Below are 121,896 nucleotides of genomic sequence, written 5' to 3' on the forward strand. Positions count from 1 at the left end.
CATCCACGTCATTAAGGTTGACTCTACTTTGAGGAGGCAGCTCTTCCCCAGTCGTCTTTTGAGTGTCTTCCAACCTGGGGGGGCTCATCTTCCGGCACTATATCGGATAATGTTGCACTGCTATTCATAAGGCTTTCACTGTCTAATTCTTTTCAGAAGTAGACTGCTGGGTCCTTCTTCCTGGTCTGTCTTAGTCCGGAAGCTCAGCTGAAACCTATTTGCCATGGGTGGCCCTGTCGGTACCTGAATATCGGTGGCATAGCTTCCAGCATCACAGCAATACGAAAACCTCCACAGTAGGACAAACCGACAGACACGTGGTATATATATATATATATACATAAAATGGATTTAAATAACTCAAGAGCAGAGATAATAGTAAAATAATTAAGAAGTTATGAGCTTTATTTTCAATATAATTTACATAATTGTAAGTTTATATAATTTAATTTTTTACTGTGGTTGTGTTTAACAACTGACTCTGAAAATTTGATCATCAGCTCTTGTGGGCTGTTACAAGCCTGCTCCAGCATACCACTGCACAGGAGACCAAGTGGGTCTTATAAGTGAGAGAAGTGAGCTGGGTGTGGCTGAGGGAAATTGGGCAGCACACACCTCTTCTAAATGGGAAGCCACAAGCCAAGCCCAGACAGCAAGTGCCCATGATATGCAGTGTTGCCAGATCATTCAACTTTTTGAGAGTAACCAGAAATCTAGATTTTTATATGACTAATTTTAAAAAATTGATAATATACCAAGAAAAGCTTAAAAATTTTGCAAGCCTGTGGTGAAATTAGCTCCTTTAAATGTGGACTTTTGACTTGGTTCTTGGGAAAAACATCTTGAGAACTTCTTCCCCTAAACCTTGAGGAATTACCTTCGCCCTAGTTTTCTACCCCAAAGAGTTTTGTTACTTTTGTCTAGGTTGATTGACATCTCCTGGGTAAGCTGTAAACAACTTGTGGTTTGATAATTTTTGACTGGCCCTGGGCTGCAGCCTGTTCTGTGATTGATCTATTTTATGCACCTTGCAAGGATTAGTCAATATAGTTACGCAAATGAAGTTAGTATAGGTTATTATGCAAATGAAGTTTCTGTGGCCTCCTGAGAGGGAACTGGTCAGTTCATGGCCCTGGTGAGAGGGCTATGTCTTGAAACTGACCAGGAGTTTGCTTGTATATCCAGCCAACCCTACAGAGGTTGGCAGACAGAAAAAGAAAGGGGCAAGCAAACAGAAAGGAAAACAAAGAAGGAAGGAAAAAAGGCAATAAAGGCAAGAAGAGAGAAGAAGCAAAGAGAGAGGAGGGGAGGAACCTCCTAAAAGAGCTGTAGGGTCAAGGGCTGTAACAATGAAGGCAGCAAGAGGCTCGGAAGGGGCCCTGCGGCAGAGTGAATGGTGGCAGCGGAAACCTGCTGCTAGGAATGCAACTAAGACAGCTGAACAAAGCTGCTACACTGGCTACGAATTGGGTCAGTTAGCAGTGGAGAGGCCAGAGGCATAGAGGCCAAAGGCAGAGAGGCCTGTCCTGAGGGGGCTGAGGGGAAGCCTGTCCCGAGAGGGCTGACAGGAGGCCTGTCCTCAGAGGGCTGAGAGGAAGCCTGTCTCAGAGTGCTGAAAGGAAGCCTGTCCTCAAGGGACTGAGAGGCAAGCCTGACCTCAGGGGGCTGACAGGAGGCCTGCATGGCTGAGAAGCATCATGCACAGCAGAGCGAAGGGCCTGTTTGTTTGCATGGCCAAGAGGAGCTGAGACAGCTCTCTTGCATTGAAAAAGAGAGGGATGTGTTCTCCAACTCAGATGAGCCTTCCAAACTTTGCCTACATGCTTCCTTATCCTGATCCTGATCCTGTAGCCTGTTGATCCTGATCCCAAGTCATACCCTATTACTTCCTTAATAAACTGCTTAACTGTAAATATGGTCTGTGAGTTCTGTGTGGCCATTACGATGAATTATTGAACCCAGCAGAGAATTAGAGAGTGCTTTTTTTTTTTTTTTTGTGGGGAGGATAGTGGTATCAGAGTTGGTAAAAAGGTTGGAGAGTGGAGATATGTCTGACCTCCACCTCATGGCAGTCAGCTTTGGGCTGACCCTGGCCATTATCCCCCCGAAGTCAGACAGGTTCTAGCTATATACTACCATTTTACAGAGCCAAACAAAACAGCTTTGTGAATTCAGCCTGTGGGCCCCCATTTGTGGTCTCTGCTTTCACACAAGCTTCATGGGCTCTCCTGTTGGGAACCTGGTATTGGGGCCAGGACTGGGGTGAGATGAGTGAAGCACTCACGAGGAACAAAGTTTAAGCTGACTCCAAAAAACTCAGCAATCAAGATAGAGTATTTTTATGCAATATTAAAAAAAAAATCAAAAGTAATGCAAAAAAATCTGTGTTAAACAAAATAACATTTTAAATAAAGACAGGATCAGTAACAGTGTTGTGTTGGGCTACCACGGAACAAAAGGAAAAATCCTTAATATTGATCCAGTCTATATTTAAATTTTTGATATCTTGTTCTTTGTGAATTTTTCTTTTTCTTTTTTTTTTTGCATCAGTTTTTTAAAAATATTCTTTATCTTGATTACTGAGTTTTGGGTGCCTACCCTTAAATTGGACCCTTAAATTTTGTGCCTGACGGGAGTGCCTCAATCTCCTCACCCAATCCTAGCTGTCTGTGAGGCAGACTTTGGGAGTCAAGGGCAGTTTCAGGGAGTCAGGGGCAGTTTCAGCTCCTTTGCTCATGAGCTGTTTGGCTTTAGGCAAGCCTCTTTTGCTCTCTGGGCCTCAGTTTCCTCATCTTTCAAACGGGGAGCTCCACCAGTGCTCTGGTGCTATGGTTCTAGGGCATTAGGGATGGCAGGCGATACTCAAAGATTTGGGGCTGGTAATCTCCTTTCCAGGCCCTGTATCTGCTTGCAGGCTTCTACTGTCTGTGTGGCCCCAAGGCTGGCAGGCAGCCTCTCCCAGGCCCAGAAGATCTGAGTTCAGAGGAGCAGATTAACTGGAGGTGGAAGTGATTTACATGATAGGGATCTTAGCTGCTGAAAACCTGGGATTCACCACTCTTGACTCTGTGAGGTCCTATCTGTGTGACCTTGGCTGGGTGGCTGAAGCAACAGTTTCCCTTGACATGGGCTAATGTTCTTCTCCCTGACCCTCAACCAGTCACATCATCTTATTTTCTCTTTATGGGTTTTAAATCTAAAAGTCAATTCTTTTATCCCCTGCCTCCAAGCAGAAATACACTTTGCTTAGCTTAGCTTAAACTTGTGGTTCTCAACCAGGGTACTTTTTTTTTTATTATTGTTGTTGAAAATATACGTAGTAAAACATACACCAATTCAACAATTTCTACATGTACAATTCAGCGACACTGATTACATTCAAGTTGTGCAAGTATTCTCGCCTTCTATTTCCAAATTGTTCCTCCCCCACTGTCATAAACTCATGGTCCTCAAGCTTAGTATCAAAACTTTCAAGTTACTGTTGTCAGTTTGATCCCATACAGATAGCTCTTTAAAAGAGCAAGATGCTCAAGGCAGACATTTGTTACTAATTAAGCTAAACTACTGTTTGGTTTAAAGAAGTCTTCAGGAAGCATTTTTTGTTTAAGGTTTAAAAACAATCTCCGGGCAATGGTTTTGGGGTTTATCTAGTCTCAGTGGCTCCAGAAACTCTGGATTCCATGAGAATTTGAAATTCTGTTCTGCATTTTACCCCCTTCTATCAGGATTCTTCTATAGAATCTTGGATCAAAATGTTCAGTAATGGTAGCTGGGCACCATCCAGTTCTTCTGGTCTCATGGCAAAGTAGGCAGTTGTTCATGGAGGCAATAGCAAAGAAAAACATTTTTTTAAATCCCCAGATAAATTGTCTTTTGAGCATCTTCCTTATTCTTTTAACTTGGCTTTGAAAATACAAGTAACCAAATGTATAATTTTTTTTTATTGTGATACACATATATGTCACAAATCATTTGCCCTTCAACATTATTTACATGTACAATTCAGTGGCTTTAGTTATGTTTATCATGTTGTTCAATCATTATCATTATTCATTCCCAAATTTTCCATCACCCTTAACAGAAGCTCAGTGGCCCCTAAGCTGTGATTTCCCCTTTTCTCCTCCCTCCCATCCACTCCTGGTAACCACTGATAAACTTTGATCACTGTACACTTGAATAAAGGCTTTTTTTGTTGTTATAATTTGAGGACAGGGGTACTACTAGCATCCAGTAGGTAAAGACCAGAGATGTTGCTAAACAGCCTACAATGCACAGGACAGTCCTCTTCAGCAAAGAATTATCTGGTCCAAAATGTCAGCAGTGGCGAGGTTGAAACTGAGGTTGAGAAGCCCTGACCTACACAGATAGACCTCTGCCCCACTTTCAAAGTTCTCCTGGGGAACTATGTTCTATTTCATTGCCTTAAAGCCCTGGTGCCCAGAAACATCTAACCTTACTCATATTGTTATTTTCGAACTTTTTTTCCCTTCTATCCTCAGAGGAGATAGAAAATGACTTTCTCAAGCCCCTTTTTCTTCTCCAGCTAACTGGCATTGTCCCCTCACTATTTCTATGCCTTGTTGATTTCTTTCTCTTCCACCCTTTTCCTAGATCAAGAGGAAGAGAGTATCAGTTCTGGTTTCTTGGATTGGAGAAGGAGACTGAGCCTTTTCTCTAAGGAAAGGTAGGCTAGAGGAGCTAAGAGATGAGTTTTGGAGTCTGTTGGGGGACAAGGACTGACAAGAATGAGGGAGGAGCCCACTTGATGGCTAAATATTTGAACAATGGGGAATAGGTAGTTTCCTCTTGCCACTGACTCCTGGCTATCTTTCCTTGTCAAGAGGAAAGAAAGTTCCCAGAGACCTCCATCTCTCAGGCAACTGCTCTTTGACTGAGGACACAAGCATAGAATGTCGGCCCTATGGTGACTCCTACTTACTGGTGGAAGTTTCCAGCATGTTCTTCATGAAGAGTGAAGAGAAGGCAGCTGGGGTGGGGTTGAGGTGGGAGAGGAGCTGCCAATTGCAATAATAATAGCTTTTATTTATTGTTGAACACCTACTAGATGCCAGCTATGGGGCAAAGTGTTTTCTGCAATTCCATATTAAAATCTCTATGGATGAGAAAACAGTCCAAGAGAAGCGAAGTAATTGGTCCTACAGTCACACAGCTAACAAGTGGCAGAGCCAGGATTTGAACCCAAGTTGGCTCCAAAGAACAAAGAAAGAAAAGGCAAAGAGGGACAATAAAAGAGTTGTTTGAAGAAAGATACGGGTGAGGAGTGGAGAGAGCTTGGGTTTTCCTCCTTCCTTCCTTCCTTCATTCTTCTCTCTCTCCCTCCCTCTCTCTCTCTGTCCCTTCCTTGCTTTCTCTCCAACTGATAGTATATTCCGGAACTGCCAGCTGGACAAGACTTTCTCTATGGCATCTGTCATGGATTGAATTGTGTACCCCAAAAGATATGTCAACTTGGTTAGGCCATGATTCCCAGTATTGTGTGGTTGTCCTCCATTTTGTGATTTTAATTTTATGTTGAGAGGGTTAGGGTGGGATTGTAACACCACCCTTACTCAGGTCACCTCCCTGACCCAAGGTAAAGGGAGTTCCCCTGGGGTGTGGCCTGCACCACCTTTTATCTCTCATGAGATAAAAAGGAAAGGAAAGCAAGCAGAGAGTTGGGGACCTCATACCACCAAGAAAGCAGCACGTGGAACAGAGCGTGTCCTTTGGACATGGGGTCTGTGTGCCTGAGAAGCTCCTCTACCATGGAAAAAATTGAGGACAAGGACCTTCTTCCAGAGCCAACAGAGAGAGAAAGCCTTCCCCTGGAGCTGACGCTCTGAATTTAGACTTGTAACCTACTCGACTGTGAGAAAATAAGCCTCTCTTTATTAAAGCTACCCACTTGTGGTATTTCTGTTATGGCAGCACTAGATGACTAAGACAGCCTCCTTAACCCAGGCCTGGAGTTTTGAATAAGAACAGGCAGGTTTTTTTGTTTTTCCTGTCTAATGCCTCTGTTTCCCTAGACTCATTTGACACTCTTCCCAGCTTTCAGTAAGGAGGTGCCAGCAGTGGTGGGAATTGCAACTCTGGGGTCTAAGTGAAATCTAGCAGAGCTTCCTTCTGAACCTCCCTCTTCTCAGGTCCCTCTGTCCATGGGCCTGTGGATGAGTATATCTGAGCAGCTCACTCCGGTTCTGCCTGGTGCTGGCTGCATAGTAGGACACAACAGCATTATAAGGTCTGACAACAAGGAATTATGCCAGTCGGAACATACCCAGCAATGTGATTCACACTATCAGTAGGATAAGGAACTCAGGGATAGAGGCATTTGGGGTTGGTTGGAATATTCAGGGAGGACTTCCTATAGAAAGTGGCCTCAAAGAACTGGTAGGATAGGGATGAGAGAGAGTGGAGAGAGGGCTCTTGGAAGGGGGAATGATCTAGAAGTCTTAGGGAGGACTCCTTCCTCTGAAGCTCTGGTAACCGCAAGGATTGAGGGGATGATTTTACATCTATGGGCACTCTCATCCCTCCATTCATTCATACATCCAATAAACATACATCTAACACCTACTTCATGTTAAGCATAGGAGTAGTGACAAATAAGATACGGTCCCGGCCATCGGCCATCGGCCATCGGCCATCAAATGATTCACAATCTTCTGATTGTGAATGATAATGCTATGGAGATAAATGTTTACATATATAAATGTAATAAGGTATTGGAAATGACAGACGTAATGTTCAGCAGACAATATACTAAGTAGGAGACCAGCAAAGATTGGTCAGTCCTTTCTGATGTGGGGCTAGAAAATTTTCTTAGAGAAAGTGCTGCTTAAAATGAATGTTGGGAGGTAAGTAGGATGAGAATTAGCTGGAAGGAAAGTGGAACTGGGCATGATAGGCAGAGGGAGCAGTGTGATTAACAGCTCAGAAGCCTAGCACTGCCTGGATGTGAGTTAGGCTCCCAGGAATTCTGAGGGCTGGTGGGTAAGAAGGGCACAGATGGCGCTGGAGGTGTGGGCAGAGATCAGATCTGGGAGGGTCTTAGATGCCATCTTGGGCAATTGGGCTTTATCCTGAGGGCAATGGGAAGCTATTGGAGGGTTTTAAGCAGGGAAATGAAATGATCAGATATACATTTTAGGAATTCAGTCATTGAAGGGGGTAGACCAGAGGGACAAAACTAGAGGCAGAACAACTTACTAGGAGACCAGTGTAATAATCCTGGTGAGAAAAATAAAGGTCTGAACTAAGTCTGTGCTGTGGGCTGAGGAAAAGGCAACAGATCTGAAAGATATGAGGAAGGTAGCCTTGAGGGAAATTGGTCACCAATTAGATGTGTGGGAGGAACCAAAAGGGAGGACTTATGGGTAATGATCAAGATTTTAGCTCAGATGGTAGCACCATTCACCAAGACAGGAAGAAGAGTAGGTTTGGGGGAAAGATAAACAATACCTAATATTTATTAGGAGCCCTGGTGGTGTAGTGGTTAAGAGCTTGGCTGTTAATCAAAAGGTCGATTAAGCGCTTACTATGTGCTAAGCACAAGTCTAAGTCCTTTACATATATTAACTCTGATAACTTGTACAACTCTGTGGGATAAATGCCATTATTATCTCCATTACACCAATGAGGAAACGGAAGTTTAAAGATGTTAAACAGCTTGCTCAACATCACACAGTTCTGGTTACCCAAGTCCAAGCCCGAGCTCATAGCCACTGCACTACTCCTTCCCAAGGAAATAAGTTTAGCCTGGGCATGCTCAGTTTGAGATGCTTGTGGCATCCTAACAGACTGTGTCCTCCAGGACCAGCAAGAGGTTGGAGGTATCTTGAGGAACACTGACATTTACAGTGTGGGGAGGAGAAGCAGAGAGAATGTGGCTTCCTGAAATTTAAGGGAAAGGGGTAAAGGGCCTCAGTGGCAGCTCCAAGATTTCTGTTTAGGAGGTGTTTAGGGAAGGCAATCAAGTTGGCAGTAAAGGCTGGGGTCTTATCTTGACCCAGAGTTTGCACACAATTATGCTGCTGCTGCTATATTTAGGGAGCCCTGGTGGTGCAGTGGTTAAGAGCTCAGCTGCTAACCAAAAGGTCTGCAGTTCAAATCCACCAGCCACTCCTTGGAAACCCTATGGGGCAGCTCTGCTCTGTCCTATAGGATCACTATGAGTTGGAATCGACTCGACGGCAATGAGTGTGTGTGTGTGTGCTATATTTAGATGGTGTGTTTATTGGGGAAGCTGAAAGAAGGGTGCTGATGGAGATGATGGGTGTAAATGCCCCCAAATGATGCCTTGGGAATGTTTTCAGTAATTCCTAGAGAGAGAAGTTCCAAAAATATAAAGATGAGATTTTTGCAATGTGAATTCTTAAAGAGCATCCATTGGGCAAGAACAGGGCATTGTGAGATCCTGGAATGGTGACCAAAAGTCATATGCTACCTGGAACCTTGTAGAAAAACAATCTAAGTGATGAATTTCTGCTCCAGCATCTTGGGGAAAATATACCTGGTACTTAAATAGGTCTGAAGAAAATGCCCAGGATGGTTGGATAGCCCAAAAACCTATGTTGTTAGGAACATTTTGGCGGAGGCTTAATTGCAACCTAAGTACGCAGGCTATCTTGGTTCATTTTGGGTTGTATTAGGGCTCCTTCCGAGAGTTGCTGTTTCTACCCTTTCTTCCTCAGTGTCTTTTTCTCTGCCAGCTTGTTTTTCCCATCCTTGTCAGGCAGCTAGTGGCATGCCTTGGCATTAGGCACAGATGGAACTGGAGCTCTTGCTCTGGGCCAGAAATAGCTTTGCAAGTATCTGGCTGCTGGAGCTTTATGTTTTTGTCATTTCTGCCCCATCCCATGCCTCAATTCCTTTCTCAAGTCTTGTGATTTTTGTGCCTATGGATGAGCGACTGGTCATTTGTGGGCCAGCTCCTGACCCAAATGAGAACCATCCCACCATGGTCAGCAAGGTGTGGCTCACCGTCCTCCTGATCTTCCACATCCTGCTGGTCACTCTGGTGAGAGACACTGTCCATAGGGACGAGCAGTCTAACTTCACCTGCAACACCCTGCAGCCTGGCTGCACCAACATCTGCTGTGACCGCTTCTCGCCCGTCTCCCACTTCTGCTTCTGGGTCTTTCAGATCCCTGCTGTTGGCCATGCCCTCCATCTTCTCTGTCATCTGTGTCCTGCACCAGATCACAAGGGAGGAGAGAGTCAATGTGGAGAAAGGGTACCTGCTGGAGACCTTGCAGAAGCTGGTGGCAGGGGAGCCCTGCAGGGACGAGGCCAGTGTTCCCTGGGTCCTCTCATTTCCTAGAGGGACAGCTCCTAGTGGGAGAGGGAGATTCTCCCCAAATGCCTTGGGGCTGCACCTCAGGACCCCAGCCTTTGGTCTTGCAGGGTCTTGGTCATCTACATTGCCCATGTGGTGCGGCAGGCCTCTATGGAGCTAGCCTCCCTGTTGGGGCAATACTATCTGTTTGGGTTTGATGTCCCATAGTTATTTCACTGTCGCTCCTACCCCTGGCCTACCAGTATTGACTGCTTTTTGTCCAGGGCCACAGAGATGACCTTCCTGAACTTCACATTTGGGGTGAGGTAGGCTGATTCCTCCTGAACCTGGTAAAGCTGCGCTACCTGGGCCGAGCCTTCACCTGCCAGGCCCTCTTTGCAGCCTGTACCAGCTGCTGCCACTTTTGGGGGCAGTCTGCCCGTCCTCCCCTGCTCCACTGTGATGAGGAAAGGACTGGACACCAGATGTCCTTCTGTTAAGTGCCTGGCTGATGCAGGCTTCAGCACGGCACACCCAGGCCGCCTGCCCAGAGGTGAGAGGCAGCTGGCTCAGGGTAGCAGTAGAAACCTGAGCTCTGACTGGGCAGTGCCACCCAGCAGAGAACCTTGCCATTATCATCACTCTTATGACTGATCCTTGAGGGTGAGCCATGTGGAGTGGGAGTGGGGAATTCTGCTTCCTCCTGCATTATCTCCATCAGACACGGTATGGTGAAGTGATTGAGAGTGAAGACTCTGAAACTAGACTGCCTGGGTTCAAATCCCAGCTTTGCTACTTACCAGCTGTGTGATCTTAGGCAGGTTTAAACTTCTCTGCACCTCAGTGCCTTTACCTGAAAATGTGGATAATAATATATCTTACCTCACAGGAATTCTGTGAGGATTAAATGAGTTAATACATGTGAAGTGCTTACGTATTTACCAATAGTTTGTGTTAACAATAAACATTAGCACGGTGTTAACCTTAGTTTTTTTTGACCTTAGGTGCCTAGAGTGTTACTTTTGCCTTGCAGTCTGGTCCACTCAGATTCATGGAATCACTTGTCAGCTCCTCCCTCACCTGCTCCTATGGTGGTTAGTAATATGGTACCACCACATGAATCTTCCTTCCTAGTCTCTCTTATACCTGCCCCTTCCTTCCAGGCCCCATGTCATCTTCCTGGTTCAGGCTCCCCTGGACAGCTGTTGCTGAACCTGCCAAACATGGTTCCCTTCCTCCACCAACCAGAAACTGCCTCCCAATTAATTCTCCTTAAACATAGCTTCGCTTGAAGCTCCTTAGCCTGGCATCTGGCGTCTTCCATGAGCCACCCTGGACCTCCCTTTTCAGCCTGATCACTCACTCTTTCCCATAGAAACCCTCCATTGCAGCCACACCGGGAGCTGTGCACCAGATCTCCCTGGGGTTCCTCATCCCCTCTTATGAGGAGCTCTGACCTGGTAGGCTTTGGGGTTGAACTGTTGTCGGCTGCCATGAAGTTGGTGACCCCATGCACAACAGAAAGGACCACTGTGATCCACAGAGTTTTATAGGCTGATTTTTGGAAGTAGATCAACAGGCCTTTCTTCCTGGTCTGTCTTAGTCTAGATGCTCTGCTGAAATCTGTTCAGCATCAGAGCAACATGCAAGTCTCCACTGGCAGATGGGTGGTGGCTGCTCATGAGGTGCACTGGGTGAGAACTGAGCCCGGGTCTCACACACGGAAGGCAGAATTCTACCATTGACTCTGGCCTCCCACATGGCAGGTGAGCATTCTACCACTGAACCACCAATGGCCCCTTGGTGCTGAACTAACTGGGTTCAGATCCTGCTCTGCCACTAACTGGCTGTGTGACCTTGGGCAAGTTGCTTGGTGCCTTGAAGTTCGGTTTCCTTATCTGTAAAAACGGACTAATAATACTACACAGGATTGTGGTGGAGCCCTGGAGGTGCAGTGGTTAAGAGCTACAGCTGCTAACCAAAAGCTCAGCAGTTCGAATCCACCAGCTGCTCCTTGGAAACCTTATGGGGCAATTCTCCTCTGCATGAGTTGGAACCAATGAAGGCATCTAACAACTACACAGGATTGTGAGGATTAAACAAGAAAATGTAAGTAAAGTGCCAGGCACACACAATGTTCCTCAACAAGTAGCAGATGGTATTATTGTCATCTAAAGTATACTGTTAGCTGTTGAAATCCTACCCTCTTTCAGTGAAGTCTTCACTGACAGTCCCTCTGGTCTTTCTCTCCTTTGACCCTCCATGGCAAGTTCACTTACTAATTAGTCACGCACTGCCTTGTTACTTCCTCTTTCCCACCAAATTTTACTATGGTCTAAATGGTAATTTACATCCCATCCTTGCTGCATAGCTTTGCATGTGACTGGTCTTTTGACTTCAGCCACAAGGAAGGGGTGAGGGTGGTGAACTTTGCAGAAAGATGACACACACTCTGGTGGGACACACACTCCTGCCCCTAACTTAATGCTTTGTATGTAATAGAGACTCAGCTCATATATGCTGATTTAATTTTGTTTTGATACCTTTAGGCTGGAATTTGGAGTCATTGCAGACAGGGCTACACCTGAAGTATGTCAGAAAACCAGAAGAGGTGGACATTCCTCCACCTCTTTCTACAACTTGGGCCAATTTCTGACAATCCTTTAACAACTAAGAAGGTTCTTTCCAAGGTCTAATTTGAATCCTACTTGGTGCAATTGAAGCTGTTCTCCTTGGTCCTCAGGCTGTTAATGTCTAGGTCCTAAAAAAGCAATGGGGTAATATCAAGTAGGGTAATGTACGCAGCTGCTAGTTGAAAGGTTGGAGCTTCGAGTCCACTCAGAGGTGGCTTGGAAGAAATGTCACGTGATCTACTTCTGAAAAATGAGCCTTTTGACTGGCCCTAGCTGCCTCTACAGGCCTGCCTGTAGAATTAATCAAGACTGATGGCCTGCTAGTAGTCTGGGTTGCTAGGCTCATGGCTGCTCTGTGGATCCCCTGCTCATTGTAGAGTCATGAAAAGGTCACAAAATTCTTGGACGCACAGAAGAAGCCCCACAGCTATGTTTAGATCACTGCAAGAGTAAGGCTGCAGGTATGGAAAAAGCCCCCACATAAACTGAGGCCACCAAGGGTTTGCTAGGGCGTTATATTCTATGCAATAGCTGGGCTCTTTTTATATCCTTATAATTCTATTGTGTTAGTTCCAAGGGCTGCCATAACAGAACAACTCACAAGGTGCCTTATAAGAACAGAAGGTTGTTGTCTCACAGTTTTGGAGGCTAGAAGTCTGAAATCAGGGTGTTAGCCATGTTGATTCCTTCTGAGGGCTCTGAGAGAAGAGCTACTCCATGGCTCTCTCTCAGCTTCTGGTGCCTCCAGGTGATCCTTGGCTTGCAGCTACAGTGTCACATGGCCATCCTTCCTATCTCTGTGTATCTTCTCCTCTTTCATAATGACACCATTCACATAGGATGAGGAACCACCCTACTTCAATATAATCTTAATATCATGTTATCCTAACTGATAACATTTTCAAAGATCCTATTTCCAAAAGGGGCACATTCACAGGTACAGGGGTTAGGACTTCAACATGACTTTTGGGGGGAACACAATCCATAAAAAATAAAGGCAATCATATATTCCTGATGTCTTGAAGCATCATTTCAGAGACAACCCGACACTAGGTACCTCCTGATGTATCCATGAAGTACTTCTTTTCTTTTTATATTTTTATTGTGCTTTAAGTGAAAGTTTACAAATCAAGTCAGTGTCTCATACAAAACCTTATATACACCCTGCTGTATACTCCTAGTTGCTCTCCCCCTAGTGAAACAGCATGTTCCTTCTCTCCACCCGGTGTTTCCATGTCCATTCAGCCAGCTTCTGTCCCCCTCTGCCTTCACATCTCCCCTCCAGACAGGAGCTGCACACATAGTCTCACGTGTCTACTTGATCCAAGAAGCCCACTCCTTACCAGTATCATTTTCTATCTTATAGTCCAGTCCAATCCCCGTCTGAAGATCTGGCTTCGGGAATGGTTCCTGTCTTGGGCTAACAGAAAGTCTGGGAACCATGACCTCTGGGCTCCCCCTAGTCTCAGTCAGACCATTAAGTCTAGTCTTTTTATGAGAATTTGGGGTCTGCATCCCACTGCTCTCCTGCTCCTTCAGGGATTCTCTGTTGTGCTCCCTGTCATGGGAGTCATCAGTTGTAGCTATGCACCATCTAGTTCTTCCATGAAGTATTTTGGCCAAAAAAATCAAACGCGAATCTGATCAAACCTCTAGATCTGTCTACCAATGTATAGGAAATACAGAGGCCAAAGGATCATGTTAAACTATACCATGCAGATGCAATCAGCAAAATTCAGACTGTGGAAAAACTACGAATTAAAAGACCTAGTTTTTTAAATAAATAAGTTGCAGGAGGAAAAAAGAAAAAGATAGAAGAAAAACTTGTAAATAAAAAGAGACTTAAAAGTTATGTCAACTAATGGTAATGTGTGGACTGAAGCAAACAAGTAGTTTTTAAAAAAAATGCATTTATGGAGAGAATTGGAAATCTAAACACTCTTTGGTAAGATTAAGGAATAATTATTTAAAAATTGTAGGTATGAAAATGGTATCATGGTTTCATTTAAAAAAATATTCTTTATCTTTTGGAAATACATCCTGAAATATTATCAGATGAAATGATAGCTGGGATTTGCTTCAAAATTATACCGGTGAGGGGAAAAGGTGGGTTATATTTGAAATGAGATTTCCGTGAACTGATAGGCATCAGAGTTGTGTGATGGACACTTGGGGATTTATTTTATTATTTTTTCTACTTTTGTATACGTTTGAACTTTGCCAAATTAAAAACTTTTCTATGTCACTTCTGGGATGTGCTCCCTCATTATGAATGGATCTTCAGCAGATACTGTTTGAGAGTTTAACTTAGCTTTAAGTTTCCTAGAGAACATTCTCCCACCACACCTAGCTTCTACACAAAGGAGTAAAAGATCTTAAGCTAATAAGTACATTTTTTAATTGTGGTAAGTATACAGATGACAAAGCATTTGTCATTTCAACATTCTTCATATGCATGATTCAGTGACATCATGTTGTACGACCATCGCCACTATCCCTTTCCAAACCATTTCCAAATTTTTCTCTCACCCTTGCAAATGCTTTTTATAGGACTAATATTCAAAGGTGTGTTTTTTTCTTTTTTTCTAAATTTATTAATTTTCTTCTTGTTGAAACTATCCGCAGCAAAACAATTTCCGCGTGTACAACTTAGCGACATTGATTTACATTCTTCGAGTTGTGCAACCATTCTCATCCTCCTTTTTTGAGTTGTTCCTCCCTCATTAACATTAACTCACTGTCAAAGGTGTGTTTTTGTCATATGAACAACATCTGCTATCAGGCAGATTTGCAATTCCCGGGGCTTTTAAGAAAGCAGACTTGTTTATTTGCAGTCCCTTTCAGAGGGTCATATGGTACCTTACTGTGTGCCAAGTACATCTTACGTGCTTTCCATTTGCCATTTCTTCTAAACCTCACAGTAACTCTATAATGTATATATTATTATAAGTCCCCATTTTGCAGAAGAGGAAGTGGAGGTTCAGGGAGTTAATAAGGGTTAGCATCTAATAACCACTTATTACATTTTAAGCACTGGGCTAATTGCTTTAAATGAATTTGCTTATTTTATCTTCTCACACCCTTATGAGGTAGGCACTATTATTATCCCCACTTTATAGGGGAGGAAATTGAGGCCTTACAGAGCCTAAGGAACTTCCTAGCATCTGTTGCAGAAAGTGTCTTCAGGTTGTGTGTCTCCAAAGCCCATGCACTCCACCAAGGACACAGCACAACAGAATGATTCAGAGCAAGTGCTACAGGTTCTGCTCTTTTATTAGCCATGTGACCTTGGCCAAATTATCTCACCTTCCCAAACCTGGTTTCTAACCTGTAAAATGGGGATAATAACAGTACCGCCCTCACAGGATGACTGTGGGGATTAAATGAGACAATGCATGTCAGGGGTTAGCTCAGAGCCTGACCTATAGTAAGGGCTCAAGTGATGTGAGTGGATTTTTATTATTACCATGCTGCCTTATGAGGAGGCTTCTCTATTAAAGTCAGATTGCCTTAGGAAATTAGTAATCTTCAGGAAAAACTGGCTTTCCACGGTCATGTGGACACTACTCTGACATTTTTCTGTGTAATAGGGAAAAGAGATTTTTTTTTTTTTCTGAGGGACAGGGCAGGAATTATTCTGCCTTTGGGAAATAAATCAGTCCCTGGGTGGTGCAAATAGTTAACGCGCTCAGCTGCTAACTAAAAGGTTGGAGGTTCAAGTCCACCCAGAAGCCTCTCCCAGAGGAAGAAAAGCCTGGCGATCTACTTCCGACAAATCAGCCACTGAAAACCCTATGGAGCACAGTTCTACTCTGATACACTTGGGGTCGCCATGGGTTGGAATCAATTCAGGGGCAGCTGAGCTTTTTTTTTAATGGTTTTGGAAAATAAAAAACTAAAACCAAGTGATCATGAACCACAACCATTGAGGCTGTTGTCCTCGTGCTTCAATCTTGCCTGGTCTCTGAAAACGGCTCCTGGTTCAGGCACGTAAATAGTACAGTGGTCAGTATATATATTCATTTCACTGCTATCATATAGGGAAAAGAACACGGGCTCTGGGGCCTTTGGGACCTCCCTTTTAATGCTTACTCTGCCACTTGCAAGCTGTGTGCAAGTCATAAAACTGCCCGTGCTTCCGTTTCCACAGCTGTGAAGTGGGGAAGATAATAAAGCTAACAGCTACTATGTGCTGGGCACTGTTCCTTTTATACATTAACTCATCTGATTTTCAAAACATCTGTAGTGGAAGGCACTGTTATTCTCTTCATTTTTTAGGTAAAGAAACTGAGGCATGAAGAGGTTTTGTGAATCACCCAAGGGTAACAGCTAGTACTTGACATTGTCTTATTGTCAGCCGCTGTTGAGTCAGCCCTCACTCATGGCAACCCACACACAACAGGATCATATCGTTGTGATCCATAGGGTTTTCACTCGCAGATTTTTGGAAGGAGATCACCCAGTCCATCTTAGTCTGGAAGTTCCACTGAAATCTGTTCAGCATCATAGCAACACGCCAGTCTCCACTGACAGATGGGCACTCGAGGGGCATTGGCCAGGAATCGAACCAGGGTCTCCTGCATGAAAGATGAGAATTTAACCACTGAACCACAACTGTTCCCTAAACCAGTTGCCATGGAGTCCAGGCAACCTGGCTCCAGGGTTCATGCACTAAACCCCTCTCTACAATAATATCTCCCTCATAGGTTTGTTGTGAGAACTAGAGATAGTATCTAGCACACAGCAGGAGCTCAGGAAGTAATAGTGATGGTCATTGTCCTACCTAGCCTTCCAGGTTCTGCTGAAATGTCAGAACAGCTTTCCTTCACTCTTCTAGCCAAATAAGTCATCCATCATAGCCCTGCCTCATCATCCAAGGGATGAGAGAGGTGGGATCCCTGCTGTAGTCACAGCTCAAGCCCCCTCCCTCCCAGTGTGAGGTCCCTGGATAGCTCCACATCTAATTATTCTGTGTCCCGCACCAGGTACTTATCAGGCTCTCAGGAAAATTCTCTTGAATTGGGTTGTGTGTTATTTCTTTATCCAAAAATGCATATCACAGATGTGCTCTATTTCTCAGGCTCTCCTAGCCCTTACTCACTCAGCTCTTTGCTCCAGAGCCTCCTCACTCCAGCCTTCCCTGGTCTGTCAGGCTGGGCCACGCTCACCTGGAGAAGTTCCTGGTTCTCTCTACAGAGGCAGCTGTCCTTGTTTGCTACACACTTTCACCACCCGACTCAGTTCTGGGGTACCCTGAACCAGCAAGGACACTGCTGGAGAACAAGTGCCGCCCTCTCTTCGAACTCAGGACACAGCACCTATCTTAGAGGTCTGTTTCCCAAATACCCCCTGGTCCCCCCCTAAAAAAAACCCATTGTGGATGAGTCGATTTCAACTCCTAGCAACCCTGTAGGACAGAGTAGAACTGCCCCATAGAGCTTCCAAGGAGCGCCTGGTAGATTCAAACTGCCAACCCTTTGGTTAGCAGCCCCTAGCACTTAACCACTAAGCCACCAGGGTTTCCTTCATCTCCCAGGGATTCTAAAATTCCCTCTCTGTGTGTAGAGCAGCTCACTTGATATATACAGAGCGCGACAGACCCAGGGACAGACCTCATTAATCTTGGCATTGTGAGGTTCCTTCAGGCATGGGTACTACTTATGGCTGTGATCCCTGGGCCCTCGTCTACCCCTTAGACAGCTCCACCTGAGGCAGGGCTTTCTCAGATCAAGCCATTTGGAGCCTGTGTCCACCTTGGGGAGTGCATTCTGGCAGTGCCACCTTGGACATGTCAGGCAGTGCCTGCTCTGCACGGAGTCATCTGGCATCATTCAGCAGACTCCTGTGTCTGCCTCTGCAGAGCCACCCTGAGAAGACAAGGCCAGCGAGGCACAACTGCTTTCTCTAGACAGTATTACCCTGGGAAACACCGTTTTGAACATTTAGCAGAGTACCGTGTATGCCTTGCACAGAAAACCTGTTCTATACATTCAGCCTGACCCTGGTGTCCGCCCAGGACAGTGCCACTCAGCACCTTTCAGACATGTCCAGCAGCCTCCAATGCCCAGGCAGGGCCTCTAGAACACGGCCAGAGGGACCTCGGTGTCCCCTGTGGACAGAGGTCCCCCAGGCAGCAGCCGGTGCCCGCATGGCCGGCGTTGCCAGGAAGGCCGGGCGTTATCCCCGAAGCCGCCAGCAGGGAGCTCCCTTTCGGCTGGACTCGCGCGGCCGCGGGGGGCGGCGCTGCGCTGCGCGGCGCTGCGCTCCTGCCCGGACCGGGCCGGGGCCGCTGGATGTCGCGTCTCAGCTTCTGCTGCCTGCCGGGCGGGCTCCGGCGGCCGGTGAGTGCGCGGTGGCGGGGGCGGCCGTCCGGTGGCGGGCCGCGCCGGGCGGGACGGCGGGGCGGGCTTGGGCCGGGCGGGCGGCGCGCGGACGGCGGGGCCCGGCCGGCTCCTCCTCCTTCCCTCTCCCCTGAAAGCAGCGGCCCGGACTCCCGGCTCCTGTCCCTGGCGGCGCCGCGGAGCTCGGCCCCCGGGGGGTGGGGGCCGGGCGGGAGAGGCGGGGAGCGGGAGCACCGGCCCCTTTTGCCAGCTCGGAGAGCTCGGGGGACGCGAGGAGGCAGGACAGAGTGGCCTTCAGTTTGGGGGGATTTGGGACTTGGAGGAGGAGCCCAGGTGCCCAGAGCTGCGGGGCCCCGGGGGACTGCAGCCTTGGAGTAAGAGGCTGTTCGGGGCCAGGCCCGGCCCCCCCGACAGACCGACTGACCGACCAAGGCGCTGAGGAAGGCAGCGGGAAAGGCGAGCACCTCCGCCGAGCCCTTTATCCTTCCCAGCGGCCTTCACCCTTTCCCTGCCAGGCCGACAGCGGGCTCTTCTCAAAGGAGCAGCTGCTAGACAGCTGGTAAAACAATGGAGACCCGCTTCCCGGGGCCTCTCCCCTTGGTGCAGTAGATGGGGGGCGGGGGGGGGGGCGGTGTGAATGGCAGACTTCAGGGGATTAGAAGTGCAGGCTGTCCCCTATGACTGGCTGCTCAGCTCACCTTTCCTTGCAAAGGGGTGGGGTGTGTGTGGGAAGGTCGGACTGCCTCCCCAGGCCTCTGGAGAGACCGCCCTGTCGCCCCGCCCTGCTAACCTGTCATGCCAGTTGTTGTGCCAATGGGAAGGGGGAGTTGATAGGTTGGCCTCCCCCACGACACCCCGCCGGGGCGCTGCTTGGTACCAAGACTGATGAGGAGTGGGTCATGTTCCGGGCCGAGATAAGGCCTGTAGGGACACACCACACATTGGGGCTTGTTGTGGGGGTTGGGGGTGTTGCCCTGTTGCAAGGCACATGTGCCCTGCTGATTAGTTGGAAGGCTGTCGCCAGAATGAGCAGGAGGACCGGGGAGAAGGCAAACAGTTTGTTTTTTTTAAGCTGGTGCTCATTTTGCATGGTCACTTGGCCAACAGGGCATGTGTCTGCGGTGGCCTCCTAGTATGTGTTTGTGTGGGGAGAGCTGAAGGATGCTTTCTGGGAGGGGCTCTCCTGGTTAGGGCCTTCCTGCCCTCAGATGGTCTTGGAAAATTATGGAATCGATCCCCCTTCAGCTTGCCAGTGACTCGGGCCGGTTTGCTTGAGTTGGTTCTGCCTCTTGGAGTCCATTAGACTTCTGGCTGAGCAGACCTTGTAAATACCCCTATGGAGAGTGAACTGTGGGAAGAGTGTGTGCATTGGAGCCCTGCTGGGAGAGAGGGAAGGTCACCCAAGGTGATTAAGAGCAAGGTCATTGAATCTAGAGGTTAACTGCCTTTCCATGTGCTTACCAGGCCTGGAACCCCTTTCTTGGACAGTTTGATGTCCTACTGTCATGGCAATGCGCTCAGCCTTACCTAATGTTCCCCACCCTTCTTGGTTCAGGGGTTACATTCTATTTGGAAATACTGAAAGTTGGTCTCTGAGGTCTCTGGCTTCCCGACAGACCTCACTGGCTCCTTGTCAATGGCTTGCCACCTCCTGAGCTTCCCCTCTGTCCTTTTGTGATGAGGGTTTTCCAGGAAATACCCTCCTGGTTGCTGGACATGACTGGCTATATATAGCCTCTGGTGGAGGTGTGCTTGACCTTTTTGGAGAATTGGGGTTGGGGCCACAATTCCAGGAAGACAGTGGCTTGGAGGGAGCTGTTGTGTTGGGGGTTAGGGGAACGAGAAGGGTCATAGGGTCAAGGGGGTGGAATGGGAGTGGCAGAGGCCACATCCTGGTGGTCATTTCCCTTGGGAGCTTTGAACTTTGAACAGTTGACCTGGCGCCTGGCAGCTCTGAACGTCTGGTTTGTTTACTCTCTCACAGCCTGGCTCAGGTGCCCAGGCATGTGCCCGAGGGCTTCCTCCCAGTCCCCAGGCTCTCCTCACAAGCCCTCACATGGATTGTGCCCTCACTCTTGGACAGTATGGGCAGCCAGCCTGTTTCCTGGAGCCCCCTTCACCGCCCCTTCTCGAGGCTGCTCATTGAGGGACACATGTGTCTTCAGAAGTTGGGCCTGAAAATTCCAGGGCCCCCAGAGGCAGGTACCTAAAAAGTGGACTGGGTGGGGCAGAACTGGGGTTTGTGTGAAAGGGTGAATCCACCCTGCTGGGGGTGGAGCAGGGAGTTGTTGGAACTCAGGAAGCCTTGATCCCGGACTTAGTGTGTCACAGATCTCCAGGGCAGCAGGGCTGTTCTTTCTCCTTCAAATCTGAGGTCTATCAGCAGCCAAACCCCCCTTACTTGAAGTGGACACCACAGATGGGAACTGGAGCATCAGTGTGAGCTGGGTCCTGTGAGCGGCCCTAGGCCCCAGGCCTTGTCCCAGGTGGAGAGGATTTCTACTGCGTGTTTTGGGTAAAGCAGAGGGGCTCTGGCCTGATGCAGTTTAAAAGTTTAAGGGGATGGGTGGGCATAGCTCACTGTGTGCTGTGATTGACAGGTTCTCCCAGGGCTTGGGCTGGGGGCTTGATGGAGCTTTTAAGTTCTGTTTTGGGCCAGGCTGATGGTGCTGTCAGATCGCCACATGACCCTTGGCCCCTATCATATTCTCTGAGGTAGCCTGAACTGGAGGGTAGGGTGGTGTGCTGGATTGGGAAAGGTGGGGAGCAGGTCTGGAAAACCTCCACTCCTTCTCCCCACTTCACTCCTCTGCCTTTTGCCTTGAGGTAGGAATCATGTGGCTTGTAAATTACCCACATTCCCTTGATATTTCAAACAGCTTTGAGTCCAGCGGTGGTTTAAATTATTGGGTCCTTTCTCTCTGCCAGGTACTTGGTTGTCTCTTAAAAAGGATTATTTTTTATTATTCTCTGATATTCAGAGATGTTGGATGATGGGCTCAAGGTCACACAGCAGTTGGGAGGCAGAGTGGGATTAGAGCCTGCAGTGTGTGGTTGAGTGGAATACCTCTCCAGCAAAGTCAAGGGCGTGGGGCCAAGTCTGAGCTCCCAGGCCCTTGGAGATTTTATAGTTGAAATAGCTGAGGCCCAGAGCGGGGACGGGGCTTGCTCAAGGTCACACAGAAGGTGGTGGTGGGGGGGTAGTATTAGCTGAGCATAGCGCCGGGTCGCTGTGTCAGGAGCCGCTTGGGCCCGCATGGGCCGAGGCAGCGCACCTGGAAGAGCAGCAAGGGGCCTGGCCGGCGGCTGGCACCACTCCCACTCTCGTTTCTTCCGGGGCCCACGGGATTGCTGCGTTCCAGGGGAGACGGCATCGCAGCGGAAGGCCCCGCGAGGCTGCGCGCGGCCGGGCTGCCTGGAAATGCCGAGAGCGGCCAGGTCCCGGCGCTGCGGCGGGCAAGGAAAGAAGCCGGGAGCCAGCAAGCTCCCGGGCCAGCCAGCTGATGTCGTGTGAGAAGCGAGGTGACGGAGCGAGCACACCTGGAGCCAGATAAGCTCCGTGTGACCTGGTAGTGAGTCACTGGGCGCTGCGGAGCTCAGCAGAACCGACCGGGAAGAGGCTTGACGGCCGGGACAGGCCCTGTACCCTGAACCTCTTCCCCTGGGGCCGCCTGGCCGGGCCAGGTGACGTTGGAGCCCCACCGGGCCGCTGGTGTTGTCTGCTCTGTGCTACCCTTTGCCGAGATAAAGGCCTCAGGGCTGGAGAAAACGGCACTCTGGGCGGTCAGAGGCCAAGGGAGGGAGGCCAGCTCTCTTGGGAAAGTATTTCCTTTGTATTTATTTATGAGAGTGGTCTGGGGGAGCTGACTTAAGTATCCATCGCCAGCAACCAAGTCTGGGTGCTCTTGGGATTCTAACGTTATAGTTTCCATTTCCTGGGGTTTCTACTATGCCAGGTGCAGGGTGACCCATTTAAATCCGTCCCCACTTAAAGCCACACAACACCAGTGAAATGTGTTTTAACCAAGTCTCCGAAGTCACAGAAACTTTTTCAAAGCATGAGATGGCAAGCCTTGAACTTACTACTGCAAACCCCATTTACAGCATTAATGCTAGACGGATTGCATACTCCTTTGTCAAGCCTTTCTTTCTAATCTTTAAAATCTCAAAAGTAACATGTACTGGAAATAAGTTTAACCAGTAGGAAGCATACCAAGTAGAAAGTTAAACTCTTCTCCCTCCTTTCCTCCACTCCCCAGAGATAACCACTGATAAATTTTTGTAATCTATCTTTCCAGATTAATTTTTTTAGTTTGTTATATAGCGATATATATATTTATATTACATTTCTATATTTTAAATATTTATATTTAATAGATAAATATAAAAGATTTTTCTGTAGGAAATGAAGTACATGCAGAAAAGCAGAAGAAAGTTACACATAATCTCGCTATCCAAAGCCCCTAGGCTTAAACACACACATACACACACGTGTGCATCTAAAACCAAGCCAAACCAAACCAAACCCAGTGCCGTCGAGTCGATTCCGACTGATAGCGACCCTATAGGACAGAGTAGGACTGCCCGATAGTTTCCAAGGAGCGCCTGGCAGATTCAAACTGCCCACCTCTTGGTAGTACTTAACCATAGTACTTAACCACTAGCCACCAGGGTTTCCTGTGTGCATCTACCAGATGAATATTCTCATTGTAAAAAATTAAGATAATGCAGACTAAAACATGAGTCTGCTTTGAGTCCTCTAAAATCTCAGTCCCTTCCCCAAAGCAGACATTCTTCTATGCATATGCAAATATTATACAGAATGTGCGTACACACGCGTGTGTATATACCCTGGAGCCCTGGTGGCATAGTGGTTAAGAGCTCAGCTGCTAACCAAAAAGTCAGCAGTTTGAATCCACCAGCCGCTCCTTGGAAACGCCTTGGGGCAGTTCTGCTCTGTGGTACAGGGTCGCTATGAGTTGGAATCGACTCCACGGCAGTGGGGTTTATATATACAGAGTTTATTTTGTTTTTAGCAAAAATTATATACTATCCTGCAACTTGCTTTTTTCACTTAACAGTATAGCATAAAATCTTTCAGATCCGTATACACAAATCTACCTCATTTAAAAAAAATCTGCCCAGTTGTTCCATGACTTAGCTATTCCTCTAATGATTTACAGATTTATACATTACAGACAATGCTGCAAAGATTAACCATGCTCATTGTGTGAATATATTCATAGGATAGGTGTTTGTAAGTAGAATTGCCAAGTCAAAAAAACAGCTTCATAGATACCACGGATTTTCCCCCTTAAAAAATTATACCAATTTATACTCCCACCAACACACGTAAGACTCCCTGCTTCTCATCCCCTAACGTTGCATGTTATCAATCTTGATAGTTTTTACTAAACTGGTAAGTGAAAAACAGTATACCTGTTTTATTTCACATTTCTGGGAATATTACTGAGGCTGAATACCTGTCCATGTTTGTTAGCCATTTATATTTCTGCATCTTTGATTTGCCTTTTTCTGTCCTTGTTAGGAAGCCCTGGTGGTGCACTGGTTAAGAACTCGACTGCTAACCAAAAAAGGTGGGCAGTTTGAATCCACCAGCCGTTCCTTGGAAACCCTATGGGGCAGTTCTACTCTGTCCTATAGGGTCACTATGAGTTGGAATCAACTCGACAGCAATGGGTTTGGTTTGATTTTGGTATCCTTGTTAATGGATACCAAATGGTTAATGCACTTGGCTGCTAACTGAAAGGTTGGAGGTTTGAGCCTACCAGAGGCACCTCAGAAGAAAGGCCTGGTGACCTACTTTCGAAAAATCAGCCATAGAAAATTGTATGGAGCATAGTTCTACTCTGACATACACAGGATTGCCATGAGTCTGAATCGACTCGATGGCAACTATTTTTTTATATCCTTGGCAGTGGTTATATGGGGCTTCTGAACTCAATCCAGCCGGTATGATACAGCTCAGCAAAGTGCTCACTGGGTGGCCTTCACTTTGGGCTCTAGTTTCCATTTACAAAAGTCCTTCCCAGCATCAAGATTTTATGTCTTGACTTATTTTAGTCTTACTTGTGGTGACAGTCATTTGTGTAGTATCCTTTCTCTGTCCCGTTTAAATGGTAAACATTGTGCCCTGCCACTATCAGGTACCATTCTTGAGGTCTTACTATGGGCCAGTCGTTACGTGAGGGGCTTATATACATGTTATTTAGTTTCCACGTCTTATGAGATAGGTGCTATTACTATTTCCATTTTACAGATGGAAAAACAGAGACATAGAAGCATTAAGTGACTTGCCCAAGATTGCACAGCTATTAACTGGGAACTGTTCACAGGTCTGTAACCAGATATTCAAAGCTTGAGCTCTTTCACTAGTTTTATTTATCTTTGCATCCCTCGCATTAGTCAGTGTTTGATTGATACATATTTTTTTCCAATATTTTATCACAAAACTTTTTAAACATTCAGAAAAGTCAGTTTTACAATGATCACCCCTACCACTTAGATTCTACAATTAACATTTTACTTTATTATGTATTAATCCCTCGATCTATCAATCCATCGTACGTTGTTGATGTAGCTCAAAGTAAATCACAGACGTCAGTTTACTTTCTCCCAAATACTGCAGCATGTATATCATTAACTAGAGTTCAATATTTGTTTATAGTTCTTTTTTTGAGTTAATATTTACATGCAGTGAAATTCACCAATCTTACCTGTGTTGTTCAGTGAGTGTTGACAAATGCAGACACCTGTGCATCCCAAACCACTGTCAAGATAGAGAACATGACCATGACCCCAGAAAGTTCCCTCGTGCCCTTTCTCAGGCATTTCCCATCCTCATTTCCCAGTGGTAACTGCTGTTCTGATTTTTTTTTCCAACATAGGTTAGTTTGGCCTGTGCTAGAATTTCATATAAATGGAATCATAAGATATATACTCTTAGGGTGAAAGGCTTCTTTCCTTCTCACTTGGCATAATGTTTTTAGATTCATCCCTGTTGTTGTATCAGTGTTGTGCAGATACTTTTTATTGCTGAGTAGTGTTCTGTCATATGAACACGTACAGTTTGTTTATCCATTCTCCTGTTGCTGGACAAATTGATGCATATTTGAGTTGAATGGTCCCTGTCCTCAAGATGCTTACCATTGTACAGTGACAAAGTAGCTGAGTTGACAGATTGTTCTTTGCTTTGGTTTAGGGGATAGTGGGATCCAGATAATTTAGGCACCTACGCTAATTTACATACATACCTTTCCTCTACCCACAATTAGGGATGCATCCTGAGTAGGGTGACGGGAAAAAGGTAAAGATCAGAAAAACCATAAGGTTGCCTTCTCTGGAGGGAAAGGGGAGGGTAAGAGAGGAAGGAGAGGCACATAGATACTGCAGTCTGGAATGGGAAGGTGGTGTGTGTCTGAGCTGCTGGGGACTTTGGACCCGAGGACCAGAGACCCTGGGAAGCCCAAGGTCTGCAAGGAGGTGACAGAGCCCAGGTCTCTGGTGAATTGGGGGCTGAGGAGCATAGGAGCAGCTGCAGCTGCATTGCAGAGTCAGCCCTGGAGAGGGAGGCTACAGGCAGAGGTGGCTCCAGACCTGTGGTTCAGGAGAGAACCAAGACTATGGGCAGGCATGGCAATTGTGGGCTGACAGTGGGGAAGGGGGTACCTTGTGAGCTGCACAGGTAACAGTGGCAGGACAAGGATGGGGAGGAGGGAAGGGTTGACATGGATTCAGTCTCTGAGGCCTCAGGGCTGGAATGAGAGGGGTGCCTTTGGCAGAAGGTTAATAACTAACCTATGTTCACAAGAGACTTAGAAATTTGGAATTTTAGAGCTAGAACAGACCTAGATCTAGTCCAACCTTGAGCAGAGTGACAGGTTCAAGGTCCCCCAGCGATTTGTTGGCGGATCCAGGCCTAGATACCAGATCTCCTAAAATTCCCCAGCAAGCACCATGCTCTGTGCTGCTGTTGTGACTCTCTGTTGTTCCTGACTGGCACAGTGGCAGTGAGGGGCAGGCAGGCTGCTGCTGAGGCAGGGATTTAAATGAAATTACTTCTCAGGGGCCTTTCCAGCTCAATGATTCTAGAATTCTGGGGGCTGTTTTCAGTTGATAGTTCTCAGATATCTAGGCTCCAGCAAAGAGCCTGACTTGGGTAAGGACTACAGAGTGAGAACTGGAGACTAAAAAACTGGAGGCTTGGTGGGGCAGCATTGTAGTTAGCTGGGTCCTCTGTGGCTGGACTAAGGCCAGTATACTCTTTTTTTTTTGTCCCCTCCAAGTCCCCAAGGCAGATTTCTTTCATCATTTCCGCCATGAGTGCCCCTTGAGCCATCTCCTAAACCAGCCCTTTGAGACAGTGTGAGTGGTGGTGGGTGACAGGTGAGGTGGGCAGTGACCAGCTAAAGATCCTTGCCAAGAGACGGGGATGAGGAGGGCTTCTGGTTTGGTGTGAATGTGGTGCAGTTGCTTGCCCTATGATAGGCTCATGACTCAGTCCCGCGTCCTAATATGTGGCTGGCCTGTGCTAAACCCCCATCCATGTTCAGGAGGAGAGGGAGGCTCGCATGCCAAGTAGAGCCTTGAGGGGAGGCTGACAGCTGGCAGGTACTCCCTCAACCCATATCAGTCCAGACCCAGCTGGCCCTGCCTTTGCACTTCTTGGGCCCTAGATCTCCTGTCCCTCAACTCCCAGGTACTGAGCATGGAGCATTGAGGGAACTTTGTCAGGTAGCAACTTAGGTCAGAGAAGGAAAGGAACTAATGCTAAGACCATAGGGAGCCAGTGACTAGGCCAGACTTCCTATATCTAATGCTTCACAACTAAAGATTTCTCTAGAATTACACAGTCCAATATGATAGCCACCATTCACACATGGGAGTCCCTGGGTAGTGCAAACGCTTAAGTGCTTGACTGCTAACTGAAAGGTTGGGCAGTTTTAGTCAACTCAGGGCACCTTGGAAGAAAGTCCTGGCAATCTACTTCCAGAAAATCAGCCACTGAAAACCTTGTGGGGCACAGTTGCACTCTGACACACATGCAGTTGCCATGAGTTGGAATCACTGGAGTGAGTCACATATGGTTTTGATCTCTTGAAATGTGGTTAGTCTGAATTGAGATATGCTCTAAGTACACACCAAATTTCGAAGACAATAGGGAAAAGAGAATGCAAAATATCTAAATTTTTAAAAATATTGATTACATGTCGAAATGAAATATTTGGGATATATGTGTTAAATAAATATATTATTAAAGTTAATTTCAACTGTTTCTTTTTACCTTTTTTAACGTGGCCACTGGAAATTTTAAAATTACATGTGTGGCTTATATTTCTTGCAGACAGCACTGCTTTAGAAGAAGTTGTGTTTGTCTCCCGGGAAGCACATGGGTCAGGGTGCTGGATAAGGGGGAAGCATTTAGCCAGTGCACCAGGATCCTTGGGAGTTCCTGGCCTTCTTGCCTCCCTGGGCATTGTACTTAGGATGGGAGTCACTCTTGGTAGAATGGTATGCCTGGGGGCCCTGCTTGGTGGCAGGGGTGGGATGCACAGAGAGGTAAGTCTCTCCAGGGTCTGGCAGAGGTTATTGCTAGAAGGGGGTAAGCTGGTCTAAAACTCAAGAGGGGAGGCCCTTCATGGAGAGAGAAAAAACCAGAATTTAATTTCTAATTAGGTTGTTTGGCCTACTTACACTTTTTGTTCCCTGCTGGTTAGAACAAGAAAGGCTGTTTCAGTTCCACCTCCACCAGGCTTTTTCAGTCTGTCCCCAATGGGATGTGCATAGGGGTGGGAGTAGGTTGGCACCTAGGCGTGGTACCCTAGAGCTGGGGTTTTCTCTCAGACTGCCACAACTTTCTTCTCGAGGCTATATTTAGGTGTTAGTCTAGGGAACAGGATGTGAGCTTTTCAGGATCCTGTTTATCCACCAGCCCCCACCCCCACCTTGCAGCTGTCTGTTCTCTGTTCACTTTGGACCTTCCCCTTCCTTCCCTCCTCCCTTCACTTTGGACTCCCAGGCCCTTAGAAAGAACACAGTATTTGCCCTTGAATCCCAGCAATGCCACTTATTAGCTGTGTGACAATTAACACATACTTAATTTTCTGAGCCCCATTTTCCTCATCTGTCTAGTGGAGGAAATGATACCTACCTTACAGGGATGCTGGGAGGCTCAAACAAGATAGTGTGTGGAAAGTGCCTGGCATGTGATAGTCATTAAAGGAATGTTGGTTCCCTTGAAGTCTTCTGCTAGATGGTGGCTAAGGATGACGCTTCAGAGGCAACAGGCTTAGGAAAGAGTCTAGTAGCATCTGTTGCCTCAGTGGACGCTGGCTGTGAGGAGGTGATGGTGTGCAGGATCCCTTTCCTTTTTCCTTTGTGTTTGATTCTTAAGTCAGGTCCCAGGTTGGCTTAATGTATCCCCTTGCCAGGAGGTCACGTCTCCCAGATGCCACCTCCAGGCACACCTATGCCTTGGTCTATTGGGGTTTAAGCGAAAGGACAGGCCTAGGAGTCTCGGCTTTTGTAACTATATCTAAGTCTCAAGTTTCCTTGTTTGTGTAATGGGGGTAATAGGAAAACTTACCCATAGAAATGTTATAAGGATTACATTAACTGGGGCAATACTGTGTAAAGCAGAGTGCCTGGCACATAGCTAGCACTCAGTAAGGGATAGGTGTGTTTACTATAGGAGCTCTGGTGATACAGTGGTTAAGTGCTCGGCTGCTAACCAAAAGGTTGAAGGTTCGAACCCAACAGCCACTCTGCAGGAGAAAGATGTGGCAGTCTGCTTCCATAAGGATTACAGCCTGGGAAACCCTATGGGGCAGTTCTACTCCGTCCTAGAGAGTCGCTATGAATTGAAATCGACTGGACAGCAATGAGTTTTTGGTTTGGTTAGTATTTGGCCAGGTCTGGCCTGGAGGCACAAGAAGAGGCTCTGCTCGAATAACCTTTCTCCCTCTGTGTGTTTATTTGCAGCAGCAAGGTGGGGTAGGAAGACCCTGTGCTAATCACCCATAATCCTCTGGGGGTGTCACCCCTAAAAGCAGCACCCCCACCATGTTTAACCTAATGAAGAAAGACAAGGACAAAGATGGAGGGCGGAAGGAGAAGAAGGAGAAAAAGGAGAAGAAGGAGCGTATGTCAGCAGCAGAGCTGCGGAGCCTGGAGGAGATGAGCTTACGACGTGGCTTCTTCAACCTGAACCGCTCTTCCAAGCGTGAATCTAAGACACGCCTGGAAATCTCCAACCCCATCCCCATCAAGGTGGCCAGCGGCTCTGACCTGCACCTGACTGACATTGACTCTGACAGCAACCGGGGCAGCATCATCCTGGACTCGGGCCACCTGAGCACAGCCAGCTCGAGCGATGACCTCAAGGGCGAGGAAGGCAGCTTCCGCGGCTCTGTGCTGCAGCGGGCAGCCAAGTTCGGCTCCCTAGCCAAGCAGAACTCCCAGATAATTGTCAAGCGCTTCTCTTTCTCTCAGCGTAGCCGGGACGAGAGTGCTTCAGAAACCTCAACCCCCTCAGAGCACTCAGCCGCCCCATCCCCACAGGTGGAGGTGAGAACTCTGGAGGGTCAGCTGCTGCAGCATCCTGGCCCTGGCATCGCTCGGCCAGGGCCCCGGTCCCGAGCCCCTGAGCTGGTGACTAAAAGGTTCCCAGTGGACCTACGCCTGCCCCCTGTGTTACCCTCACCAGCCCCTGCTCTCCGGGAGCTGGAGCTGCAACGCCGGCCTACTGGAGACTTTGGCTTCTCCCTGAGGCGCACGACCACGCTGGATCGGGGCCTTGAGGGCCAGGCCTATCGGAGGGTTGTTCACTTTGCTGAGCCTGGTGCAGGCACCAAGGACCTGGCCCTGGGACTGGTGCCAGGTGACCGGCTGGTGGAGATTAATGGGCACAATGTGGAAAGTAAGTCCAGGGATGAGATTGTGGAAATGATCCGGCAGTCTGGGGACAGTGTGCGGCTCAAGGTGCAACCCATCCCAGAGCTCAGCGAGCTGAGCCAGAGCTGGCTGAGGAGCAGCGAGAGACCCCGCAGGGAGCCAGCTGATGTGAGTGTTTGCCTGGGCTGCGGGGGGTGAGCAGGGATCCAGAATGCTGGCATCTCCTGCTGTTGCACTTAGATGGGTGATTGGGATGCCCAAGGGCCACAGTCAGAGCCTAGTGAGTATGTGAGTGGGGAAGCTGTGTTGCTTCCTGGGCTCTAGGGGCAACTTACCCGGCCTGTGGAGAGGGGGGACCTCAGGAGAGGGTGCCCCCATGCCAGATCCCTATTACAGCAGTTACACCTTTGCCTCTGTACCTTGTCCAAAAGCTGAAGACAAGTCCCCAAGGGCTCACTGTGGTGGAGTTCTCAGTGAGAGGTGCATCCCAGATGTGTCATGGCTTGATGCCTTCTCTTTTCTATGTCTATTGGATCAAGTCGATTGAATTCAGCATAACGCTTTTCTCAAGGGTGTTGCCCTAAACCAGGTTCTGCCTGATCTCTGGGGCTCCTGGAGGAGTCTGATATTGGTAGGTAATTGCTGTGGAAGTGTTGAGCTTGATGATACAAGGATGGGTTAGGGGCCTGGGGACCACATTTCCCAAGCCCCAAATTGGGGCATGTGGGCTAACATACGCTACCTCCAGATTTGAGAGATAGTCTGAACGCTAAAATCTAGGATTTCCATGTTATTTAGAATTATAGGTGAAAGGAAGACATTATTTCAAATAAGGGCTGCCATGGAACATCTGTGATGGACAGCTGCTATGGTTATAGCTCGTGGGGAGATAACCTCAGGTCAAAGCCTCTGTTGCTCCTGAGTGAGCGAGGAGTTAAATACCAGGTGAGGTTATAGAGATAAGCAGGGCCAGGTCATGGAGGACCCTGTAAATCATAGTAGGAGTTTTCATTTTATCCCAGTGAAATGGGAAGCCATTGCAGGATTTAAAGCAGGGAGTGACTGGATTTGATATATGCTTTATAAAGATCATTTGAGTTTCTAAGAGTCTTTGTTACCTCTTCTGGAAGAAGGAAAAGTGTGGTCCTGGAGAACAGACAGGAATCAAACCTACAGAGATAGTATGCCCTGATTGTCCCTTGGAGTCCAACTTACCCTGCCACACAAAAAGGCAGTGGAAGAAAGTGACATAGGAGCAAAAGAGATTTAGAATAGACATAGGAGCAGATCTCTACAGGGAATCCGAGATCTCTCACCCCAGGAGTCTTTTGATAGGGTGACTACCTATGAGTTTGGAACATTCTGCCTGGAGACAGCGCATGAGGGACAAGCTGCGGGTTCTAGGGCTATAGCCTGACTAGTGTACAGCCTGACCAGGGCTTTTCAGCACTAAGTGACCCACCAGATGTGTAACTCAGAGATGGGAGGAAATGCTCCGGAAGCAGGCAGAGTCCCAGCCCCAGCTGTCTCCCAGGGAGGGGAAGCGGATGCTCAGGATGGCTGTCAACCTAATAGCCTATCAGTTGGGCCTGGGAGCTGGAAGTGGCTAGGTCAGAGCCTGGCAGGAGGCATTGGAGTTGGGTTCCAGGCTTTCCTTTATGCTGGTGTTGGTTAGGTTCAGGCAGCTTTGCTAGTCAGAGAGTGGCAAGGAGTGAGAGGGAGCCTGTGGCGGAATCCAAGGAAGGACCTGGCCTCATTAATTCCAGAAAAACACTGAGCACCTACTGTGTGTCCGCCTACCAGGCTAAACTCAGGGAACGATGACTTAGAAGGGGAAGAGAACAGGAAGGGTCCTTATCTCAGAACCAAAGACCGTAACATGTTGCCATCTCTGTCTCCTTTCTCCCAGGCTAACAATGCGTTTAACAGATGGAATTTTCTTTCTCTTAAAGAATCTCCCAGGGGATTGTTGCCAGCTCCTGCTGAGCCACAGCACAGGCCTCTGTGGGGCCCTGGGCCTGGCATCCCAGATGCTGTTTAGTTTTCTCTTTATAGCACAGGGATCATCCTGGCATCTCACCTTTCCCAGCTAGCTGCTGCTACCCCATCCTTGGGGAAGTGGATGGTTCAGCTTTGGAGGCCCAGGTGGATTCCGAGTTACTGCTGATATCCCTGAAACGCTGGCTTGCTCCAGCCCACATGGGGCAAGCCCAGCTGGTGCCCAGAGGACTTCTTCCCCAGGCATTAGCCTAGGGGATCTGGCAGGAGACATAGTAGAAAATCCCATCCCCATGAGTCTCCTAGAATGATCTGACAGACTAAGAGGAAACATAGGGTTGGGGGGAGTCCTCATGCCACAAGCAGAGAGGAACAGGATGAACCCAGCATTTTCTAGCTTCCTGGGGCAGATTCTAGGAGCCTGGCCTGGGAGTGCTGCAGCTTCTTCTGTGGTCCTTCTCTATCTCCTCCTCCTCTTCCTCCCACTCTTCTGCTTCTTTTCTTGGCAATAGTTCTAATCCTAGTTCCATGCCAAGAAAAGAGTCTTCTCGCCTCCTCCAGGCTTCTGGGCGGGGTACCCTGACGACTCTAGCTCCACAGGGACAGTTCCTGGCGGCCACCCTGCCCGCCAGGCCATCCATCAACAGTGTCCACACATTGCCTGTCCTTAGGGAGCTCTAAGGGAGCTGGCTGGCCATCTGTTCTCTTCTTGCATACAGATGGGGCCAGGCCCCCTGGCTTTTCTCCATGGCCTATTCAGAAGGCTCCAGGGAGAACCAGCCCCTCGGGTTTCCTTCTCACACGGTGTGTGTCCAGAATGCTTGGCCTGTACCTTCTTCATGAGTCCCCGTAGCTGCTAGACCAGGTTCCATCAGGAGTAGGGTTGAGCCATGGTAGGAGGATAGACTTGGGGCCTAACGGAAAGGCTCAGCAGGCCTGAGAGAAGCATCTTGTCCTTCCATCATCTATCCTTCCACCCACCTATCCATGGAGCAAACATTTGTTGAGCACTTGCTGTGTGGCTCTGGGATCCAGCAGTGAGCAGTACACAGGCTCAGCCCCAAAGAACTCCTAATCTAGTGGAGGAAATGGTCAACTAGTCAGACAATGACAGTGCAGTTTGAGAAGCTCAATAAAGGCCATTACAGTGTGCTAGGGGAGCAAAGAAATCATGGGGGGAGGGGGAACAGCAACAGGTGATGTTTTAGTAGGAGTAAGGGGAAGGGAAGGCTGGACAGAGAATGACACATTTGGAGAAGGCCAGGGTAGGATGAGTGTTGAGAAGCAGCAGGAGAGGTAAGCAGGGGCCAGGTCACGTAAGCCCTTGTGAGCCATGCTAGGGAATGTGAACTTCAACGTAAGGGCAATGAAGCAGTTTAATTAGAGAGATAGGAAGAGATTTCAAAATTCTCTGGCTACTTACGGAGAATGCTTTGGATTGTAGCAAGGCTAGCTGTGGGGAGAATAGTCAGGGGCTATTGTAGTAATCGGGGCAGATGATGGAGGCCTGAACTTGGGTAGAAGCAGTGGGGATGGAGAGGAGTATCAGACTTGAGTGATCGAGGTAGACTCCGTAGTCTTGGTGACTAACTAGTGTAGGGGATGAGGCAGAGGAGGGGTCAAGTGTGACCACCAGTTTTGGGGGAAGGTGTTGAGTTTTTTTCCCTGTTCCTCAGGAAAAGTTTTTTTGAAAGCATCAGGAACAATTACTCAAAGGCAAAGTGCTCCAGGAATCTGATGAGGTTAGAGGAGGTGTTGGTAAAGATGGGGATTCTAAAGCCCCAGTTGAATCAGAACTCCTTCCTCTTTCCCATCCATGAGTCTGAGTGGGAAAGTTAAGAGTGCCCTGGGAAAGAGTAGAGGCCAGGCTGGGGACTAGGGCCTGGGAGTAAAGAGGGTTGATCCCTCTTGTTTGTATTCTCAGTGGGCCCATCTAGGGAGACAAGTAGATTGTCTAGGAGTGTAGGATGTTGAGGACACAGCCCAGCTGCCAGGAGGGCATGGCTCTGCTGAACTCAGAAAAACCCATTTGGCCAAACCCTGGCCAGCATGGTCATTCCCTATCACCAAGAGCCAGAGGAGCTGGCCTGTAGGGAATCCTACCCAGAAAGTTCTGCCTCCCTAAGTTTTCGAGGATGAGTGGGAGGAGAGAGGTAGAGGTTTAAAGGAATGCCTACTACCTCTCCCTCCCAGTCAAGTCTAGTTTCCTGAACCCTCTGAGGCTGTCAGGCATTTGCCTGAGACCTGTGATGCAGTTGCTTCTCCTGTTGGACCATGGGGCTCATCGTCATAGGCTTTAAGGACATAAGGTTCCTTAAGAGGTTGTCATGTCCTTCCTAAACCACCTTCAGTAGAGTCTGGGAAGGGAATATTACAGTGGAAAGAGTATGGGCTTTGGAGCCAGAAAGGCATGGGTTCAAGTTTTACCAAAGTTACCAAATGTTTCTGAGCTTCGGTTTACTCATTCATTCAACAAATATTACAGGAAGTCTATTTATGGATCAGGCACTGTGCTGGGCATTGGGGAATTAAATAAATAAAATATAGTCTTTCCACAGGAAGCATAGCCAGTTGTCCTGGAGTCCGTTCCGACTCATGGTGACCCCATGTGTTGCAGAGTAGGACTGCACTCTATAGGATTTTCAATGGCTGTGATCTTTTGCAAGTATATTGCCAGGTCTTTCAAGGTTCCTCTGGGGGGATTCAAACTATTAACCTTTTTTTGGTTAGTAACTGGGTGCTTTAGCTGAGCGCTAACCGTTTGGGCCACCCAGGGACTCCTTAAACCATCTGCCTTTGAGAGAGGAAGCATAGATGTAAGTAAAGAAATGCAAACAAGCACCACAGCTATGCAGAAGTGTATATGGGTAGAGGGGGCAGGAACGAGGAAGTGGCTAGTGCTACTGGGAGCCGGGGGCATGGCAATTAGGAGAGGCCTCCTAGAACAGGTGATCCTTGATCTCCTCTATGAAAAGCATTATTCTAACCTTCCAGAGTTTGAGAGGGACAGAGGAGGGCACACATCCAATTGACTTACACCAGTTATCTCTGAGAAGGAAAATAGGATTGGGGGCTCAAGGGAGACTGTTTTTTATTCTGTTTTTATACTGTACTTTGTGGGTCTTTAAGACAAACGCATTTCGGTATTAGGTGAGATCACTTATGTGAAACTTTGGCGGCTAGTAAATGCTTAGGAAGGTTAGTAACCCTTCCCTCTGCCCAGCCTCTAAAGCCACCCAGAAAAGGTAATTTCTCAGTCCGCGTGACTAATTCACCCCAGTGCTCTCCTGCTCTCACAGTTTTCTGTCCAGCAGAGACTCCTGATGTTTTGACTCTGCTTTTGTCCAAACTCCTTCCCTGTAGCTCTGTCCTTACAGACATCTACCTGAAGGGAGAGATGAGACCTTGGCTCTCCCTAGCCCTTTCCAGCTTTTTAGAGCCCAGCTCCATAGGATGCAGGCTTGGCCAGCAGTGACCTCACAGGTGACTGGCCAGTCAGGGTCGCCTGCATCTGAGGTGGGGCAGGGGAGCCCCCTTTCCTGCAGTGGAAGCTCTACACCCCTGGGTAGAAACTGTATGAGGCTCATCAACCTTGTCTCCAGGGCACCTTGTCCCCAGGAGTGAGGCCTGCAGTATGCTAAGGGGAGACTCAAAACTGTGCTGTTTCTGGGTCTGCCAGGCCAGGTTCTGCACACTGGGCTTTCCTGGGGGCTGCTGGTAGTGGTGGAGCTGCTGGGTGCTGCCTGGGCTCAGCACCCTAGAACGCTTCTGTTCCTAATTTTATTCCAGATGATCATTGGAGGGTTTTTGTTGTGTGTGTGTGTGTGTGTGTGTGTGTGTTTTGTTGTTCAAACAGGCAATTTTAACTTCATTTCGTGCCAGAGCTTCAGGCAGCTCTGGCAACAGGAACTCTCACCATGAGAGAGCCCTGGCTTGGGGGCTCAGAGTGGAACCAAAATTAAGACCTTTTGGTAATGAGGGTTAAAGTAGTGGGCAGGTGTCAAAGGCATGAGAACTGGTGGGTAAAAGGTCTTTGGCAGCATTTTGGGGGATATCTATCCTGGATTAGTGGGGCACATGGGACCAGTGGGATAGAGCAGTAAACTAGGCTGTTCCTATCTGCTAAGTCTCCCTTCTTTATCCTCGGAGACACCATTCTGTCTTCATCACTGTGAGATGCTAAATGAACAGCAGCCCCAGAGCGCCCTGGCCACCCAGCCGTAGGTGGTGGGCACAGTGCCCAGGCCACATTGAGCTGGGCGTGGGGGCATGCCATGATCATTGGTTGTTTTTGCAAACTTAGCCTGGTGCCTTGGTGGCAGGCAGGGCCTTGAGGTCGCCTGTCCTGGCCCCTTCCAGCCCCGGCTAGAACCCCACCAGCCTGCCCTGACACCCGGGCCACCCTGCCATCTGCTCTCTTCTAATCTCTCTTATTTACATTGAAGTGGTTCTGGAAAATACTGGATATGCAAACACCCGGACTGGGGGTGGGTGGGGAACAGGGTGAAGGGGGGTGTGTGGCGGGTGGGAACACAAGTATTTTAAAAATGCTGCAAATCTCTACAGCGTTTCCCAGAAACCACAAGCACGCGCTCTGCCTGCCAGCAGGACTCCCGCCACCCCGCTGCACTAAGCTGCTGGATTCTGCTCACTGCAGCCTGGGCTGGAGAGTAGCATCTGGGGGGGACCAGTGACCCAGTTGGGGTGGGGGCTCCCCTGCTGCCTGGGCAGGCTGCCTGGCGCCTCCATTGTCAGTTCTGGGCAGAGGGTACGGATGCGCCCCAGGCATCCGGCAGCACTGTGGGTGCCCACTATGCCAGATAGGCCCTGCCAAGGGGTGGGGTTTTCATGCCCCACCGCCCCTGCTGTGCAATTTGGGGGGCCCCAGCCAACCCTAGAGTCCTGCGTGGTGTTTGGCAGCAGCTTCTGTTCTGTTAAATACAGGGGACAGTGTCAGCAAAGCTTATTTTTTCAGTTGCTGGCTCTAGTTTGGTTGGGAAACAATTTCCTTAGACCTGGGTCACCACGCTGGCTCCCTTCATCTCCCGCCATATGCTCCTCAGAATCAGGGCACGGCAGTCTGCCCTGTCTTGGCTCTACCCAGCTGCTTTGTACAGACTCTGGGTCAAGGAAGAATGTAGAGTGTTTGTTTGCCCTGTGCTCTGTATTGTGCCCAGTACTGTGCCTGGCACATACATGCTCCTGAGTGGTGTTTAGTTGATCTGGTTAAAATTCAGCTGGAAAGAAATGTCTTGAGGGCAGGGCATGAGAAATAATAGCAAGGATAAGGATCATAGCTAGTGCTCACCACATGTGAGGTGCTGTCCTAGGTCTTTTACATATATTAACACATTTAATTCTCACAACGACCCAATAAAGTAAGTATTATTATGATCTCTATTTCACAAATAAGGAAACTAGATCACAAGTAGATGGCAGAGAGGTTAAGTAAGTTGCCTAAGGTCTCACAGCTAATAAGTGGCTTGCCAGGATTTGAACTCAGGCCATCAGCTCCTTGCATTTACCCAGTGTGCTGTACAGGAAGGAGGAAGACAGTACCTGGATATCCTTTTAAGTTCACTACCCAGTCCAGGCCTGGGCCCTTCTGATTCCTGCTGTCTTTGGTCATGAGAAACCTCCTCACCTCCTTGCCTTCCTTCCAGAAGGGAAGAGGAAGTCAGGTGTGACTGACCACTCTCGTTCTTCCTTTATGGGTGGTGTGGAAGGTCTGTGCTGTAGAAGTGTGACTGTTGCTCTCAGTCTCTCCTGAGGATTAATTAGCCCAGAGGAAGCGAGCCCAGGTGGCTGCAGGCAGGATTGAATATTGTGGGAGCTGGGAGATGAAGATGTCCTGGAAAAGGTGGTTGAGAGAAGCCAGAAGAAGGCCTCTGGAAGCCTTAGGAAGAGGAGAGGCATCTCTCTTGGCAGCATTTGAATGCGGTCCCACAAGGCTGGAAGGAGTGCAGATTTTTGCCCCTTATACTTCTTTGCTAGATCTGGGAGAGCAGGGACATTGCCTCTCTCACGTTTGGGCCTTTACTGGTATGCTGGTACTGATCTCCACAGCGCTTGGGTGGCAGGATTCCCAGGGTGTCCCTCTTTGACCAACACCAGGCTCCTCTTCCATGTTGCAAGGGTGCTGTACTCTGCTGTTTCCTAGGTGTGCGTTGTGTGAAATACGTTGGGGAGCACAGCCCAGGAGTGCTTAGCGGTTAGTGGGTGTGCAGTATAGAGGTCCCATGGGCTTCTGCCATTGAGTCCTTTCTGTTCCTTTTTTTTTATAATACCTTTCCCTGCCCATACACTCATACGCATCAGCCTCAATTCGAGTATCACTCCTCAGGGAAGCCTTCCCTAATCCTTCCCGACCACATCAGGTCCCCGTCTTGGCAGCGCCCTATCCTTCTCCTTCATACCACTCAACAAGATTGGAATTAATCGGTTTTCTTATTATTTCTTCAATGCTGGAGCACTTCATGAGAGCAGCGGATATTTGTTGAACAGAAGGAGATGGTTCTATAACCAGGAACTGGTTTCCTAGCCTCTCTGCCTGGTTTTCCTCATTTAGCTCAGTTTGGTTCCTAGAACCCCCAACCCCCAACTGGCCTTGGTGACTTGTCTGTAGTGTGTTACCATGTTTTGCCTCCACTAACTCTGTTTCCCGTGTCCCTAGGGATTTGCCATTTCTCACAGGAATAGAGGAGAGACATGCTGTGTAGGCACCCAGAAGCAGGAACCTGGGGAAGAGGCTGTGGGAGGAGCTGTCTGCCCCTGCACTGGAACCCCTATGAAGGCTCCAGGCTTGGGTTAGAAGCAGATTCAGTGTTATATGGGGACCACACAGTGTCCAGCCCTGGGGACCTTGGAGGAATGTGCCTGTCTGACTGACTATAGGTCTCTGAGGGGGTGGAATGTGGCCCAACAGGGCCCAAGGCTTCTTCCTCCCTCCTGCCGCTTTCCTGGGGCTGCCTGCGTGCTGGAATGTCGGCAAGCTGGGAATTTTCACTGCAAGGATTTTTCCCAGTCAGAGCAAAGATTCCAGTTGGAGCCTGGGGACAGCTCCTGCATGGGTAGGGGCTACTGGAGAGGGCAAGGGCAGATGCTGGAACAGCCCCACTGCACTGCCCTGCCCCTCTCTGGGAGATAGACAGCTGGGTCCCCCACTGGGCCAGGCCAGGGGGAGCCTGGGCTGTAGGGCTCAGGAGAGGCAGTGGGAGACCTTGGAGACCAGAGACTCCACCTCTGTGAGGAGGAGAGGGCGGCTGGCCACATCCCACAAGGCCTCACTTCCTTTGGCTGGTACATGAGTCAGGAAGTGGAACCGCCTCGGATTCCATCTTCAGGTGGGGCTGTGCCTGCCAGACCCAGGTTCTCTGGCCTAGGGGGGCCATTTGGCCTTGGCAGGAGGTGCCCCTGTTGCATTTGTCACCTGGATCTGCCCTCCACTTTCTCGGCCCTACAATGCCTGCAGGGCCTGGTTCCTTCTCTCTTGGTGACCTTTCTGGCCTCTGTGCCCTTTGCCCTCTGATCTCAGCTCTGCTGGTTCCTCCTTCTCACTCCCATTTCTGCAAGGAGCTGACTCACTTCCTCTCTCCCTCCCTAGTTTCTCTCACTGCCATGCCCTATGGCAAGCAGGGTACATGCAGGGAGGGAGATTTCTCACACGGCATTTCCTGGGCTCTTCTCAGGCAGCAGGACTGTGCAACTCCCCCTGGCTCTGGGGCTGAAGAGGGCAGAGTGTTGGATATGAAGAGGGATGGCTGTGGACTGTGGGGAAGGCCAAGTGTGAATGCCCCCAGAGCGCTGGCACCATCAGGGCAGGGTATCCAGAAGCCCTGATGAGCACCTGCCCTATGCTGCACTCTGGGTTCTGCGGAGGAGAAAGACAGAAGATGCCATATCTGTGATCAGGGAGCCTATACTTTCTCTAGAAGATATCTGCAAAAAGATAGATCTCAGCCCAGGGTGGCATGGGCTGGGGCCAAGCAGTGACAGCACCGTCAGGCAGCATGGCCCATCATGACTCTGTGACATCCAGTTTCATTCCCAGCCCTATCACATCAAGAGGAAGATGTCTGGAGAGTCCAGTGGAACCTTGCAGGGACACAGCGAGGGGGAAGGGTCTGACGCTGTCTCCTGTGTTAGGTCTTCCTGCTGGGGGCCCTGCATCCTTCCCCTCCCGACCCCTGCCTCCCTCATCTGTGGGTTGGTTTTGTTGTGGAGCCGAGTGCAGGAGCACAGGCTTTGGAGCAGTAAATGGCTTCCTCCTAGACCTTCTACCTTGCCCTACCCAGAGCTATCCAGACTGTGGGAGCCTGTGTGCCTGGCACTTCAGGCACTGGGGGACCCGGCCTGAACCTGACACAGCCTTGCATCCCTCCTCAGCAGCAGTCTAGGTTACCTAAAGGACACAGGCACAGCGTGACGCCGAGTCCCCACTCGTTTGGCCGTGCATCAAGATCAATAGAACCAAGAGGGAAACTGGGCCTGCCGCCTGAGAAGCCTCGGGGGACTGCTGTGGTCTGTCTTCCTGGAATCAAGTGACCAGCAAACATCCCGATTCCCCTTAGCACTTGGCTTTGTCTGGCAGCATCCCATTCCACTGGCAGCCTGGGATTCTGGCTTCAGCATTTCTGGACGACAGGAGTTTCTTGTTTGGGTGAGCTGAGGGGCAGGCAGGAAAGAGGTCTACGATTGGAGACGGTTAGGAGTGCCAGTTTGACCACCTCACCCCAAATGCCCTCGCCTTCCCTCATGGGAGGGAAACCACCCTGTGCAGGCACATGGGTGCCTGTCTGCATTCCTCTCTCAGGGCTTCTTTATTGTGACTCACCTCCACCCATCATTACTGGGTGACCTGGGGAGCAGAACTGGGCTTTGTGGCAGGACACCTAGCCTGAAACGGCCTGAGCGTCTCACCCATACTGCGGATAAAAATTTAGACTGAGTTGTCCTTTTCTCCCACACCTCATCTGAAGCAATTCTCTATCAGCTTCCAGCCCTTTAACCAGCTCTCACCTCTCTGTCCAGATGAAGGCTGGCCCCAAGCCAGAGGAACTGGTCTCTGGGGTAGGGCAAGGCAGAGTTTTTCTGCTTTTATCAGGGCCTTGGGTTTCACCCAGCCCCATTATCTTCTCTAGTCCACTGGTTTTGACAGTTCTCTTCTGTGCCTCTGAAAGAGGGACCCATGCTATAAAGGGTCCCCTGCCCCCTCTCTTCAAAATCCAAACTGTAGCTCTCTTATTGTTGCCATAGAAACAGATGCTTGGCCAGTATGGAGTTGGACAGAAAGGCTGGCTTTGGCTGTAGGAACTGCTTCCAGCTCGTTTTGTGGAGAGAAAGAGGGAGGAAGGCAGCATAGGAAGAAGGGCCCACAAATCTGGAGTTAGGTATGGTTATGTATGTATTCTTAATACATTGGCATGTATTGGTTGAGGCATGGACTCTGGAGTCAGACTGCCTGGCTTCAACTCCTGGCTCTGCTACTTACTAGCTGAATAACCTCTGGCAAATTATTTAATTTCTCTGTGCCTTACTTTCCTCACCTGTAAAATGAGAAAGTAAAATAGTACTTTCCTCATAAAGTTGTTTTGAGGATTAAATCACTAATACATCTAAATTGCTTAGGGTGGTGCCTGGCACATAGTAAGTGCCCCAAAATGGACATCATCATCGTCATCAGTATACCTCTGACGTGTTGGGTGTGCTACACCCCAGGACGCATTTGGTGCTTGGTAGCGTTGTGGACTTTCTGCCCACAATGACTGTTTTGCTCATGGAGAGGGGAGGGCTTCACTGCTGTCCCCAGGTTGGTACTTTTGTCCAAAGTACATTTCAGGTGGAGATAAGGAAATAAGGCCCAGAAGTCACCACGCTTACTCAGGGCCATGCAGTAACCTCAGAGTGGGATTGCTTTGCCCAGAGTTTCCAATCTAGTTTAAAACTCTGCTGCCTTTTCTGTGACCTCCCTCAGTCAAACTCTTGGCTAATGGCAATACCTTTAGAATGCCAGACTTCTTTCTACCTATTTGTTTTCCAGTTGGACAAATGAACTACCCTTTTTGGGGGGGCAGGTGGGGGGTTGACAGCTGATTTTGCTTCTTCACACCTGTCCTGGATCAAGGCTAAACAGGCCCTGACTGGCCAGTTCCCTGGCCTGTCTTCTGTTCCTTCCATCACACATGAGCTGACCCAGACTCTTCCACTCAGATTCTCTAACTACTGTGGCAAAACCTCTCACGTTGTTAAGTTCCTGTGATAGTGGTCAGGTCCATACTCTGTTCCCTTGGTCTTCCATGGACCTAGCGCTGGTAGAGCTTGTTTGAGCCTCCCTAGCATGGCAAGCATGTCTCAGAGTCCTTTCTCCACCATGTTCTCCTCCTCCTTTGGTTCATCCAACTGGCAATGCAGAGTAGTCCAGTGTGGTCCTTGCTGCCCCTTGCTGCAGAAGGCCTGGGCATGCTGCTTGGGACAAGACTTCATTGATTGGCCTTATTTGTCCTTGAAAGTCCAAGATTCTGCTGGGACTTCTCTCTCTCGGAGCACTAACATGAGTCCAGCAGCGGGTGACACGGGGAAGCCCTCCAGGGCCTCAGGCCACTACATTCCAGATATCTTACCCATGCATGGCCCAGAGACTCTTTAGAAACAAGGGATGATTGTGTGGCACTGAGGGGCTTTCTCCCAGGCCTGGAATGCCTTGGGGTCGGGGAAGGCTTCCATTCAGCCTTGCCTTTTCAGCTCCTTGGCATCTGGCTTCTGTTCCCAGGCTGGGTGTTAACTATTGTGGCTACAGTCCCCTCCTCCACTGCTTTCTGAGGTGGAGGGGAGAGTAGCAACAGAGAGTCAGGGGTATCATCTGAAGGAGTCTTTGTCAAGGATGACTAGGACAAGCTGAAAGGGGGAACCTCTAGACCAAACCTGTCCAATAGAACATTCTGCAAAGATGGAATTATTCTATAATCTTTGTTGTCCAATTTGGTAGCTACTAGCCATGTGTGGAACACTTAATTATGCTCATGCGAAACCTGTACATAGCCCGAGGGGCAATCATTTGAACAGAACAAGAGGACACAGCATGGTTTAAAATCAGAAAAGGTGTGTGTCAAGGTTGTATCCTTTCACCATACTTATTCAATCTGTATGCTGAGCAAATAATCCAAGAAACTGGATTATATGAAAAAGAATGTGCCATCAAGATTGGAGGAAGGCTCATTAACAGACTGGGACATGCAGATGACATAACTTTGCTTGCTGAAAGCAAAGAGGACTTGAAGTACTTACTGATTAAGATAAAAGACTACAGCCTTCGGTATGTATTACACCTGAACAGAGAACAAAAATCCTCACAACTGGACCAATAAGCAACATCATGATGAACAGAGAAAGTATTGAAGTTGTTAGGGATTTCATTTTACTTGGATCCACAATCAATGCCCATGGAAGTAGCAGTCAAGAAATGAAAAGACTTATTGCATGGAGCAAATCTGTTGCAAAAGACCTCTTTGAAGTGTTAAAAAGCAAAGATGTCACTTTGAGGAATAAGGTGCATCTAACTCGTTTTAACTCAAGCCACAGTATTTTCGATGGCCTCATATGCATGTGAAAGCTGGACAATGAATAAGGAAGACTGAAGAAGAATCGATGCATTTGAATTATGCTGTTGGTGAAGAACATTGAATATACCATGAACTTCCAAAAGAACAAACGAATCTGTCTTGGAAGAAGTACAGCCAGAATGCTTATTAGAAGCAAGGATGGCGAGTCTTCGTCTCACGTACTTTGGACATGTAATCGGGGGGACCAGTCCCTGGAGAAGGACATCATGCTTGGTAAAGTAGAGGGTCAGCAAAAAAGAAGAAGACCCCCAACAAGATGGACTGACACAGCCCAACAGTCGGCTCAAACATAGCAACAATTGTCAGGATGGCACAGGACTGAGCAGTGTTTCGTTTTGTTGTACATAGGGTTGCTAGGAGTCAGAACCACCTGCAAGGCACCTAATAACCACAGTCACATGTGAAGGAGCCTGCGCGGTGCAGTGGTTAAGCACTCGGTTGCTAACCAAAAGGTCAGCTGCTCTGCAGGAGAAAGATGTGGCAGCCTACTTCCGTAAAGATTTACAGCAACCCTATGAGGCAGTTCTACTCTGTCCTATAAGGTCACTAGGAGTTGGAATTGACTCGATGGCAACGGGTTTGGTTTCATTTAGGCACATGTGGCTATTGAAAGGTAGCTAGTATGACCGAGGACCTGAAATTTACATTTTATTTAAGTCAGAAGTAATCCCATTGTTTACATTTCAACTTTATTTCAATTTCAATAGCCACATATGGCTAAAACCAAACCCAGTGCCATCAAGTGGATTCCAACTCATAGTGACCCTATAGAACAGAGTAGAACTCCCCCCACAGAGTTTCCAAGGAGCGCCTAGCAGATTCGAACTGCCCACCCTTTGGTTAGCAGCCGTAGCACTTAACCACTACGCCACCAGGGTTTCCACACGTGGCTAGTGGATACCATACTGGGCAGTGCAGCTCTAGACAACTCCCAGAAAGAAATCATGGGGTGCTCTTGTCTCTCCCTGCAATCCCCTCAGTGACTCTGGGGAGGTTGGCATTCTCCCTTCCTCTCAGGATGGAAGGTTTGGCCTCTCTGGCAATTTCTACACTTCACCAACTCTGGAATCCCGATGCCCCAGGGCCAACTGGGGCAGTGCTTCTCCACCTTGCCAAGCATGTCTTCTGCCCAGTTGTGTAACACGCAGGTGCTCACATGCCCAGGTGGGTCTGGCCAGGGCTTACTATGGAGGTGGTGGGTTGGCGAGAAAGGTAGACGCTTTCACTTCTTCCTTCCTGCTTCTATGGAGCTTGGGCTTGTGCTTTATTTTTACTTCAAAGTGTTCTGGGAACAGGCTCAGTCGGGACCTACAGAGGTACGGGTTTGTGCTTTATTTTTACTTCAAAGAGTTCTAGAAACTGACTCAATAGGGGCCTCCAGAGTTCCTCAAATATTTATTGAATGTCCAGCGTTTGGAGGAAGCTGAGGTTTGGCTAAATGAGCCCTCCTGACTTTGAGAATAGGCACCATAGGCCTCCAACGCTCGTACCCAGGGAGTCCTTACTGATATTTTATTTAAATCTGTGTGACTGACCCTTAAACTGGCTTCCCTTTTTTCATTTGTGGAAACAATGAAGAGTTGTTGTTTATATGAAAAGAGAAGAAGAATGCTTCATTATGCTTATTCTCTGTGCCGGGGGGATGGGGATGGGAATATGTGTATGCAGAGCATTTAGGAAACACAGACAGAAGTGACCCAAGTCTTGGTGAGATGTGGGGCAGGGGTGTGTGGGTTTTAGGGGATACCATCCTTAAGGTTAGCTCTTGGCTTTGGGCCTTGTGGGAGCCTGGCAAAGCCAGGCGATTTGGAAATCCCCAGGGGCCCTGAGGAAATCCCCAGCAGCTGAGCGTCCTCAGGGAGCAGAGGCCTACTGGAGCCTCCAGTTAGGTGGTCTCTGCAGCCAGCCAGGGCCTCAATCTTGAGAGACAGGACAGCCCTAACGTCCCGCCTAGGGTTCAACACCCACTAGATGGTGTGGTGGCACCAGGCTCTGAGCAAGCTTTGGGTGTGGGAAGGCAGGAGCAGGGGAAGCTCCTGAGCCCTTAGCCTGAGTGGCCAAGTCTGGGGCAGTGATCTGTGGCTAGGCACCCCGGGGCTGGCCATGGGCCCCCGATTGACCCTCCTGGGTTGCTTGTACAGCACCGCTCCCCACAGACCCAAGGTCTGACCGTCTTCTGACTATATATATACATTCATCCTTTCATTGTCTCCTGACTATATATATATATATAAAAAAAATTCATCTTTTCATTGCATTCAATCAATAAGCATGTATTGAGTGCCCACCTTGGTAGGAACTGTTTTAGGCTTTGGGGATAGGGCAAGGATCAAAACAAAGTCGGCGTCGTGCTCACCAGGCCTCTTCTTGCCGTTTCCCTCGGAGGTAAAACGAGAGGCCATCTTCCTGTTACAGCCCCTCAGGCTTTCACCTCCGGGCGGGGGGGGCGCCTCCTGGGGGCGGGGCCCAGAAATCCCGCGGGCTCGGCGGCGCTGGCGGGTCGGTGAGAAGGGAGCGGCCGCCCTCTGCCGGGCTCTTGCGGCAATGCAAAGGCGGATACATTCCGGGCCTTCCGGTGCATGTGCCCGGCCTGGCCCCGCCTCCGGCCCTGCCCACGCGCCTGCTGGTGGGCGTGTCCGGAAGCTCGAGTTGCAGCTTTGGCCTGAGCCTGACTCCCGCTGGCACCAACTGTAACACCAGCGCTGTTAGAAGGCGGTGAGTGTCCGGGCCCATCCAGGGGATGTGCCCGTTTGGCCACTCCAGGTTCCCTCTCGGTCCTCCTGACCCTTCTGAGGTCATCTCTAGCCTCCTTTAAGGGGTCTGTCCTCTTCCACTTTGGAATCCACTCATCATTGTGTCCACTAAGATTTTAAGAAAATTTTGGTACCTTAAAGGGTACCAATCATTTTTTTTAAAAGCCAGTCTGTCTACTGTCATTGTTATTTAACAAAAGAGAAGGCATTTTATTGCATACAAAAAAAAAAAAGGAATAAAGGATAATACTTCCCAAGAAAGGCAGGGCACTCTTGCTCTGGAACTTTCTCTGAAGACAAGTGACAACGAATAGGGGTCCTAGTGCTGGTTCAGACGAGCCTCTGAACTGGCCATCTGAGAGCTCACACGTGTCGTTGTGGACGTGGTGTGCTCTTTTCCCCAGAAGGCATGAGTGCCCCAGGCCCTCCCCAGCTCTGAGGGCAGAGTGTTTGAAGCAGCACTGCCCCAGCTCCCCTTAATAAAGAGTTCTGTTAATGACATTTCACACATTGCCAATTAGTAATACAAACACTCTACAGTTAACATCCGTTTAGAGAGGCAGTGTTTATAGACCCCTCCCCCTTGTAGGAGTTTTGCTTTAAAAAACAATTGGAGGAATAAATGGGGTTCGGGGAGTGTTATTTTTCTTAAGACACTAAATAGAACCTCAGTTCCAGTATTTTCTAACTTTTTCATTCCAAACCAGCCTCTCCATCTGATATCCCTGTTTTGGCTAGTGTCCTCTCCAACTCCCAGTCTTGAATCCTTGAAGTCTCTCTAGTTCTTCTCCTCCAACTCCTCCTCCCCTCTTTTGTGCCCATGTTCCATCCTCCCCCAATAGCCAACCAAGCCCAGCTGATACTTCTTGCATCATCCCTCTCCTCCCTACCCGCTACCAGAGTACCAGGCAGACCCTCCTTGCCTTTTGTCTAGGCTGTCACTGACTTTCTAATGGTCTTTCAGCTTCCAGCCTCCTTCTCTCTCTGCATCCTTCAGCTAGGTCAGCATCCCTAACCCATACCAAACCTGTTGCCATCAAGTTGATCCCCACTCATAGCCACCCTACAGGGCAGAGTAGAACTGTCCCATAGGATTTCCAAGGCTGAAATATTTACAGAAGCAGACTGCCACATCTTTCTGTCAAGGAGCAGCTGATGGTTTCAAACTGCTGACCTTTCGGTTAGCAGCCAAGCATTTTAACCATGACACCACCAGGGGTCCTTAATGCTAAGTAGATGGTGGCACTACAACAGCGAAGAAGATACAGCCTCTGCCTCAAAATGCACATGGTCTAGTTGTGGGAAGACAGAAAAAGAAGTAGGCCTTGTGCTTCCCCACAGCGTTCACCTCTAGGTATTGCATGTTTGTGCTAGTTGAATAAGTAAACCGCTCAAAGCCCACTGTGGCTGAGATGACTAGATTCAGACATGGCCTGGCTTCAGCCCAGTTTAGGCACTAGGACTGTTCAGGTGCCAGAAACAGAGCCAAGGACCTTTCGCTTACCCCATGCACCAATGTGCGCGAACAGAATAGTTGAAGTTGTTACCCTGTGTGGATATTCCCTTACCCCCCATTCTGCTCCACCTGGCTTACCATCCATGCACCTTTCAGATCAGTCAGCTAAATCCAATGGATGTTTATTGTACACCTACTGTGTGCCGAGTGCTGGGTGGAATGGAATGTAAAGGAGGAAAGAAATAGTCCCTGTTCTCCAGGGAGAGAAGATTTAAACAAATAACACAAATCAATTACCATTCGAAACATTCGTTTATGCTGTGTATGCCCCTGTTGGAGCAAGGCGCATGTTCTAACTTGAATTATATTATTTGAGAACATTTCTTATGCTGTGTAGTCATGGCATATGCATATTAAACTTAAATTCAACTCTATGACTTTGTTAAAAACTATATTACTGTAGTCTATTAAAATTGTATTTTATATATTTTTACTGTATTAGGCTGTATACATAATGCTTCCACACAGATACATAGAGTATGCAAGACCATGTATAGTATACTTTGTGGGCAATTTAAGGGGTTTCCAGGGCTCATCTTGACTATATTTTTGCCCTACATGCTGACTTTAGAATCTAATCCCAAGTAATAAATATATGACTCCACTTTATACAGAAACCCTGGTGGTGTAGTGGTTAAGAACTTGGCTGCTAACCAAAAGGTCGGCAGTTCACACCCACCAGGCACTCCTTGGCAAACCCTATGGGGCAGTTTTACGCAGTCCTTCAGGGAAGCTATGAGTCAGAATTGAGTCGACGACAATGGGTTTTGGGTTTTCTACTGTATACAGTAGAGCACCGTATTGAGTATAATCAAGAACCATCGTGTGTGTGATATTTAAGCACAGACAGTGCGGTGGATTTTAATACTAATTTAATAATATTAAAAAGGCTCCTGGGTGGCACAAATGGTTTGCTCTCAGCTACTAACCAAAAGGTTGGTGCTTTAAACCCACCCAGTGGCACTGCAGAAGAAGGGCCTGGCGATCTGCTTCCATAGAGATTACATCCAAGAAAACCCCATGGAGCTCAGTTCTATTCTGTAACACATGGGGTTGCCAGGAGGCAGAATCAACTTGACGGCAACAGGTTTACAAATATTAATAATTTCATCATGACTTATGATTGCCAGGCATAATACCAGGTGCTTTACTTGTGTTATCTCTTTTAATTTTCGTAATAACCCCATGAGGTAGGTACAAGCAAACCCTCACGGCACAGTGGTTAAGGCACTCGGCTGCTAACCAAAAGGTCAGCAGTTCGAACCCACTAGCTGCTCCTCGGGAGAAAGATATGGCAGCCTGCTTCCATAAAGATTTACAACCATGGGAACCCTATGGGGCATTTCTACACTGTCCTATAGGGTCACTATGCGCCAGAATCTACTCGACGGCAGTGGGTTTGGTTTGGGGTTTAAGGTAGGTATCTTTTTTTTTTTTTTTTTCCTGAGCCATAGGGATTTTTATTGAGTCAACAAGAAGTGCTTTCAAAATACAGTTTGTCTCCCTCCTGTTTTCTAAATTGCTCTTTTTTCACCCTTGACTTCCCTATTACTTAACTTCCACTATGTACACATTTTTCTTCTCCGTGTCCTTCCCTTTAGATCGGCCTTTCTTGTAGTTTCTTCAGTTAGTTCTTCCTTTTCTTTTGGAAGTGATATACAAGGGCAAATTTAAAAGATCAATAATATTTTATTGGCTTCCTTAAGCTTTTAGCTCGCCCTTGAATTTTTTAGTAGACTTTATGTTTTAGAGTAGTTGTAGGTTTACAGAAAAAATGGTGCAGAAAGTACAGAGAGTTCCTGTATAACCCCTCCTTCCTGCACATCGTTTCTTCTGCTAATATCTTGTGTTCCTCTGGTCCATTTATTACAATCGATGGACCAATATTGATGCATCATTATGAACTGAGATCTGTAGTTTACACTGCAGTTTACTTTTTTATGTTGTAGAGTTCTGTCGGTTTTGACAAACGGTCGATGTCTTGTGTACACCATTACAGTATCATACAGATTAGTTTCACTGCCCTAAAAATGCCCTGCACTCTACCTATTCACACGCACGCTCCCATCCTCTGGCAACCACTGATATTTTCACTCTCTATAGTTTTGTTTTTTCCAGAAGGTCATATAGTTAGAATTGTACAGTATGTTGAGGGAGAGGGATACTAGAAAAGTGAAAGGTGAACTGCTGAGGAGGGGCCATCCTTGAAGACAGGCTGAGGGGCCTGGGGGTGATCTGGCTGGCTGTGGGAGTGACTGCATAGCCTCCCAAAGCCATAGGTTGGGCTTCTTGAAAACATGGACCATGGCCTGAGACAGCAGCAGAAGGATTCGTTGTGGTTGTGTGTGAAGATGTGTGGGTTGCCAGGGCCTCGGCTTCCCCTCTGAATGTAGTTGAAGGGGCCTGCCCTCTTCACTAGGGAAAGTGAAACTGCTTTGAGGTGATCACCGCTGGTAACACCAAACATTTCCCAGACAGAATTGACAGGATTTAGTCATCCAAACAGAAAAGAGTAGCAGATGGGCACATGTTTACTTCAAAACAAGACCTGGTCACCCAGAAGTCATCTTCCAGAGCACTGATGAATGGTAGGTGGGTTAAAAAGGCCCCCAAGCAGCCAAAATAGAGCACATAGAGTCTCTGTGTGAAAACTCAGGTTCTTCATTCACAGATAGGCCTGCAGGTTTCACTGATATGCTACTTGTTCTGCTTTGAACACTGTTCTATCTGGCTTGGCTATCTGGTTTTCTAGCCTTTGGCAGAAACAGCACAGTAGAAGGAAGTGAGACGTGCTGACAGAGTGACAGCTGATGGCCTGACAGGTAGCAGACAAAAGAACTAAAAAACAGATATATGGACACAAAGGGCATCTGGCTTCCTAATATAGGCATAGGGAGGCTCTAGGTTGGTTGCAGTGCCTAGGAGGGGGCTGGTGGCATTTGAGAGTGGCTTGGGCCATTGGTGGGGCAGAAACTAGGCTGCTGTAGTAAGTGAGCTGAGGCAATGGATAGGGCTTACTTCACAAAGGGAAAGAGAGAGATGGACAGTGAATTAGGGAAGCTCCTGAAAAAAAAAAAAATAAAGCAGTGAGTTTAGGTTAATGGGGGAGGAACAACTCAGAAGAGGAGGGTGAGAATGGTTGCCCAACTCTGAAGAATGTAATCGGTGTCACTGTACATGTAGAAACTGTTGAATCAGTGTATGTTCTGCTGAGAATATTTTCAACAACAACGAAATTTTTTTTAAAAAACCAAAACACACAACCCCCCACCTTTATTGGCTATTCCCTTTTATTACAAGAGTAATATATATGTCATAAGGTTGCTACGTAATATATACATCAGAGCCAACTCAAGGGCACCTGACAACGATAACAGCTGTAGAATTGTCAAAGCTTAGGAAAAATGTTAACTATCGTAAACATTTTCCCATGTAACCCTCCGGTGGAAGGACAGATTTTTGAGGTTTCCTGAGCTTTAAGGGTGCAGTCAGGATAGAGGGTTCATTTGGTGGGAAGATCCCAGAGGAGGCAGCTAGGATGGGGACTAGAGGCAGGTGGACACGGAAACGTCCTCAGAGATGGGAGCGTAGGAGGAGAGTGAAGCATAGAGATGTTACCGTTGAGGATGAAAACTGATGAGGGAGCCTGCATCTGAGGACCTTCATTTCCTCAGTAGGAGCCAAGGCAGAATCATCAGGGAAGTCAGGACTAAGGTGTCCAGTCTGGAGTGACCACAGTATGGACGACGTGCCCTTCAGCACAAGGGAGGAGTAGAAATGGATAGGGTCAAAGAAGGGAACCTCTGAGTTTGAGATCTCTGAAATGAGTTCAGAATGTCTTACTTAAGAAAGTAGAGAGTATATAGATGTTTGTTATTTTTATGATTGTAAATAGTCATAGAATTTAGAAAACTACTTAAAAAATATTGGTCCCTAAAAGGGAGTAGGCTTCAGTTACTGGGAAATTTTACTTACGATGACATCCTTTTTGCCTCATGATCATAGAAAGATAATAATTGTCCAAGCTTATCAAAAACTTATGTGCCAGACACTGCTCTTAGAACTTTGCATGTACTAACTCATTTAACCCTTACAGTCAACCCTATGTGGTAAAAAAACCCTATGTGGTAGATACTATTATTTCCTCCATTTTACCAGTATCAGTTGCCATGAAGTCGATTCTGACTCATGGCAACCCCATGTGTGTCAGAGGAGAGCTGTGCTCCACAGGGTTTTCAATGGCTGAATTTTTGGAAGTAGCTTTCCAGGCCTTTCTTATGAGGCGCCTCTGGGTGGACTCAAACCCCCAGCCTTTGGCTAGCAGCCTAGCATGTTAACCATTCGCATCACCCAAGGACTCCTCCTCCATTTTACAGATGAAGAAATTGAATCACAGAGAAATTAAGTTGTACAGTTTACCATGTGGAAGAGCCAAGATTGAACCAGGCAGCCTGGCTTCAGGAGTCTCATTCTGAGTAATTCCTTTAAAGCAGTGGTTAGCAAACTTTAGCATTAGAATCACCTGGAAGGCTTGTTGAAACACTGATGCTAGGCACCATATCCAGAGTTTCTGATTCTGTAGGTCTGGGGTGGGGTCTCAGAATTTGCATTTCTGACAAGCTCACAGGTGATGCCGATGCTGCTGATCAGGGGACCAAACTATGAGAACCAAAGCCCCTTGATGTATGTTCCATATTAATCTCATACATCTGCAGCCCTGGTGGCATAGCAGTGAAGAGCTTGGCTGCCAACCAAAAGGACTGCAGTTGAAATTCACCAGCAGCTCCTTGGAAGCCCAATGGGGGCAGTTCTACTCTGTTCTATAGGGTTGCTGAGTTGGAACCAACTCAACGGCACCTAACAACAACAACAACAATCTCATATTAATAACTCTATAAGAGTTAGTCCAGGCATAATCCTCATGTTACAGATGAGGGAAATTTAAGTCACCTGCCCATAGTCACATAGCTAAGTAATTCATTCACTTAACTCACTCATTCATTTAACAAATTGGCACCTCTGTGCTAGGCTTTATGCTGGCTTTGTAGTCTAGCAGTATCCCACCTCAGCTGCACATAAGAGTCACCTGAAGACCTGTGAAAAATCCCAGTGCCTGAGCCTCTCTCCAAGACCAATTAAATCAGAAACTGGAGGGAAGAGGGTGGGATCAAGGCATCAGTATTTTTTTTTTTTATAATTTTTATTGTGCTTTAAGTGAAAGTTTACAAATCAAGTCAGTCTCTCACACAAAAACCCATACACACTTTGCTACACACTCCCAATTACTGTCCCCCTAATGAGACAGCCCGCTCTCTCCCTCCACTCTTTATTTTCGTGTCCATTTTGCCAGCTTCTAACCCCCTCCACCCTCTCATCTCCCCTCCAGACAGGAGCTGCCCACATAGTCTCATGTGTCTACTTGATCCAAGAAGCTCACTCCTCACCAGTATCATTTTCTATCCTATGGTCCCTGTCTGAAGAGTTGGCTTTGGGAATGGTTCCTGTCTTGTGCTAACAGAAGGTCTGGGGACCATGACCTCCAGGGTCCTTCTAGTCTCAGTCAGACCATTAAGTCTAGTTTTTTTTAAGAGAATTTGAGATCCGCATCCCACTGCTCTCCTGCTCCCTCAGAGGTTCTCTGTTGTGTTCCCTGTCAGGGCAGTCATCGGTTATAGCTGGGCACTATCTAGTTCTTCTGGTCTCACGCTGATGTAGTCTCTGGTTTATGTGGCCCTTTATGTCTCTTGGGCTCATATTGACCTTGTGTCTTTGGTGTTCTTCATTCTCCTTTGATCCAGGTGGGTTGAGACCAATTGAGAGGCATCAGTTATTTTTAAAGTCCCCAGGTGACTTCAGGGTGCAGCCAAAGTTGGCACCAGTGTACTAGGAAGGCACTGCAGATGCAAAGACCTGTGACAAAGCACAAGCCCCAGAAAAGCCGGACGATCTCCCAATGAAGAGACACCACTCCCTAGAATGCAGAGGCATAAGTGCCTAGCCCTAATAGCCTGTGCGTCTGTGCATATACAGAGTATGGGCTAGGTTGGAGGCAGAGTTGCGGTCTTCTTGGCAGTGCCTACCAACCTTTCCACAGAGAAAGTAATACTATTTATAGGACTCTCTGGGCTCTTAGGACTGGCCAGAGATGCCATCCTCGTTGGGTACTGGTTGGGAGGCAACTCTGCTCCAGGACTTCCTAGCATCACCTCCATGCCATCCCACATTTTTTTTTTCCTGGAGAGGAAGGGAGATTTTCTCTGCAGAGCTGACAGCTTCTGAAGCCTGCAGGTCCTCTTTGGGCCCCTTCCCACCCTGCTCCCAGTTCCCATTCCAGCCTCTCAGTGGTCCCTGGCCCTGGTCTGGGTATCCTTTGGGGCATCCTGTGGTGCTAACTGGAGAGCCAGGCCAGGATTTCTCTTCACAGGGAGCACTGGCTTTTCACCGGCAGCCATTGCTCCAGACACCCACGATTTCCTCTGTCTGCAGGGCCAAGACCCACCCATCACACCTCACCTGCCCCACCCTCCCGTGTGCCGCAGTCACTGGCTGTGTGTGGGGGAGAGGGATATGTACAGAGAGAACACAGTTGATTCCTAGCACGTCTCTGCAGTATATTACAGTGAGGCAGTAACTGTGGTCCTCAGACGGATCTTGTGGGTCCCTCCCTGCTCCTGCCAGACTTCACAGGACTGCCGTGCGGCTGCTGTTTGGGAACTGTGTGCTGTGGGCCCTGTGTATCATATTAGATGTGACATCAGTGGTTGTCTCGGCCTCTGCTGCAGTAATTAAGTGGCTGGGTTGATTTGCGTGTTCTCAAGAACACTGTGCTGTGACTCGGTGATTATGTGTGCTAGTGTGTGTGTGTTTACGTGAATGCTCGTGTGCTTGTCTCCATCCTGGCCTGTGGGGCCGGGGGGCTGCAGGTCTCAAATTCCTCTGCTATTTTTAGGGGCCATATCAGCTCAGCTGTCAGGAGCCAGGGTGTATGTCAGTAGGAAAGTCCTACCCTCCCTGTCCCTTACCCCTAATTCCAACACTGCCTGCCCCCCACCCCCACGCCCTTACTTGAAGAGCCTCCTTCTCTTCCACACCCACGCTGTATCACCCACCCTCTCCCTGTCGGCTACGTGGTACCCGCAGTCTTCCCGGCCACCACTCGCTCTCCATGGCTGGCTCTGGCCAGGGTTGGGCAACAGCCGCTCTGGACGGGAGGGGCGGGGGAGAGGGAGGGGTGCAGGGGCGGGGCTGCAGCCAGTGCTATTTTGAGCAGCTAACGGAGCAGCATCGGAGAGGAGACTCCTTGCTCTGGGCTGCTCCAGGCCAGGCCATGCGGGTGAGTGTCCCTCTGATCACCCACCCCGGAAATGTCCCTGGTTCCTCCCGCTGCTGTTTCCTGATACAGGGAAGGAGGGACCTTTTTGTTATTTCCCCAGATGCAGCTGAAGTAGATGGGGAGGTTGAGGTGGGGCTGTCTTGGGGCTCCTCTCAGAGCCTCCTGGTGGGAAGGGAATTACCTAGCCCCAGCAGCCTCGAAACCCTTCAGAAGTGATGGGCAGGGCAACCTGGGCCTGACTCATGACTTTGGGAGCTTTGGAAGGGGCACTGTCTTCTAAGCCTCAGTGCCCTGGGACCGCATCAGCCACCCCCACAGGCTGTGACAGTCCTTCCCCGTAAACCCTTAGTGCCTTCGGGGCCTTCCTTGAATGCTGTTTCCTTCCAAAGCCCCAGAACCCCAGAACCTCCCAGGCCTTTGGGAGTCTTATGCCCTGCTTCCGGTTGCCAGAGTAGCCCTTCACCCGTCTTCCTCCTGGCTAGACAGGAGAGAGGGGCTTGAGAGGGGATGGTCCTTGGAGTTGTCAGGGATCCCTGCTTTTTGCTGTCCCTGAGTGGACTTGGCTCAGCCTCTTCCATATCTGTGCATAGGACACTTGGAAGGGGCCCAGATGGCATCTCAGGGATGACTGACTCTTCGTAGGTCTCTTTTTTAGCACAGATTTATGCCGGAGGAGTAAGTTTCTTAAAAAAGCAAGCGAGGAGAGACATAGCTGCCTCCTTAGCTCCCAGTCTTTTCCGTCCCCCCACTCCACCCCCCCAGCTACCAAGGGTAGGGTTTTCAGTTGTGTCAGCAGTTGGCAGAGTGTGGGCTGGCCTTGTGTGGAGGTGTATCAGGAGCCTGAGATATGTCTGTGAGCATTTGTACCTCTGTGCCTGGGGACAGCCCCGCCCCAGCTACAGAACTGGCTCTAGTGGTGAGGGGCATGTGGGCAGCATGGAAGTGGGGCCAGAGAGAGCCCTTATCCCAAGAGGTTGGTGCTTCCTAACCTGGCTTATTCCTCACCCACCCCACTCCATGCACCCAGGCTACCAGCAGCAGGTTGTCAGTTTGGGGCCCTGAAAGATGGTGGCCAGGCAGATGGCGAAGTGCCCTGCTGAGGGGCAGCGAGTGTCCCCTGGGGAGGGAGACCTCCAGCAGAACCAGCCATTGGAGGAGGAAACCCAGGCCCTTCTGCAACTGCAGTGGCGGCAGGAAGCCATTCCATGCACCTGCTTCCTCCAGGCTGGCCGGCAGTGACGGTGGGTGATCGTCTGCTTTCTGTTCCGCCCTAGGCGGGGGAGGGCTCTCTGGAGGCCAGACCAAGGGGCCAGGGTGTCCCTGCCAAGCCTTTCACCCCCTCCTCCTCTGGCTGGCAGCGTGGCCTTCAGGCCACTTCCTGCAGAGCTCCTGTTCCTCTCAAGCACTCGGTGCAAAGCTTATTCAGGTCACGGGTGGAGGGGCAGGTCATCTGTAGAAGCCCCTGCCTTCTACCCAACCTGTTGTCTGACAACAGCACAGGCGACGATGGGGGCAGGGCCTGCTTCCATTCCTTCGTCTGAGCCCCCGAGGTCCTTCGCAGAGGGCAGACCTGGCTGTGAGTCCCAGATCTGCCACTGGCTGCTTTGAGACCTTGGGGAAGTTGCTTGACCCTCTGAACCTCCTTTTGCTCATTTGTAAAGTAGGAATTATAATAGTATCTGCATCTACTTCAGAGAGTTGTTGTAAGGATTAAATGAGATATGTGTGTAAAGAGTTTAGCACAGTGCCTGACACATAGTAAATGCTAGTAAAGATGGGCTGTTATTACTATTGATCCCTGGTGGCACAAGCTGTTTGCAATCAGCTACTCACCTAAAGGTCGGCGATTCAAACCCACCCAGTGGCGCCACAGAAGAAAAGCTTGGCAGTCAGCTTCCATCAAGATTATAGCCAAGGAAATCCTATGGAGCAGCTCTATTCTGTAACATATGGGGTCACCATGAGTCAGAATCGACTTGATGGCAACAGCTTGGTTTGGTTTTTGGGTTATTATTGTTATTCCTTTCATCTCCCTTACCACCACTCCCCCTCCCCCGCCCAACTTTAGATACATTAGTGATAGGTTGGGACTGGCAAGGGGAAGGTCATCTGGGAATTTAAGAGCCTGAGAGTGGGAAAGGAGAGAGAGACGAGGAGGATGCTAGGCCTCTTTTTTTTCTCCCTTACAATGAGAATTCAAAGTATGCGTGTGTTGGCCGAGCAGGGGGTGCTGGGAAGTTATCTTGGCCACAGGTGACATGGGCTCGTCTTCCCCTTGGCATTCTCTCTCAGGGTTGCCTGCCGCTCTTGGGTCCACAGTGTGTGCTGGTGTCTGGTACGAACACTTGGGCCTCAACGCACTTGTCCAGGCTGGGTATTCCATGTCTGAGGGGCTGCCTGGTGGGTGGAATTATTCTCCTGGGGCATTCGTGCCCCCATTTCCTCCTGTAAGGGGCACAGAAGATGGTAGGTTAAAGGAGGATGCTGGTACTGAGGAGGATTAAAGCCAGCCTGGCCAAGGCTGCATGAGTTTTGGGAGCCTTCTGGGGCTGAGAGTAGGTGGTCCCTCAGCACATTCTTTGGGTTTCTTCTCTTTGGAACAAGTGCTTTTAGCTACTCTCGCCTTGCTTTTTCTTTTTTATTGAATTTATTTTATTTTTATTTAGCCATCTTTACAATAAAAATAAACAGTAAGTAACAAGTAGAAAACAAAATAATATCAAGTGTGTCTATTGTGTGTAGTTCACATTCTTTATAAGATTATTATCATGACTGTTGGCATACAATTTTGGTTTTAGTTTGTTTTTGGTTGATGTTACTTCATATGGAGTTTTCCACACAGTTACATCATCCACATATTTGTCAGCTTAAATGGTAATGTGATAATGCCTTGTATCAAAGTATCAAGAGTTTACCTAATCATTCCCTAACTTTAGGCATTTGGGCTGTTTCCAGTTTGCAGCTGTTATATAGAGCGTCTGTAACAATCTTTATATAGTTTTGTGTGTACATGTGTGTGTGTTTGTTGTTGTTCTTTCCTGGACTCAGCTCATTGGGCTACATTCCTGAAGATGGAATGACAAGGTCAGGGTACGATGCATTTTACGGCTGTTATTACGTTTAGCTCCACAAAGAGCTACCAAGCAATTTCAAAGTGTACCTGCCCTCCCTCCACTCCCAGGCATTGAACTTACTGTTTATAGTTGGTAATTTTGGAGATTATACCTCCCTTATTTTTACCACTTCCCTGGGAATCAGGATGAGCAAGAGTTATTCTCCATGGTTTACAGTTGGAGGAAGAGACCAGGTGGGGATAAGCGGTTTGTACAAAGAACCCCAGTTCTAACACTGTCATTTGACAAACATTTATTAAGTGCCAGCAGTTTGATGGGTAGGATAGAGTCCTGCCCATGAGGAAACCACAGTCCAGTGAATGATATGAACAGCTCACTGAGATCCATCAGGGCTGGAGTCCCAGCTCTGCCACTTACTAGCTGTGGAGCCCCCGGCACGTTGTTTGCCCTCTATTTCTTTATCTAGAAAGTGGGTTGTTGTGAGGATTAAACGAGGAGATTAACATGAAGCCCCTGCCACAGTGCCTGGGTCATAGTAGGTTTTCAGTGAGTGTTGATTTCTCTTCCCTTCTCTAAAGAGAAGTCAGAAGTGCCACAGAGAGAGGAGGTGGCTGGAGCCTCAGAGAGTGGTAGTTAAGGGCTCTTTGCAAGTCTAGAAATGTCCCACCACCCTGCGGGCAGAACACTAGTAAAACCTTCACTATCAGTCCACATTTTGGCTTAACCTGGATTTCCTGAACCATGCAGGCTATTAACCAGATTTGGCTACTAAGAACAACACAGCCCCTCTGATGCCTGCCTACCTGCCTGACATTCCAGAGAAGGACTTGTAGATAGGTGGGCCTCTAAGGAAGCATGTGCTAGGTAAGAGCAGAGGCTTTAGAGTAAGGCAGACCTGAGTTCAAATCCCAGTTCTACCACTTAGGGGCTTTGTAACTTAATCTCTTTGAGTCTTTTTCCTCGTCTATAAAATGAGAATCGTAATTCCCATTTCATGACGTTGTTGTAAGATTTATATTAGAAAATATATGTTAAATACCTAGTTACAGGGCCCTTTTTATTGTAGGTGTTTGGTGTTCAGTGTTCACTAATTAAACGTTATTGTTGGGCAATGACTGGAATCTCTAGAGAGGGAACAGATCAGCCATGAGAGGACATAGCTCCCAAACCCCTCACTCCACAGACGCTAGAGGTGACTATAGCAGAGACATTGCCACCAGCTCTGGGGCCCGAGTGCCTTACCAGTTCTGTACTGGGTAAAGTTAAGTCGTTCTTGATCCTAAGCAAATCCTCATTGAAAATCCAAGGGTAAAGAAGAGAAAAAAGATTATCCAGGAAATTCTGCACAAAGGCCACAAAGAGAATTTTCTCTGGGGAGAACCCCAGGCTTGTGCTCAGAATGATGTCTGTGCTGCTTGTGTGGAACAGCTGGTGAAGGAACAGGCCCAGGTGTACACGGCCAGGTGGGCCCACTGCCTGGGGCAGATGGGACCTCCCTGGGCGGGTAGAAAAACTTGAGGTGGAGATCAAAGAACGAATGAGTGAATAAACAAACAATCTTCAAGTGTCTGGCATATTAGCTGATTCACAAAACAAAAATAAGTCAACAAAACAAACAAAGATCCACTAATTGAGTATATAAAAAAATCAAAATTTTAACTGTCAGTTCATTAAAAGCAGGGATAAGAATGAACCAGTTCTTAAATGCCATCCAATGGAACTGAATCTTTGGGCGAGGCCGGGTCCTGGGCGGAGGCAGGTTCTGGCTGCTGATTTTTGGGAGGACCGGTGTCTGGCTCTGGCTTCTAACCCAAAGATGGGGCAGCTTTACAGTTCTCCAAACCTCTGGCCCTGGTAGGTAATTGTTTGTTCCATGTGGAAGGCAAAGTTGCTAGGGTCCTGGACAGCTTTCGTAATCCCCTTCCTAGGACACAGGCCAGCAGCTTTGGTGTACCTCCCTCCCCCAACTCAAGACTTCTGGGCCATTAGACCTGGAAAGGACCTCAGCCATTATCTAGACTAGTCCAGTCCCTAATTCTGCAGAGAGGCCCAGAGAGGTGAAGTGGTTTATTCAAGAACACACAGCTTCTAAGGGTAGGAAGGTCTATGTTCTGTACCCCACCTATCTTGCCTTCAGTTTTCTTTAATATTTTATTCCCTATACCTTTTCTGACTTTGTGAATTTTGTAATCCTCCCTCCCCTACTCTATCCTTCCTTTCCCCCTGTGCCCACAGTGTTTGTCCGGCAGGTCCTGGCCTTTAGGAAGACTCCGAGCCCCTGAGAGACCCTGCCCCCTGTTTCTTCTCTGACCCGGGGTACAGGCCATCTTCGGCACCATGGCCTTTTCATCAAGGTTTGCCTTCTGGGAGCAAAAGGAAAGTTGGATTTCAAAATCTTTGTGCTTTCCCCACATGCTTGGCATGGTGTGTCTGCAGGCAGGAGACTGGCTTATGGAGAGGCAGCTTCGGAAGCTAGAGATGGACTGGGCATGTGTGTGGATTTGGGGGTGGGGGGAATGACAAGGACAGGGGAGCTCACTCTTCTGTCTTGATGGGCTCCTGCCCTGAGTCACGCTCCTCCCCTCAGCTCCATCTCTGGTAAGCTGAGCCGCCCTTTGTCCTGCTGGTGCCCCTCCAAGTTAACCCCTCCACACCCTTCCCACAGTCCTGCTGCTCTGATTCACCCTTGGGCTGGTGGCTGCTGACGAGGGGCTGCTGGGAATGGATTTGGCTCTGAGGCCTCTGGAACTGGGTCTCCCAGAGGCAGGGGGCAGTGGTGGGTAGAAGGAGAAGGGGTCGGGATGGGGGAGTCAGGCCAGTTAGCAGCCTGAGTGCAGAGGGTGAATCAGGCTGCCAACCTGGGCGCGCCTCTGTGCGGGTGCACAGTCCCAGGCTGGACAATGACCTACAGCAGGCGGGGGAGGGGGGTGAGTCAGCCTGAGGCTAAATCTAGAGCTGAGCTCACAGCAGGGCCCAGCGTCCCAGACACTGCGGGGGGCAGCCAGTGTCTCCCCCAACACCTCATGCTTGGGCCAGACTCTCGAGGTCCCAAACTGGAGCCACTGGAGGGAGGACAGATTCGGAGCTGGTGAAGGGCGCGGAGGGGACTTGGAATCTTGTAGCCATTCCTGACCCCCAGCTAACAGCACTGCGTGCAGTAATGAGTGTGTGGGTGTGGTTTGAGAACACTTGCTTTCCCTCTAACCCGCGAGCCAGGGAGCTAATGCACGGAGTGATACGTGGAGGAGTGGGGGTGGGGGGGGAGGGGTGGGCATGGAGGGGCGGCAGGTACAGACCGAGGAGCTGCCACTTCTCTTTACTCCCTCTCCACCAGCTTCTCCCTTCCCCTTCTCTGTTCCAACCCCAGTTTCTAAAATAGTAGGGTCCACTCTGGTTAATAATTGCCCTTTTCCTTCTCTCCATGGCAGCCTGAACTAACTTTGAAGCTTGAGCCCGTTGAAAATAGCTCTGTAGACAAGAAGCAGCTTTAAATCTGCAGTGACTGCCGGCTGGTCAGTGCCCCAGGCACTGCTGATTAGAGCTCGGAATCAGCCAGGGATCCTGGCTGAAAACAGAGTCCCCACTCCACCACCACCACCACCACCCTCCCTGCCCGCCCCCAAGTGGAAAAACATCATTAAAATGATTCTGGATGAGTTTCTAAGAACCTTTTCCTTTTGGACTCAAGGACTCCTTCCTGTTCTCCCACCCCCTTTGTGCCAGGAAAGAAAGGCCTGCTGAGGATGGGGTAGGGTTGGTAACAGGCCTAGCTTTTTCCTAGGTGACTAGAGAAAGCAGAGAAATTAAATCCGCTCGGGCTGCCTGAGCTTTTTGAGGGAGAAATGCTGGTGAAGGGGTAGGAGAAAGCGCTCCCAAACTTGAGGCCTAGCCCCCCGGGTCTGTTCTGAGCCAGTCTCTGAACTGAAAGAACCTTCAGAGCTTCCCCAGCTCTCTCCTTTTTCCAGATAAAGTGTGGTTCTGCTGTTTCCCCCTGACTTCCTCCTCCTCTCTCGCTCAGGCCGGCTCCTGGGGCCTAGCGCCACAGCAGCCAGAGCTACAGGCGTCTTTCCTTCCTCCACACCCCACCCCTAACCTTGAGGTTTCCTCCCTCAGTTGCATGTTTGGCAGTTTTGCGGGTATGAGGTTGGGAAAATATCTGGTCTCCTGAATCCCTCCCTCTGCCCCACTTCCTGTTTCCAGCCAGAGCCCAGCTGGGAAGGCACTGAGGCTCTGTGTTAGAAGACAATCAATCGTACAGGACCAAGCAGCAGGCCAGAGCCAGCCTGATGGGGCTACCCATTCTCCTTGCACCAAATTCTGTTGGCTCAGCAGGCACCCACCCTGGGGGGTTATTTCCCTCTCCTCAGTCACCAGGCCAGGGACTTTTGTGCAGATCATTTCTTGTCTGAGTTGGGATGACTCTTGTAGTTTTGCATGAGTTGAAGTAATGGCATCTTATTATCTGCCACATCACCAAGGCCATAATGTTGCTCTTGTGGTTGGAGCTCGTTAGACAGCCCAAGTGGGCAAAGAGCCTTGGCTGGTTATTGAGGGCAAGGAAGGGCACGTGGCCTTCTCATCCACAGAGGCTGTTCACTTTTAAAGCTGTCACTGGACAGTTTTGATCCCAGGGTAGGATATCTCTTGCCTAGGTCCCCCAGCCTCAGTACTCCTGAAGACTTAGAAGCTCTGCCCCTTGGGGAGAGAAAGGCCATTTGCCTGTTCCCTTTCTGTGCTTCTGGTGCTGGGTCTCCCAGCCTTGATCTGCCAGTGACTTCTTTGTCTGCTCCCTCAGGTTAAAGAGGAAGACAAAACTCTGCCAAAGCCTGGCCCTCCTGGCAAGGAGGAAGGGGCTGTAAGTGCTTCTCCAATACCCCTCTGTATATGTGTGTGTGTGTATGTGTGGTGTGCGTGTGTGTGTGTATGTGTGTGGGTGGAGCTTGACCCCAGACTCACCAGCCCCCGACTAGCTTATAAGGGTTCCCCTTCCTGTGTGGCATGGCTGAAGGAAATGCCAGTAAAGGGGCAGAAAGAACAGAATGTGTGATGCCGGCCTGGGAGGTGTGATGGGAAACCTGGGAGATGAGAAAGCCAAGGTACTTTGGGGGCCTTCCCCTGGGCCCATTAGCTCTGGTTTTCTGAACACTTCGGGACTAGGAGAGGCTGGGTGGGCAAACTCTTAGGTCTGGGAGCACTAAAGGAGAGCTCAGCTGTTGAGACTCTTCAGCCTGCTCTGTATGGCACAGGACAAGGACACAGAGGGATTTCACTGCAGCTGTCGCTGTCTCTTCTCAAGACCCCGTCAGCTGCTTGATGCGGGTGGCCTGGAGGGAGGCTCCAGCTGCCTGCTGCCCCTACCCCCAAGTCTTTCTGCCTCAGGATAGAGACCCCGAATAGAGCTGGATTCCTTTAAGACAGGAGAAGAGAGACCATTCCTAAACAGCCGGGTCTGGAGCTATGTAATTAGGAGAGGGCTGCTGTTGGCACAAGGGTGGGGGTGTCCAGGGTCGGGGGCAGAGCTGGATCACAAAACAGATCAATACTTCATTACCCCAGATGGTGCCTGCCCGGGCTCCCCCACTTCCTTGGGTGGAGATTTGATTAGCCAGGCATGGTAGCTTCCACCTGATCCATAAACAATCCCGCAAGGCCAGCCTGTGGCTACCAAGGGATGTGTTTGAGATACATGAGGAAGAAGTCTCAGATTATTCCAGATTTTTTGGCGAAAACTACATGTAAAATGTTTAGAGGAGCGTCCTGTATAAGTGTGGGCATTTACTACCATCATTGTCGTCCTCGTCATGATCATCTTCAATTAGGGAGGAAAGGATGGAGTGGGATAGGGGCCAAGCCAGAAGAAGGAGGGAAAGAGAGAAGGACCCAGCAACTAGGGCTACCGGCCAGCTCCGCAGTGCCCTGGCATGCTTTTGAGCACTCTTGGGCCAAGAGGTTGAGGAAGAGGCAGTTTCAAGCCCTCCCCTCCCCAACTCCTGCAGCTGCAGCACCCTGCTGCTGAGGCCTGAACTGAGGCCTCCTGGTTCTGCTCTGTCCAGGAGGTGGGGCAGCCTCCTGGACAAAGCAGAGCAGGTGGAAGCCAGGGCAGCAGCTCCCAGGTCTGCCCACTCTCTGAACATCTTCCCGCATCTAAGCAGGAATGGACAGCTTGTCCCCCCACAGTCTAGTGCCCGGGTATACTCTAGAACCAACGTCATTGTTTTGGGGGAATGAGGACTCAAGCTCAGCTCAGTTAGGGGCAGAGCACTGCCTGACCAGTAAGGACCCCCAGATTGACCTTACCCCCCCAGGCACAGAAAATTCTGCCCCGTCATTAGTCAGCTGGGCCTTCCCAGTGGCAGCCCTTTGAGATCTCAGACAATTCCCACTGGTGTAGGAAGGGTGAGTGCACCAGGCTGAGGGTGCCAGGGTATTCCAGTCAGCTCCTGGGTGCTCCAAGGCTGAGAGGCTGGCTGAGCCAGGGTCCCTGCCCTAGGACAGAGAGGAGCCAGGCCACTTGGGGGCTTAACCCTTCACGGGCTCATGTGCCTCCTCTCCCTCTCTCCATTCCACACGCACACATAGTGAGAGCTAGGGGACCTCCAAACCCTTAAGAGGTTTGCAGCAGGAAAACTGCAGAGACAGGTAGAAAGCAGGCTGGGGTGGAAGCTTCCTGGGCCAGCACTGGGACCCCTGAGAGAGTAGGTGAAGGCAGACAGTGGCCGCAGACCAGAGGAGCTGAGAGGGAGGAAGCTTGGTGTGTCCTGGGACCAGGAAGAGCTCTCTGACCCTTGTTTTCTTTGGGATCTGCAGGCACAGGGTGACGAAAGGACCAGGGACCACAAAGGCAGGAAGCCCTGGAGTTAGGCCTAGGGTTGGTGGTAGGGATTGGTTGTTTAACCTCTCCTTGCTCCATCTCTGCATGTTTGGGCTGTGAGGGGATGGGTTTGCTTGGCTCGGGGCTTCGTTGCGGCTCTGACAGAAAGCCAGGATCTCTGGGGCACCTCAGGGGCCTCTGGCCACTCTATGTTGGCATCTCACAGCATCATTCTAAGCCTGGGGATACATAGCAGGTGACAGTAGTACCTACTTGTGCTTTGTGGGAAGGAGAGGCCACACTCTTAGATATAATTGTCTGATTTGGTAGATGGAGACAGGTTTCCTGGGGTACACTCTTGTAGCTATGTGCTGTTTGGCACAGATGAGTGGAGGGTCCGTGCTAGGGCTACGCGAGGTCACACCTTCTCCCTCTGCATGGGGTGGGCAGGGACGCAGGAACTCATGCTAATGTTTCCCTGTATTCATGTAACTGTAGCTAGAGGGCAGCTCAAAGGACGGCAGTGGCCCATCTAGGAGCCCGCAACCTCCCACCAGCCTGGTGCCCTCAGAGACTTCCCAGAGAGCCAAGAGCCCTACACCTGCACTCACCATGAATGGCCCAGGGGCTACCTCAGCAGAAGCCCCGAGCGAGGAGACCCAGGGCCTATCCCGGAAGCGGGTGGCAAATGCAGTGAGGAAGGTGGTGAGCAAGGTGCTGCCTGGTGAGGAGCCTGGGAGTGCCAAGGAGCCTCTGGGCAGAGGGGTCAAGTCCCCTGAACACCCGGCTCGAGGCAAGAGGGGAGAAAAGGCAGCCCTGAGCCCCAAGCCCCCACCGCCGCCTCCTCCTCCCCCTGCTCCGCCTAAGCCTGAAGCAAAGAAGGAGGCAGCCAAGGATGAGCTCTCTGTGGGCCTGCGGAGCCTGATGTCTCGGGCCAAAGGCAAGGACCACAAGCCCCGCAGCAAGCAGTCTCTTGGGAAGGGGGAGAAGCCCTCCGGCCAGGAGCCAGGCGCTGAGGGGAAACCAGTCTCCCCAGGGAAAGTGGACTCCCCAGAGAAACCAGGATCCCCAGCCAAGCCTGAAACCCCAGAGAAGCAGTGTGCCCCAGCCCCACTGGAAGAGCTGGTGGCCCCAGACTCCACTGGCCCGAAGTCGAACCTCACTGGAGAGCAGCAGTCCAAGTCGCCAGCCCCTGGCGTGCAGCAGGAGGTACCTGAGTGTGTCACTAACCTCCTATGGCCCTCACCAACCTTGTCCCGGGGCGCAGGCACCATCACAGCCGGCTTCTCCAAGCCTCAATAAGCCTGCATGACCAGAGGCTGCTCCCAGAGCCTGAGGGCTGGACAACAGGGGCTGCATGGCTTTCCTTAAGTCAGTGCCGGCACCCGCCGTGACCTGGGCTCTGCTCTGGCAGCTGGGAGGGAGAGTGTTAAGCAGCATGCTTCTGGCCCTCCACACTCTTGCCATGGCAGTTGGAGGCTGGGCACCGTGGAGGCTGGGCCCCAGCTGCATGGTACCTGCTTGGCTCAGGGTCTTAGCAAATGAGTGCCAAGATAGAAACACAGTGTTTTCTGAAGTCATGTGGCCTGGGTTCACATCCCCTGCCACTCCACCCCTGTGGCATCTCAGCAAGGGCCCATCTCTGAACCTGCGTCTGTCCGGTGGGGATAATCCAGGTCCATAGCCCTTCCTCTGAAGCCCCTGGGGCCAGAAGTATTTTGGGGTAGTAACTTTTGGATTTCAGAATGTCGTATGGTGTACATAATGAGCAGGAACCCGTAACCAAATACATGAATATTTTTATAGCAAAATCTATGTGTATTCATGCTGCGGGGTGATAGAGTATGAACAGTTGGGTTTTGCCACCAAAATAGTTTTTAAAAATCTCTTGTTTGGAGAGTGCTTTTTGAATTTTGGAATTGTGAGTAGGGAGTAATACCCGCTTTGGAGGCTGCTGCGGCCATCAGAAATGTCGGGGGTGGCGCTCTAAGCCCAGTCCGCGGCACCCAGGGTGCTCCGTAAACGGAAGTGTCGATAGCTATGCTAATAACAGTTGTTAGTGGCTACACCTTCGCCCTGACTGTCTTCCTCAGGCCTGGGCAGTACTGCATCCTCTCTGCCAGCAGGATGCTTGAGGAGCCCTGGGCTTGGGTGGCAGAAGGGCACAGTGAACCCCTTTGAGTCTGGGGGCTGCCCTTGTCTGCCCATAACATGCTCTTTCTGAGTGGGCAGGAGGCTGAGAGCAGAGGGGAAGGCCAAGGACTATCAGTTCAGCCCCTTCCCCTTGGAAGGTGATGCCTCCTTCTCCAGTCCTTGGGTTGGGACTGTTTCTCTCTTCAAGCTTCCCTGTTTTGTGGAATCCCCCACCCAAGGCCTCATGGGGTATGTGGGGAGCTGTCACATTTCACCATTGCTTCTCTGTGCTGTTGATATTCTCCTTCTGAATGGAAGGAGAGGGGCCAGGAGGATGCTGGGAGGTAAAGGCCTGTGCACCTGACTGCTACCTTCTAAGATCCCTGGGGTCCTAGAACCCACCTTGCTGCCTGTTCATCCTGGGCTTTGCAGCACTTAGAGAGGAGCCAGGCAGCAGTTCTTCCCCCACCTCTCCTGGGCCACTTTGTGAATCAGGGATGTGACCATTCCTGGCACACAGGGGGGAGTTGGCAGGGGCATTTTGGCCCAACAGGACATGAGGTGAACCGTCGGTCCCTAAAGAGAACCTATATGTAGCCAGGGAGGGTCACGTGCCTGCTCCTGGGCTGGCTGCCCGCCCCCTCTGGCTCCTTACTCCTCTTTCTCTCACTAGGGTAGAGTTGCAGGGGCTGGGACATGTCCTGACCTGGAACCCAGCCACCTGTCACCTGAGTCTGGGGCAGGGACCAGAAAGGCAGGTGGGAGTACAGAGCCATCCTGGCTTTGGCCCAGGGGGTCAAGATGGTTAAGATGGTGGGAAGAAATAATTCCAGGTTATTTGAGGTTTGTGAGCTTCCAGACACCTGTTCTTTTTTTCTCATCTATTAGTTTAAAAATTCAAATTGGTGCTTGGCTTATCTCCTTGACCCTATTCCGCTTACCTATTGGGTCCCTATGACTTCCTGGGTCAGGAGCTTGGCATGTTGTGCCCCCGCCACACCCCAGCCGGGACTAATAGTGGTTTAATCTTTAGGCAGAAGCTGCCCTCAAGGCCCAGCTGACCCCAGCAGAGGAGGCCCACCAGCGGCTTGAGAGGATCTTCGCAGCTTCTGTAATGCCACCTCTCTCGTGTGTGATTGCTCAGTCCCTGGTGCTCCTCTTTGAGGCTGGAGGCCAGACTGTGTGTGTCTGTGTGTAGGAGTGGCTGACTATGGAAGGATGGCTCGATGGGTGGCCTGTGGGCTCTCAAGTTAACTTCCCACTTGAAGCAATTAGAGAAGAGCTCTGCAGAGGGCCTTCTACCCTCAGAGGGCCTGTGAGGTCTTTCCTCCAGAGAGCCTACAGCTCTGTGCCCGTGCGTGGGGACCCCTCCTGGCTGGGGAGCCAGTCCCCTTCTCTGGCCCTGTTCTGCTGTGGAGTTCATGTCTTGTTGCCAGGGCCTGGTGGGTAACAAAGCAAGGAACTGGCACACTCCCCAGGGCCTGGCCCATTTTTGGTGCCCTGGCACTCCAGACGCAGTTGGGGCCCTTTAACCCCTTGCCCATTTCTAACAAGCAGAGTCTAAGGTCTGGCTGACTCTCCTTCCTCTTTAGAAAGTCCTTGAGGGCTTTAAATAACCCAGCAGAGACAGAGAGGTCAAGGTTGGCCACAGGGTCTGTCCACAGTCCCTCGATTCTTGGGCAGTTGGCCCCTAGGTTGGATATGGATAGGGTGGTGCCTCTGCTTGTCATGTGGTCAGCATGCCTGCCTGGGAGCTCTGGGAGAGGTGCAGGGGTGCCACGGGGCTTGAGGAAGGGATCCTAGACTTGGGGCTGCAGGTGGCCTTGTTCTGTGAGGCGCAGGGCTGTGAGCTTTGAAGGGCATGGGAAGTGGCACCCTTGAGCAAGTATTTGGAGGCAAAGGACAGCTTTTGTGCTGGTGGGTGGCTACAGAGGAGCGAGGCTGGGATATGCCCTTGAGATAAGACAGGAGGCTCCCAGGGACCCAGGTCATGGGTATGGTCAGGTTGGCCTGGCCTGGCCTGGCAGGCACATGGAAAAGGGAATCTAATTCAGAATGGACTGGATGGCCAGCCCGGGAGAGACTGTGGCCAGAAACAAAATGGCATACACCTGCCCAGGCCACAAGCGGTGACTTTCAGGAGCATTCTCCTCTGAGAAGTCTGATGGTAACAAGTGCCTCTTCACCAAGCTGGGCCCTTCCTTCCTGGTCTGGCCTCTCCTTGGCTGGGCGCCGTTCACTTGCTCCTCCCATCTCCATCCTACACCTCGGGCAGCTGGAGCGTCCAGCCCACTAGGCCCAGGGGTGCTTGCTGAAGGGGACATGCCAATGGTCTGTTTGTCTTCACCCCTCTTCTTTCTCTCTTCTTTGCTTGCTGCCGGTAGCTGGACCCTGAGGCCGCCTCTCCTGCCCACAGCCAGGTAGGGTGCTCCTGCCCCTCTCAGGAGCTCTCTGCTTCCTCCGGTGACCACCCACTGCCCTTGGCCTGTACCTGGGCTGGCATCTGTGCTCGGGCCTCATGCTGGAGTGTAAGGCCTCTTTCCCCTTCGGGCTCCCACCCGGTGTCTGGGGGGACCCCCTGGGGGAGGCAGTACCAGGAACTTGAGATGGGGCAGCTCTGTGCCAGGCCCTTTGGGAGCCTCTAGACCCAGTGTCTCTGCTCTATTTTGGCCTCTCTGGCACATGGTAGCTCTCAGCCACTGGAGCCCAAGGGCCTGGGTGGAGTTTTGGGTCCTAGGTGTTTCACCTCTGCTCACTCTGGGTGGAGAAAGCTGAAGAGTCTGTATCTCCGCCCTCCCTCCAGGCTAACCCTGGAGATGAGGCATTCTCTGTCTCCACCTTCTGGCCAGTGTGGGAAACCATCTTCAGATTAGCTCTAAATAAGTTGGTTATAGGCCCTAGCTGGAATCTGTGACCTATTTATTCATCAGGGCCAAATACCTGGCCCATAGAATGTGCCCATTCAAGACAGAAGTTTCACCTGTTTCACATAGTGTGAAAAAAATAAAATATTGTAAGGAATTTTTTTTTTTTTTAATATGAAGTTCAAAAAAGTCACTGCTCTCGAGTTGATTCCGACTTATAACAACCTATAGGACAGAGTAGAACCGCCGCAGAGAGTTTCCAAGGAGCGCCTGGTGGATTCGAACTGCCGACCTTTTTCATTAGCAGCTGTAGCATTTAACCACTATGTCGCGAGGGTTTGTGATTATATGACATTATATTTCTTCAAATATAAAGAACTAGCCTTTTTAAATATCCTCACTTAACAAATTAAAATGTTGACAACCCCATACTGTCCTCCTGTTTAGAGGATAATTTCATGGTCCATGAAACCCAGAAGTCTAGGAACCACTGACACAGTCCAGCCTTCTCTCTCAATAGCTGGGGAAAGTCATTTTTAGTGCTTCTGTTCTACCTCCTAGTTTGTTACATAGTGCCTTGGGTCCTAAAAGCTTGCAAGCGGCCATCCAGGGTATGACAGTTGATCTCTGTTTGCCTGCAGTAGCAGAGAAAGAAGGAGAGTCAGGAATAGGAGGAAAAAAATGGAATTTGTGTGGCTAAGTGACCTGGGCTGGGAAGTGACTCCATGAACACCTGCCCCCTTTGCTTTGAGACCAGAGGAAGTCCTGGATGGTGTCCAGCTGCTGCTACTGAACAGTTTGATTAAAGATTCTTTAGAAGAACCATGATCAAAAGGGGGAATATGTAGAGCAGGATTTAAAATTTTCATAGACTCCAGACTTTCTGGAGCCATGGAGGCTGGATGAACCCCTAAAACTATTGCCCTGAGGTAATCTTTAAACCTTGAAACGAAAATATCCCCTGAAGTCTTCTTAAAACCAAACAATACTTTAGCGGCCTTGAGCATTGTGCTCTTTTAAGATTTATCTGTATGAGATCAAACTGACAACAGCAACTTGAAAGATTAGTAGGAACCTAGAGGGCAGTGAGTTTCTGTTAATGGGGGAGGAACAACTCAGAAAAGAAGGGTAAGAATGGTTGCACAACTTGAACAATGTAATCAGTGTCGCTGGATTGTACGTGTAGAAACTGCTGAGTTGGTGTATGTTCTCCTGTGTACATTCTCAACAACGACAACAAAATAGCTGGGGAAAGGGCAGTCCAGAGAAGATTGTTCTGAAGCTAGAAGCAGACCTGGGAGCAGGGCCCAGATCTCCTTTTCTTTCAGCTCCCAGAAACGTGGCAAAGAGCACACTTCTTACATTTTCTTATCCTTCCCCTGTCCCTCACCCAGGCGCCACTATCACGAAGCTGAGTCTGTGCCTCAGCCTCAAGTCTCATGAGGAAGGGGCACCTAGGGTGGAGGGCTGTAGGAGATGAATTGTACCTCACAGTTGGGGGCCCTCAGAGAGTGGGGGGGCAGGGCCGGCCTGAGAGCTTCTCCATGCTACCAGGAGCGACCATCCCCCCACCAGAGGCCACTGGATCATCCTGCTGCCCCTTCACTCACACATGACAAAGAATCCTAATGGGAGCTGGGCCCCTTTCCTGTTTGCCCAGCTCGCCCGAGCACCATCTCTCTCCAGATCCACACCCCAGCAGTACGTGCAAACACTTTTTTTCTGATTGGCAACCACCTAGAGCCTGGGGTGGGGTGGGGGGGTCCCAGCCCCTTTACCCCCATTCCTGTGCCCATCTATGTGGCATGTAAGTCTCTTCCTGTGTTTGGCAGAGCAGTGCTGCCTCCCCATCTCCCCCTTCCCTTCCTCACTTGTACTTCTATGACATTAGCAGGTCTGCATAGGTCTGTACACCTGCCACCTCCTGAGGAGGGCCCTTTGCTCATGGTGACATGAAGAAGGACAGAGCAGGCAGGCTGGCATGTGCCTCTGGGCACTGTCCTCTGCCTGGGTTGAGTATCCTCTGGCACGAAGGCCAGGGCTAGGCTAGGGGTTCAGGACCCACCTACCATTTTGCACTGCAAAGTCCTAGGTAGACACTTTTCTCCTCAGGCCTTGAGGAAATGCCCTTGCCCAGCTTAATGAAGGAGGCCCCATTGTTTGGTTGAAGAGAGAAGCTGGGCGTGAAAGATCACAGTAGTCGTGGCCTAGGGCTAAGGGTTTAAGCTCAGAATACTGAGCTTACAGGCTTTGCAGGGAGGATGGAGCAGAGGGCAGCTGGAGGTAGAACTTGGTGGTTTGCTTTCCTGGAGTCTGCTGTCTCCTGGGTACATGCTTCCTGTGTCCCTGTCCTTCCCAGACCCTCAAGGCTGGTGTAGTCCCTACCCTGTGTGTTCTTGTCCTCACAGCTTCTCCACCCCTCGCCCTAACACCTCATGTCCCTGTGTTCTGTGTCTGCCGCCTAACTGTCCCCTTCCCCGGTGAAGCCCTCCTCCTCACTTGCCTCCTCTTTTTCATGCTGTCCTTGTCCCTCTGTCTTCCAGAGCAGGGAATGACTATTTATTCTTCCCCTCCCACTGATAGACAAAGACAGAGGAGCAGATTGCAGCTGAGGAGGCCTGGTATGAGACAGAGAAGGTGTGGCTGGTCCATAAGGATGGCTTCTCACTTGGTGAGTCTCGGGAGGGCCCAGGGTGCAGATACCTGGGCTCTCTGGTTTCTCAGCTGCCCCCTAACTCGTCTCTTCCTTGCTGGGCAGTGGGTGTGCCTTCTGGGTCTGGTAAGGGCTGGGTGGTAGATGAAGAGAGGCTGGTAATACAGGGATAAGGAGGGTTGGACCATGAAAGGCCTAAATAGAGTGGCAAAAGCTTCGCAGGCCCATGTCGGACTGTATGCCTCTGCCTTGCAGCCAGTCAGCTCAAATCGGAGGAACTCAGCTTGCCCGACGGGAAGGTGCGCGTGAAGCTAGACCATGACGGAGCCATCCTGGATGTGGATGAAGACGACGTAGAGAAGGTTTGCGGGTGGTGGGCGCAAGGAGGTGGGCTGAGCAGGGCAGGCCTGTCCACTGGCAGTGGAGACAGGTGCTCCTTCAGCACCCACCTGCCTGTCCCTACACACAGGCTAATGCTCCATCCTGCGACCGCCTGGAAGACCTGGCCTCACTGGTATACCTCAATGAGTCCAGCGTCCTCCACACTCTGCGCCAGCGCTATGGTGCTAGCCTGCTGCACACGTATGCTGGCCCCAGCCTGCTTGTCCTCAGCCCCCGTGGGGCCCCCGCTGTGTACTCCGAGAAGGTACGGTGCCCTCTAGGCTGACTCATGGGCCCAAACTACCCACCCCCACCTTCCCTGGCTCTCTGCCCCACCCCCACCTGCATCCCGCTGGGCTCCTGTCCACTCATGGTTTACCTGGGGAAAAGGAGGCATTTCAAGGCAGAAAGAGCACCTCCGGCCCCTCTCTAACAGAGCCCAGGACTTTGCTAGTGTCTGTATTTCCATGCATGGCCTTCGCCTCTGAATTGCTAGGCACCCCGGGAGTGAAAATCCCAGAGAGATGTGGACGTTGGGGATGAGGGCCGTCTGGGTAGGACCAGGTAAGAGCCTTCCTCCTTCCCTCCATCTCCCTCCCACCCAAGGTGATGCACATGTTCAAGGGGTGCCGGCGGGAGGACATGGCACCCCACATCTACGCCGTGGCCCAGACTGCATACAGGGCGATGCTGATGAGCCGTCAGGACCAGTCCATCATCCTTCTGGGTAGCAGTGGCAGTGGCAAGACCACCAGCTGCCAGCATCTGGTGCAATACCTGGCTACCATCGCAGGCACCAACGGGAACAAGGTGTTTTCTGGTGAGGCGGGGACAACTGGGAAAACAGCATGGGCTGGGGGCAGAAGTGGGGAAGGAGAACCCTCTAGTGCCAGTTCTCTTTCTCCCTGGCCTCTTCATCCCCGCAAAAGCCCTCCATCTCTGGGAAGGTCTGGGCTAAGTAACCCCAAGCCTCCGTGTCCAGGGGCACAGGCCTGGGCTGGGCCTCCGGAGCCATGGCTGGTGGGTAAGCTGCTTGTAGCGTTCCTGACATCCCCCTGGCCTGTCTTCTGCAGTGGAGAAGTGGCAGGCTCTGTACACCCTCCTGGAAGCCTTTGGGAACAGCCCCACTATCATGAATGGCAATGCCACCCGCTTCTCCCAGATCCTCTCCCTGGACTTTGACCAAGCTGGCCAGGTGGCCTCGGCCTCCATTCAGGTGAGAGGGCACTGCCCAGACCTTAGGATCGTAGCACATTGGCAGCCTGATTTCATGCCCCAGAAATCAGGCTCTCTGCTGTGCCTCCCTTTCTTGGAATTCTGCCCCCAATAAAATGAACCCGACACGGGCGGGGCTGGCCTGCTCTGCTCAGCCCTCTGCCCTGAGCCTTCATCATTCTGCCCTTCACACCTCCTGCCCTGAATGGGGCCAGGCTCAGCTTTCTGCCCAGCTCCCTTCTCTTTCTCTACCCTAGGGGTGTCTCCACCCTGCTGGGGCTGCAGCCCCCTGCCCACTTTCTCAGATCGATGGTTGGGGCCTCCCTCAGGCTGATTTCACCCAGCAGAGGGCTGGGTTGTCAGGAAAGTAAGGCACAGCCAAGGTCGATTCCCTTCCACATTAATTAAATATCTCACAGCAAAGTGTTCATCTCCCCAGGAAAGCTGTGCCTGGGTGCTGGGCAGGGCCATAGGGCCCCCCAGGAGCTCTACCTGGCTTTCTTCCACCTTGCTCTGGTTTCTGCCCCATTTGGCCCTGGGGTGACCTGGCCTCTGGTTTAGCACCTTGGGAATAAGATGTGGCCATCTGCTCCCTGAGCCTGGAGGATCTGGGGCCTGGGGTATGGGAAGTTTGGCCTGCACTGCCCTCTTTACCCACCCCCTCCGTGCTGTGCCATAGACGATGCTTTTGGAGAAGCTGCGTGTGGCTCGGCGGCCGGCCGGTGAAGCCACATTCAACATCTTCTACTACCTGCTGGCCTGTGGGGATGGTACCCTCAGGTGAGATGGGACAGAGGCTACAGGGAGGTGCTCTGGGTTCCTGGACTTTGCCACTTGATTGCATCCTGTACCACTTGTTTATTGCGTGCTTGCTGTGTGCTAGGCTCTGAGCTAAGCCCTGGGTGTGACGAGATGAAATGAGACATAGACCTTGCCCATCAGGAACTCTCTGGCTCCAGGTACAAGAGCCTTGCTGTTTGTGACAGGGCCATCACTGACCCTTCTGTGTTCCCAGTGCCTACCTAGAATCTGTGATTCATGAATCTGGGTCTGGAGAGGAGAGTACACTGAGACACATGTGGTCAGTGGCTTACCCACAGTCACATGGATAGTATGGGCTGAGGTGGTATTTGAGTCCATGCTGGTTATGCTGGACCCCAAGCCTTTTCTAGGGCTCTCCCCATGTCGGCTGCTCTGCCATGTTCTTCCCTTTAGACCTTCACACTAACTGTCTGTATTCACAGAAAAAGGACAAATAACAAGGCTGAGCAAGTAGCCCCAGGGCATTGCCCTTTTAGCTCTTCCTGCAAGGAATGCACAGCCTCTGTCCTGGCTGAACCCACCCTGTAGGCAGGTTCCCTGCCCCCTCCAGGGGCCTCCTGGACCCTCTCACCTGTGCATCTGTGGGGACTATTCTGGGGAGGCCGGTGCTCTAATCAAGGGTTTAAGCACATTAGGAAAGATAGCAGCAGCTGACCAGACAATGCGCATGACGGGCAGACAGACCCGGAGTCTAGAAGCCGAGTTTGTCTTTCCCAGCAGTCCTGGCAGGGAGATGCCCTTGGTGTGGGGACCAAGCACGGTGCTGATGCCTCATTTGTACCCCCAGGACAGAGCTCCACTTGAACCACTTGGCAGAAAACAATGTGTTTGGGATTGTGCCGCTGGCCAAGGTGAGGTGTCTGTGGGGACTGGGTTGGTAGCCTTGAGGGTAGGAGAAGCCTCATTTAGCCTGCGGTGCCCCATGGGGTTGCGGGAGCCCAGCTTCAGTTGGTTGGCTCTGCCCTGAGCCTTGTCCTCCGCGAGGGCCCAGCAGTATGGGTGGGGGTGCTGCTGGGAGGGACAGCCCCTCTGAGTTCCGATGCCAATGTGCCAGTCTGTCCCTGCAGCCCGAGGAGAAGCAGAAGGCAGCTCAGCAGTTCAGTAAGCTACAGACGGCCATGAAGGTGCTGGGCATCTCCCCCGACGAACAGAAGGCCTGCTGGTTCATCCTGGCTGCCATCTACCACCTGGGGGCTGCAGGAGCCACCAAAGGTAACATAAAGTTGGTCCCAACAACCTGTTTGTCACCTGGAAGACCTTGTAGAGGCCCCACCCACTCCCAGTCTGTTCCTGCCCAGCATAGGCTCTTCTGTGAGCAGACACCCCACTTTGGCTTGTGCTGCTTCCCAGTCCCCCATGCCAGAGCAGAAGACTCCGAACACCCGGAGAAGCATCTCTACCCGTGATGGCCCAAGGCCTGGACATAGATGGCAGTGACTAGGCTGGGGGTTTGGAGGTTGAGGGGAAAGAGAAGGGAACTAATTCAGAGGAGTCCGCATAGAATAACTCTTCTTCTTGTTCCCTTCCTGACAGAGGCCCCTGAGGAGCAAGCGGGTAACTAATCTCGGCCCCTCCCTCGGGTGTAGGGGTCGCCTTGCCCTGCCTTGGTGGACTCTCTCTGGGGGCTGGGCTTGCTCTGTCATAGGGGAGGGGAGCTGGTCTGGGCAGAAGCCCCAGGGTTGAGGGTTGAGAGGGGCTTTGCAGTCTGTGGAGCTTCTGGGAGACCCAGGAATAGCTGCACCTCCTACCTGTTTTGCATCCAGATTCTGGAACCTTTCAGGATGCACTGCATGGGACTTAAGTGGGGTGGGGTAGGGTGAGCTTGCTTATTGAGGCCACCTTTTCTCCACTGGTTTGGTGACAGGTGTCTTCCCTTTTCTCCACTGGTTTGGTGACACTTCTCTCTTCCTCTTGCATGTCAGGGTGGAGGCCACTAGGGGGCAGCAGTTATCCATGCTAATGAATAGGCTGCAGCTTCAGCACGTGTGCTTGGGGGCTTGTGAATGGCAGAGACTTGATCTGGCTTGGAAGAGCTCCGTTGCCTTCTCCTGAGATTACTTTAGAGGGCAGGTGCATGGAACACCTCTTCACCTCTTTCTCCTCCAGTTGAGGGAAAGGGGATGCTGTGAACAGCCACCTTGGGCTTTGGCCTTATCTTCCTCTGGGGTGTGAAGAGCCCCAGGCTGTTCAGCAGGACTGAGAAAGCAATGGTGGGTGGGTGCATGGAAGAACAGCGTCTGGGTGTTAGGCTCTTTATGATCCCCGCAGGTGGCCTGCCAAAGATGAATCGCACTCTGAGTTAAAGAAGTTGTTTCTAGGCTGTGTGGGTAGGGAGGGCAGGCAGGGGTGTGGCTGTGTCTGTGGAAAGAAGGTGACAAGCATAGATTTCCTACAACCTCACTCAGAGTTGACTGCAGGTAGAGGGATTTGGGGGTGTCAGCACATGGACTTTGTTGAGCAGTGTCTGTTACCTCCTCAGAGCCCCCAGAATTTTCCAGGGGTGTGTGTGTGTCTGCTGAAATGTCTTTGTGCTTCTCTTTCCATGTGGGTTAATGTGATCACACCTGTAAGCATACTCTTGGAGACTGTGTGTATGTGTGTGTTTGTGTTTCTGAGTCTGAACGTGGTTGTGTTTTCTCGCCTGCTCATCCTCACAACCCCCACCCCCACCCCCTCTGCTCCCCACTGCAGTCCTTCCCGTGGGCCTGGCGGGCTGAGTTGATGACTATTTGCTAACACACTGTTTTTCTTTGCATGCTGCATGCTGGTCCTTTGCCTTACAGAAGCTGCTGAAGGTAAAACCTTGTTTCTTGTTAGCTTTCCCTAATTACCGTGATTAGACACACATTGGCTGAGGCGCGGATGCTGCGTGGGCTGCTCCCTCTCCCTGCTGCTTCTTTGCCTCCCCACTGTTGGGGCATGGGTGGGTTTCTATGGTCTCCCTCCGGCAGATGGCAGACACCTGGGGGTAAGAGGGAGGGTCTTAATGCACCCGTGTAAGGGGGGTGCTAGTGTTGTCTCATGAGAAGTCCCCCACAGGCACAGGTGGCTCTTGTCATAGGTGGGTTGGCTCATCATCTGATGTCCTTCTCCAAGGTGAGCACCCCTGGAGCCAACCCCTCCAAAAGGGATGATCTTTGCAGCTGACTGCGTTCACTCTGGTGGCAGCAGTATGGAGTTTTCTCCTCTGCTGGGACCTGCTGATTTTCTGGAAACACAGGCAGCTGCTGGCTGTCCCCATCCTGCTTGAAGCCCATCTGGTGTCATCAGGGATGGTTGTTTCCTCTGGAAGATGCCGCTGCTCTCCAGTCCTATGGGGGTGAGGGAGCCAAAGGGCCACAGTGGTCATCACCTGGCCCAAGGAGGAAGACCCAAAATGCCAGTTTCTTTTTTCTACCCCCAGCTGGACGCAGGCAGTTTGCCCGTCATGAGTGGGCCCAGAAGGCTGCGTACCTGCTGGGCTGCAGCCTGGAGGAGCTCTCCTCGGCCATCTTCAAGCACCAGCACAAGGGTGGTACCCTGCAGCGCTCCACCTCCTTCCGCCAGGGCCCCGAGGAGAGCAGTCTGGGAGATGGCGCAGGTAGGCGGGATTTGGGGCCCTGAGCCAGGGCTTGCGGCCATCTCTGGGATGGGAGACTGTTGGGGTGAATGGACCCTTATGTCAGGGGAGAAGCCCAGCCCCAGGACCCCATGCCTACGTAACCCTGGGAAAGTAAGGGACATACCCAAGTGGGGGAGTCCTAGGGAGTAGGAGGTAAGTTGACCTTCTCGCCCCACAGGTCCCAAACTGAGTGCCCTGGAGTGCTTAGAGGGTATGGCTTCTGGCCTCTACAGTGAACTCTTCACCCTTCTTATCTCTCTGGTGAACAGGTGAGTGCCAGGTGGGTCCAGAGTCTGCCCTGCTTCCTGCTTTGGCAAAGGTGTTGCTGTCTTTGTGCCTGTGCACCTGCTGAAGCAGAGCCATTCTCCACCAGCAGAGGGCACTGTCCCCATGGACTGGAGGGAGGAGGGGCATGTCCTCCTCACCAGGGTTCTGGGTACCTGGGCAGGCATGGGGATTTGGCTTGGGGTGGGGCGGGGGTGCCTGTGCACCAGGGGCAGAGCAGTGGGGCCTGCTCGGTGGTGCTGCCCAGGCTGGCTCTGATCGAGGCTCTTCCTGTGAAGGGCTCTAAAGTCAAGCCAGCACTCGCTCTGCTCTATGATGATTGTGGACACTCCAGGCTTCCAGAACCCTGAGCAGGGTGGGGCGGCCCGCGGAGCCTCCTTTGAGGAGCTGTGCCACAACTATGCCCAGGACCGGCTGCAGAAGCTTTTCCATGAGCGCACCTTTGTGCAGGAGTTGGAAAGATATAAGGAGGTAGCACTCACCCTCAGCCCCTGGCTGGGGCACCCCACCCCGGCCCGCTCGCCTCACCTCAGACCTGGCACCCCCAGGGAGGGCATTTTCCCCACTGGCTGCTCTTCCCAGCTCTATGTTTTCTCTTCATTTCTGCCCTCTTTGCTCTCTGGAGGTCCCTGGGTAGCATAAATGGTTTGTTCTCGGCTACTAACATAAAGGTTGGTGGTTCAAACCCACCCAGTGGCACCACAGAAAAAAGGCCTGGCTATCTGCTTTCATAAAGATTACAGCCAAGAAAACCCTATGGAGCAGTTCTACCCGGTCACACTTGGGTTGCTATGAGTTGGAATCGGCTCAACAGCAAGGGGATTGGGTTTTTTTGTTTCGTTTTGCCCTCTGCCACCTTGTCCCTGACCTTTGGGCCTTGGCCACATTGTTAGTTTGTGGAGCATTTGCTCTCCAAGAAACTGAAGGTGTGTTCAGGGTCTCTGGAAGCCCCTCCTCGCTCACCTTCAGGGCACCCTCCTAGGCCCCATGAAGTGTGTCTGGGCCTCACCTTCTCTGCTCCCTTCCATTATATCTGTTAAGACAGTGGTTGATTAATTAGGGACCCTCCACAAAAGGGTGTTCCATATGGGACAAGATTCAGAAATCCTGCCTCACGTGGAGGTGAGTTGAACAAACTGGGGAGGATATTTATCTTGAGTAAGAGAAGATTCAGGGGAAAATGACAGTTGTCTTTCAAGGATGATTGTATGAAATCGAAGGTAGGCTTATTCTGCATTGCCTAAGCAGCTGATGCAAATGACAGGAAGATGTGACTTTAGCTCAGTATAAAAAGAGGCAGGAAGAATTTCAACTGTCTAAAAATACAGTGCGGTGCCTTGGGAGCTAGTGAGCAATTTGTCACTCGGTGATGCTGGAGGGGAGATCCTGCACCAGATGGGAGGTTGGACTTGTGGACCCCAGGGCACCCTCTTGGCCTGCGCCCCACACATTGCCCCTCGTGCTCACTACTGCTCTGCCTTCCTTTCTAGGAGAACATTGAGCTGGCGTTTGATGACTTGGAGCCAGCCACAGATGACTCTGTGGCCACTGTGGACCAAGCCTCCCATCAGTCCCTGGTAGGAATTCCAGTGAGGGCCTCGACCAGCCTTTTATCTCATCTCCCTTTCTTTTCCTTCTGGTCAAGCCCTCCCTGGTGACCTGTTGATGGTGACACTGTGGGGTAAGGGAGGGCCCAGCCACCATGCTCAGGCACCAAGAACCTTACATCCAAGGCTCAGAGGCTCCTGCCCCTTAGCACTCAGACATGCATCCTGCCAAGAGGGTGGTACTTCTGCCCTGGTGCTATGGGGACCACAGCACAGTGGTGTCTGAGCCAGGTGAGAAGGTATGCCTCATCTCTTGCTGGCTGAGGCTCTGACCTGTCCTGTGAATGTGGCTGAGCCTCAAGCATGTCTGCCAGGAGCCCTGGTATCTACTTCCAAGTGGTGAGGGCCTGGATGGATCCAGAAGCCATAGTCATTCCCTCCCAGAGTCCCCAGGAAGAGGACTGATGCAGCCAGCAGAGCAGGGCGAGGAGGCAGCATTCTGGTCAAACCGGAACAGTGCCAAGCTATAAAACGCCCACTGACGAGCTGTCACGGGGGTGAACCCTCACCCCTCATCCTCAGGGGTGGGCTCTGTCACCCTTTGTACTAGTGTACTGGGCACTCTGGTGCCTGGGGGACTGGCTGGCTTGATGAGTGCTTGGCATTTGGTGATTGTCTTCAATTAGGAAAATTGCATAAGATGCATTGTTGGAGAATTGGCATTTGCTAGGCTGCTGATCTCCCTGCTCTGCTTTGATTCCTGCTTCCCTCTGTCTCTTCCCTGTGGAAAGGCCCTGCTTAGCTAGCACAAGGGGGCGGGACCCAGGGGAGAGCAAATGTCCCCCTGGGGATAAATGCTTAAAGTGCCCAAGTACCACATCTCCTCAGAGAAGTTGGATTTCCTTTTTCCTGACACCGGGCCTCCGGTAGCAGCCTCCCTCAAGAGCCTTTGCCATTCCCAAGAGATATGGGGAAGCTAGTATGTATGGCTCATGAACAGCAGTGGGTCAGACAATGCATGCAGAGGGAGCTTGGCCATCCTTCCCCTCCTCCAGTCTTCCCTATCGGATGGACCTTGGAGAAGGGGCCCTTCAGTGTCCAGCCTACCACTCACCATCTGATGGCCTCATTGCTTATTTCCGTCATTCAGGTCCCCAGCCGCTGGGTTACTGTATTCGCCCATTGGTCCTTGGCCACGTTCTGCTTCCTTCTGGGAATGATATCACACCAACTCCCTTGGGGAGCTGTGGGGAGGAGATGCAGACAGCTGGGGCCAAAGAGAAGGAAAATAGTACTTCTCTCACTTCTCTTTTCCTCTAGTCCCTAAAGGTCAGGCCAGAATTGGATACAGGGAAAGCTTAGTCCTCCCTGCCCAAGGAAGACTTGAGAATTCCATAGAAATTCCATAGGCCTAGTTTGTTTGGCCTGCATGGTGCATCAGAAATCAGAATTTAGTATTTCCACCTTCTCTCGAATACCCGGAAGATTTATCAGCACTAGGCCGAGGTTCTCCCAAGATGGCAATTAGTAGGAGCTGAGTGGCAGTTACCCCCAGCTTGCCCCAGACCCTCCCCTTCTGGCTGCCACATCCATTAAGCCACCTGTTGTACCCTTTGGCACTTGAGTTTATGGCCGTGCTTCGAGCCCACTTGCATTGACCTAAACCCTTTCTGGCTCTCCCCTCTTAGGGGGCCAGTGCTAACCCCACAGCTGACGCTTACTGAGAGCTTCTTTTGGGCCATGCACTGTGCTCAAGGCCTTACAGACTGTGTCCCATTTAATCTGTTTGGAGGTGATGCCCAGGGGGTGAGCCCGAGCTGCCTGTGACCTTGTAGGGGATGAGGTTAAGCGAGAGCCCCTGGATGTGGGCTTGGGTTAATAAGAAGCCTCAGTCTTTAGCGACTCGGACTTGAGTCCTGGGAACCATATTTTGCTGTGGGCTCCTTTCTGATCCGTTTCTCCTTTGTGCCCAACTCCTCCCCTTTCTCCATGGTGTCAACAGTGAGCGACAGGAGCTGCAATGTGTGTGCGTGCCTGTGTATATGTGTAGTGTGTTTATAGGGGGGACGTCCTGCCTTTTCCCATAGGTCCGCTCGCTGGCCCGCACGGACGAGGCAAGGGGCCTGCTGTGGCTATTGGAAGAGGAGGCGCTGGTGCCAGGGGCCAGTGAGGATGCGCTCCTGGAGCGCCTTTTCTCCTATTATGGCCCCCAGGAAGGTGACAAAAAAGGCAAGTGACATGGCTGGAGGGTAACTCCTCTACTTCCTCTCCAGAGGACCCACTTGTATGGGTCCGTGTGAATAACTGGCATTTCCCCAGGGGCTCACCTGAGTCCCTGGGCTTTGTGTCTGTGCCTTGACAATCTGAACCCTGCTTCTCCACTCTCAGGCCCAAGCCCACTCCTGCGCAGCAGCAAACCACACCATTTTCTCCTGGGCCACAGTCACGGCACGAACTGGGTAGAGTACAATGTGGCTGGCTGGCTGAGCTATACCAAGCAGAACCCGGCCACCCAGAACGCCCCCCGACTCCTGCAGGACTCCCAGAAGTAAGAACACCACTGCCTGTGTCCGATCCCCAGGGCTGTTTCCTGGGCTCCTTTCCCCTGGGGCAAACAGGCAGACAGCCTCCACTTCCAGAGAGGCAGCAGCCAAGACCAGTTGGCCTTGAGGGCATGGGGGTGACCTACTGGAGCAGAGTTGGGGAACAGACATGCATGAAAAGGTCTATAGTCTTAAATTTGAATGACACCCCACTTTCTTCAGAGAGGTCAGGGGTAGCCCTGGGAACCCCTCGATCGTATAACCCGTCTTCCATTCATTTATTCAACAGATAATAATTGAGCACCTACCCTGTAACAGGGACTCTTCTAGGTGCTTGGCAGCTAGCAATGAACAAAACCTAAATTCCTGGTCTCGTGGAGTTTACGTTCTAGTGAGGGGAGACAGATAACGAATGGTGAATGTAATAAGCAAATTATATAGTATGCGGGAAGATCCTTGACTCTGATGTCTCTTGCCACATTGGAAAACCCCCTTCCTTACTTACCTCTGCCCTCCTTGTTGATGGAAAAGTATAGTTAGCCACCCTCTGTCTGGTCTATCTCTTGGCTTCTGCCCAGCCCCAGTTTTCTGTTCTTGTTGTTTGAAAGTCTCTCTACAGTTTGTCCGCAGGGTGTGGGACGTGCATCCCCAGCCCAGATAACCCAGGGCCTCGGCCACCGTGCGGCTGTTTGGTGCCCTAGGAGCTGGGAGCAGGAATGGTCTCTGTTGCCCCATTAATGCGACTCCACCCCTTTCCCTTCCCTCCCACCCACCCACCTCCGGCAGAAAAATCATCAGCAACCTGTTTCTGAGCCGAGCGGGAAGCACCACGGTGCTGTCAGGCTCCATCGCAGGCCTGGAGGGAGGCTCACAGCTGGCGCTGCGCCGGGCAACCAGCATGCGGAAGACCTTTACCACAGGCATGGCGGCTGTCAAGAAGAAGTCACTGTGCATCCAGATTAAGCTGCAGGTGGTAAGTGTGGCAGCCTGGGCCCAGAGGCCCTTCTTACCCCTGATGGTAGGCCTGGGTGTTCTGGGCACACAGAATCCCACTCTAACTTGACCACTGTTGGTGGGACCTTCTCAGTGCAGCCACCTCTGAACGGCCACTCAGGCCTAGTGACGGTACAGTTGTCCAGGCTTAGCATGTCCTGGACAGTGGTGAGACACATGGCACTGTCGTGAAGAGAGGAAATGCTGACACCAGTCCTACTGTCCTGGCCATGGCCATCAGAGCCCACTGAGGGCAGTGCCTTCCCCTTTGGCAGGATGCCCTCATTGACACCATCAAGAAGTCAAAGCTGCATTTTGTGCACTGCTTCCTGCCGGTGGCTGAGGGCTGGGCCGGGGAGCCCCGGGCCGCCGCCTCCCGCCGGGTCAGCAGCAGCAGTGAGTTGGACCTGCCCTCTGGAGACCACTGTGAGGCTGGACTCCTGCAGCTCGACGTGCCCCTGCTCCGTGCCCAGCTCCGTGGCTCCCGCCTGCTTGATGCCATGCGCATGTACCGCCAAGGTGGGGCTTCCTTCCTTCTCAGGTCCTGGCTCTCTCTTCTGGAGCTGCCTGTGTCTCTCCCCTCCTGTCTCAGAACGGGCCCTAGATCTCTTTCACTCTCTTTTCTGCTCTATGCCTTCTCTGTGGCGTCTTTCTTCTGGACTCTGCTAGCCCATGGCCTGTCCTTTTCTCTATTTTCTGCCATCCCACTGACTCCCTCTTCCTGCTTCCCCTTCCATATTCAAGTTTTCTTTGTCCCCATCCCCTCCCTGCCCTGTATACCCTGCCGTTTGTCCCCACAGCTCTCTCTTTCCCCATGTCCGTAGTTTGGGTGGGTCGGCTCTGCCCACAGCAGCAGAGCAGATGCTGTCTGCCCACCCAGAGGTGGTATAGCTACCAAGGAGCAGGCCGGAGTCTGGGCCAAAACCCGCCCCGCCCCCCGTCAAGAAATTGGATGCTAAATCTCTCTGACATACGTACTTAAAATTCCCAAGAAATGTCAGACAGACCACCCTTTTTATGGATCCACCTAGAGGAGGGGTCAGAGAAGATGGTAATAATAGTAGTAATAATAGTAGTTAACATCGCTAGACCTTTTGCCGTTTACCAGGTCCTGGTCTCAACTCTTCACACACATTAACTCATTTAACCCTCATCACAACAACCTCATGAGGTGGGTACTGTTGTCCTCCCCAGATTAGGAGACTGAGGCTCATAGAGGTTAAGCAGCTTTCCCAAGGTCACACAGCTCATGAGTGCCAGAGCGGGATTTGACCCAGACAGGCTGGCCTTTCAAGTAAGGTTTTGTTTGCCCGAGAAGTTCAAGTTGCCAGGTTTCTACCCTTCTTTCCTTGGCTAGATGAGCAGGCAGGACCCCACCCACTCACTACTAGGTCCCCTTAAGGCATCCCCATGGGGACCATCATTTTTCCTCAGCAGCCAAAGTCAGGAAACGGACTCCCTGCCCTGCTCTAAACAAATCATCACTCTGTCCCTGCGTCTTGGTATGGAGTTGGTGTTTATTATTTCAAAACCAGATTGTTACCGCTCTGAACCAAAATCAATGTGCTTTACTCAAACAAGCAGATCGATGAGGCCAGCAGCAGCAGGTCCCCCCCCCACCCGCCCCCCAGCCACATTGATAGCGCTGATGATTAATTAAGATGCCAGGCGTCCAGACCCACTGTCCCAGCCCATCAATTTAATTGCAATTCGGATACACTCAATAGCTCACTTTGTCTTGGCCCCTCAGCAGCCCCTGCCTCCTGTTTCAATTATCAGGCACATGCATCAGCCTCATCTCCCAGTTGGAGGATTTCCCAGAGCTAGCCCCGGCGTAGTGGAGCAAGCCCCCAACTGGCTGTCAGGAGCTCGGGTTTGGAGCTCAGCTCTGCCTCCAGCTGCAGCCTTCGTGACCCCGAGCAAGCCAGTCACTCCACCCCCCAAGCCTCAGTTTTTCCATGTCTAGAAGATGCGTTGGATCTGGTCTGTGGCCATTTCCAGTGTGAAATTCTATGATTCTGAAGGAGGAATCTCTTGATCCTTTACCGTGGGCTCTGATGTCCTCAGGGTGACTCAGCGTAACCTCCTACTGGCCACCATCCTGACCTCACTCCACAGTAGAAGCCACCTCACCCTCCCCATGACCTTCAGGCAAGTCCATGCTCCCATCCCAGACAGTGTTGTTATTGTTGTTAGGTGCCGTTAAGTCAGTTTCAGCTCATACTCTCCCCATGTGACAGAGTAAAACTGCCCACGTAGAGTTTTCTAGGCTGAATCTTTATGGGAGCACATTGCCAGGTGTTTCTCCCACAGCGCTGCTGGTTAGGTTCAAACCGCCAACTTTTGGACTATAGCCGAGTGCTTAATTGTTGTGCCACCAGGGCTCCTTTCCCAGACACTAACGAAAAAACCAAACCTGTTGCCACTGAGTCGATTCTGACTCATAGCGATTCTGTAGGACAGAGTAGAACAGGGGGCCTCTTATCAGTGAGAGAGAAAATTCAAGTGTTTTTGGCACCTGGTCTGGGGCTCAAGGTCAGGATAGGGGCAGGGAGGAGAGCCCACAACGGGCTGAGGAAAGGAAGGGAGCATTTTACTGAATGCCCCCCAACTGAGACAGACTGTTCTTTGTATCTATTATCTTATTTAATCTCCATGACTACCAGGTGAGGTAAGTGGTAGTGTCTCTGTTTTACAGGTGAGGAAACTGAGACTTAGAAAGCTTTGAGTGACTTGCCCAGGGTCACATGATCATAAGAAGGCTTCAGACCCTAAGCCCATACACTTTTCCTTTCAACTACTCTCTAATGCCCTGTTTTTTCTTTTAAATCCTCAAGATATTATGCTCTCTGGGTCGTAATAGACATAGATTTTGAGGGCTGAAAGGGATCTTAGAGATCACCCAGTCTTTTGTCCCCATGACATTCTTTGTAGGTGGTTAGCCATCCTCCAGTTGCAGGCTTCGCTGGGAAGGAACTTGATTCCTTCTAAAGGAGCTCGTTCCCTTTTTAAACCTTCCTATCCCACTGTGGCATTGGTGGTTCAGTGGTAGAATTCTTGCCTTCCAAGTAGGAGACCCAGGTTTGATTCCTGGCCAATGTACCTCATGTGCCGCCACCACCTGTCTGTCAGTGGAGGCTTGCACTTTGCTGTGATGCTGAACAGGTTTCAGCAGAGCTTCCAGACTAAGACAGACTAGGAAGAAAGACCTGGTGATCTACTTATGAAAATCAGCCAGGGAAAACCCTATGGACCACAACAGTCTGATCCATAGCCAATCATGAGGGTAGCCAAGACCAGGCAGCATTTTGTTCTGTCGTACATGGGAGCCAGCTAACAACAACAACGTCCTGCAGCGGAGCAGCCGTAATCGTCCCCTTGGCCTTCTCTCCTTTGTCCTGCCTCCTTCCTCTCAGTTCCCCTTTCCTGGGCCTGCTTCAACTGCAGACTCTCCACCCCAACAGTTTTCTTCCCCTTCAGGTGACTCTCTCTGCCCACCGTCCCTGCACGCTGGCTGCCAGGGTACCAGTGGCTACTGAGGTGAGCTGGGACCAGGCAAGGTATTGACTGACCCAGACCTGGGCCGGATCTCTCTCTAGGTTACCCTGACCACATGGTGTTCTCTGAGTTCCGCCGCCGCTTCGATGTCCTGGCCCCACACCTGACCAAGAAACACGGGCGCAACTACATCGTAGTGGATGAAAGGCGGGTAGGTCTGGGCCTCAGATCCCCACCAGATCCCTCTCCCTTTGTATACACCCCCTCTGAGCAGCTGCCCTTCCCCAGGTGTCTCTGTCATTCCTCCCCTAGAGTGCACAGGCCTAGCCCCTTGCTCGTACACCTGGGTTTGGACAACCAGGGCCAGGACAGGAGAACATGGCGGTCAGGCTGTGGTGGAATGGGGAAGGCAACCTGGGGCATGTACTGTAAGAATCAAATAGGAGCCACCCTCTTTGGAGTCCCCAGCAGGGAACATCTGCTCCTTGGGGACCCAGACAATCATCTAAGAGCGAACAAGGCCAGAGCCTCCCAGGTGTCAGACTAGAACTGGTGTTTTGCATGCCTCACTGATGGCACCTGTGTCCCTCGGCCTTGCCCTCCAAGTCAGGGACTGGCTTCTGCAGTAGGAAGCAGCCTAGGGACAGAGGAAGCATCTCTCCTGGGAGGACTATTGATATGATAAGACCTCCTTGGTGCCAGGGGTAAGCATAAGGTTCAAAGGCCCCTTGCCAGCCTGAGCTGGTAAATTCATGGCTGGAGAACAGGGTGTCTCGCTGCCATACTCTAGGCTTTCACCCTTCAGAGGCACCTTCTCAGAGAGCCAAAGGGTTTCTTGAGCAGAAGAGCCTTCCTTCACTGTGCTCTGGCCTCAGCACCCAGTGTGACTCTGAAAGCGCCTCAGACCTTAGGATGACTTCCCTAAAAGGGAGGGTACTCTGCAGGGTGGGGCAGGAACACCACAGTGAGTGCCCAGTCTTTCTTGGTGTGCTACCCTCTGTTGCCCCCGAGTCATAGACCTGCGTTCACCAACCTTCTCTCCATCCTCAGGCCTGCCAGCGTCCGGGGTGGCCGTGGTGTGCATGTGATGACCCACCCCACCTCTTTCTCACTGTCTCTTGTCCTCCATTCTAGTCTCCCACTCATGGCTACACCCGACACCTGGTCATCTCTGGAAATGCCCTACCTCTGAAACCTTAAATTGCAGCATGGCCTCCTACCTGTGCTTCTCACTCATGTCCTCATCTCAGTACACCTGCTCTTTGACCCCACTGAGACATCCCATCTCTGGACCCCACTCCATTTTCTCTATTGTCAATTCCTTTTTGGCTTCACTTCCTTTTTTGCTCAGCCTTGATGCTGTGGTTCAGTCCTCCAGTCATACAACCTTAATCACCTTCAACTTTCCTGAGCCCTCGCATAGCACTTGCCCTACCAAACCCCACCTGAAGGGCCAGTCTTTGGGTGTCTGCACTCCTCATTTTGGGTTCCCAAGGGCTGTGGGAGAAAATTATACAACTGTGAGGACTTGAATTCCTACAGGTTCGTGGTCTCCAGCTTCAGCTGGACCGTTGGGGTGGCCCAGCAACTATTCCATGTGCCCCATCCTCATTTAGTCCCTATTCCAGGCTCCTCCCCTGCTATTCATTCTCCATCTTTCTCCTCAAATTCCCCGCCCCCACCCAACGCAACACTCAGCAAATGACCTTGTCTCCAAACTGTGGTAAAATTGAAGCTTCAGCTTCTTCTTCTACCTTCTGTAAAATTCTCTCTGTCTTCCCCCTTCTTCCTTCCCTCCCTTCCTCCTTTCTGTCTTGGTAAAAGAGGTGTCCCTCCTCTGGTCCAATCCCTTCCTCCTGTGCTTTGGAGTCTGTTCCCTTCGTCCCCCACCCCCACCCCAGAGATTGGCTCCATCAGTCTTGACTCTTCCCTTTCCTGTTCCTTTAGCCTCTCCTTCTCTACAGGTTCTTTTTTTCTCAGTGGATAAACATTCCCCAGACTTTCCTCTCTGAAAGGAGCCTTCTGTCAGTCCTTTCTTATGTTGGACTATTGTTCTGTCTCTTTCCTACCCTACACCATCAAGGTAATTGAAAGCATTGTCTAATGCTTACTTTCCTCCTCCTGCCCCTGCCCTGGCCGCCACTCATTCCTCTACCCGTACACAGCTGCCTGGTTCCTACTCCCTGACACGTTGGGACTGGTCTTCTCATCTCCCCATGCCCTCCATATTGCTAGAGTCAATGGGCCCTTTTCTATTCTTCTGTTACTTGAATTCTTGGCAATATGCTCTGTTGACAACTTCATTCTTTTTGAAACATTCTCTGCTTGGCTTCTTTGCTGCCACTCTTGGTTTTCCCCTTATTTCCGGTCTTTCCTTGTCAGTCCCTCTGAGCTTCTTCTTCTTTTCCACCTGCCCCTTAGGTAAAGATCTCTCTTCCCCAAGATGCTGTCCTTGACTGTATTTTCTATTCTACATCCTCTTTCTGGACAACCTCATTCACACCCAGCACTTCAACTACCGCATATGTATTGATGACTTCCAAATCAATACCTCTAGCCCAGGCTTCTCTCCTGAGCTTCAGACACATATTTCTATCTAGCTGCCTTCTGGACTTCTCTACCTGTATGCCTTACGGTACCTCAAACTTAGTGTGTTCAAACTGAAAAAAAAAAAAGCTAATTATATTTCCTCTCAAACCTGTTCTTTCTCTTGTATTCCTTGTCTTGGGGAATGGCACCATTATCTACTGCGTTACGTAAGTCAGAAACCTTGGCCTATCTGTAGATTCCTGCCTTTTATGTACCTCCCTACACCCCTGGTATCCAGCAAGGATACTGCCTCTATCTCCTTGACATCTCCTGCACCTTCCTCCCCTCTCTCCCTTTGGGGTCAGGCTAGTTTCCTTTCTTATAGGCTACTGCAGTGGCTGCCTAAGTAGGGGGTCTCCATCCATCTCTACACAGGTGCCAGTGGGATCTCTGTAAATTGCAAATCTGATCATGCCCCTCCATGAGAGCACTCTTCAGGGGCTCCCAAAGCACACAGGGGCCCCCTCCACCCGTGCTTTGGCCACGCCCACCTCTCTCACTGCACCTTTAGCTGCTCCCCCACTCCCACCCCCTTTGCTCCAGGTGGAATAAACTACTGGGAGTTTCCTCAGAGCATTCTGCTGTTTGACTCCCATGTCTCTTGTTCACGCTGGCAGGTCGCTCTACCCTTCCACCTGCTTTGTCTAGCTTATTCTTACTTGTATCTGAAAATTTAGCACAGGTAGCACTCCTCCAGAGTGCCTTCCATCACTCCCTTGTCTGAATTAGATACCTCCTTCTCTGTGTACTTCACTACTTCACTTGCCTGGCTTCCCAACAAGATAGTTTGTTCCTCAAGGATGGAGACTCTTACAGTCATTATGTCCCCAGAGGCTAGCACAGTGCCTGACACTGTGGACATTCATCAGAAGTGTTTGTCGAATAAATGATTGAATGAAATGAATGGATGAAGGGGGAAGGACTGAGTGACTGGGCAAAGCCATACACTGAGATAGGGAGTCCCTGGAGGGCTCCCTGACAGAGGCCTCTCTCCACAGGCAGTGGAGGAGCTGCTGGAGTCTTTGGACCTGGAGAAGAGCAGCTGCTGCATGGGCCTGAGCCGGGTGAGTTGTCCCTAAAGGAGAGCAGTCAGGCCCTCCCTCTCTGGTCACCCGTGTCCAGATGGCTGACTCTCCTTTCCTGTCTCTCCCCTCAGTCAGACTTCAGAAGTTCCCGGTGCCCCTTCTGAATCTTGACCTCTAGCCCCCCCTTCAGGGGTTACCCCTCCTCTCAAGCTGCCCCTTTAGGAGCCAGAAAGGTAGATGTCCCAGCTGTAGCACACTTGATTTTCCCTCCTTCTGAATAACTGGCTCGTTCAGGGCCATGAGCACCTGTGATGTCAGGAGGGAGTGGAATGGAGGGTGGTTCTCCACTTGGGCTGAGCCCCAGTGTAGGGAGTAGGGGAGTCAGAAGGGCTGGGCTCCAGGAGAGGAGGGCTCAAGAAGCAGGAAGGCAGTAGGCAGAGTGGTGGTCCAGAGGGCAGAGCCCCCTTTGGCGAGTAGTCTAGGGCTGCTGGGTTATGAGAAGAACAAGCAGGACATGGCGAGGCTGTGCCACCATCCCCTGCCCACAGGCCGAATTCCTCATCCAAAAGGAACGTGGTGCATAAAAGGCTGGCACGCCCGGCCCTGAGTGCCAGTCTGCCACATCACCCCACACCAAAGGGTCAGCTGAGCATTCTTCTCACCAGGCGAGGAGTCCTGCACACCCTTCTCCCCTACGACTGGGAGGCTTGGACAGGCGGCATCCACGTATGTGCTGCAAGGGCTGACGTGGGAGGGAGAGTAGTTGGGAGCCAGAGAGAGGGTCTGGACCTGTCCACCTGTCCACAGAGAGAGGACTCTGGGTCCCAGGACCCCAAGAGGCATGTGAGGTGGAAGAGGATGCTTGCAGAAAAGGCTTGAGTGTTGTTCGTCTGCTGTGTTCTCTCTGCCCCTCTCTGTGTTCTGCATTTGAGTCAGATTCTTGGTTTCTCCCACCCTGTCCCTCGCTATGGAGCCCTTTCCTTTTCCCTTTCCATATCTGTCTCTTTGTGTCTTCCTATCTTTGTCTCTGCTGCCCTTGGCTTTCCCTTTTCCTGCTTGTCTTTGCAGCCCCTACTGGTCTCTATTCTTTTGTTTCTGGCTCTGTTTTTCTCTCTGTTTCACTCCTTGTTCTCTGTGTCTTTTGTGGTCCCACTCTCTTTCCACCTCATTTTTCTGTTTCTGTCTCTGCCATGTTGTGTCTACCTTCACCTTTTTCCTCCCCGCCCTCAACTTTTTCTAAGTTCAGGGGCTGCTAGTTTTGCTTCCTTCCTGGGGTTGCTTGTAATCAAGGATTTTACTTCAAGTCCTTGGTTTATCCTTGGATTAACTCATACTAGGGCTCTTCCGCCAGGTGCCCTGGTACCTCCTCCAGGCCAATTCCTAGGTTCCCAGGCATGTCTTGTACAGGAGAGGGCTTGTATAGGCTGGCCCTCTTCCTGCTGCCATTTCAGGCCCTCTACAGTCCTGAGTCATCCCAGGCACCTGGCTAAGGCAAGTGAGCCCCAGGGCCCACGGGTGCTCCAGGGCAGAGCTGGGGGCAGAGTCAGTGTTTGCTCCCACCTGGCTTGGAAGAGGAAGCTTGGGCCTTCTAGGCTGTGGCTTTCATTGGCTGGTGAGCAAGGGTTCCCTGTGTGCTCTTCACATTGCTTCAGAGAGAGGGCGTCTTAATCTGAGCCCACCGGCCCCTGAGGGTTCAGGCAAGGACTTTAAAGGTTGGAGCACATCCTGACATTGTAAAATTTTGTATGAACGGGTATTTTAGGGAGGAGATGGCCTGGAGCTTTCACCTGATACTCAAAAGAACACTTAACCCCAGAATGTACAACTGTTCAAGAGAGGTTTAAGGCTCGTTGTTCTAGTCTTTCAACAGATTTCCTCTTCCCGTTGTGTTTCTGGGCCATTCTCGGCCCCCGCCCTGGCACCTTACTTCTGCCAGTCAGTTAGCTTTGTGTACTGACCAAGCATGTTTGCCCACCTTCAGGGGGAACTTGGATATTCCTTACCTACTGCTGCAGTTTCTGGCTTGCACATTGTGGGAAATTGAGGCACAGGTGGAGCTCAAGCACTGTGCGAGGTCCCAGGTGTGCAGCCCTATAGGTGGGATTTGGGGAGTGTGGAAGAGGGGCGAGCTGGCTTTCTCCCCACCACCCTTGGGGGACTAGGTTTTCCTGGTGTCGCCAGAGGCACACCTTTCTCAGCAGAAAGTCTTGGCCCTCTCTCCTCTTGTTCCCTGGAGGGAGGCCTTAGGGTTCTGTACCTATTTGTTCTGAGCACATTTATATAACCTGCATCTCCCAGGGAGCTCAATCGTCTCTTTGCCCTACAAAAGGAACTCTCCTGTGTTCTGTGGCAGGTGGAAGTAGACATATACCTAGGTGTCCCTTTACCTTCTCTCAAGGATAAGGATACCAGGGTCTTTTTTCACCAGATCATTTCCCACCACCCACCTTCCTCCTCTTTTAGTAGGGAAAATTTTTGACCTGGCCCCAGCTTAGGCACCAAAGAGCAAGAGGAAGGGCTGGGTGTGGGGGCGCCCAGCTGGCTCCTCACACCTCTGTCCTTCAGCCCCCAAACCTGTATGACAGGTCCCTTCACTGAGCCAACCCCCGCCCACCCCACTGGCTTCATCACCAGAAGATGAAACCTGGGCGTGGGGTGTTGGCACATGAAAGAGGAGACCTGAAATGAAACCGAGCAGAGAGGCTTAAGAGAAGGGGCAGGAGCTTCTCATTTCCCCCACGTCTACCTTCTCCCCCTCCTCCCTCAGCACACTTCTTCGCATGCACACACACACACACCCATCCACTTCACCTGACCCCAGGTATCTTGATGTCAGAGGAAGCTGGAGTCAGTGTCTGGACCCTGCTGTGGGTGTGGGGCATTGGCCATGTGCGGGCAGTCCTGGGAGAAGAGGCCACTGCAGATGTTCTAAAGGACTTTCTTTTCCTGTTTGATCAGTGACTGTTTTATTTCCTTCCTTGCCCCGGGTATCTTCCCTTTGACTTCCCTCTCCTTTCATCTCTCTTTGAAGTAAGATTTTCCACCTTACTCCTCCCCTTTTAAAATCTCCCAGCCCCCAACCTGGCCCTTCTCCCTAAGGCTTCCCAGTGCCTCTTCTCACTCCTCCCCTCCTCTGTTGGACAGTTGGATTTCCAGCTCCCCACTTTTCCTCCCATTTCTCCACTGGGCTGTCTGGGTCCTGTCTCCTGCCCTCACCTGGCCTGCTTCTCCACAGGTGTTCTTCCGGGCAGGCACATTGGTGAGGCTAGAAGAGCAGCGGGATGAACAAACCAGCAAGAACTTGACCCTGTTTCAGGCGGCCTGCAGGGGCTACCTTGCCCGTCAGCACTTCAAGAAGAGAAAGGTGATGCTCTAGGGACACCCAGGTCCCCACTCCCAAGCCTGGATGGGCATAGCTGAGTTCCTGGTGTGGGGTGGGGGACTCAGGGGAACATGCAGGGGCAGGAGGCTAGTTGCAGGGCTGAGTTATCATTATCTGGAGGACAAGAGGCAGGAACCTCCTGGGGCAGCATGCTGTGGGCCAGAGTGGGGAATGGCAACTCCCTTGGTGCCAGCGAGTATGCTGGTGGTCCCAGGGGTGGGGCCATGCAACCTGGTCAGAGGGCTGTGTAGGGGATTGTGGTGGGGAAGCAGGGCCCAGGCAAAGGTGGGCCCTGGATCATGGGCTGCTCCATGAAGATTAAGGAGCTGTGTCAGCGACTCCTTTTCTTATTAGCAAGTCCATAAAACAGCCAGCACTGCCGCCTCTTGTGTTTCAGCAAGATTAGGTTTTATAGCACATCTAGGCCAGGGTGCTGGAAATAATCAGGCAGCAAATAAAGCAGATGAAATTATTCCTAATGACGGTGGAGAGGTTCGTGCCCAGTACAGTGCTCCCAGAGCCAGGCTCTCTGCCACCCACCCTCTGAGGGATAGAGGGAGGCTGGCGGGGCAACGGGTGGCATGGGAAGGGTGTGACTTGGGGTCAGTGGCCACGCTAGTGGTGGGGAGGATCCTTGGCTGGGCTTGCCAGGGAGAGCGGCCCCGAGCCCAGAGGGATTGAGAGCCCTGCTGCACACCATCCACCCCACTGCAGATCCAGGACCTGGCCATTCGCTGTGTGCAGAAGAACATCAAGAAGAACAAAGGGGTGAAGGACTGGCCCTGGTGGAAGCTCTTTACCACCGTGAGGCCCCTCGTTGAGGTGCAGCTGTCAGAGGAGCAGATCCGGAACAGAGACGTATGAAACAGCCGGGGAAGGGGATGTCACTGGGTGGGAAGGGACTGTCATTCATTCACGTGTGAAAGAGACTTGCTGGCTTGTCTTGGGCCCCCAGGTGCTCCTTTGTTGAGTCCCAAGAGCTGGTCTCCGGGAACTGTGCCCATCAATCGAAGGAGTCCCTTTGGGGTGGTGGCTGAGCCCCTAGGTAGCTTCTTAGGATAAAATCTCAGGCATCCTCGGCATGTGGGGAAGGAGCCCCTGAGGAGGCAGTGGGCTCTTCTGTTGGGGGAATGCCTCCTCATTGTGGCCTGGCCTGAGCTTCACCAGCTTTGTTCACCCTGAGGGTGCAGACCTGGAGTTCACAGCTGTGGGGACACATATGCCCCAGTCCCTTGCAGTGCCTCTGGCTCACTTTGCCCTCCTTGCTCTGCCCTAGGAGGAGATCCAGCAGCTGCGGAGCAAGCTCGAGAAGGTGGAGAAGGAGCGGAATGAGCTGCGACTCAACAGTGACCGGTTGGAGACCCGGGTGAGTGACTGACTCCTGGCACCAGACAGCCTGGCCCACCCCTATCGGGTGGCTGGACCCACTGAGCCCTGCCCCTGGTGTTCTGGCTGAGGTGAAATGGACTCTTCAACTGGTGGTGGACTCTCTCCCCCACCCCCAGATCTCGGACCTGACATCGGAGCTGACAGATGAACGTAACACTGGAGAGTCTGCCTCCCAGCTGCTGGACGCAGAGACAGCGGAGAGACTCCGGGCTGAGAGGGAGATGAAGGAACTGCAGGTGAGGGCAGGGCCAGGGTGAAGACAGCCATGCTAGTGAGCTGCCACACCCTAGTGGCCATCTACCTTCCTCTAAAGGGGCAGAGGGGAAGAAGGATGGGGTAGAGATGGGCAGTCGTGAGAGAGGCCCATCTTCACCACTAACTAGCCCAGCATCCCTGTCTGCCCTGGATAAGTGTGTGACCAGGATCTGTGTGGTTCAGGGGACCAGCAGTACTGAGCAAGGGTGGAACGGCACACCGAGTGCTCTGCTGTTGACCTCATAACCCCCTATTCTGCAGACCCAGTACGATGCACTGAAGAAGCAAATGGAGGTGATGGAAATGGAGGTGATGGAGGCCCGTCTCATCCGGGCAGCTGAGATCAACGGGGAATTGGATGATGATGCAGGTGGGCCTGAGGCAGGAGGAGTGCCTGATGACTGTGCCCCTCCTCTAGGCCCGTCTCCCCTCTGTAGGAGTACTGTAAAACTAAAGTGAAATGAAGAGATAAGGAAGTAGAGGGACCAGTAAATGCAGGGGGTTCTCATGTCATGATAATGACATTTCCTGAGGGCTGTGGTCCTGGCAGTCCCTGGAGAGAGGACAGTCTCCTCCCAGCCAGTGGCTCCTCCTACCTTGGAGGAGAAGTTGTTATTCCAGAGACCTTTCTGAGTCCCAGAGGCTGAAGAAGGGCCTCTCCCATGACTGCCCATCTCTACCCCATCCTTCTCCCCCTCTGCCCCCAACCCCACAGGTGGCGAGTGGCGCCTGAAGTATGAGCGAGCTATGCGGGAAGTGGACTTCACCAAGAAGCGGCTTCAGCAGGAGTTTGAGGACAAGCTGGAGGTGGAGCAGCAGAACAAGAGGCAGCTGGAGAGGCGGGTGAGTCCAGAAGAAGGAAGGAGTTGAGCCCTGTGGCTGGGAGGGGCCAGGCCGCATGCCAGCTCAATGAATGGTGGAGGTAGGCCGGCCCTCAGAGGAGGAAGGCAGGATTGGTGTGTTAGCTTCTCAGTGGCAGAGGACAACCAGGACTGAACTATTGTGAGAGCTCCTAGGTTCCCTGGATGACCCCAGTTTCATCCCTCATCCCTGGGTCTGTCCCCTCAATCACCCACCGCCTCACCTTCTCCACCAATACTTCTGGGCCTCTCAATGGCTGCTGACCCTGCCCCCCATCCCGGCCCCTAGCTCGGGGACCTGCAGGCAGACAGTGATGAGAGCCAGCGGGCTCTGCAGCAGCTCAAGAAGAAGTGCCAGCGGCTGACGACTGAGCTGCAGGACACCAAGCTGCACCTGGAGGGCCAGCAGGTCCGCAACCATGAGCTGGAGAAGAAGCAGAGGAGGTGGGTGGGCCCCTGCCCTGGGCTCAGAGGGCCTCAGTACCTCCTAGAGCAGCCACAGACAGGGCTCCCCACCCCTCTTCAGGGGCCTTTCCTGCGTGGCCAGCCACCCTGGAATGTGGGCTCACTCCTGATCCATAGGGAGGACTCAGCTATGTCCTCACTGAAGGCCAGCTCAGCCCTTTGTGCTCAGATGTGCTCCCACCTCCACTCGCTCCCATCTCCGCTCCTGTTCCCGTGGAAGCCCCAGTGTCTGCCTGCCACCCCTGTCCTGGGCCCAGTAAGGACAGGCATAAGCTATCCCCCATGCAGGAGCCCCTTCACCACATCCCTGCTCCTTGCCCCCACCCCGCTCCTCATCTCTCACTTTCGTCAGCTATAAAAACACACTCTCCTGACTAATGTCGTTAAACTACCGTGCCACTTCCATCTCATTATGGTAATGACACAAAGGAGGGAGACAGCCCTCGCAGGAGAAAATCCAATCTAAATTAATTTCCCTGACTGGGGATGGGAATGGGGCACCTTTATTAGTAGCACCGAGGAACCCACATACCCTAAGAACAGCAGGGTGCCCCAGGAAGTGGGAGCACAGCCCGTTTCCCCTCGGCAGGGGAAGGGGCTCTTAGCAGAGGCACCAGTTGCCTTTGTGAAGGGGCAGCCCCACCCCACGACTCTGAGTGGGGATGGCAGAGTAGAGTCCTTCCAGTGACCCTGGGTTACCCTCTGCCTCCTGCACCCACCCCATCTTCCCAGCTGAGCTGCTGCTTCCAGGAGAGAGAGGGGGAATAGGAGGGTCTTATACTCCGCCCTCCCTCGCCCTCACCCAGCAGGGTGACTATCCCCTCCCCTAGTTCTTGCCTTTCACCACCCTATCCTTTTACCCAAAGGCTGGCACCGTTAGTGGGACCCCCCCTCCTGAGCACCCCATGACAGTGCCAGCACGGCCTAGTTACTGTGTTGCCACACTCCCTGCTGGGCAACTTATTAGGTTTCAGCTGCCCGGAGTTTTCTTACTATTTTTTTTGATGTGGGGCAGGGAGTGGGGGAAAATGTTCAATTTTTGACAGAAACCTGATTAGCTATTCAGGGAAGGTGTTAAGAGGAATTTTAGCAATTTGCCCCTTATTTGGAAGTGGAAGACTGGGAAGTACAGGAGTGAAGAAAGAGGCCCCCGACCGTGTGCCTGTTGAAGCTCACCACCAGCTGGGCACCATGGGAATGCCAGCTCCAAGCCCGATGTGGGGTGTCTTGGTGGTGCCATGGGTGCAGCAGGGGTGGGTAGGCCTGGCCCAATGCTGCCCAGAAGTGGTGGCAGGAGCCAGCAGCTGCACTTGAAGCTGCCAAATTGAACTGTGGCAGGTGGGTTAGACGGGGCAGGGGTACACATTTCTACTCATTTCGGTGCCCACTCTGCCCTTACCCTGGTCCCTCATTCTTGGGTCTGTTGAAATGGAAAATGTAGAGACTTAACTACCGAGGAGAAAGCCTACCTGCCTCTTCCCTGAAAGCAGTTTATGGGTCCCTCTTAGGCCCACTTGGTGAAAGGGCTTCATGGACGCGCTTGGTGAAATGACCTGTTGGTCAGCATGGCCTCCGCGGCCTCACCTGTAAGCCCTGAATGTCACCCTCACCTCACTACTGGTGCACGTTAGAGCCACATGAGTTCCCTCCTTGGTTTGCATCCTTTATCTGATGGAACCACCATGGCTATGCTCCCCCACAGGTTTGATAGTGAGCTCTCACAGGCGCACGATGAGGCCCAGCGGGAGAAGCTGCAGCGGGAGAAGCTGCAGCGGGAGAAGGACATGCTGCTTGCAGAGGCATTCAGCCTAAAGCAACAAATGGAGGTGGGTGGGGCAGCCTTTCGTTTGTGTCCTATCTCCCTCATAGGCTGGGGTCAGCCCCAGGCCAGCCTCATCTCCTTTTTATCTCCAGGAAAAAGACATGGACATTGCCGGGTTCACCCAGAAGGTTGTCTCACTGGAGGCTGAACTCCAGGATATTTCTTCTCAAGAGTCCAAGGATGAAGCCTCTCTGGCCAAGGTCAAGAAACAGCTCCGGGATCTGGAGGCCAAGGTCAAAGATCAGGAAGAGGAGCTGGACGAGCAGGCGGGGACCATCCAGATGCTGGAGCAGGTGCTGGAGGGCTTGGCCAAGGGAGGGATGAGGAGCAGCCAGAGGTACCACTATCCCACAGCTAACCCAGGGCATGGGCCACATTCACTTGTTCATTCATTCATTTGTTCCCTTACTCAAAAAATGTTGACTGAGCACCTGAGCTGTGCCAAACACAGTGTGAAGACAACTACGCTTTCACGGAGCTTTCCACGGTAGCGAGTTGTGATTGAGCTCCAGTTTTTAGTGAGGGGATCAGAATGGATAGCCTGCCACTGAACTACCATATCAGTTCAGAGAGCTAGAGCCTGGAAGCCAAATGGAAAAGCTGCAGGGTCGTCCCCACCCCCAGCAGCCTTTCTCTGGTCCTGTGCCAGACATCTGTAAAGGTACTCAGCTTCTGGGGAGGAGCCAGCTACCACAGACAGGAACAAGGTGGGAGCAGAGGGAACTGGCTGGCAGAGATGCTCTCTGCCCCTGAGCCTGGGGAGAGCTGCCCTTGAGGTACAGTAGGCAGGGGCCTGGACACTGCTGGGAAAGGAACCCAGTCCTTCCTCCCAATCCCCTCCAGGCCAAGCTACGTCTAGAGATGGAGATGGAACGGATGAGGCAGACCCATTCCAAGGAGATGGAGAGTCGGGATGAGGAGGTAGAGGAGGCCCGGCAGTCATGTCAGAAGAAGGTAAGGTACCTGGGCACTTACCCATCCAGTATAAACACCTGTTCTCCCATCACTGTTTTAAAGTTAGGGATTTTCTGTTTTCTACCTCAGCCACATAGTCTTGCGTTACCATTCTGGACCAGGAATCTCCTCTCAGAATCCTGGCATTGGGTGAAATATGTTTCCTCAGAGTCTGTAGAGAAGCATAGGTCCCTGAGGCACTAATGCTCCCTGCTGTCTACGCCAAGCAGCAGCCCGTCTCACGCCCACATGTGTGCTCTGGTGTTGCCTGTGGTCAGTTAGCCTGGCGGGACAGGGACCTGCCCCAAAGTCTCCCACTCTGGCTTGGGTGGCCTCTGTGTGTGGCCTGTCATCCCTCCTCTCCCTGCCAGGCTCCTTTGAAGCCCTGGGAACTTCACATTCAGGTTCTGAACTCTCTGTGGTCATCCCTGCTCAGCTCTGTCCCACAGCTTTCTCTGGGTTGGGGAACCTGGAAGAGAAGCAGACTGCCTGGTGCTGGATGCTAAAAGGACTAATGGGTTTCTGTGCCCGTGGTACTCCAGTTAAAGCAGATGGAAGTACAGCTAGAGGAGGAATATGAGGACAAGCAGAAGGTGCTGCGAGACAAGCGGGAGCTGGAGAGCAAGCTCACGGCACTCAGCGACCAGGTGAGCCTCTTTCTACTGGCTGGGACCTGCCAAAAGCCTGCCCCATCTGGCCTCAGCGATGGGAATCTTAGGGACAGAAAGCTGGGGAGCGGGGGCTGGGCTCTGTCGGGACCATTGCCATCACTTGTGGAATGGGGGCCATGACCATACGTTGGCACTTCCAAGCTTTTCTCATAGGCTAGAACATGATCCAGGCCCTTCCACTGTCATTGCTCATTAGGGGACTCTGAGCAAATGAGGGCAATGGTGAGGAGTGGCCTTGGGGAAGACAGGGGGAGCTCCTGTGGCACAGCCCAGACCTGCAACTTCTGGTGTCCACCCAGGTCAACCAGCGGGACTTTGAGTCAGAGAAGCGGCTCCGGAAAGACCTGAAGCGCACCAAGGCCCTGCTGGCAGATGCCCAGATCATGCTGGACCACCTGAAGAACAATGCACCCAGCAAGAGGGAGATCGCCCAGCTGAAGAACCAGGTATCTTTGGAGAGAGGAAATCGCTGGCCCCAGGGGCAATGGAGCTTGTTTTTTCAGTTCTCTCTCTTCCCCTCCTGCCCTTTTTAGTGGTTCTTGAGCCCTTGGAAGGAAGCAGGAAAGGGGGAAGAAACCACTTGTAGGCCCTGGCGGAGGGTCACCCAGTCTGAAGTGGGTGGGCCTCGCGCCCACTGTCCTGTCACGGGGGAGAGGCACACACATGCAGCACACATGCCCCAGCCCTGGGGTTTGAGTGAGCAGAGGAGCAGAAGGAGAGCGCCTGGGCTCTCCCTCCTCTGCAAGCATCCCTGCACAGCCCTCCTGCCCCCAGGGAATGGCTGACATCTCTCCCTGGGGCTGGGGTGGCTCTCTGTCCAGCTGGAGGAGTCAGAGTTCACCTGTGCAGCAGCTGTAAAAGCACGGAAAGCAATGGAGGTGGAGATTGAAGACCTGCACCTGCAGATTGATGACATTGCCAAAGCCAAGGCAGCGGTGAGGCTCCAGGGTGTCCAGGGCAGGGCTCTGGGGGCTGCAGGAGACAACCTTGACAGCGGTGACGGGGACCCTCCCCAGCCAGGCTCCTTTACACCAGGGCTTTCTGCAAGGAGAGCAGGCCACCCCTCCTCTACCCTTCCCTGCTCAGAGCAGCGGCCTGGGAGAGGAGCAGGCCGAGAGGAGGGAGCCAGCAAGGCCCATCTCCTTGTTTAACCACCTGCCTGTGGGAGCTTGGCCGCAGGCCCCAACGCCGTAAATAAAGGCAGCTAATGTGGCTGAGGGATGTAAACAGGTGCCTAGAGATTAGCAGAAGCACCAATAAGAGGATGGGATGGCTCCACTTCCTTCCCCTTCTCCTGCCCAGCCCACTGACAAGCCCAAGCGGCAGCTAATTACAGCTCTTATTTAATGCCTCCCTTTTAATTCCCCACCTCTCCCACGGCCCATCCATCGGCAGAGAAGTCATTACAGGGATGCGGCCCCCAGTACCTCCTTGGGCAGGGAATGGGGCAGGGGAGGCTGGGGTTGGCTGTTGGCTCCAAGCCTCTCCAGCTTGTCATCCAGCTGCTGAGAGATGCCAACCTCACGGGCTTCATTTATCCCCGTGACATTTGTGCTCCTCAGCAGTTTTCAGGTGAGTAATTCAAATTCCTTAATCGTGTTAAAAAAGGCTGTTATAAAATTACCGTTTTATTTAAATCCGAGTTAATAAATTTCTTGGCGGAGGTTTCCCCAGCTCCCCACAGCCTGGTAACAAGATGGATGGGGCAGAGAAGGAGCCAACGCAGTCATTTTGGTTTGGAATTACAGGCTAATAGATTCATTCATTTCCTGAAGCTTCTGTTGGCTGTCTCTTCCCTTCCCCACCGGAGTGGACTGGCTGTGGGGGCTGCAGGGCCAAGGAGTGAGCTGTCCTGGGGGAAAGGAGAACCCAAGCCAGAAGAGAGAGGTTCACAGATTTGAGGGGTCCTTTCTTAGGGCCTGAAGGGGGCAGAGTGCATGAAGGTTAGGGCCTAAGCTGATAGTGCCAGGATGATGGATCATTTGTTCTGGGCAGATCTTTTCTGCCTTCTCATTAGCTTCCAAAGAGCTGCCAGAAAGCAGCTGTCATTTAGCCCAGAAGCCCAGGGTCTGCTGTGCTACAGAGACAGCCCTTCCTCTTGTCCCCTGGGCCCAGAGCAGGACAGGCAGCTCCCACAGGATCACTGGTTCTGAAACCTGCTCCAGAGAGTGGGCCTGGCCCCATCGTCGCCCCCCACACAGATGGGTCAGCCTTTCTAGAGGTGACATGGGGAAAATTGGGACTTGCCACCTGGGGCCTGATGCCCTCTGAGCTGTCTTTGCCTTTGCCCAGCTGGAGGAGCAGCTGAGCCGCCTTCAACGTGAGAAGAATGAGATCCAGAACCGCCTGGAAGAGGATCAGGAGGACATGAATGAGCTGATGAAGAAGCACAAAGCAGCTGTAGCTCAGGTACCCTGCCCAGAAGGACCTACCACACCCTGCACAGACACTGGCCTTCTGGTCCTCCTCCTGGGTCCCTGAGGCAGCTACTTCTCTGGAAAGGTTGCAGTGTGGTGTCCATGTGCCCTGGCACTCAGTGTGGGGGTGGAGTGGGCTGGGTTTGGTATTTACGGGGGATCCTGCTTCAGAGGTATTCTTTCTTTTCCTAGGCCTCCCGGGACCTGGCTCAGATGAATGATCTCCAAGCTCAGCTGGAAGAAGCCAATAAGGAGAAGCAAGAGCTACAGGAGAAGGTGGGGACCAGGGTCTTCCTTTGTAGAGAAACGGTACCGTGGTCACCATGTATGTGCAGACCTTAATTAGGGGTGAACCCCTCAAGCTCATAGTATAGAAAGTGTTTCTCTCAGCCGTCAGCAATCCAGAGAGCAGCGTAAACTAGTGGAAAGAGCTAGGCTTGGAGCCATATCACCATAGCAGACATTTTGGCTTCAGCTGCCCCATTTCATATTTCTATTCCCTCTCTGGTCCTTAGCTTTTGCCTTTCTCTCTGAAGGGCGAGATCTGTGCCAAGCACTGGGCCAGGTGGAGGATGCCTCTGGCTCAGGGCCCCATCTTTCCACCCTCCCCTGTGCATCCCTCCCTGCCTCAGCCTTCTGGTCACCATGGTGATATTGCCTTCACCAGGCTCTGCCCTCTCCTTTTCTGGACTCAGTTCTTTCTTCTCTTCCTGCCCCCCACCCCAGCTGCAAGCCCTCCAGAGCCAGGTGGAGTTCCTGGAGCAGTCCATGGTGGATAAGTCTCTGGTGAGCAGGCAAGAAGCTAAGATCCGGGAGCTGGAGACACGCCTGGAGTTTGAAAGGACTCAAGTAAAACGACTGGAGGTAGGTACGCCTTTCTCTTGATCTGAAGAGAGTGGGGCAGAGGTGCCCCATCAGCTGGAGCCACACACTCTCCAGAGGGCTGGGCAGCCCCCTGGCTGCTCCTCAGAGGCCCTTTGACCAGGCCGGAAGGAGCCAAGTGGTGGATCTGCCGCTGCAAACTGCCAGGCCAGCTGACGGGGCAGGTGCCTCCTCTCCCGCTCTGCCTGGCCTGCTCGCTGGGCACCATGGAGCCTGCCTACTTTACATTCTGTTTCCGTGCTTGCTTTCTGCCAAGGGACCAGAGCAGCTTAGCTTTTCGTCTTCATATTTTCCTCTACCACCAGCTCTCCCCGCCGTCCCCCTCACTCGCTCTCTGGCAGGGTCATAAATATGCAGCGGATGGCGCCACTTCTGTGAGGGTTGAAGTCTGTTTTTTCATCTCAATGCACTCTCTTTCTCTCCCCTTCCCTTTTTCATTCCCTTCTGTCCTCAATTCTTCCCATCCTTCCTGTCTCTGCTTTTTTTCTTCTCCTTTCATTTCTCTCTACTATTGCCCTTTTCTTTCTTCTCCCTTTTTTTCTCCCTCTCCCTAATCTAGTTCCTCCTTCTTACTCTCTTCCCATTTCTTCCTTGCTTCCCATCTCGCCTCTCTACTTTTCATTCTCTTTCCTTTAACCGTTCTCCTTTTTATGTTCACTTCTTCTCTCCTCTGTGTTTATATCCCTCCGTCCTCCTGATGGTAACCCCCATTCTCCAAATTCAGCCCTTTCTGTTCCAGTCTCCCAAAGCCAGCATGCTGCTCCAGGTCCTGCTCTGTCAGAGCAGGTAGGAAGAGAGACGGTTCCACAGTGGTACAAATGGTTGACACACATCTACTAACCTAAAGGTTGACGGTTTGAGCCCACCCAGCGAGGCCATGCAAGAAAGGCCTGGTGGTCTGCTTCTGTAAAGAATACAGCCAAGAAAACCCTATAGAATAGTTCTTCTCTCTAACACATTGGGTCACTGTAAGAGAAGAAGGCAGAATTATCTCTCTGGATTTACACCCCTTATTTCTAAGTTCTCGTTCTCAAGCTTACAGGCATCCGTCTAAGCGCCATCAGCTCTGCCTCAGAACTATGTTCGTGGGTGTGGTTGCTTAGGAGCACCCATGCCACCTCCCCCCTCAACCCTTCCTCCTGTAGAGCAGACACTAGGGTGCAGAGGGAAATGGGACTATGGGGCTGGCAGAGGGCATCCGGAGGGCAGTGGACATCCTTGGTATAGGGAATATGACTGAATTTCCCAAGACAGGGTCATAGTCCTCAGGAGATCCAGAAAGAGTGGGAGGAGACTTAACAATAAAAAAAACAATAGTTACAGTTAATTAAGTACTTAGTGTTTACCAGGCACTGTAACAGGTATTTTACATTCGTTGATTCATTTTCTGCCCACCACAACCCCAAGACAGTTGGTGACCTTTTGATCCCCAGTACCCCTAGTCTACATATAGGGGAAACCCTGGTGGTGTAGTGGCTAAGAGCCATGGCTGCTAACCAAAAGGTTGGCAGCTCGAATTCACCACGTGCTCCTTGGAAACGCTATGGGGCAGTTCTACTGTCGTATGGGGTCGCTATGAGTCAGAATCAACTTGACGGCAATGGGTTTGGTTGGTGTTTTTTTTCTACATATAGGAAAGGTTAAGTAGGTTGCCTAAGGTCACAAAGCTTTCAAGGGGCAAAAGAGGCCATTGGTCTGGTGGGTGCAGGGCAGACCTGCTGGACTTGCCTCCTTTTCACTTGGGCCCAATCTCTTCCCTCAGCTCTACCCCTCAGCTTCCCTTCTGCTCAGAAAGGCAGTATTGTGGTTTAGAACCCTAGAATGATAAACACAAACAGCGCTTAGAGATCATATAGCCTAGGTCTGTTATTTGAGAGACTTAGAGGTTGGGGGGGCAGAGGGGCGGGGACCCCATGGCCAGTCAGTGGTAGAGCCCAGCTTAGAACCAGAAGCAGGGTCCTTCGCCTCATATCCAGCCCCTCTCCCCTGGTCATTTCTTCTTGCTCAGCATCCTACTGTCTGGCAGGGAGGACATGTTCAATTTTCTAGGGGAAGAAAGATTCATTAGGCTTAGAGGAACGGCTTTCTGCATGGAATCCAATGATGGCGGAGTCTCCTTCCAGACCAGGAACTCTCAGTAAAGCCATTTATCCCCAGACACAGATCTAGCTTTTGGAGCATCTGGGTTCAGAGTCTCTGAAGGAAGCCCTGCTGACCACCATCTAGGCCCCTACACATGGTGTCAGTACCAATAGTCCGGGCTGTATTCAGAACACTTCCCTCATTCTTGGCAGTAATAATGATGACACCAAAACCAAACCAAACCCACTGCCATTGAGTTGATTCCAACTTATGGTGACCCCATGTGTTACAGAGTAGAACTGAGCCCCATAGGGTTTTTCTGGGTTGTAATCCCCAGGCCATTCTTCCATGGCACTACTGGTTGGGTTTGAACCACAAACCTTTCAATTGGTAGTCGAATGCAAACTATTTGCGCCACCCTGGAGCCTCTATAGGAAACCCTGGTGGCATAGTGGTTAGGTGCTACGGCTGCTAACCAAAGGGTTGGCGGTTCAAATCCGCCAGGCACTCCTTGGAAACTCTATGGAGCAGTTCTACTCTGTCCTATAGAGTCGCTATGAGTCGGAATCGACTCGATGGCACTGTGTTTGGTTTTGTTTGGAGCCTCTATAATGACGATAGTACCTTCCATTTTCCAAAGTGCCTTCATATACGTTACCTTATTCAGTCCTCAGAAGACTTCTGGGAGGTAGGTATTATTCTCCCCATTTTACAGAAAAGCAAAGGAAAGCTGAGAGGGCTTTAGTTACTTGTTCACATAGCCAGTAAGTGGTGGAGCCAGAGCTTGAACCCAGGTCTCCTGACTCCAGAACTCCAGTGGGCCTACTTGCTGGGTCTTTCTTCCCCACCTGCCTGTACAGAGCCTAGCAGGCCGACTCAAGGAAAACATGGAAAAGTTAACTGAGGAGCGGGATCAGCGTATTGCAGCTGAGAACCGGGAGAAGGAGCAGAACAAGAGGCTCCAGCGGCAGCTCCGGGATACCAAGGAAGAGATGGGCGAGCTTGCCAGGAAGGAGGCGGAGGCAAGCCGCAAGAAGCATGAACTGGTAATCTTACCCCCCACCACCACAGGGACTCAGCTGGCAGCCCTCTGAGTGGCTGCTGAGCACAGACCTCACCCCTGGGCTGGTGGAAGGTAGGCAGCCAAGAAACCTTGGTTTAGAGAATTGGAAGGGGGAGGAGTATATCAAAAGGACAGCCCAGGAAGCCTTTAGGACAGGCCAGAAAGCCAGGGTAGTACCTGGGTCTCTATCAGGTGAGGCCAGGCCCCAATATCCCAGTTATACCAGAGCAAAAATGTCTCTGGTGGCTTGTAGCAGCAGCCATGTAGTGCTTCCATGAGCTGGGAGACATGAAGCCAACGTCTTCTGGGGCAGCTGGAGGAGAAACTAGCCCTCCTACAAACTGGACTGCCCACTCTTCCTCCTAGGAGATGGACCTGGAAAGCCTGGAGGCTGCTAACCAGAGCCTGCAGGCCGATCTAAAGCTGGCCTTCAAGCGTATTGGGGACCTGCAGGCAGCCATCGAGGATGAGATGGAGAGTGATGAGAATGAAGACCTCATCAACAGGTGAGGGGACCGGCCGCTATGGCAGCTGCGGCCAGAACAGAGGCCCTTTTGACTGCATCTGGAGCCAGGCCACCAGGTAGAACAGCTGCATCCTGTGTCTCCATTTTACCAAGACATCAACCACCCTCCCCCTTGCTGTCAGACCCTGGCATGGACCCCATCCTGCTGCGGTTAAGGGTAGGACAGTGCTGCCTGGGTGACAGCCCTCCCCTCACTCCTCCCCATCCTTCCCTACCCAGCCTGGCTCTTCAACTCTTCACCTATTCAAGATGAGTTATTCCCCCCGTTTAGCTGCATTTCCAGTGGCGCCTGCCCCACTCTGGGGAGAGCAGAGATTTAAGGGCTGTGGTGCCTTGTTACCCTGCCAGAGATTTTCTCTCATAAAACCCACCCAGGGAATGGTTTAGTAGAGAGAGAGAGAGATTTGTAGTCCTAGGCTGAGGAAGAAATCAAGAGGCTTGCAGACCAGCAGTTCAGGGATAGGGTCAGGCCCTGAAGAAGCTCCCAAGGCTGTCCAGGGCAGACTCACAAATCTGCCCTCTTCGCATAGCAGGGCTAGCGCCCCATCTTCAGGCAGGATCCTGGTGGCCCAGGGACCCCCCTCCTTTGGGGCAGGGAAAGATGGCTGGGTGTGGCTCAGACCGCCTTCTGAGGACAGCACTGTCACTCATCCCTGATCTCAGCCAGCCAGAGCTGTCTCTCAGTACTCCCAGCTGAGAGTCCACCTTGGTTTGCCTGTTGAATTTTCCATCACCTTCCTCTGGCCCACCATTTTCTTTCTGTTTCCAGTTTGCAGGACATGGTGACAAAGTATCAGAAAAGAAAGAATAAACTGTGAGGATTGGAGCGCATGCGCTCTCTGCCTCTCCTCTGGGTGTCTAACCACCCCTAACTTTGGGCTCCCACCAGGGCCTCGCTGCATGCTGCACGTGAACACACAGCCCCACACCCTCCGCCAGCTAGTCTTTAATGCTAACACTGCTCGCTGACTCTTTGTACAAGGGGAGGTGGGGAATGGCTGAGCCCTGGCTTTAGAGGTAGAGGGCAGGCAATGAGGGGTGCCCCCTGGAAGACTCAGACTGACCCTAATGCCCTTAGCGGGCAGGATGGGGGACTCCATTGGAAAAGAAAACTCAGCCTCATTCTGCGGTACCAACAGCCTCGCCTTCGTGAGTCCCAGCCCCGCCCCCCCACCCCCCCCCCCCGCCCCTCAGAAACCAAGTGTAAACCACCTCTCTGGTCTATTTCTCTGGGGAAAAGTCTGTTTGGGCTGGATTTGTCCACATCCTTGGGCTCCTCAGGGACCTGAGCTGCCTGAGAGGAGCGGGTATGTTTGTTGTTAAGGTCTTGGCAGACAAGGATAGAAGGTGAGGGGCATCTCATAGTTACTTGTTTGGAGAAAGCATTCAGGCAGCTAATCACAGGTTGCTCTGCTGTGGCAGAGGAAGGGAACATAGCCAGATACGTTTACTTTCCTCCCTGCGGGCACCTTGGGCAGAGGGAGGCCCCAAGTGCTTGTGTTGGTGCTGTCTGTCAGGTGGCAGGAAGCCCAGCAAATCTGCGCCTCGCTTCTTTTTCTTTCTGGGTGGGAGCTGGACAGTGGACGCAGATGCACGGGCCCCAGGGCAGATCAGGCGATGCTCCGTCAAGTTCAACAGGGTTGTTTTTGGAGGTTGTTTTTTCAGCATGGCGTTGGGTTTCCTCCCCTACTCTTTCTTGCCCGGCAGGCCTCCTCCCCTGGCCAGGATGCGCTGGCGGCCACGCAAAGGACTCTGCGAGAGCTAATGATAAATGTAATAGTGTGTAACAGTGATAGAGGGCCGCTGGAGTCCGGTTGTCACACACAATTAATATCCCCCGCCGTTCTGTCTCCGATTGTTTGTTCCCCTGCGAATCGGCTCCCAGTTAACTAATAGCACATGAGCCTGGACATAAATTGTATTTGACTTGAGGTTTAATTCCAACCATTTAAAATTTCAACTGCCCCCTGAGCCTGCCTGCCCCTGGAGTTTGTTTACGGGCCTGATTATTTAAGGAAAAGAACCAAACATCGTCTACATGCTTGAAATTAAGGAGAAGGTGAGGGCAGGCTGGCCAGCTTCTTAACCCATCTGCTGCTCTGCTGGGAACGTAAGAAGGAGAATTCATATTCTGAGTCCACAACTGTCTGTCCCCTGCGTGTTCCAAGCCTGCCATCTTTGGGCAATAGGAGCTTCAAGGGCTTATAAAATGCACATTTAAGATTGTGTTCTAAACCGTTGCCAGACACACACACCACACACACACACCAGCATGCAGTCACGCAGGCGCATGGGGCGTGCAGCTCCGGCCAGGTTCTTGTTGATAGCAGAGAGGTGCTGTGGCTCCTTCCGCAGCAGTGCTGGGCCCCAGCTCCAAGTTATCGAGCGAGCGCGAGCGTGCTGAGGCGGGCAGAAAAATGTTTCGATTTACTTAGAGGTACAGTTGTTATTGCCATAACCTTAATGAAAGCGGTAAACAGTGCAGTATTAAGGGAGATTTATACAGAAACGCTTTTAACATGTAGACGAAGATTTTGCGATGCATACAGCACCTCCTTTCTAAAGGCAATCAATATGGTTATGAACGGTGGTGATAAATTACAGGCTCTGAAGCTAGAGAGGGAGGTTTTTTGCACGGGCGTATAAATCAGGTGGTATTGGCATTCCATGGGGCCCATGCACTACAGTAAATCTGCCAGGCTCGGACGGGCACAGGGCTTGCATTAGCTGTTTCGGGGCTGTCTGCTAAACTCCTGTTTACCTGGGGCATCAGCCAGCCTCGTCTTTGTTATAATTCTGTATTTGACGGAAGCCTATAAAATATGCCTCTTTATTCCTCTCCCCATGAGTCAGGCTCTCTCGCAGTCCCCAGAACGGAGTCTGGTGGCCTCCTGTGTGAGAGAGAGAGAGAGAGCGTGTGTGTATGCGCGGGCTTGCGTGGCTATTTATTCAAGAACATAATTCAGGAACAGGGCCGCTCCTGTTGATACAGATGAAAGGAAATTTATATCAAGGAGAAATCCTAGCATATCCTTAGCAGGGGAGCGTGGTGAGCAGACATTTTGCAAAATTCTAGACACATTCTCATTCAGAAGCTGTCGGAAAGCCCCAGCTTCTTAGTAAGGGGGTCACCATGATTCCTTTAGGCTTTCCTGAAAGTGGAGAGGGCTCAGGCCAGCTTCGCTAGAGGAAGCACTGGTGCAAGGGCTGGAGACTGCCTGAGGGAGGGGAGGGAAACTTAGAGAGACAGAACCCTTGTGCTGGACTTTCTGGGCCTGACTGGGTCTCCTGGGGTGATCTGAATACTGAAGCTGTTGCCAATCCCTCAGGAAATGCAGATGCCCCAAGAGCTCTCCTTTTCCTTTCCCTCTTTCTTAAGGGCCAGGTAAGCCACACAGTGGGTCTGGGATGTGGCCTAGTGCACGGGATGGTATTGCCATCGGCTAAGGAGATCTCTAGGTTCAAGTCACATATGAGGCTGACCCATGACCAGTGGCCCAGCTCTGGCAGTAGAGGCATATAAAATGACAGCAGCTGTAGCCACGTTTCGTGGGATTAGGCAGATAAATAACAGGGCAGGCCTCAGGGAATAGCTAAAGGGTCCAGGACTCCTCTTTTTAACCAAGAGCCATTTAGTTATAATTGATGAATGGATGGTCTTCCTGTCATTCTCTTTGGATGGTCGACTGAGCAGCTGCCTGTCATGGATAACTGGGATGGAAGGTGCCCCCTGCTCCCCAGAGTCTTCTTGGTGGCCATCACACAGTATGGCCGGCTGACTGGAGACAGGGTCCCTGTGAATGGTGTGCTCCATCTAACCTCTCTTGTTTTCCCTGACTCACCTATGTGCATGCCCCCGCACCTCACTCCTGCCCAAGATAAACCCTGCTCCCACTTCAGCTGTCCCTCCTGGGCAGCAGGTGACCACTTCTTGCCTGGCCTTGCCTACCTTTCTGTTCTTCATCTCTACAGTGAGGGGGACTCAGATGTGGACTCGGAGTTGGAGGACAGGGTCGATGGGGTCAAGTCATGGTTGTCAAAAAACAAGGGACCTTCCAAGGCAGCTTCTGATGATGGCAGCTTGAAGAGTTCCAGGTGAGCATGTGGCCTTTAGCTGGGAGCAAAAGTCACCTTGTGCCACCAGGGATGGATGAGCAGTGCCTTGATCCCAAAAGGGGCAGGCCACACGTCTGCGTGAGGGGCCCCAGCACACTCCTGGCACGTGGAATGAGCTCAGGAGGAGGTTCAGTTTCTTTGTAGGGCCTGCATCTCCCTGTTGTCCCAGGTAATATTTTTCTGTTGCCCTCAGGGCTTTGGCTTGATACAAATTTAACTTCATCCCCACTTACTCATTCAACAAATATTTATTGAACTACCTGATAGTTTGGGTCCTTAGAATCAAGACTGGGATGGGGCACAGGAGCACTCTGAACCCCACAGCTCTGGACAAGGCAGCTCTGGACCTCTGAGGGTGTAATAGGAGTAGCAGCAGCAAAGTCACTGGTTCCCTGATTCCCTGCCACAGCTACAGACACGTTCCTGTCTTTCTCGACCCATTCTGTCCTTCCTCTAATCTTTTCACACAGGCCTCCATGCTGCATGCTAACACCCATCCACTGGGAGAACTTGCTCCCGTATTTTCCAGTCCAGTTAGTCTTCCAGTCACACAGACAGCTACCCTGGAATCCAGGGCTCCTCCTCCCCATCCCCCACCTACTCAGCCAGCCCTCTGCTCCACTCCACTCCTTTCCTCTGGTGACCACTTCCCTGCCATTCCCCCACTCCACACACACGCATCTCCTTCCCAAGTCACAGTAGATCCTGATCCTCCAGGGCACACCCTTCCCTACCCACTCCCAGAGACAGCAGGTAGACTGGGTAGAAGTAATTTCCTGCCAGCTCCCCAACTCCCCTGAGGGCCCCTTCCCCAAGTCCAGCCCCTCACCACCAGCACCCAGTGGCCCCCTCTAATTGGTTTAATTTATTCGGCCAAACAACATTTTGTTACTGCAGATAATGCTGCCTTCCCCCCCCACCACCACTGCCGTTCACCACGGCGTGGCACGAGGCTCCAGGTAGTTGACAATGAAATAAATTGAACTAAACGTTTTAGAAGGGGAAAAGTGATGAAATAGAACAATAGTCTAATTTACATGACATTCTCCATGAAGCTATTTTCACTGACTGCAAATTATTTTGCTTCATTTCCTCTGAAGCTCTCACCACCACTTTGCCAGGGCTGCTGCTGTCTTCTCCTCCTTTCCCCTCCCTCCTCCTGTGTCTTTATTCTGTAGGTTTAATTCTTGTTCCTCTCTCTCTCTCTCTCTCTCTCTCTCTCTCTCTCTCTCTCTGCACCCCTTAATCTACTACTGGTTCTCTCCTCCCCGGCCTTGCATTCCTCCCTCAGAACCACCCTCAACACCCTCCCTAAGGAGGGCAAGGGGATGGAGGAGAGGCCAGCCTCTGTGCTGAGCTCCCTGAGCTATCGGAAACGGCTCACCCTAAAGGACTCCATCGGGGGCGCTGGGGACGAGGATTCGCTCTTCACTACCCTGAGTGAGCGGGCAGCCTCCCCTGAGAGGCCCCCCCGGAAGGCCCGCACGGGCCCCAGGGAGGATCCCGCCCAGGGCAGGAAGTCCGAGGAACTGAATGAGTGCAGCTCCATCTTCTCGGAGGTCGGGAGTCGCACTGGCCGGGGGCTGGAGAAGCGGTGGGGCTCAGACTTTGACCGGGCCTCAGCCGTCTCCGCGCCTGTCAGCCGGGCCTCCTCAGCCACCAGGCATGGCTCTGGAGAGGACGGGGCCCGCTCCTCCCTGAGCTTCTCGCTGTCAGGATCACCCAGTTCCCGCCACAGCACCTCTCGCCTCGACAGCCTGTCAAGGGCCCTCAGCCCCTCCCTGAGCCAGGCCTCTGGCCTAACCAGGGAGAGCCCTGATTCCCGCCTGTCCCTGGGCCGGAGCTGCCTGGGTGAGTGGGATGATGGAGCCAGTGTGGTCTTGAGTGAGGCCCAGTCACAGTACAGCCACCCATCGCTGGCCCGCAGCCTGTCAGTGCCACCCCAGCCACGGCTCTCAGCCTCTCCCTTGGAGGAACCCCTGGGCTCCAGCGTTCGCCCCGTCAGCCATCACTCTTACCTGGACCCAGACCTGGAGGCTGCCATCAACGAAGTCTTGAGTTACAAACCCATCCCGTTTCACCGGGGCAGCCTGGAGCCCGACTCTGAGGACGATGACCGGAAGAGCATCCGAAGTACCCATAGTGCCCAACTGGACCCCCCAGAGCGAGCCACCAGCATTCGCCGCTCCGCTTCTGCTGCTGATGTCTCTCGGTCCCGCAGCAGCCGGAAGAGCCGGAGTAAGAGAAGGAGCAGAAGGAGCAGCAGCAGCAGCTGCTCCAGCTCCAGCTCAGAAGATTCCTCAGAGCACAGGCGGCGGAAGAAGGGCCACTCTCGAAAGAGCAAGAAGAAGTCCAAATCAAGAAGAAAAAGAACAGAGACCGAGTCTGAATCCTCCTCCTCATCATCCAGTGGCTCTACGGTCTCAGGCCACAGCCGCTCCAGCGTGAAGAAGGGCCCCGCTACAGAAAGTGAGGAGGCTGGGGAGATGCGCAGGCAGTCCCGGAAGGAGGAGAAGAAGCGCAAGAAAGAGGTGGACAGCCTGATGATGCGGTACCTGTACCGGCCAGAGAGCGACTAGAGCAGTAGGTTACACCTGGCTTGGAGTGCAGCATGGCGTGTGCCACCTGTGTGAACTAACGTGCCCCCCCACCCTGCGCACCACCATCTCAGGCCCCGCCCGGCACTCCTCTTAGCCAGGCATGACCTCGGAGAGCAGGGGCCAGCTAAGCTGTTAGTCATTCTGAACCCAATCAGCTGAACTCACTGATGGTGTAAATAATCACGGCACCAACCTGTCAAGGCCTTACTGTGTGCTAGGTACCTAGATCCTTGCTACATTTTATTCATTTAATCCTCACAATCTCCTTACAAAGGTCTGATTAGCCCTATTTTATGGGTGAGGAAGATGAGACTCAGGTTAAGTCACTTGCCAAGGTCACACAGCCTGGGAAGCGATGTTGCCAGGATCTGGGTGGCGTCTGTTCAACTCCCGTGTTCTTGCCTTTAACTGCTCACCTGTACGGCACAATGCAAAGCACACGAGCAGCGTGTTTACTGTGTGTCCCAGGCAGTACCCATACTTCAAGCTTCTGTCCATGACCCCGACAGGCTAGATCCAGGAAAGGGTTCTAGCTGACACCCCAGGTGTGGGCTGGTATGTCAGTGGCCGTGAGCTTAATAGCTCAGCCTTTTGCTCAGCTCTCCCCACCCCTCTACAGCCCCCTTCCCCCACTGGTGTGGATCTCAAGTCTCTGAGTACAAGGCTGACAGGACTGCAGCCCACACAGCACCACACCTTCCAGCAGCCCCTGGAGGTGCCTGACTCCCTCGCCAGCCCTCCTATCTGAAGCCCACACATGGGCGTCACCTTATGTCTGCTCATCTTGATGTTTTAATGAATAGAAATGAGCAGCTGCTGAGTGACAGCCCCCTCCTGGCTCTCCTGCCTCCCCCAGCTCTTCTCCCTGTGGGGAGGAAGACCTAGCAGTTAGGCCCTTTGTGCCCACACCCCTGCCACGGAAGAAAGGCAAAGCTTGACTCATTGGAATCCCATTGTTGCCAGTCTCCCTGGTGGGTGGTGACATTTTGGATCACCCTGATTATGTGAAACTGTTTTTGGCAGGGTACCCTCCCGGGGCAAGCTTGCTGCTTCCCAGGAGGTGTGACGCCAGAGTGCAGCCCCCTAGGGCACAGGCCTTTGTATCCTGTGCATGAACTAACACACCTGTCGCATGCTCTTGGGCCTCCCGTGTGGCGGAGCAGCCGAAGAAATATGCCAACTTTGGCTGGGTTACGCCAGAAGGGACCAGTTGTATCTTATGGAATGGAGTAGAAAGAAGTGAATGGTACTTGTAGCTTTTTAGAGATGAATGGGATTAAGGGCATGGAACGGTATGGGGAGTTGGGGTGGAACTTGAACCTAGACCAGGCTCATGGCCAACCCAGATTCCTCAGGCCCTGGAGCTTCTCTGTCGCCAAGCCCTTGGTCTTAACAGTGCTCTGTCACTTCCCCCATGTGGCAGATGGTTGCAGGGTGCATTGGGAAGAGCAGGAAGCAGCTCATTTGCACTAGGGAGCCATCGTCATCTCCACAGGGAGAAAAGACGGGTGATAATATTGTGTCTACCCTCTCCACTTTCCCCTTAGCATTCCTGCCAGGCAGGGCACCTCCATGGCAGAAAGTCAGCTGATGGATGGTGGGGGAGGTCTGGAAAGCAGAGAGGACCAGGCTCTTCTGAGCACTCTGCCCCTATCTGAAGAGGGAGATGTTGGCCTAGCCAGGCCATTCCACGCTGACTGGCAGGTTTCAGACCACAGTGCCCTCAGTTCACCATCACCCTTGACTACAACCAGCAAGTACAAAAGTACATAAAGCCTGTTTCTTCCAGCAGCCATGGCACAGTTCCTCTTGACCACCAGGAAAACAGTAGTAGTCCTAAAACCCTACACACCACCACCTCAGAGGATTGAATTCACTGTTGGTAGAGTGGGCACCAAGCCAGTCCCCAGCCAGCCAAAGCAGAGCCAGAGAGAAGGGGCCAGGGAGGGAGGACATAGTTGGCACTCAACACTCACTGGCTTTGGGGTGGATAAACTGCCAAGGGTGGGGGCAGGGGACAGATTGGTTGCTTAACTTCCCATCTTGTGTTGGGGACCAGAGAGAATTCGGAAGGCAAAGGCAAGGAGCGGGGAGCTGCCACCCCAGAGACTCTGAGCAAGAATTAGCTTGTGTACCAAATTGTGACAGCACTGAGCGGGAGACACTGGCTTGTGGGGAGGAAAGCTTTTTAAACAATTTGGTTAAAATGTTCAAGTTGCCAGCCCTGACTCTTGCACTGGGGAGGGTGGGTAGTTACCAGCTGCTGGCACTCCAGCGGCCTTGGGCAGTAGAAGCCACTAAGGAAACCGGTCACAGACCATCCGAGGTAGAAGCCAGGGGGATCTGGTGTCTCCACAGAGCAGGGAAGAGGGAAGCATGGAGTTTACCACCTCCCCGGCTGCCTCTGCCACTGTTCCCGGAGTCTCAGTGGAACAGGGTTGAAACCTAGCTGTCATTTATCCAGGTGTCTGTCTGACAGGCACAGGAATGTGAGGGTGGGGCCCTAGCCCCCACTCAGAAGGAGCCAGAGGTCAGGAAGGAGCGCAGGGCCTCTGTGAAGCTAGTTCACACAGGGCTGGCCCTGCTCCTCGGTGCCCTGCCACTCTCTTGCTCAGGCAGCCGCCTCATTTGCATCTGGATTCCAGCCCTGGCATCTGCCAATTCCTCCCACCCCCCCCCCACCCCCGCCTACAAAATAACCCCACTGTCTTTCCACAAAGCCATTCGTTCCTTTGCCTGACAGCAGAACTTTAGCACTGGACACCCAGAAATTCTATCTAAAAAATGAAAACAAAGCCAGGCCCCCAGTTATTTTGAATTCAAACAACCCCAAAGCTAAAATAACCCCAATTTATGTGGCACAGTCCTCGTTGAGCTTTATAATTTTGTCCCTGAGACACCCCAGAGCCCTTAAGTGCTTATGGCCCATCAAAGTAAGACTCATTTATGTTCAGTCTGGTTTGTATTAAATGTGTTTTGTACTATTCTGATTCCTTTAAAAATGGTAATTCATTCATGAGAAATACGATAACTATTAACCAGACTGCCCCATTCCTGAACCATTTTGCATAATTGAACATGCATTCTATCAGGCTCTTCTCCCCCCCGCCCAGGGAGTGAGAGAGAGGTCTATCTTTACACAGCCCCTGGATACTCGCCCAGGCCAGGGTTGAAAATTCAGGTTTGCTCTTGTTTTCTCCTTGGGTCACCCGATCTAGAGGCAAGGTGGAGTAGCCAAAAGGCTTTAAGGTCTGAGTCCCGGGTTCAAATTTACTTACTGGCTGTGTGGTAAGATATCTCCTAGGGTTGTTGTGAAGAATAGAGAGCTTAGATAGAGTGCCCAGGACAGGGCCTCACATCCTCAGTTCCTCAATGACCACGCCTTCTGGTATCTCTCACTGATCCACTTGGAAAAGCTAGGAATGTGACTCCTTGCAAAACACTGTTTCCTCCTCTTCTGGCTTAGGGATAGAGGAACTCTTGAAAGGGCTAGTAAACAAAGGCCTTTCTGGGATTCTTAAATTGGAATAGCAAGTCCTAGGCAGCAAGAGTCACAGAATTCCTATTTACCAAGTTGAAGCTCGCTAGGATATGGAGACAGGACTGTATTCCTGAGAGCACTGGGTATGGCTGGAGCTTTTTGGATCCAGCTCGAGTGGAGCCAGACTGGGCTGTATTTTCCCCAGTAGTATCGAAATAATACCAAAAAAAAAAAAAAACCTGTTGCCGTTGAGTCGATTCTGACTCATAGCAGCCCTATAGGACAGGATAGAACTGCCCCATAGGGTTTCCGAGGCTGTAATCTTTAAAAAAAAAAAAAAAAAATTAGGGAAGCAGATTTTCACATCTTTCTTCCATGGAGCAGCTGGTGGGTTCAAACCACCAACCTTTTGGTTAGCAGCTGAGTGCTTAACCACTATACCACCAGAGCTCCTTGCTGAAATAATAGTGTACTTGATTTTTGGCTGGGAAACCCTGATGGCATAGTGGTTAAGAGCTACGGCTGCTAACTAAAATGTCAGCAGTTCAAATCCACCAGGCGCTTCTTGGAAACTATGGGGCAGTTCTGCAGTTCTGCTCTGTCCTTTAGGGTCGCTCTGAGTCAGAATCGACTGAGGCTGAAGGGGCAGGAGAAGATGGCTCAAGGCTTTGAGAAAGAAGGGAAAGACAAGGTGAATGGAGCTGAAAGATAAGGTCTCACCCTTGTTTGATGCCATGATCCCACTCCACTGAGAGACAAAAGCATCTCATCTTGGGGGTGGGGGGTGTTATTTGGAGGCTTCCAGAACCAGTGGCTTGATGAAGACTCTGGGATTGGGTTTGGTAGCAAGAAAGGCTTTGATGCTGAGGGCTAGGGGGTCATTTCCTCCATGACCTTATTCTTCTCTCCCTAACAGCCCCACCAGCTACTGGAAGCCCCTTGCCCCTGACCGGTCAGATGATGAGCACGACCCTCTCAACAGCACCTCCAGACCCCAATACTCCCACAACTATTTGAGTGACAGTGACACAGAGTCCAGGCTGACGGAGACCAACGCATAGCCAAGGGGAGTGGTCCACAGCCCCTCCCACCCCACAGCCTACTGCTGCCGGGGCGCCTCTCCCAGGAAATGGAGGAGTGCAGGTCTCCCCCACCTGACTGCTGACCTGCATGGGAAACACCCAGCCCTCTTCTGACAGGAGGACTTGCCAGGCTCTGGGTGTCTGAAATCTCCATGTGGATGAGGTGGGAGAAAGAGGAGTTTCTGAAAAGAGAACTTTATGCTCCTCCTTGCCTCCAAAATGCCACACTCTCGGCTTCTACCCTGGGCCACCTGGGCGATGGCAGGTGGCATGGCACTGCATGGAGCCAGCAAGTTGACCCCCATCTCAGCTCCCTGCTCAGGGATGGCGCACATATGGCCTACTGGGACATTCTAGGTTGCTGGGTTCATGGGGAGGAGCGGGGAGGGGGAGGGCACAGCAATTCCTTCCCCTTGGTTTTGGAGCGAGGGCTTTCTCTTTTCAGTGCCTGCTGTCTTTTTACTTTTTAATTTAAACACCCAACCTCTCCATCACAGCTGCATCCCCGAGAGTGAGGGGGGGCTGTGTGGCAGCTGGGTAGCCCCTCTCCGGGAATGACTAGGGGAATCTCATTTCCATCTCTACTTCCCAGAGAGCAGTTCTTTCTCTGTGCAGCTGAAGATATTGTGAGCAGAGCTGGGTCCAGGTTCTTTAGGGTCAGCATAGCGGGGGGCTCTCAGGTGCTTCTGGGTTTGGGATGAGTGAGCCTATACAGACCGGGTGCATATATACCATCTGGAACCCCCAGCCCCGCCCCACCCCTCTTTGTCTCATCAGTGTATTAAGTGCAATGATCTATTTAAGATAAACCCATTCCACTGACGCCAGTTTGGGGTTTATCCAAGCACTGCCTCCCTCCCCTTCTGTCCAAGCTGCCTGGAACATTAAGCTCAACTTGAGAGAGAAGGCTTTGAGTTGAGGGCTTGTGATCAGAAAAGTTTTGGTCAGTGCTGGTGTGTATTAGAAGTCCTCACTCTGTGTCCTGAGCCTGTCATTTATCTTCTTCCCGTCCCCCATACACACACTTACCCTAGACATGAAAACAAGCAGTCTAAAGGTCCCAGATCCCACCCCAAAAGGTTATCCCACCAACACCACCAGACTTAGGGGCCCAAGGGAAGTGCCTGGTGCTTCTCCCATCTGCTCTCCCCCCTTCTCTCCTGCAATTGGTTTGTACTCATTGGGCTGTGCTCTCTCTTCCCTTTTACCTGATGTATGAAAATAAATGTCCTTTTCCTCCGGGTTGTGCCAATTTTCCTCCCTGCTCCTTCAGGCTAAGGTAGAGACCAGCGTGGTCATGGGGGGAACAGAGGCAGGATTCTGATGAGGGCCGCAGGGATTGCGTGTTTCTATGTCAGACCGTGCCCCTCGGAGAGCCTTAGTCATGAAGGCAGGTCATTTGGGGACTATGGCAGAGGTGGTGGAATGAGCAAATGCTTGAGGAAGACATAAACCCCACCTTTTCTTTTAAGAGCCTATGGGTTGTAATTTGGGTTGGCAGAGCTATCCCGGCCTCCTCCTCCCCTGGTCTCCGCACTGGACTTAACCCAGATTAAATGTGGGAAGGTCGAGGTCCCTGAATGTTAAAGCTCACCAACTGCAGAGATTCTGCCTTCTCTAACTCTTTGTTTATGGATTCAAGCTCTTCCCTTTAGAAAGTTTTTTTAAAGTTTAATTTTAGTCATTCTAAAGGTGACTTTTTGATCAAAAATTTGCAGAACTATCTCTGGTCCACAGCCCCCTTGGACACAAGACATCTTGAACAAGCTGGGAGTGCTGTCTTCTGTGCCCTCCTGTCTGTGCCTTCATGCCCCAGTCCGTGCTTTGTCCCCTCACTGGCAGCTAAGAGACAGCTCATGCAGAAGAGCAAGAAGACCCACTCCTTCTCCTCTGCCTTCTGTAATGTGGCCAGTTGTAATCCCTGCACACATAAAGTGTTCACTCTGCAGCTGGTTGATCAGGCTCCCCTGGTTTGGGCAAATAGACAGGAAAGGGCATCACACAGCTCTAGTGCCAAGGCTCCACAAAGATTCAAGAAGAGGAAGGAGAAAAATTACCCCCAAAACTGATCACCTTGAACAAAGGAGACTGCCCTCTCCACTGCCCCAGGAAGCTGAATAGAGAAGGTAATAAAAGTGAAGTTACTTTGTTTTTTAACTGCTGGCTCCTCATGTTTGGTTCTGTCACTCATATCTTTTACTCCTGCTTTCAAATAGCTTCATACATTTCTTGTTTTTCCCAGGAACTAGTGTGACAAACTCCTTGCCACCTGCAAAAGTGTTCCCAACTCTGTCACCAACACTGACTCTAGTTAACTGGAGAATCCGACATCAACCTCCAGTAGCCTGGCTGGGGCAAATGGCTTTGTTCAAGTCGGAAGACCTTTATTATTCATTTATTCATTCGATCAACAGTCAAGAAGTATTTCAT

The 121,896-nt window shown here is 51.3% G+C and overlaps 1 protein-coding gene and 1 non-coding gene across 20 annotated transcripts; both read left to right on the forward strand.

The window, feature by feature from the left end:
• The first annotated feature begins 18,150 nt into the window (after nucleotides 1-18,150).
• On the forward strand, nucleotides 18,151-121,609 carry MYO18A (myosin XVIIIA). Of its 19 annotated transcripts, none has more exons than XM_049858749.1 (46): nucleotides 55,332-55,385; nucleotides 60,709-60,833; nucleotides 63,253-63,314; nucleotides 65,769-66,479; nucleotides 68,437-68,514; nucleotides 69,788-69,823; nucleotides 72,851-72,938; nucleotides 73,176-73,282; nucleotides 73,390-73,566; nucleotides 73,908-74,121; nucleotides 74,375-74,517; nucleotides 75,196-75,296; nucleotides 76,126-76,189; nucleotides 76,406-76,550; nucleotides 76,872-76,892; nucleotides 78,742-78,918; nucleotides 79,118-79,208; nucleotides 79,503-79,695; nucleotides 80,715-80,801; nucleotides 82,859-83,000; nucleotides 83,160-83,319; nucleotides 84,101-84,287; nucleotides 84,583-84,826; nucleotides 87,907-88,016; nucleotides 91,393-91,458; nucleotides 94,655-94,783; nucleotides 95,516-95,659; nucleotides 96,078-96,167; nucleotides 96,307-96,426; nucleotides 96,707-96,815; nucleotides 97,161-97,288; nucleotides 97,595-97,749; nucleotides 99,473-99,596; nucleotides 99,685-99,885; nucleotides 100,436-100,546; nucleotides 101,089-101,193; nucleotides 101,517-101,663; nucleotides 102,039-102,152; nucleotides 103,510-103,626; nucleotides 103,827-103,910; nucleotides 104,361-104,498; nucleotides 107,459-107,644; nucleotides 108,028-108,167; nucleotides 108,957-109,001; nucleotides 112,160-112,282; nucleotides 119,301-121,609. In XM_049858749.1, exons 2-46 carry the CDS (start codon nucleotides 60,797-60,799, stop codon nucleotides 119,443-119,445), a joined length of 6,096 nt encoding a protein of 2,031 aa, XP_049714706.1. In that variant the 5' UTR covers nucleotides 55,332-55,385; nucleotides 60,709-60,796; the 3' UTR covers nucleotides 119,446-121,609. The 19 variants fall into 19 exon arrangements, with proteins under 19 accessions (XP_049714697.1, XP_049714708.1, XP_049714703.1 ...); XM_049858748.1 differs by having other exon boundaries at nucleotides 55,346-55,385; nucleotides 60,695-60,833; XM_049858750.1 differs by lacking the exon at nucleotides 60,709-60,833 and having other exon boundaries at nucleotides 55,369-55,385; nucleotides 63,255-63,314.
• TRNAG-UCC (transfer RNA glycine (anticodon UCC)) lies at nucleotides 87,339-87,409 on the forward strand. The gene has a single exon. It is a non-coding gene; the product is annotated as a tRNA-Gly (tRNA).
• Nucleotides 121,610-121,896: the final 287 nt, after the last annotated feature.

Source organism: Elephas maximus, chromosome 19 (genome assembly GCF_024166365.1).
Source record: "Elephas maximus indicus isolate mEleMax1 chromosome 19, mEleMax1 primary haplotype, whole genome shotgun sequence".
Classification (NCBI taxonomy): Eukaryota; Metazoa; Chordata; class Mammalia; order Proboscidea; family Elephantidae; genus Elephas; species Elephas maximus.

Coding starts and splice junctions, on each gene's coding strand:
- MYO18A (XM_049858740.1), top strand. CDS start 29,337: ATGTTTAACCTAATGAAGAAAGACAAGGACAAAGATGGAGGGCGGAAG. Junction 83,320..84,100: donor CTCCTGCAGGACTCCCAGAA/GTAAGAACACCA, acceptor CACCTCCGGCAG/AAAAATCATCAGCAACCTGT. Junction 94,784..95,515: donor AGCACTTCAAGAAGAGAAAG/GTGATGCTCTAG, acceptor ACCCCACTGCAG/ATCCAGGACCTGGCCATTCG.